At 44.6% G+C, this 122,712-nt stretch overlaps 3 protein-coding genes and 1 long non-coding RNA gene across 6 annotated transcripts; 1 reads left to right on the top strand and 3 right to left on the bottom strand.

Annotated features, from left to right (window-relative positions):
- Window positions 1–7,495: 7,495 nt before the first annotated feature.
- Window positions 7,496–35,039, bottom strand: LOC306917408. Its single transcript, XR_013789162.1, has 3 exons — window positions 34,795–35,039; window positions 33,102–33,330; window positions 7,496–7,602 (listed from the first exon to the last, which is right to left on the bottom strand). It is a non-coding gene; the product is annotated as an uncharacterized lncRNA (long non-coding RNA).
- Window positions 35,040–53,706: 18,667 nt separating this feature from the next.
- On the top strand, window positions 53,707–90,873 carry LOC306917405 (retinol dehydrogenase 7-like). Of its 2 annotated transcripts, XR_013789161.1 has the most exons (6): window positions 53,707–53,789; window positions 55,606–55,920; window positions 60,101–60,359; window positions 61,930–62,093; window positions 62,651–62,933; window positions 90,824–90,873. XR_013789161.1 is itself a non-coding variant. In XM_079495629.1 (5 exons), exons 2-5 carry the CDS (start codon window positions 55,608–55,610, stop codon window positions 62,869–62,871), a joined length of 957 nt encoding a protein of 318 aa, XP_079351755.1. In that variant the 5' UTR covers window positions 53,707–53,789; window positions 55,606–55,607; the 3' UTR covers window positions 62,872–63,861. The 2 variants fall into 2 exon arrangements, 1 of the variants encoding a protein (XP_079351755.1); XM_079495629.1 differs by lacking the exon at window positions 90,824–90,873 and having other exon boundaries at window positions 62,651–63,861.
- LOC306917406 (structural maintenance of chromosomes protein 3-like) lies at window positions 66,223–97,722 on the bottom strand. The gene is made up of 29 exons (XM_079495630.1): window positions 97,537–97,722; window positions 96,659–96,734; window positions 96,204–96,242; window positions 95,926–95,993; window positions 95,373–95,444; window positions 94,829–94,908; window positions 94,642–94,720; window positions 93,227–93,344; window positions 91,253–91,428; window positions 86,967–87,047; window positions 85,912–86,076; window positions 84,895–85,016; window positions 84,091–84,304; window positions 82,901–83,004; window positions 81,762–81,861; window positions 81,511–81,671; window positions 80,564–80,705; window positions 79,726–79,876; window positions 78,942–79,094; window positions 78,062–78,213; window positions 77,087–77,245; window positions 76,536–76,643; window positions 73,329–73,437; window positions 72,336–72,583; window positions 71,717–71,929; window positions 70,969–71,142; window positions 69,724–69,901; window positions 67,164–67,270; window positions 66,223–66,972 (listed from the first exon to the last, which is right to left on the bottom strand). Exons 1-29 carry the CDS (start codon window positions 97,549–97,551, stop codon window positions 66,901–66,903), a joined length of 3,636 nt encoding a protein of 1,211 aa, XP_079351756.1. The 5' UTR covers window positions 97,552–97,722; the 3' UTR covers window positions 66,223–66,900.
- Window positions 97,723–100,947: 3,225 nt separating this feature from the next.
- LOC306917397 (L-threonine 3-dehydrogenase, mitochondrial-like) lies at window positions 100,948–117,272 on the bottom strand. 2 transcript variants are annotated; one of them, XM_079495616.1, is made up of 10 exons: window positions 117,147–117,272; window positions 114,390–114,594; window positions 113,492–113,534; window positions 113,008–113,078; window positions 110,996–111,145; window positions 109,272–109,444; window positions 106,228–106,318; window positions 104,897–104,989; window positions 104,379–104,555; window positions 100,948–102,318 (listed from the first exon to the last, which is right to left on the bottom strand). In XM_079495616.1, the coding sequence occupies exons 2-10, from the start codon at window positions 114,580–114,582 to the stop codon at window positions 102,179–102,181; spliced, it is 1,131 nt and encodes a 376-aa protein (XP_079351742.1). In that variant the 5' UTR covers window positions 114,583–114,594; window positions 117,147–117,272; the 3' UTR covers window positions 100,948–102,178. The 2 variants fall into 2 exon arrangements, with proteins under 2 accessions (XP_079351742.1, XP_079351743.1); XM_079495617.1 differs by having other exon boundaries at window positions 117,140–117,204.
- Window positions 117,273–122,712: the final 5,440 nt, after the last annotated feature.

Below are 122,712 nucleotides of genomic sequence, written 5' to 3'. Positions count from 1 at the left end.
AATTAAAATCACCAAAGTAACTAGTAACTAAAGTTTTCAAATAATTGTAGTGGAGTAAAAGTAAAAATTTTAGCTCTGAGATGTAGTGGAGTAGAAGTAAAAGTACTGGAAATTGGAAATACTCAAGTAAAGTACAAATACCTCAAAATTATACTTAAGTACAGTACTTAAGTATAATTTTTAGTTTGTTTCAGTAGGACTTTTGTCCCCTCAGCCATTGCGGCATTAAACTAGTAAACTAGGCAACTAGTCGACTAGTAAAAATCACTAGGAGTGAAAGCCCTAACAACCCAAAGCAGCGAGAACTGAAGCTTTGGATCGCACTACTTGGCCCACGCGGTAGAATTCCCTTAAACCAAGCTGGCGTACATCGAGAGGAAACCATATGTCGGCCCAATGCATTATACAGTGCGTGTGTGGTGGTCCAGACTGACATATAAGCCCCTATGTTCTACAAATTACCCATGAGAGGATAGATAGTCTTTTTGTGTGAAGCCAGGCTCTGTAATCCATCCCCAGAGCATCAATATTTTACCTGGTCCTCGGATGACATATGGTCTTTTTTAGTCTCTATAGCGGACCGTTTCAGAAATGTCCTGGCTAAAAGGGGGGTTAACTTTACATGCTGGTGTGAACTGAAAGTCTTCTGGGAACGAGGCTCCCGGTAGGAATTCTCCAATCGTTCGACATCTAAGCCTGTGGAATATTTAAACCATTTAGACCTGAATCTACAATAATGTCTTCTAAATCACCACAGTTTTCTGAAAAACCTTATGTTTCTAATATGTCAGTGGTTCTCAACCTTTTTCATGTCAAGGACCCCCAGAATTATCTGTATTTGGCCGCCGACCCCCATCTGAAAATATGTTGTTCCAGGAACCCCCCCCCAGAAGCAAAGATTTGAGTTATAAACATTCGCTCAGAAAGAATATATATACTGTATATATATTCAAAGATTTGTGCCACATTTTCACGATTTTTCAAAAATAGCAGATCTGCAAGCTCATAGCGCGGCACGCTATTTTTCAATAGCTGAAGTATAACATAATGCTTGAAACAGCAAAAGTTTCAAGGGTTTTCAAGGGTTCACGCCCTGAATGGTTTAAGTCGTGTCAGATCAACAGACAAGCCCTCAAAATAAACTCTTGATATGATAAAAGGAAACATACTAATGATTCCATATGCATTCCTGCACAAAAGACAAACATGATTAAACTCTCAACAAGCAACGTTATCGACATTCTTTGCATGTACCGGCATTAGGAAAGTGTCATATACTGTACATACACGAGACATTAAGAGCCCATGCAGTGATAAACTGACGTGCTTAAACAATTCCAAACACACGGACGGGGCCCGTCTCAGAGAGAGTCACAGGTGTATGCGACCGGGAAGCCATCAGAACATGAAAGCTCCGTGCCATGTGTCTGTCGCCTGACGAAATGACCAACACATCCCCCCCTCGTGTTTTCTCAATGCCCCGGAATGGAAAAATACCATGTATCACAGGCTCATATCCTCCCAGGAAATGGAATGTTTACAGGACTTGAGTGGAGGTTTATCTATTCTGTGCCACGGCCAACAGGGCCATCAGGCCTGGAGAGGAGACGCATCAGTCCCTCCCTCGTCAGCAGAATAGGGATCAGTGTTGATTCCGTCGTTGAACCAGCTCAGTGGCCTTGTGGTTAGAGTGTCCGCCCTGAGACTGGGAGGTCGGGGTTCAATCCCCGGCCGGGTCATACCAAAGACTGTAAAATGGGACCCAGTGCCTCCCTGCTTGACACTCAGCATCAAGGGTTGGATTGGGGGTAAGTCCCTGCGACATACTAGCGTCATGTCCAGGGGGTGTACTTGTACATCAAGCTGCCTAACGCTACAGAAACTCCTGCCCTTTGGGCCCCATGGCTCGGCAGGGCTACTTACTTGATTCCGACCACTAATACTAAGACGAAAAATTTTAGGAAGGGACTAGTCTACGTAGAGATCCAGTATACATAAAAGACAAGTGATTTTTACACTTGGGTTACATGCTGAAAATAGCCGATCTTCAAGCTCACAACGTGTTGCGCTGCGACGTGTCGGTGGACAACTGGACACCTCGATTATTTTGGTGTTCGGGGGACAGAGGTTCTCCGTTCTCTTGCCTCAGCACCTCTGTGCCATCCCGCTGTGCATCTCGCACCAACCGCAATACTTTGAGAATTAACTAGAAAAGGGTACAAGTCTCCACCAGGCCAGGTCAGGTTGTGGCCTCCTGGTGGCGCTATATAAATTGCATGCTGCGTTCATGATTAGAGGCTTTTTGTTCAAAACTATACAGATATTGTTAAAGCTGCCTCATGGTGGCGCTATAACAGGCCGTTCTGGAACATTTGGGGCAGAGGTTCATCGTTGGCATCCAGGGAGTGTGTGTGCAAAGTTTGGCATCGACCGGGTTAACGGTGCCGGAGATTAGCTGGTAACAGACGGACGGACGGACGGACGGCCGGACGGACGGACGAACGGACACACGGACGGACGGAGGGCAAAACATACTCTCTCCCCATGCCTTCGGCCTGGTGGAGACAATTAGGGCGTGCATTGCAAACAAACTCCTATAACAGCACAGAATCCGCCATATATACGCATCCGACCAGCTCCATATTTTGTCATGGCGAGAAATGAAATCTGGCCTGGCACGGCGCCAGCGCTTCAGGCTCCCTCGTGTCCCACTACTGAAGCAAATCACAGGCCTTATGTTCCGCCGTCCGCCGACACAGAAGAAACCATTAGAAGAGACAAGACATGGAGAGGGGGGAGAGAGAGAGAGAGAGAGAGAGAGAGAGAGAGAGAGAGAGATGGGGAGGGAAATGATTGCATTTGCGACTAAGATGAAATAGAGGGAGATAGAGAGAGAGGAGGGAGAGCACAATGACGGAGAGATAAAGAGGAGAGAGAGAGAGAGAGAGAGAGAGAGAGACAGAGAGAGAGAGCGAGACAGAGAGAGAGAGAGAGAGAGACAGAGAGAGACAGAGACAGAGAGATGAATTGGAACCCAAGATGAGAGAAACAGAGAAAGGGATACAGAGAGTTGAATGAGGGCACGACAGAAAATGGAGAGAGAGAGAGAGAGAGAGAGAGAGACAGAGAGAGAGAGAACACATGCATGCATGACTAGCAGAGTGTATACAAATAGGAGCATGTTGAATCATAAACCATATCGCAAATGTGACCCAGATTCACTTCCGCGTAAAGTGAAATCAGGTCGCCTAGTTTGCAATTAACCCATTTAGACCTGAGGACGATTCTACACAATAATGTCTTCTAAATCCTCAGTGGTTCTCAAACGTTCTCGTGTCAAGGACCCCCAGACATTTATGTAATTGGGCCGCCGACCCCATCTGAAAATATGTTGTTCCCCCCCCCCCCCCCCCACGTTCGCTGTGAAATAATATATACTGTATTCAATTTCGATTTGCACCACATTTTCACAATTTTTCTAAAATAGCAGATCTACAAGCTCGTAGCGCGGCACTCGGTGCCGCGCTACGAGCTTGTAGATCTGCTATTTTTCAATAGCTACAGTATAACATACTGCTTAAAAACTCCCGTCCTGAAGGGGTTAAAGCAATTAAAGCGGCAGCGCGTCTGATCTCAGATTAGCGTTTGTTGTTGTCGGTGAGGTTTGATAATCTGGGGGTTTTTATCACTCCTCTTGTCATTCATGTTGTTGTCGGTGAGGTTTGATAATCTGGGGGTTTTATCACTCCTCTTGTCATTCAGGGAAAACTCTTCACGCATCGTAGAGACTCCAACTCCAACTCGCAAAACAACATCGCGACGCAACAACACGGGCGCCGAAAACAAAACACGTATACGCGCGGCACAGACTCTTATTCTTCGCCAGGTCAAGAGGAAGAACGTTTAAAGATCCACCTGACCTCAAGAGGACGTTGTGTCAAGACATTAAGGATAAATGGTAGATTAAACGACTATAGATAGTGTGAGAGCTGTTAATGATTACCCATGAGCGCTAGCCTGTCTGCAGCAGTCGGTCACACGAGGTCATACAAACGGAACAAACGATGCATCGTGTGTGGATAGTACTCTTGTACGTTGGTATTTAATAAACAATGGACAATCAAAGTGGGTTTGGGCCGGGGAATTGCCTCATTAGAAATTGTGCTAACGTGACATTGCACAATTTGACCAAGACCACTTCTGAAACTAAACAGCCACCACAAAAATGGTTTTCAGGGTAATAATAATAATAAATACAGCTGCAAGCAGCAATGAGGCGGGATCAAGCCGGAAGGCAATAAGCAATGAGAACAATATGCACAAATAAGCCATAGAAACATGGAAGACTGAACTTGAGAAAAAGAAGACCATGTAATTGTGACAGGTTTTAAGAACTGATATTTTTGGCGGAAGAAGAAGAAGAAGAAGAAGAAGAAGAAGAAGAAGAAGAAGAAGAAGAAGAAGAAGAAGAAGAAGAAGAAGAAGAAGAAGAAGAAGAAGAAGAAGAAGAAGAAGAAGAAGAAGAAGAAGAAGAAGAAGAAGAAGAAGAAGAAGAAGAAGAAGAAGAGACAAAAACAATAAGGGACCAACACGGCTTCATTGCACAGCACTGATTCAAACAACAGGTGAACTACGGAACAGAAGCCATGCAGGCAGCCGGTAGCTGTGCTGCTGCCTGGCCTGCCCTGCCCTGCCTGCACTTGGCATTCCAGAGAGACTAGGCTCTCTTCCCCAGCAGATTCACCTTCGCTTGACCCCCGAGGAGCCAAAACAAGTTTCCACCACCGCCACGTGAGCCCCGCCAGCAGCTCCAGTGGTGATACAGATAAAGCTGTCAATCAACCAGCCGTCACCTGCAGTTCCCCCCCCCCCCAACAAACAAACAAGCCCCCAGAACGGTTGAAGCCGCCGAGCCTACTGGTCAAATCTGGAACTTCAGGCGGAGGAAACATGAGGAAACACCACACAGCTGGGGCTTAACATTGAGCGCTCGTTTGCACTTCCGCATTTGACCACCAACTGTGTGTGTGTTTGTGTGTGTGTGTGTGTGTGTGCAAAAGTATTGGCATCAAAAAGTATAAAGTACTCACTATGCACTATGAAAATAGCACTTTTTTTTCTTTTTTTTCTTTGCACTATAGATGTTTGTCTATGTCCTGTGTATGTAAGACTGAGAATGCTCTGAGCAAAATGATTTTCATTGTATTTATACTTGTATTTATACATATGACAAATAAACCTGAACCTGAATCTACAAGCTCACGGTGCATCGCATCACGATGCAATGTGAGCTTATAGATCTGCCATTTTGTATGATTATAGGGCTGCAGTGTGTAATAATAATCAAAGTAGCTACTAACCAACGTGTTCAAATAAATGTGAGTAAAAGTACAATATTTGCCTCTGAGATATAGTGGAGTAGATGTAAGTACTGAAATTGGAAATACTCAAGTAAAGTACAAATTCCTCAATAGAGAGTATGCGCATGCTTAAAGTGAATGGCACATCGAGTGGCAAATCGAGTGGCAAAGCAACAGGCAAAGTGAGTTTAACATTGTTTAATGCAATCAGATAAGACTTTTCTGTGTGGATGTATGGGCTGTCAAGGCCAGAAAGTAGTTTTTTCCACTCAGTAGGCGTTCCTGCATAACTTCCTGGTTTGATAATGATGTCACACGCATACCCTCTATACTTAGTTACTTTCGACCACTGCTTTTCACACTTTTCAACACAAAATCTCTGCTACCTTCAAGTTTCTGCAAATTTGCCTATTTTTGCCAAAATGTTTGCCTATTACATGACCATAATAGGGGTGCTAGTGCGGGTTACAGTCGTTACCTTCACAGTGCATCTGGTCATTAACTCATTACACTATAAAGTCCAGATTTAACTCTGGGAGTGCACAAATAATGTGGAAATGCACCAATCCATTATGATTGCGACTGTGTGGCCCTCATCATGAACTCAAGGATGCACAGGGGAATAGAAAGAACCTTTTACTCCATTTTGGCCATGTTTTTTTTACACTAGTGATATTGAAACTACTCAAGACACAGTCAGCGTGTGAAGGCTGAGAAGTTTACATTCTGAAGACTTTCAGCCTGACCAGTGAATCCTAAAAAAATCCATCCAGAACAAACAACGGACGACATAAGGCAGCTTATATTGCTCTGCAGCGGGGCTGGCCTGAGGGGCCGTCACAAGTTCGATCCCCCCCACAGCGGTCCGTGTATCCGACACGCCACCACACGTGTCAATGGATGCGTCACTGAGCATTATAACCACACAGAGAGCTGCTCGCTCGCCGTGCAACAAGTCATCTCTTGAACAGTGGTGGAAAAAGTACTCAATTGTTTTACTTAAGTAGAAGTACCAATACTGCAATTTAGAAGTACTTCGTTAAAAGTAAAACTACGGAATTGAAAATGTACTTGAGTAACAGTACAAAAGTATCAGCATCAAAATGTACTTAAAGTACTAAAAGTAAAAGTACTCATATTGCAGAATGTCCCAAATAGCCGATCGGCTATTTTCAATGTATAGGGTTGAAGTGGTTAATGTATGTTTTAATCAAAATTTAAATCTCCAAAGTAAAAAAAAAATCAAATAATTGTAGTGAAGTAAAAGTAAAAATGTTGGCTCTGAGATGTAGTGGAGTAGAAGTAAAAGTATTGGAAATTGGAAATACTCAAGTAAAATACAAATACCTAAAAATTGTACTTAAGTACAGTACTTAAGTAAAAGTACTTAGTTACTTTCCACCACTGCTCTTGAACGCAATCTTGCCACTGTTTCTCAACTGCAGCATTGTGGAACCTTCCTTGGCAGACAGAGTCATTTCAACTCTCTCCACCTCGGGTGGATATCGTTCTTTTATTAAGAAATAATAAAATAACTAGCAGAAGGACACTATAGGACAGGGCTCTGCAACCTTTTTCACATGAAGTGCCCCGTTTTCATTTTTGTGATGGTCAAAAGTGTGCCATGTGGAATTATGACACCACATCAAAATTAACTAATTTTGATTGTCCATGATAGGACACACATAACAACCTTAGAAATATTTTCTTTCACATCAGGATGTAGTGATTATTAAACTCAGTGTGCCAGTGAAAAGTAAACCCTCCCCTGACTGTGCCAATGTTGGCACACCCGTGCCTTAGGGCATTAAGCAAAGTCGACTAGTAAATCCACTAGTCGACCTTGTTGGTACTAGTTGACTAGTTGATAAGAAAAAAAGAAAAGAAAAAAAGTTTATTTATTTTGTAGGCCTCAAGATCAGGTAGATTATAGTTATAGTCACCAATGTACACAGTTTTTAAATGTACAAATATTTATTTAAAAAAAATAAAAATAATAGGTAGTTAAACAACTAGTCGACTAGTAAACTAGGCAACTAGTCGACTAGTAAAAATGACTAGAAGTGAATGCCCTACTGTGCCTAAAAGGTTGCCTACCCCTGGACTAGGAGTTTCAACGTTCGCCGATTGACTCACCACAAGGCCGCTGTCCAGAGACAGTCTCTTCAACTGCTCTCTCCTCTCCAGGTGTCTGCTCGTGCCCACTCCTCCTGCCAGTGCACCACCGCACACCTGGGAATCACTGGAGGGAGGGAGGGAGGGAGGGGGAGAGTCCACAGTTACATTTTGCGTAATGGACACCTCGTATAATATCCTTCACTTCCTGCTGCGGAAACAAATGCAACTAGAGAAAACGATTCGGGGGTCATTCACCTGCAGCGGCGCGAATGAGATCAAAGTCCACGTCGTGGAGCGCCTTCATTACCAAACAAAAGGAGCATACAGTACGTGAATCCACCGACTCCGTGTAAAGGCGTCCGCCACACCAGCAACACCCCACCCCACCTTCGCTACGCTTCTCCTTCGACGACCGTCTCGCTTCCGCAACTTTCTCTGTGCCGTTCCATTCCTCTCGCCGGCTCTGTTCTTGTCCGTGCCCCGAGCGGCTATATTGCCAGTATGGCTTAAAGTGAGCGGGAAATGTATTCCAAAGGGGAGAGCAGATTGGTCACAGTGGCTGGATGTTGCCATTTGCTGTACCGACACGACCGAACCGACCGACCAACCCACACTGCCGCCGCCGGCGCGCAAACCACCCTCAACCCCACCCAACCCCCTCCAACCCCCCAGTCCTCTCTAGAGCCTCCAGGCCTGTGTTGTTCTAAGGCCTCTCCAAACAGAGCTGGGAACCAGTTGGACCTGGCCGGGACTGGGGCTCACGGACGAAGATAAACTCTTTCACGCATACCACTCCTCCACAAAGAGTGGGGGGCTTATACCAGCCTGCAGAGTGGGGGGTGGGGGGGCTTACCGCCTGCAGTCTAAGCTCGCCACTTCCTCGTTGCTGAAGGTGGGGTCAGAGGTGAGCCAATGGGCCAAGAGGGGTCAGGGACCTCTGTTGACACTGTGCAATGCACGCATGTATGACTTCGGCACATGTCACTGTCCAGATATGACGTGGTAAGCTCTCTGTCGAACCCTCTGTAGTCTGCAGTTCACATATGGGGATTTAATCTTGGCGGGAGTCTGTAGACACTGAGGCAAAAGGTGCTGACTGTCACATATAATATAGGCCATATATGGGCAACTGGCAGCCCGCTTCACTTAACTCATTTCGACCGAGACCAGATTCTACAAAATGTCTTCTAAATCATGACAGTTTTCTGAAAAACCCTATGTTTCTATGTCAATGGTTGTCAAACTATTTAATGTCAAGGAGCCCCAGAATTATATGTATTTGGCCGCCGACCCGCATCTCAAAATATATGTTGTTCCAGGGCACCTCCCCAGAAGCAAAGATTTGACTTGAGAATGTTCGCTCTGAAAGAATATATATTCAAAGATTTGCACCACATTTTCACGATTTTTCAAAAATAGCAGATCTACAAGCTCGTAGCGCGGCAGAAATGCCATTAAATGGGGGTCTGCATGTCAAACTGGGGTGGTCCTTGAAATGAAAATGGTTGAAAATCACTGTTAGAGCCGTAATAATCTCTTATTGGGGGTCCTTGGCAGATATTTTCAAATGGGGGTCCGCGGGCTAATGAGTGTCGATTTGGGGGTCATTGACATGAAATAGTTTGGAAGCACTGCTTTAGCGTGACATCCTCCGTCAAACGTCCCTGCTGCACAACGTGTTATATACCGAATACCGAATCGTACCCTGTATCAAACAATGGTGTATTTTCTTTGTACTAGACCTGTACGTGCCCGTCGGCTACCGGCCTACTTGAGAACGATGCAACTTGGGAACCTAATAATACCCGTTGTCAACTTGTCATAGCACCTGTTTTAACTGTCTGTCTGTGTGTCATGGAGATCTCTGTATCTGCCTGTGTGTGAAGAGGGCAAACAGACTGACTGTGGTTAAGTAGGCTAATCAATTGTCATGGCAATCAATTGGCTGAGGCAGAGGCTGGAAATTGCACAGGTGAGGGGATTTAGGCTGATTAGGCCCACTGGCAGAGCCTGACCTGTGGGTGTGGGGGTGTGGAACCAAGGGGCCAGTGAGGCTATTCAACGTTGAAGCTCTGGGCCCTAGTAGTAGGAGGAGGGACTACAGGCGGACCTGTGTATTCATGACCGGGAAACCCCGTGCAGCTGGGCTTTAACATTGAGCGCTCGGTTGCACTTCCGCATTTGACCACCAAAATTTGGTGGTCAAATGCGGAAGTAGACGTTCTGAGACGGTACTTCCGGCAGTCTTCCGGGTGCTTCAAAACGCCACTGAGCAACTTCCACTGACATGAATAGCTGGGGGGGCGGAGCTTCGCGCCAGTTCAGTCTCTATCCTTTTATATACTCTATGGGGCAAACTGACTGACTGTGGTTAAGTAGGCTAATCAATTGTCAGGTGTGGGGTTGCCATGGCACTCAATTGGCTGAGGCAGAGGCTGGAAATTGCACAGGTGAGGGGATTTAGGCTGATTAGGCCCACTGGCAGAGCCTGACCTGTGGGTGTGGGGGGTGTGGAGTGCGTGTGTCGAATGTGAAGTCGGTGGAGCAAACGGTTCTCGAGTTACGTGCATTACAACCGTACACACACACACACACACACTCACGCAGAGACGTGGCGCATTTATAGTAGGAAAACGTCAACAAATGTATTGTTAAACAGGCCACTGTCATGTCTTCATGCATGCCCCCATTTCCTGAAAGCCCACAGGCTGTCTAGTGTAGAAGATAGCGAGCAGCTTAATCACTCTGCAGGACATCAAAGATGCTGTCTTTAAAACGACACAGAAGCCTTCAGAATTCAGACATTCTCTCTCTCTCTCTCTCATCTCTGGAATGGTGACGTGTGCACTGTGGTACAGTGGTTCCCAAAGTGGGGTCCCTGAGGACTGTCTTTAAAACGACATAGAAGCCTTCAGAATTCAGACATTCTCTCTCTCTCTCTCTCTCTCTCTCTCTCATACAGTTGCATCTCTGGAATGGTGACGTGTGCACTGTGGTACAGTGGTTCCCAAAGTGGGGTCCCTGAGGGAGTTCCAGGGGGTCCCCATGCAGCTAAATGATAGTTTGGAACCAAATGGACCCTTGTGGGTCTGTAACTCTTGAGTGTACAAATGGAACCAAATGGACCCGTTAAATTAACAGTGATTTTGACAATATAAATTGGGGGTCCCAGAGATAGAAATGCCATTAAATGGGGGTCCGTAGACTAAAGCATGTAAAACTGAGGGTCCTTGAAATTGAACTGGTTGAGAATCACCGTAAAAATCTTCTCTAATGGGGGGTCTCTGGCATATTATTTTCAAATGGGGGGGGGGGGGGGGGGGGGGGAACCACTGGTGTAGTAGTAGTGTGTGTTTTTTTGGGGGGTTTTTTATAATTTTTTATCCCACGATTTTGCAACCCATTTTTTCACCCAGTGTCAATTATCTAATGTAACTGAATAACTCCAGCATAATTAAATGATGTAGAAACTACTTTCCAAAAAAGCCAAAATCTTGCTCTAGTGTAAATTGATGCCCTTTGACAATGTAGGTTAACATTCATTTGAGTTTGGAAAAAAAACAAATAATAATAATAATTATCTAATGTAATCCTGGGCGCTACACTTCCTCTGCCAACCTGGGGGGGGGGGGGGGGGGGGGCAGCGGACTGACCTCATGCTTCCTTCTATGCATGAGGAGTCCAAGCTGCTTCTTTTCACCCGACAGGGGGGGGGAGTTTCCCCGGTGTGTGTGTGTGTGTTGTTGTGTGTCAGACTCGTCAAGTCGCTCGTTCCCTTTTTTTCCACTACGGATTAGCAGAGGAAGCACAGCCCAATATGGCTTCCTTTGGGATGCAGTGATAGAGGGGTGTGGGGGGGGGGGGGGGGGGGGGGCTGCAGGAAACCCACCCAGAGCAAATTACTAAAATGGATTACGGGTTGCAGCTCTTGATTGCCCCGACTTAGAGACAGAAGACACACGACAGTGTTCCTCGGGGTGCGGAGACACAAGAGACGAGACGATGGAACAGTGGGGGTAGATTGCGGAAGTGATAAAACAAATTAAGATTAAACAAACAACATTAATTGCCCATAATCAGGGCAGACGAGATACCGGCCGCGCGATAGAACATTAACTCATTCTGGGGGGGGGGGGGGAGACACCCTTTTGGTGTTTTTAAGCATTGTGTTATACTTTAGCTATTGAACCTAGTGCCGCGCTACGAGCTTGTAGATCTGCTATTTTTGAAAAATCTTTCAAATGTGCCTCAAGTTTTTGAATATATATATTCTTTCAGAGTTGGAGGTCCCTGGAACAACACATTTTCAGATGGGGGTCGGCGGCATATTACATATAATTGTCGGGGTCCTGACATGAAATATTGAGAACCACTGATATAGAAACATGAGGTTTTTCAGAAAATTGTCATGATTTAGTCGAAGACATTTTTTTAAATTTCGACAACATTTTTTTAATTCCGTCCTAAAATGTTAAGTTAACCCACAACAAAGGTCTGGCGGTCCTCGAACCGTTACTGAATGCAGCAGCACACATCAAGAATGAGCCGCTTCATGCCAGTTGAAAGCATTATACACTGCGATACACATGCCCAACCTTCAGCAAACTAAGAGTTTATTAAAAAGAGCTCAGAGTTTGTCAAGCCAACAGTCATATCATAATCCTTTCAGAGTTTAGAATGACGTTTATTCACTGGGCATAACCAAGTGTTTGTGTAATGTAAATAATATGTAAACGAATATATATGTACTATATACACAACATCAACACGCAATACGATGTATTGACCTTTAGGGAAAGGCTTGTGTAACGGATGCAAGGGGCGAATGTCACGTTCCACTCCACTCAACCAGCTTGGCTTGCATACCCAAATTAGGGTCACTATGTGAGATATTGGTGTGACTTCATGTTCAAAGCAAGACGTGTAGTTCTGATGTAGAGCAGTCTCCATGTCATTTTAACCCATTTCGCCCGGAGAACAGATTCTACAAATGTCTTCTAAAATCATGACAGTTTTCTCAAAAACCTATGTTTCTATATCAGCGGTTCTCAAACATTTTCATGTCAAGGAGCCCCAGAATTATTATGTAATTGGCCGCAGATGCCCATCTGAAATATGCTGTTCCTCCCCAGAAGCAAATATTTGAGTTAAAAAACGTTTGCTGTCAAAGAATATATTCAAAAGATTTGCGCCACATTTTCCAGATTTTTCAAAAAAATAGCAGATCTATGAGCTTTGTAGATCTGCTATTTTTTCAATAGCTAGAGCATAACATAATGCTTAAAAACACCAACAGGGGGTTCCCGCCCAGAATGGGTTAAAGGCCATATGGCAATATCCACTGTGCTGATCTTCATATCTCAGAATGACATTTACCGTGGGTGCCATCGTGGGCCTTCGCGTGCACGCTGAAGCCCTTTGCTTCGGTGCCTGGCTGTTTGATGACTAACCTTTCTTACAGTATATGCGACATTAACTGGCACAGACTGGGGCAGACTGGTTCGCAGTCCGATGGATAGCTTTTTTTCCCAGAGACAACAAAGACCATCATCTGACACTATGTATGTACGGTTTATTAGCTACAAGACAACAAACACCTTTTCGTACAGAAAGAAGACGATGCCTTTCCGTTTCAGGCCTTTCAGACTATGATAATACTCTTTATCTGTGGCTATGTTTCTATGTCAGTCGTTCTTTGATTTTTCAAAATTAGCAGACCTACAAGCTTGTAGCGCGCCACTCGGTGGCGCGCTACGAGCTTGTAGATCTGCTATTTTTCAATAGCTAAAGCATAACATAATGCTAACACCAAAAGGGGTTCCCGCCCCAAATTGGGTTAATAGCACAGGCAGACTCTTCACATACTAACTAGAGCATGTCTGGAATAAATGTCAGAGCTGAAATTGACATGTAAATATGAAATAAATGCTTAAACATGTAGCTAGGTGTAATGTTAGAGTCCACAGAAGTGAACCTTTCAAGCCTGTTTTCTCAAATCGCTGTTTTCTGCAAGACATTACTCTATAAGCCATATCTCCAAAACTGGTGGGTCAAACTGAACAACCAATATGTCAATTTGAAGCTATGATTCCCTGCTTTCATATGACATGAAAAAAACGAAAATTCAAAAACATCCAATGGCAGTCCCTCAGTCAAATTTGGCCACTATTATGCTCTTATACAGAGCGATGCGTACGCCAGTAGTTCCCAAAGTGGGGTCCGGGGACCCCCGGGGGTCCTTGAGGGAGTCCCCAGCTAAATTATAGTTTGGAACCAAATGGACCATTATGGACCCATTAGGGTCCATTTGGTTCCATTTGTACACTCTCAGAGTTAAATTAACATTGAGCGCCTTTATCCAAGGCGCTTTACATAGAGGTGCATTACATTCACCCATTCACACACACATTCATACACCGACCGGTGGAAACCATGCAAGGCACCAACCAGCACATCAGGAGCAATTAGGGGTTCAGAGTCTTGCTCAAGGACACTTCGACACCAACTCTGGGGGACGCCCGGGTTCGAACTGGCAACCTTACGGTTACCATCCAGCCACTCTACCCCTGAGCTGTAATACTCTTTTCTTAGGGGGGTCCCTGCCCTGGCATATCTTTTCAAATGGAGGTCCTCCACGGCCCAACTCGTGTCAATGTGGGGGTCCTTGACATAAACATGTTTGAGAACCACTGGCGTAGTAAGGCAGATATGGGGTGGATCAGGGTGAGAACCAGTGGCTGTCTGCGTAGTAAGGCAGATATGAGGGGATCAGGGTGAGAACCAGTCGCTGTCTGCGTAGTAAGGCAGATATGGGGTGGATCAGGGTGAGAACCAGTGGCTGTCTGCGTAGTAAGACAGATATGAGGGGATCAGGGTGAGAACCAGTGGCTGTCTGCGTAGTAAGACAGATATGAGGGGATCAGGGTGAGAACCAGTGGCTGTCTGCGTAGTAAGGCAGATATGAGGGGGATCAGTGTGAGACTCAGTGGCTGTCTGCGTAGTAAGGCAGATATGAGGGGGATCAGTGTGAGACTCAGTGGCTGTCTGCGTAGTAAGGCAGATATGAGGGGGATCAGGGTGAGAACCAGTGGCTGTCTGCGTAGTAAGGCAGATATGGGGTGGATCAGGGTGAGAACCAGTGGCTGTCTGCATAGTAAGGCAGATATGGGGTGGATCAGGGTGAGAATCAGTGGCTGTCTGCGTAGTAAGGCAGATATGAGGGGGATCAGGGTGAGAACCAGTGTCTGTCTGCGTAGTAAGGCAGATATGAGGGGGATCAGGGTGAGAACCACTGGCTGTCTGTGTAGTAAGGCAGATATGAGGGGGATCAGGGTGAGAACCATGTGTCTGTCTGCGTAGTAAGGCAGATATGAGGGGGATCAGGGTGAGAACCACTGGCTGTCTGCATAGTAAGGCAGATATGAGGGGATCCGTGTGAGAACCACTGGCTGTCGCGTGGCTCCAACCCGTGGCTCCTCAGGGCGTTTCTCCCTAAACCACTGGGCCACTCAGACACCGTGTAATTTTAGGCAAGTGGTTGTTCTTCTCATCCAGAGCGACTTACAGTACAGTATACAAACAACAGCGTGTGCTTAAATCCACCCTGGCGCTGCTGTGGAATCATATTGCGTAGCAGTGTGGTCGTCATATTATTTGATAATTTACAAAAGGGAGAATTTAGCTGGAAACCGTTGGTTTTCAACCCTTTTCACATCAAAGGCCACTGACCTCTGCTAATCTTTAAATATATATTCTTTCAGAGCGAACGTTTTTTAACTAAAATCTTTGCTTCTTGGGGGGGGGGGGGGGTCTTCTTGGGGGGGGGGTCCTTGGAAGTTGGAACAACATATTTTCAGATGGGGGTCGGCGGCCGATTACATATACTTTTTCGGGGTCCTTGGGAAAACCACTGATATAGAAACACAGGTTATTTTTTTCCTGAAAACTGTCATGATTTAGAAGACATTTTGTAGAATCTGGTCTCAGTCCTAAATAGGTTAAACATGGAGAAAATGGGTCACCGACCGTGTGACTAAACCACACAATGTCTCTCCATTTATTTTTTATTTCTCTCTCTCTCTCGCTCAGAGCTTCCCCTCAATGCCCTCCGAATGATTTACACCTAAGCCAATTATAGCTATGTTAAACCGGTCTGCTGTTGACCTACACACACAGAGAGACACGCGCCCAATGCTACGATTCTACACTTCCCCCAGCCAGCCAGCCAGCCAGCGGGAGGAGGAGGAGTGGACAGGATACAATCAAAGGAAGACGCTGACATCTGGGAGTCTTTGTGTGCTACAGGCCTAATTAGATACCAGAGTGTAGACAAGAGGGAGGGAGGGAGGGAGGGAGGGATGGTGAGTGAGCATTATGAGTGAATGTGTGCGTGTGCGTGTGTGTGCGCGCGTGCGTGCGTGCGTAATTGTGAGGGTCAAATGTCGAGTTTGAGAAGTAGACGTGGTAGAATAAATGGTTGTTTTGTAATGGTCAAAAATATGTTTGGGGGAGTTGGACAATATTAGGAGATTATTCAAGTTCTGGTTAAGATGATTAGGCGTTTACATAAGAGGTTAGATTTAGGGGTTAGGGTTGGAGTTATTTAGTTGTGCGACTAAGTGTATACGTCAGGTTGTACACTTATATTGGTGTTTAAAATGGTAAAAAAAAAATCCCACCCGTGAGGGGCGCTCTTATAATCATCATACATCATCTCATTCCGGGCCAATCACAATTGCCGTCCCCACCTTCGTCTTCAATGTTTGTGTTCACGCGGTGTTTGTGCACAAACACTCAAAGCTGGACATTCATTGTCAACGCCTGGCATTCAATGTTAGCGTTATTATAGGACAATGTTTTTTTGTTCACACAAACCCTTAAAGCTGGACATAGGAGGGGCTATAGTGCCCCTAAAAAAATGGCATTTATAATATATTTACCATGTGTGTGTGTGTGCGTGCGTGCGTGCGAGTGTATGCGTGCGTGCGTGCCTGCGTGCCTGCGTGCGTGTGAGTGTATGCGTGCGTATGTGCGTGTGTTCTTTTTGAACATCTGCTGCTCCAGGAGTCAGCCGGCAGGACCCCAGCTGAGTAGATGCGGCCCCAGACAGCTCCACACTAAAGGCCCCGGATAATGGGAGGCCATAATAGCTTAACCCATTCAGAACGGAGGACAGATTATTCTACAAAATGTCCTGACAGTTTTCTGGAAAAAAACAACCCATGTTTCTATGTCAGTCGTTCTCAAACATGTTCACGTCATGGACACCCCAAAAACATATGTATTTGGCCCGCCGACCCCCGCATCTGAAAATATGTTGTTCCAGCGAACCCCCAAGAAGCAAAGATTTGAGTAAAAAAAAAAAAGTTTGCTCTGAAAGAATATATATTCAAAGATTTGTGCCACATTTAAACATTTTTTTTGTCTACAAGCTCGTAGCGCGGCACTCGGTGCCGCGCTACGAGCTTGTAGATCTGCTATTTTTTTCAATAGCTATAAAAGAGTGTACCATGATCCTTGTAAAACACTAAAAGGGGGTTCCCGTCCTGACTGGGTTAATGATAACACTTAGAAGCCATTGAGGGATCCCTCCGTCGTTGGTAGAGAACACAGGCTGCTCGTCCCGGGTGACACAGTCATGGATAAATGGCAGTAATGAGCCTGTTGGTGCTTTCCATGAAAATGGACTCCCGTGGTTTGGGTCGGATGATCTTTTTTCTTCTTTTTTGTCCGCGCTGCATACAATAAACTTTGATTGACATGATGCCACTGTCTGTCTGCGAAAGAGACCAAAAATGTATTCTATACAGTTGAAAGAAAGCCAATATGATTCAATCTGATAAATCAGTTCGTTCCCAAAGTGGGGTCCGGGGACCTCCAGGGGTCCTTGAGGGTCCATTTGGTTAAATTAACATTGATTTTACAATATCAATTGGTGTCTCAGAGATAGAATTGCCATTAAATGGGGGATCCTTTATAGCCTCAGCTATATCAAACTGGGGGAACTTTAAACACGCTTGAAACACATTGAGATTGTAGGTTGGAATAAATAAAATAAGACACACACACACACACACACACACACACACACACACACACACACACACACACACACACACACACACACACACACACACACACACACACACACACACACACACACACACACACACACACACACACACACACACACACACACACACTTCTTATGTTTTACAATCTTAGAAAATGGTTTGAGAATAGGGCTTAAAGGGTAAGACCACTTTTGTAGAGGTTTGGGTTGTGTAGTTACCTTGCCATGATGTAACTCCAAATGTGGACAAGAAATCAAAAATAATTTCTCCAGTGATTAGAAATTGATAATTCAAAATATGCTCCTCATTGACTTACATTGTACGCTGAAACAGCTCTCAAAGTCACTCTTTTAGTACGTAAACAAACGCAAACAAAGTTGTTTCAGACAATATAGAGCAACACCAAAACTCATGTGGTTTTATTTCTTCATAAAAATGGTAACTTCCTGTTGATTTTACTATATGAAGATCTGGATCCGGATCCATGGATCCAGTCCGGGTTTTCTTCTGAATAAAAATGGACAAATCAACAGGAAGTTAACATTTTTATGAAAAAATAAAACCACATGAGTTTTGGTGTTGCTCCATATTGTCTGAAACAACTTTGTTTGTGTTTGTTTACGTACTAAAAGAGTGACTTTGAGAGCTGTTTCAGCGTACAATGTAAGTCAATGAGGAGCATATTTTGAATTATCAATTTCTAATCACTGGAGAAATTATTTTTGATTTCTTGTCCACATTTGGAGTTACATCATGGCAAGGTAACTACACAACCCAAACCTCTACAAAAGTGGTCTTACCCTTTAAGTGGTTAAGCATTCAGCCACCACCCCCCCCCCCTCCCCCCCAGCCCGCCAACGCCCCCCCCCCCCCTCCCCCCCCTCCCCCCCAGCCAGACGAAACGTTTCCTGCCAGGCAAGGAGTGACGGTGCAAATAAGCGGTCTTAATCGAGAGGCAAGTTCAAACACAGATATCAAGTCCCGACCCCCCCCCCCCCCCCCCCCACTCACACACACACACACACATGAAACAAAGCCCTTTATTCAAGAAGAATTTGCAAGGACAATTTTCTCCGCTCTGTGTGTTTGGGAATGACCTACATTCGCCGTTGCACTCTGCAGTGAGCTGATTAACTCACGGCCTATACATCACCACGGCATACAAATAAATGGCGGCGCAAACATTATTTAAGCAAATATCGGAATGACCATCTGGACTCAGAGAGGGGGGGGGGGGGGGGATGGGAGGAGGAGGGGTGGGGGGGGGTCCATAAGTGTGTTTTGCATGAGTTTTCAATGACCTCTCCCATCTATTATGAGCCCCTTTCATATAGAGGCTATGCGCGTGACATCATGATCAAACCCGGAAGTTATGCAGGAACGCCTACTGAGTGGCAAAAAACTACTTTCTGGCCTTGACAGCCCATGCATCCAAACAGAAAAAGGCCTATCTGATTGCATTAAACAACATTAAACAATGTTAAACTCAACTTTGGCTGTTAGTCTACTTGCCAGACCATAGAGCCCCATTGTGTATGTTAGAAATGTTGAGTATGGGTCCCCAGCATGTAGAAACTGCCGGATGCTAACTTGCAATTATGTTGAGCAATTTTCATAATTGGCATAATATGTGACCACACCATTAACAATAGAAGGCAAAAAAGGTCAAAATTTCATCATGCTTTATGTAGCATGTGACATGTCAAACTAGGGGGTTGTCATGATGCTGAATCCATTCCAAGCATTAGTTTTACAAAACAAACACTCATTGGGCTAAAACGGCCATAGCCACTAGCCCAAATGTGCTGACATCATCACATTTGTGATGACGGCTATGGCCGTTTTAGCCAAAGGAGTGTTTTTTGTCTGATGTGGAGAGAGAGAGAGAGAGAGAGAGAGAGAGAGAGTCCATCTGTATTACAGCAGCACAGATGGTGCACAGTCCCTCTGCTGGTGAATGGTCCTCAGTGTGTGCGTGCGTGCGTGCGTGCGTGCGTGCGTGCGTGCGTGCGTGCGTGCGTGCGTGCGTGCGTGCGTGCGTGCGTGCAATAGAACCATTGGCACTATAGGCCAGTCAATCTAAGATTTGACCCAAAAGAAATGGCAAAAGTATAATCGTTCAAGGTTTTTTTTTAAATGATCCTTAGGTTCATCCAAATAACATAACGCTCCTTGGGATAAAAACGGCCATAGCTTCTTGTGTTTTTTTTGTGCAAAACTAATGCTTGTAATGGATTCAGAATCATGAACCCCCCCTAGTTTGACACATTACACGCTTCTTAAAGCATAATTAAAAATGTATATATATATTTTTTGCCTTAGGGGCCTATAGGTTTTTAATGGTACTCCAACTTTCAACCCCTGAATTTACCATGATCCACAATTTATACAATACTCTATTTTGAAAATGTTATTTGGATAAACCTAAGGATGATAAAAAAAATACTTTTGCAATTTATTTTGGGTCACGCCACTTTTTAGCTTAGATTGACTGGCCTACTAGCGCAGGGGTCATCAACATGTGTGCACGCGGACACTATGACACATTAGGAGTGCACTAGTAGGCTACTAGTGGTGCTCAAATGGGTCCATTTGGTTCCATTTCTACACTCTCAGAGTTACAGACCTGTTATGGTCAATCCATCCAGGGCTATCTCTTTGTGTTTCTGGTAAATACTCTCTTTGTGTGTTCGTGGCAAATATGGAATTGTGACAAAAATGTCCAGCATAAGCCAACATGGCCTCTTTGCGCTGGTGGAGCTCAATGTAAATTGTGGCCGGAGGAAGTTTAACCCATTTTGGGCACTTTTGGTGTTTCAAGCATTCTGTTATACTTTAGCTATTGAAAAATAGCAGATCTACAAGCTCATAGCGCGCCACCGAGTGGCGCGCTATGAACTTGTAGGTCTGCTATTTTTGAAAAATCGTAAAAATGCGGCACAAATCTTTGAATAGGTATATATTCTTTCAGAGCGAACATTTTTTTTATTTCGACGTCAGGCCTAAATGGGTTAACTCCGAGAACAAAGAAAGACTAAGTGGACGGCCAAGTCCCGCAGAGACCGGCGACAGAGCAGCAGCCGGCGTCTGCCAAAAGATGAATGGGCTCGCTCTCCATTCAGACGCCACAATAATGGACACGTTGGAGCTCCAAAACACGTCCTCGCCATTCATTCCACTTACAGTATGGCTGCTTCTGTAGTTCACACTTTCTTTGGCTTGACGTGTGCAAGGCTCCAAGTCTCGCCGCGTAGCCAGACAACAGTCTCCGAATGCTATATATAGAGCCTGAAAATTTTGAAATCTTTGAATATAAATTATCTCAGAGCGAACGTTTTAGCTCAAATATTTGCTTCTAGAGGGGTCCCTGGAACAACATATTTTCAGATGGGGGTCTGCAGCCAAATACAGACTACTAAAAAATACATTGCATGGATGCACCTGGGACGTATCCTCAGTGATGTTTCCTGAGGTCAACGGGGTTTCGGGTCTACCAACATCATACCCCTCACTCAGGCGACCAAGCCGGGGTTGATCAAATCCCGCTTGACGTGTGCAAGGCTCCTAGTCTCAGTCTCCGAATGCTATATAGAGCCTGGAACTACACCTCCCGAAATCCAGAGTAAATCTGTTTGTCACTTCCGTTGACAAAAATATTATTTTAAAATATCTTTAGAGCTCATTTCCATTTCTGCTAAGCAGAAAGCTAACTTGTGCGACTGTAAAGACGAAACGGAAGTGGGGGAGGAGGCTCCACTTCCGCTTTATATTTGACTCATGATAGAGCTTCCGTTGCTCCAGACTGTATGACAAAAGCATTTTGAAAATTGCGAGAGGCAACGGTCTGGCCACCCGAGACAAGCAAGCTCCCACAGATATGCACCTTTATAACCACTTAAACCATTTTGGGGCGGGAACCCCTTTTGGTGTTTTAAACATTATGTTATAATTTAGCCATTGAAAAATAGCAGATCTACAAGCTCATAGCGCGCCACCGAGTGGCGCGCTACGAGCTTGTAGGTCTGCTATTTTTGAAAAATCGTGAAAATATTTATTTCAGAAAACTGGAGGATTTAGAAGATTTTTTTTAAATGTTGAGGTCAGGCTTAAATGGGTTGAACCCCTGTATACTGACTTGACCGTCCCCCAGGGGTCTATACTAGGCCCTCTACTCCCCCCCCCCTCTACAGTACATATCTTTGCTGAAAATAGCCAATCTACAAGCTCACGTCATCTCATGTTGTGTGACGCATTTGTGAGCTTGTAGATCTGCTATTTTTTGTGTGGAATGTCTGCGGCAGAATAGTGACGCTGTTATGGGGTTCACGTGGCTAAGCTATCCAGCAAACAAAACAATAAATAATGAAAATAAAAAAACTGTCGCCTTGAAGGAGGCGTCGGGTGTTTTTACATGACAGCAGCACCGTCCACACTATTTCAGATTTATGGTGGTGCGGTACGAACCGAGGCGTGACCGTGACCCTCGTGTGCAGCCAACAACTCTGGTCCTCTTGGCCGCAGCTGCGTCACTTAGTTGGACTGCGAAGCAGTGTTGATTTCGTTGACTAAAACTAAGACGAAAATTGTTCGTCGACTACCTTTTTCCACTGATGAAAACTACAGTAAACAGAAACTAAATGAAAACTAATATAAGCTACGATGACAAAAACTAAGACTAAATATATTGACAATTTCATCAGCAAATAAAAACTAGACTAACATGTTATGAAGGGACTAGTGGACAAGAGATCCAGTAGGTCATTTTACAATCGGTTGCATGCTGAAAATAGCCGATCTACAAGCTCACAACGTGTCATTTTCAGCAGGTGTAAAAACAGTCATTACGACGACATCAAGGCCCGCCAAAACACATTTTAGTCGACTAAATCAACTGTAGATTTAGTCGACTAAAACTAGACTAACACTAAAACATTCCGGGTGACTAAAATGTGACTAAAACTAAATGAAAACTATTCAAGAGACTGTAAATAAAACTAAAATCTAAATTTGCTGCCAAAAACAACACTGCTGCGAAGCGTGCGTTCATTTTCAAAGGGAACCTTTGAAGCAGGTTTTAGTAGAGCGAGCGACTAACTAACTGGACAAAACAGAGACTAACTGCATATGGGCCTGGCCCTGCACTATACTGGACGAAACAGAGACTAACTGCATATGGGCCTGCACTATACTGGACGAAACAGAGACTAACTGCATATGGGCCTGCACTATACTGGACGAAACAGAGACTAACTGCATATGGGCCTGCACTATACTGGACGAAACAGAGACTAACTGCATATGGGCCTGCACTATACTGGACGAAACAGAGACTAACTGCATATGGCCCTGCACTATACTGGACACAACAGAGACTAACTGCATATGGGCCTGCACTATACTGGACGAAACAGAGACTAACTGCATATGGGCCTGCACTATACTGGACGAAACAGAGACTAACTGCATATGGGCCTGCACTATACTGGACAAAACAGAGACTAACTGCATATGGCCCTGCACTATACTGGACACAACAGAGACTAACTGCATATGGGCCTGCACTATACTGGACAAAACAGAGACTAACTGCATATGGCCCTGCACTATACTGGACAAAACAGAGACTAACTGCATATGGGCCTGCACTATACTGGACACAACAGAGACTAACTGCATATGGGCCACTATACTGGACAAAACAGAGACTAACTGCATATGGGCCTGCACTATACTGGACAAAACAGAGACTATATGCATATGGCCCTGCACTATACTGGACACAACAGAGACTAACTGCATATGGGCCTGCACTATACTGGACACAACAGAGACTAACTGCATATGGGCCTGCACTATACTGGACACAACAGAGACTAACTGCATATGGGCCTGCACTATACTGGACAAAACAGAGACTAACTGCATATGGGCCTGCACTATACTGGACACAACAGAGACTAACTGCATATGGGCCTGCACTATACTGGACGAAACAGAGACTAACTGCATATGGGCCTGCACTATACTGGACGAAACAGAGACTAACTGCATATGGCCCTGCACTATACTGGACGAAACAGAGACTAACTGCATATGGGCCTGCACTATACTGGACGAAACAGAGACTAACTGCATATGGCCCTGCACTATACTGGACACAACAGAGACTAACTGCATATGGGCCACTATACTGGACAAAACAGAGACTAACTGCATATGGGCCTGCACTATACTGGACAAAACAGAGACTACAGTTGTGATCAAAAGTTTACATACGTTTGTAAAGGACATACTGTCATGATAGTCCTGACTTCCCAATAATTTGTTCAACTCTTATTTTTCTGTGATAGGTTGATTGGAGCAAATACTTCTTTGTCATACAAAAAAATCTTGAATTTATTTGTATTTTTATGAATGTTTAAGGGTTTTCTGAAAATGTGACCAAATCTGCTGGTTCAAAAGAATACATACAGCAATGCTAATAGTGGTTTCATGTCCCTTGGCCATTTTCACCCCAAATTGACGCTTTTGGTAGCCATCCACAAGCTTCTGGCAAGCTTCTGGCTGAATCTTTGACCACTCCTCTTGACAGAATTGGTGCAGTTCATCTAAATGTGTTGGCTATCTGGCATGGACTTGTTTTTTCAGCACTGTCCACAACTCCACATGTTCTCAATGGGGTTTAGGTCAGGACTTTGGACAGGCCATTCTAAAACCTTAATTCGAGCCTGATTTAGCCATGCCTTTACCACTTTTGACGTGTGTTTGGGGTCATTGTCTTGTTGGAGCACCCATCTGCGCCCAAGACCCAAACTTCTGGCTGATGATTTGAGGTTGTCCTGAAGAATTTTGAGGTAATCCTTCTTCTTCATTATTCCATTTACTCTTTGTAAAGCACCAGTTCCATTGGCAGCGAAACAGGCCCAGAGCATAATACTACCAGCACCATGCTTGACAGTAGGTGTGGTGTTCTTGGGGTGAAAGGTTTCACCCTCTCGCCTCCAAACATATTGCTGGTCATTGTGGCCAAACAGCTCAATTTTTGTTTCGTCTGACCACATCTGACCACAGAACTTTCCTCCAGAAGGCCTTGTCTTTGTCCATGTGATCAGCAGCAAACTTCAGTCGAGCCTTAAGGTGTCGCTTCTGGAGCAAGGGCTTCCTTCTTGCACGGCAGCCTCTCAGCCCATGACGATGTAAAACACGCTTGACTGTGGACACTGACATCTGTGTTCCAGCAGCTTCTAACTCATTGCAGACTTCCTTTTTGGTGGTTCTCGGTTGACTCTTGACCATCCTGACCAATCTTCTCTCAGCAGCAGGTGATAGCTTGCGCTTTCTTCCTGATCGTGGCATTGACACAATTGTTCCATGCAGTTTATACTTAAACAATTGTTTGCAAAGTTGATCTTGGGACCTGTAGCTGACTTGAAATGGCTCCAAGTGACTTTCCTGACTTGTTTAAGTCTATTTTCAGCTTTTTCAGATCCATGCTGAGCTCCTTTGACTTTCACATTTTATTGTTTGTGGGTTGTGGCCAAACGAGCCCTAAATAAGGCTCAGAGAAGTGAAAACACTAGATGTAGACAATCATAATCACTCAGTTTAAGTTAAGAGGCCATGCCACAAAGCTAATTTGATTGACACAACGTTCTACATGACCATGGGACATAATATAATTGCTGTATGTATATTTATGAACCAGCTGATTTGGTCACATTTTCAGAAAACCCTTAAACATTCATAAAAATACAAATAAATTCAAGATTTTTTTTGTATGACAAAGAAGTATTTGCTCCAATCAACCTATCACAGAAAAACAAGAGTTGAACAAATTATTGGAAAGTCAGGACTATCATGACAGTATGTCCTTTACAAACGTATGTAAACTTTTGATCACAACTGTATATGCATATGGGCCTGCACTATACTGGACAAAACAGAGACTATATGCATATGGGCCTGCACTATACTGGACAAAACAGAGACTATATGCATATGGGCCTGCACTATACTGGACAAAACAGAGACTAACTGCATATGGGCCTGCACTATACTGGACAAAACAGAGACTAACTGCATATGGGCCACTATACTGGACAAAACAGAGACTAACTGCATATGGGCCTGGCCCTGCACTATACTGGACAAAACAGAGACTATATGCATATGGGCCTGGCCCTGCACTATACTGGACAAAACAGAGACTAACTGCATATGGCCCTGCACTATACTGGACACAACAGAGACTAACTGCATATGGGCCACTATACTGGACAAAACAGAGACTAACTGCATATGGGCCTGGCCCTGCACTATACTGGACAAAACAGAGACTATATGCATATGGGCCTGCACTATACTGGACAAAACAGAGACTATATGCATATGGGCCTGCACTATACTGGACAAAACAGAGACTATATGCATATGGGCCTGGCCCTGCACTATACTGGACACAACAGAGACTAACTGCATATGGGCCTGCACTATACTGGACGAAACAGCTTCCCTATAAACAGCTTGACCGTACTTGATGTGGTATTGTTGTTTGACCAGCGAAAACAACAACTCTAAAACCATTCTGAACGGGAACCCCTTTTGGGGTTTCAAGCATTATGTTATACTTTAGCTATTGAAAAATAGCAGATCTACAAGCTTATAGCGCGGCACCGAGTGCCGCGCTACGAGCTTGTAGGTCTGCTATTTTTTAAAAATCGTGAAAATGTGCCTGAAATCTTTGAATATATGTTCTTTCAGAGCGAGTTTTTAACTCAAATCTTTGCTACTGAGAGGTTCTTGGAACAACATATTTTCAGATGGGGGTCGGCCGCCAATGTCATATATTTTTGGCGGTCCTTGACATAAAAATGTTTGAGAACGACTGACATAGAAACATGGGTTTTTCAGAAAACTGTCAGGATTTAGAAGACATTTTTTAATTTCGACCCATCTTCATATAATAGGTCCTCAGTAATAATCATGATAAAATGGCACAATTTAGAAATCTTTGAATATAAATTATTTCAGAGCGAACGTTTTAGCTCAAATATTTGCTTCTAGAGGGGTCCCTGGAACAACATATTTTCAGATGGGGGTCTGCAGCCAAATACAGACTACTAAAAAATACATCGCATGGATGCACCTGGGACGTATTCTCAGTGATGTTTCCTGAGGTCCACAGGGTTTTGGGTCTACCAACATCATACGACCAAGCCGGGGTTGATCAAACCCAGTAGCTACCCTTGATCAGTCCCATTAGGGAATGAGCAAGTCCACACAATCCGTTGCTCGGGAACTACTCTGCCGAGACTGGGAGAACCAAATTCTGGCGGGTGGAAGGACTAGGCTCTGTGGGTTGACTCCTGTCCGGGCCCCTCCTACGTCTCACCAGGTCCACTCCTGCTCTCACCAGGCCCAAGACCTGTGCGTTGCACCAGACTCCCAGCACCAGGCACTCCATTCAGTAGTGGTGGACTACAATGGCCCTCCTAAAGGCCTCACCGAGGTTTGTTGGGCTTCCTCCTCACGGAGGACACAGGCTGGGACGCTAACCCATACTGCTCACCCGGGTGCCGTCTACATACACAGATAATTCTGTGGCTCCTTGATAGGGGTGTTCGATATGGCGATAAATATCGTCGGGACGATACAACGTCTCCACGATACGGCTTTTTAGAGTTATCGTTTCCATCACGATAAATTCACTCCATCAGATGCAGCGCATGCACGTTCTATGATGTGTAATTTATACTTCTGCAGTACGACGGTTTCGTTCACCAAAAATAACAAATCTACAAGCTAACAACACTTCGCTACTGCACCGCAATGCAAGGCATTGTTTGCTTATAGATCGGGTGGGTTCTAAGCACTCCCAAAGTCCCCGCCCCTTTCTTCTGAGCAGAGGGAAGCACTGCAGGAGTTTGTCTACACACTGCGCTCCGCACACGGCGCACAGAATAATGTGTAAAGAAAGACGAAAGAAATGGACAGGCAATTATACTCAGATGTCGAGCGAGTGGAGGTTGAGGAAGGGCTAGTTCCCAAAAAAAACTGTACAGCAGTGGTATGGAACTATTTCGGATTCTCTGTCCGTAAGGGACAAGGACGAACATTATTTTTGAAATATTTTCGAACTCCTACGGTTTCGCCGACAGCCACTTCATAGTTTGCAAAACACACGCTGTGTGTGTGTGTGTGTGTGTGTGTGTGCTGACTTGCGCTGTACACTCCGTCAGTCTTCTCCTCCCTTGCTCAGTCTATAATGTAGCTCCGCCAAAACTCAGCAAAACGTTATAGTATTCCATGGAAGCAGATGGGATCAACACTTGCAAGCATAACATTTTAAATCCCTAATAGAGAGAGTAAAACCACAACATAAACCGGAGTTTCACTTATCTAAGGAATGACATGAGGTATTCCTTTTGCCTTGAAGAACAGTAAATTAAGGCAGAGTGTTGAAAAAACTTTGCTTTTTTTGCCTTGAAAATCATGAAAGGCAGACGTTTTGCATGGCTCTGCTCACTCAATCAAGGACCCCTAAATTAATATGTATTTGACTGTGGACCCCAATCTGAAAAAATATTGTGTGTGAGCTTGTAGATCGGCTATTTTCAATGTGTATGATTAAAGTGGTTAAATAGATATTTATGATATTCATAAATTTAGCTGGGGACCTCCTGGAACTGCTGGACCCCACTTTGAGAACCAATACCATAGGGTGTAGGTTAATCACTTTTTCAAAAGTGATTATATTATATATCATATTTTGCTGCATAAATTCACATAAAACCCTGCATATTCCATCGCATAATCAATATTAAATAATAATAATATTTTTGCTCGCGTTTTTCTGGAGGGTCTACTAAATGGTATTTATTTTAGTTTTTTGTTACATTGTACTGTAAATCACACCTGTGTGAAGTGAGGGGCGCTCTGATTGCTATGATGTAATGATGATGTAAAACAAACTGTCAAAACAAACATTAAATTCTCTTTATTGTTAATGGGATTTAATGTTTGTGTTAGGGACAAAACAAACATTAATTTCTCTTCATTGTCAATGGCGTTTTTAAAACAAACATTGAATTAAAAACAAACATTAAACCCGTATATAGGAGGGGCTAGCGCCCCTCAAAAACGTGCGAAATAATATCGTGATAATATCGTGTATCGTGATAAGGCTTGAAAAATATCGTGATAATACTTTTGTCCATATCGCCCACCCCTACTCCTTGACATGAAATAGTTTGAGCACCATTGACACAGAAACATAGGTTTTTCAGAAAACTGTCAGGATTTAGAAGACATTTGTATAATCTAGTGTCAGGTCTAAATGGGTTAAATAATGTCGGTTTATAGAATGTCTTTTGTTGTTGTTACTTGATAACTTTCAGCGAAGCCAGTAATTAACCACAACACTCTCCTCTTACGAGTTGTTAGGGTCTTAGGGCCGTTGCCATGGTGAGCCCTGGTACTACATACGCACCAGTGAAGGCAACAAAGTTTATGGTTGGCTGCTTATTTTTTCTCACTACGGTGCGAGAGTAGGCTGCCGGTTTTACAGCTTATCTCAAATTAACGATAATGGTGCTAATGAGTGTTTGTGTTGTTTCTGTAATGCGCAGGCAGCATACACACTTGCACATGGGTGTGCAAAAGTCTGCCCACACGTCGCTTATACTTGCGATTACCCTACATGTTGTGTGACTACCGCAAAAGGGGACGTACTTCCCTAAATCAGACCTCCCTTGGCTACCCTGCAAAAAGCAAAGGCCAGGGCAAAGCTGTCTGGAAAGACAAATGGGAAGAAACACAGCTGTTTGCAGGCTGCTCAGAGATTAGTGTGATTACCAACAGGGTTGTAAACTGAACACCTCTGGCTTTGCCCCCAAACACACACACACACAGGGTGTGTAGGGTCACGAATCTCACGATACTGTGAAAGATGCACAATGTGTATGAGACATACAGTATAGTGTTGTGAAGTATGCTCATTGGCAGCAAGCTTGCAGATAATTGGGCCATTATATTTTTGCAGTTCTATTTTTATCTCCAGATATATCCAACTCCAAATTCCTCCAGATTACACACCATGAAATTTAAATATCTTTGGGATTTCATTCTACGGATTTAACAATGCTGGACAAAGAATGCAACGGGAGCAAGTCTGACCCAACACTGCAGCCAAAAACAGCCGATCTACAAGCATAAAATGACAACTGACAAGTGTAGGCATGACAATGAAATTAAATTGGAGAAAAAGGGGGTCAAATAAGTGGTTACTCAACGAAAATGAAAAAGTACTCGTATCGGTACTCGGCGAGTACAAAAATTTAAATACTCGTACTCGGTCTGAAAAAAATGGCATCGGGACAACTCTAAACAAGGGGACATGAATCAGCAATAACACAACATCTCATGACCTATTTTTAGGTCTCAAGTCAATGGCTGAGAAACAGAGATCATAGAAGGTACTTTTTTTTTTGTGCCCATGTTTGACATATTTCCATGGCCCATATAATGCTTGTCAACCGTGACAGATATCCCACCCAATCAGGTTGTGGGACAACAGAAAGGACCGGTTCTCAGATGAAGTGAAACACAGAGTAAACACCCCCAGACTGTGTAAATATGCCTAACAACTTCCTAACCAAAGTCGTGCCAAACAAACACAGGGGGATAGAGAAGTGAGTGTTATACTCAGAGACCCACACTTACAGGGTTTGTGTCAGAGATCTGGGTGGCTTCAGGACACAATTTGACGTGAGTTTGTCTTCTTTTTTTTGTTAACCCATTTTGGTGTTGTAAGCATTATGTTATGCTTTAGCTATTTAAAAATAGCAGATCTGTAGCGCAGATCTATAGTTCATAGCGTGGCACCGAGTGCCGCGCTATGAGCTTGTAGGTCTGCTATTTTTGAAAAATCGTGAAAATGTGGCACAAATCTTTGAATATATTCTTTCAGAGCGAACATATTTTCACATGGGGGTCGGCGGCCAATTACCTATATTTTTGGGGGTCCTTGACATGAATATGTTTGAGAACCACTGTACTGACATGGAAACATAGGGTCTTTCAGAAAACTGTCAGGATTTAGAAGACATTTGTAGAATCGTCCTCAGGTCGAAATGGGTTAAAGAGGGGAAATGGGAACAATACAACGTCTCGATCACATTATGATGTTATGAGCTAACTGAAAAGCAGGAAAGACGCACAACAGAGTTTGTTTCAACTGATAAATACGACATATGTCATATTTCTTGTTTCCTCCTGTATTGCCGTTTGTCTAGCACCTGCTGGGCTAGAGTCAGGGACGTGCACACATAGACATCAAAGGGGGCTTCAGCCCCTGCCCTTTTACCCGTCTGTAAAACAACTGCCCTTTCCAGACCACGAATGCAACATTTACTATGGTGAAAGAAATGCAAATGCCACTCCTCCCCATGCTATGCCGGAAGGCAGCATTCAGGAGAATTGCTTTTTTCCGAAGTCTCCTGAACTTGAACACAGTATTTTTGCATTGAACAAATTTGTTTAGAAATCCATGTCGTTAAAACACCGCATCTCCACTATCTAAAGAGTGCTGGGCTGCACCTCGAAAATAGCTGATCTACAAGCTCTCAACGACGCGTTGCCTCGTCTCTCCTAATCCAGGGCGCTCTCCATGGTTTTGATCTGATGGATATACTAGCGCTTCATTTCTGCTCCTCATCCGCCTCTCGTTCAAAATATGAACGCTTTTTTGATCATATATCGTATAAATAAAATCGAGAGCAAGGTAAGCTAGCAAACTATTTCTCAGTTTTTTTTCCCGGATTGTTTCCGGATTGGGGGGGGGGGGGGGGGGGGTTTCAGAGTAAAAGCGACCATTTCTTTCCGGCACCCCAGAGCTCCTATTTTGAAGCAATCCCGGGAATGATTGTGTTAAAATAAAAAAACACAACAAGGAGCACAATGTCGTCATCGGCCCAGTTCATTAGGGGGTCCCTCCTGCACGCTTGTGTCCCAACCCCAAAACACTGGCGCGTAGGAAGCCTTATTGCATCCTGCCTGGAACAGGTCATACATGCATGCGTTTCCTGTCCAGGGACTCCCCTCGCCATGGAAGCCAGAAGGCAGTGTGGCGTTGGCGCTGAACGCTCTCATGCTCGTTGGTTCACGGGAACAATAAGTCCGAAAAAATATACCTTTTTAACCCGTTCAGGACGGGAAACCCCAAATTGGTGTTTGAAGCATTATGTTATACTTTAGCTATTGGAAAATAGGCAGATCTACAAGCTTGTATAGCGTAGATCTGCTATTTTGGGGAAATTGTGAAAATGTGTCGCAAATCATTGAATATATATTCTTTCAGAGCGAACGTTTTAACTCAAATATTTGCTTCTGGGGGGTCCCTGGAACAACATACTTTCAGATGGGGGTCGTCGGCCAATTACATATATTTTTGGGAGTCCTTGACATGAAATAGTTTGAGAACCACTGACATAGAAACATAAGGTTTTCAGAAAACTGTCATGATTTTTTTGTAGAATCCGGTCTCAGTCCTAAATGGGTTAACCCATTTTGGGCGCGCTACGAGCTTGTAGGTCTGCCATTTTTGAAAAATCGTTAAAATGTGGTGCAAATCATTGAATATATATTTCAGAGCGAACATTTTTAACTAAAATATTTGCTTCTGGGGGGGTCCCTGGAAGTACATATTTTGAAATGTGGGTCCGTGGCCCAACAGAGATAATTCTGGGGGTCCTTGACATGAAAAAGGTTGAGCACCACTGCCATAGAAACATGGGTTTTTCAGAAAAATGTTAGGATTTAGAAGCCTTTTTTTAATCGACCTCAGTCCTAAATGGGTTAATGTGGGGGCACGGGGCACTGGGGTGTGGTGGGCAGAAGAATTTTCCGAGCCCTTTTCAAAATACACAACTGTGACCCCATGAGTCCACTTCTACCCCCCCCATCCCCCCCCCCCCCCTACGAACCGAGTTGGAATGTAGGCCTATGTGAGTGACACACACACACACACACACACACACACACACACACACACACACACACACACACACACACACACACACACACACACACACACACACACACACACACACACACACACACACACACACACACACACACACACACACACACACACACACAAGTTGCAGATAGCATGAGAAACTGAGTGTGGTGATCCGTGTGTGTGTGTGTGTGTGTGTGTGTGTGTGTGTGTGTGTGCGCACGCACGTGCGCGCAAGCGTGCGTATCAGTTTCCCTGCATGTGCTTTTAACCACTTGACTCGCTGGCGTCTCTATATTCTGGGGCGTACTGTACAATACATTCAATGAAAATAGTACCGTACAGTACAGTATATCATGTGTGCGACGTGCCAAAATATCATAAGCACTACGTCGATTTCTGCTGACTGACACTGACGGGCCAATACTCCTCACTGGTAATCTGTCAAGGCGAGTTTAATAAACAACAAACCATCCTCTGTCAAGAGCAGCGCAAACAAGCAAAGCGCGACAACAGCTACATATTATTACTCACTCCATACATGCAGCCAGATATCCTCTGCCGCCGCATGGCTGGCCGACACCACTCCGCCTCGGCAGGTCTGTCTGTCGCCACCACGTCTTCAGGAGGGGGGGGGTGGAGGAGGAGGAGGGCGTTTGGCGTGTGCTCGATGACGGTGGCGGCGGCGTGGAACGTCCTTTGATCCTTCCTGGGCACGGCCGGTCACAGAGAACATGTCAGGAGGATCATCATCAGGTCACTTCTGAAAGGGAAGCCACGCACGCACGCGCACGCACACACACACACACACACACACACACACACACACACAGTGAGCAGTGTGCACTGGAAGTCTGCAGCAACACCCAGTGAGACTTGTAAATAGAGGGGAGGGAGGGGGGGGGGGGGGGGCTACAGGGGGAGAAAGAAGTTCCACCATTACATCACCAGCAGCTGTTGACAGGCCTACAGTGTTTATTAACTAGCTGCCAGACTTGGCTGCAGGAGTCTTATGGGTCATGTGCACATCATGCACTCCTCCCAGACAGACAGACATACTTTAAATGCTTAGTATGAGGTATAAAATAGAGCAGCCTTGTGTTCATAAAACAGAAAGATTGGGTATTGGGTAAGACTGACATTACGTATCTTTCAGGACCTTTCACTGCTTCGTCTCAACCATTACTCAATGGCTCTGGTCTCAGCCACCGCAGTGGATATTTTGACATTCCGTTTTTTTTTTTTTTTATGTTGCCACTACTGTTGGAGCAGCCATAAACAACACAGGTTCATCCCGATGTTCTGGGCATATTTGTAATGTTAGTGTTAGTAAAAAGCAGGTAAAAGAGTAACGTTTGAGGCAGACTAACATCCGTCACTCTGCCGTTCACTGTAGTAGAAGAGGTGCGCCTGGTGAGGGTTTAAACCCCGCAGCTATGTCGAGTCCGCCTACAGGAAATACGTAAGCTGCGACCATGAGACCTGTTTCTGGATTCGTCTATATAGTCTCTGCAGGTCGGCCGTTTTCCACCAAAATAACGTTTGGTTGTATAGAACGCATTAGAACGGGTTCCGTTCTAGATTCTTATAAGTTGGTACCTTATTGGTGCTTTTTGCGGAACCGGTGGTTCCAGTTCCGAACCAACTCTTAAAGGGTCTGGTGTGCTCTGAATCCCCCCACCCCCACCCCACCCTGCCCTGTATGCCAGTATGAGATGATGCATGCAGATGTACAATGATAAGAGCGCCCCTCACTTCACACGGGTGTGATTTTTTTATATAGAAGTGTATATTTGTCTAAATGAAATGTTCTGATGAATTGAAAATGGTGGACCCAGCTATGCTATAATATGGTTTCGTCCACATGTAACAGTCTTTGTATTGAGTTGTGCTTTCATGTGAAATGTACTGTACCCATTCTGCAAACTGTTAATAAATACTTCAATCAATCAATCAATGATAACATCATTTTTATTGTGTTCTGAACCACAGGTATGCCTTTCGGCGACGCTGCCTCCAGGCATTCACACACACGTGCTCCATTATTATTATCGCGTATTTGTGTTGTTTTAACACGCACAGCGCGCGCACACACACACACAGTAACAACAACAGCAGACAACGCTATGCGTGGAATCTCATCTCAGACCCAGAGAGTGGACATAAATTATCCAATTATAAGTCCCTTTTTGGCCTGCATGGAGACCTGGACTCTTTCTTTCTTTACCTGTAGTGTAGCCTTGCGGTCCCTGCAGCCTTGTGACCTGTGCTGTCTGTCTGTGTGTTGTGTTTACGGTGCGGCGGCGGCGGCGTGGTGTGACTTCACTTCACTGGACTAAAGAACTGTTTTGGTTTCACTCACACGTCGTCACACACACTGACTACACACGTGACACACACCGCTCTAGAGGAGCTCTCAAACTAAAATGGCATTAGCATTAGTGGAGAGAGAGAGAGAGAGAGAGAGCTCTTCTGCTGCAGCATTCCTCAAGTGTCTCGGTTTGGCAGCCGAGCCGCCCCGCCCACTACTCTCAGCCTCGATTTCTCCAGTGGTGGAAAAAAAGTACTCAATTGTTTTACTTAAGTAAAAGTACCAATACTGCAATTTAGAACTACTTCGTTACAAGTAAAAGAACGGAATTGAAAATGTACTTGAGTAAAAGTATCGGCATCAAAATGTACTTAAAGTAGCCTACTAAAAGTAAAAGTACTCATATTGCAGAATGTCCCACTTCACAAGTTCAAAATGTGTACAAAGTCTATTGAAAATAGTTTTCAAATAATTGTAGTGAAGTAAAAGTACAAATTTTGGCTCTGAGATGTGGTGGAGTAGAAGTAAAAGTACTGGAAATTGGAAATGCTCAAGTAAAGTACAAATACCTCAAAATTGTACTTAAGCACAGTACTTAAGTAAAAGTACTTAGTTACTTTCCACCACTGGATTTCTCCTGTTTTTTTCAGTGGTGCAGCTACTCCAAGGAACAGCAATGTGTGTCCCTCATAGGATAGAGACTGATCTGGCGCGAAGCTCCGCCCCCTCCGCTATTCATGTCAGTGGAAGTTGCTCAGTGGCGTTTTGAAGCACCCGGAAGGACCGTCTCAGAACGTCTACTTCCGCATTTGACCACCAAATTCTGGTGGTCAAATGCGGAAGTGCAACCGAGCGCTCAATGTTAAAGCCCAGCTGCACGGGGTTTCCCGGTCATGAATCCACGGGTCCGCCTGTAGTCCCTCCTCTTACCACTAGGGCCCAGTGCTTCAACGTTGGAGCGCCTCACTGGCCCCTTGGTGTCCCTATGTCTGTATGTATATGTCTGTCTGTTTATTGTACCAACAGGTGACAATTAACTAGATTGATTGATTGATTGATTGATTGATTGATTGATTGATTGATGAATTTATTAATAACAGATTGGAGAATTACAGTACATTTCAAGCACAACTCAACAGAGGTGGACATTTACTTAGGTAAATCTGTTCTTAAGAACACATTTTGTACTCAAGTCAGTACTTAAGTACAAATGTTGTACTTAAATTCTGTACTTAAGTACAGTATTTAAGTACATTTACTTAAGTAAATTTACTTAAGTGTCCACCTCTGCAACTCAATACAAAACTGTTAACTGTGGACGACACATAAAGTATTGAACTTGTTTACAATAGGGCCCACCATGTTCAACAATTAGAGACGTACAATATATACTCTTCTATATACTGTAGCTAAAAAAAAACAGGAAATCATCAGAGGAGGTAAAAAGGGAAGAAACAAAAACATACAGTGAGGGGTCCTGGGTTCGATTCCTGCTGGGGACGCTGTGGGCGCTGGCGGCATGTTCCCTCCTCCACGTCATCAGTAGCCCATACCCGAGGCGGGGTTGGTGAAAGGGCCTTTCTGTGTGGAGTTTGCATGTTCTCCCTGTGTCCCCTAGGGTAGGTACCCTCACACAAAACATGCAGTAATCCTGGTCTCTAAACTGCCTCCCCCTGGCCAGCCGGGGCGCCTGATGGAGGGGAAAGGAACTGGTTGGAATAACGTGTTCCTTCCACGCGCTACGTCCGGCCGGGGAAACTCCCCCTTGTCAGGTGAAAAGAAGCAGCCTGGACTCCTCATGCATAGAAGGAAGCATGAGGTCAGTCCACTGCCCCCCCCCCCCCCCAGGTTGGCAGAGGAAGTGTAGCGCCCAGGATTACAATACACTGGGTGAAAAAAATGGGTTGCAAAATTGTGGGATAAAAAGGAAAAAAAAAGAAACAGCAATGTCCGTCCTTCCCTATATGTATGTATACGTATGTCTGTTTAGGTTTAGGGTACCAACAGGCACAAAGGTGGCGAGGTGCTGAGCTAGAAACAGAGAGAGAGAGTGTAGGGAGGGAGGGAGGGAGGGAGGGAGGGAGAGAGAATACCACAATGTTGTGTGAGAGAGTGTTGTCTGCTAATTCATTGGCCTCCATTAAAGGTCTCTCCTTATTTAACGATGCATTCCTCGTCGCCACCCATCCTTCCTAAACAGCCCACAGGGCAACATGACGTTGAATCATCATTCTTTTCCCAAACCAATATTGCAACATCTTGACAATGAATTCTCTGTACGTGGTCGGAAATTAAAGCATCTTTCTTTCTTTCTTTCTTTCTTTCTTTCTTTCTTTCTTTCTTTCTAGGCTACAGACTACAGTACTAGGCCTATATCTCTAGTGAAAAATGCCAAAATTGAGAGTGTCGCCGTCAAACTTAAACATCCGCCAAAAGGTGAAAGCCATGTCTGCAATTAGCTTCCACATGATTTGATGTTTGTGTTCCGCAGCTGCTGGCCCTGTGGGCAGAAAACACCACAGAGTGCGCGTGCGCGTGTGCGTGTGTGCGCGCGTGTGTGTGTGTGTGTGTGTGTGTGTGTGTGTGTGTGTGTGTGTGTGTGACAGAGAGAGGCCATCAGCCACGTCGCCCAGAGACTCAGACAGAGAGAGAGAGAGAGAGAGAGAGAGAGAGAGACCTCAGCGTGCAGTCAGTGTGAACGGACTCTCGCTCTAGCAGCTCCAGGCTAGCCCGGGCCGTCTCCCTTCGTGAAGTTCATGCATTCTTCACGGCCTCACCGCAAACGCAAGAATCGTTCCTCTCGAAAATTCCATTCCTGTTGTTGTTGCATTCTTCTCATCTAAGCTCATACATGGGGCTTCGCGTTGCAATATCATTCGCTAGAAGACGAGGAGGAGTGAGTGAGGAGACGAATGATCTTGAGAGTTGAGTATATAGGATGATGATGATGATGACGACATCTCAACACATTGGCTTATGTTGTTCACACGCACACGCACGCACAGGGCGCGGGCGTGCACGCACACACACACGCGCACACACGCACGCACGCACGCACACACACGTACACACACACACATACACACACACGCACACGCACACACACGTGTACAGTATGTCCATGTTTAACGCAATGGTTTAAAGCAGTGGTTCTTAATATATGGTACCCGTGGGTACAGCCAAGTCTGCATGTGGCTACAGTAGGCCTATACTGTATACATATTAGGCTACAGTACATCTTTTTATTGCTTTTTACTTCTAGCCCACATCCAGTATAACATTTCCAGCAGGGAACATGTTTCAGCTGACATAAATTATTAGGCCTATGGCAATATTCAGAACTCCCTAATGGAGTATTTCTTTCTTCTTAAATTTTTATCCCACGATTTTGCAACCCATTTGTTCACCCAGTGTCAATTCATCCATCCATCCATCTTCAACCGCTTATCCGTAGTCGGGTCGCGGGGGCAACAGCTCCACCAGAGTGCTCCAGACTTCCCTCTCCAGAGCAACATTAGTGACTTCCTCCTGGGGGATTCCGAGACGTTCCAAGGCCAGTGAGTCGATGCGTTTCCTCCAACTGCGCCTTGGTCTGCCCCGGGGGTCTCCTCCTAGTGGGACGTGTGTCGAGGACCTCCCTAGGGAGACGCCCGAGAGGCATCCTAACCAGATGCCAGAACCACCTAAGCTGGCTCCTTTCCAGGCGAAGGAGCAGCGGTTCTACTCTGAGTCTCTCTCGTGTGACTGAACTTCTCACCCTATCTCTAAGGCCTCACTGAGACCTTTACTGCATTGCTGTATGCTTGTTGGATGAATGTTGTGTAGTGTCATGGCCGCCCCAATGCATTTCCAATGGGAGTCACATGGTTTGACACAACATTTGTGTTGTATGAGGGGGAGGGGCGCAGTCGAAACACAGCCGAAAGCCATACAACAGCTTGTAGTCCAAAATGTGGACTACAAACCATGTGACTAACATTGGAAATGCATTGGGGCGGCCATGACACTACACAACATTCATCCAACAAGCATACAGCAATGCAGTAAAGGTCTGAGTGAGGCCTAGGGGAGATGCCAGCCACGCGTCGAAGAAAACTCATTTCGGCCCAGTGTCAATTATCTAATGTAATCCTGGGCGCTACACTTCCTCTGCCAACCTGGGGGGGGCATCGGACTGACTTCATGCTTCCTTCTATGCATGAGGAGTCCAAGCTGCTTCTTTTCACCTGACAGGGGGGAGTTTCCCCGGCCAGACGTAGCGCGTGGAAGGAACACGTTATTCCGACCAGTTCCTTTCCCCTCCATCAGGCGCCCCGGCTGGCCAGGGGGAGGCAGTTTAGAGACCAGGATTACTGCATGTTTTTTGTGAGGATACCTACCCTAGGGGACACGGGGAGAACATGCAAACTCCACACAGAAAGGCCCTTTCGCCAACCCCGCCTCGGGTATGGGCACTGATGACGCGGAGGAGAGAACACGCCCCCAGTGCCCACAGCGTCCCCAGCGGGAATCGAACCCAGGACCTTCTAGCTGTGAGGCGACAGCACTACCAACTGTGCCACCGTGCCCCGGTCCCTAATGGATTCTTAAAGGAATTCAAAATCCTATAGGAATTATTTTGGAACATTGATTTTAATTTTAGGAATTTCATAATCCAATAGCATTATATTTCCAATAGGATCATGATAATGATGACGATGAAGATGATGCCAGGTCCACTTAGGCCTTGGTTCATTCAACGTGAAAATAATATGACACTATGATGTACAGTCTCATCTGCTTCTGCTAGCACGCATGTGTAGCATTTGCGTAAGAAAACACCAGATAAACCTTTATTGATCCCCATGGGGGACATTTAGGAAATTCAAGTGTCAAATATCTCATTGCATGACAAGCTATTGCATGTGCATAACACATGCACTCACTGCGATCAGCACGCGTGCGTGTGTGTTTGCGTGCGTGCGTGCACACACGCATGCATGATCTCAGTGCAGTGGTATATACAGCAATGATACCAGAATGCATGTCTCGACCTGTGCTACACATACGGGTGCATTCTGGGAGAGTGACTCCAACTGTTTCATGATGTGACTGACAGGTCAGAAGCGCCATGGGGTCCATCAGGGAAACGACGTCTTGTGGAGAAGAGGAAGCCATATATCCTCCTGCAGGTCAGAAACCAGGAAGAGGGCGTGGCCAGGGCCAAATGAGCCCTGGAACACCCCCCAGGGGCCCTTGGCTCTCAGGGCCCCCTTCGGGTAAACTGGACCGCATGGTTTGAGGCCCCGACAAGGGCTCCTGTGGCCCTTCATTGACCGTTGATTGTGTTAAAGATGGAGTGCCATGATTTCCCCCCTCCCGCTAAAACATGATCATCAGGTATTATGATTGCACAAGGAGGAAGATTTCTTTCCAAAAAGTGTGCTATAAACACAACACGAGATATACAGTAGATAGCTATAAACACAACACGAGATATACAGTAGATAGCTATAAACACAACACGAGATATACAGTAGATAGCTATAAACACAACACGAGATATACAGTAGATAGCTATAAACACAACACGAGATATACAGTAGATAGCTATAAACACAACACGAGATATACAGTAGATAGCTATAAACACAACACGAGAAATAGATAGCTAGCTATAAACACAACACGAGATCGCAACACTGGTATCGGTATTTGTGGTATCGGGATCCCTAACGAAGTGTTAAAATTATGTTTTTATTCATTCATTCAAGTTGAATCACCTGATGTACGTGGATGATTTGGTCATTTTCAGTCCGTATAGTGCTGGTCTCCAACAGCTTCTGGGCTCAGCATGGTCACAGTATGGTCTTGATTTTAATATAAAATACAACGCTAAGAAAAGTAAAATCATGATTATCCGAAGTAGGGAAGACAGACGTCTTTCCTGACTTCCATCTGGCTGGCACTGTGCAGCGATATCACTTATTTGGGCCATAATATCATCTCTGATGATCTTTCAGATGACAAGGACATCTATAGACAGCGACGGAAGCTGTATGCCCAAGCAAACATGCTGTGTCGCAAATTTAGCATGCATGTGCTCGGTACCTGTGAAGATATCGCTCTTTAGATCCTTCTGTACACCGCGGTATACTGCACACCTATGGTGTCGCTATAGACAAAGCAGCATCAGACGACTCACAGTGGCATATAATGATTGTATGAGGCTGCTGCTGAGAGTGCCAAGAAGCTCCAGTGCAAGCCAGATGTTTGTTAGTGTCGGGGTACCTATACCTGCTCTGCTGTACTACGTAACCTTATGTACAGGTTCATGTGTAGGGCATCTGAGTCAATAAGCGACGTCATCGCTGTAATAACGGACCCTACACGCTAGGGCTGTGAATCTTTGGGTCTCCCACGATTCGATTCGATTCCGATTCTTGGGGTCACGATTTTCTATTCAAAATGATTCTCGATTCAATACATAGGATTTCATCACAATCTACTCCAGTCTTGAACTGAAGTGACTACAGTAACTTGAAAATGACTGAAGACATGATGTTTACTGTGATTAGGGTGAGCTTACATTTCATATCACAAACACCATGTAGTGAAAACTCCTGTAACTGTAACCAGAAAAAGAAATAGATTTTTGGAAATTATGAATCGATTTTGAATCGTTCAAAACGGAATCGCGATTCTAATTCGAATCGATTTTTTGACACCCCTACTACACGCAGTTCACTCAGGTTCTCATCGAGATTGTGGAACCACTGGTGCACAGAAACTGAACAGTGTGGGATATGTGCATTCTATTTATCTCTTTTTATTTTTTGTTATTTGTATTTTATATTTCCTGTTATATTGTATCGTTTGTGATATGGATCTTCCTGGGTCTGAAATAAAGATTGACTGAATATGTTCAAAAATAGCAGATCTGCAAGCTCACAACGGGGCTGCATTGGCTATTTATCTTCACCGTCATATTCGTCAATCGTCATACAATGAAGTATACACAGTATAAGGCTGTATAAGTGGTTAAACTGCTTTTCTCCTTGAACCGCAATGTCTCCCTTTGGGTTACTGGCTGTGTCTGTGGTTTAGTGTTTAGACCAGAGTGATCATAAAGCAGTCATCTCCACATCTCCACTGGAATACTCAGAGCTCCTCTGACGTACAGTACAGTACAGTAGGCTGTACTGTACATACCTGCTGCTTCGTGGAAAACACTCCAGCGTGCCTTCAGGCCCTTATCTGTACACGCTTTAAAGGTGAGGCACACACTTGGCGTCACAAACATCTGTGCGACTGTATGTGGAACTCCTGGGAGTCTAAACCGTCTAGACTAGACATTTAGCAAACACTTAGTTTCCAGGCTGAATGTGCGTGGCAATTATATAAGTAAGTATTTAAGTAAGTAAGTAAGTAGCCTTGGGATCCAACGGTTCCCGAGCCATGTGGCCCAAAAGGTCAGGAGGCTATCTCCTGTTTCCGTACCGTGAGGCAGCTTACATGTACACACCTTTGACAGACATGTCGCAGAGACTTATACCAGGGGTTCTCAACGTTTTTGGCCGGGGACCCCCGGAAATGCTTTGGCAATGTCTCGGGACCCCCGCCCCGCCCCCTCCCGACCCCCAATATAAATTGACTGCTACAATAACCTTAAACCATTTTGGGCGGGAACCCCTTTTGGTGTTTTAAGCATTATGTTATAATTTAGCTATTGAAAAATAGCAGATCTACAAGCTCATAGCGCGCCACCGAGTGGCGCGCTACGAGCTTGTAGGTCTGCTATTTTTGAAAAATCGTGAAAAAAAATTTTTTGAAAATAATTTGGGGACCCCCTAAAATAATTTGGCGACCCCCAAGACCCACGGGTTGAGAACCCCTGACTTATACCACCAACCCAACCCTTGATACCGAGAGCCATGCAGGGATCGCATTGCTACAGTACGTTTGGGTACAATTTTTGGGGGGGTATGACTTAATTGGCCCGGGGATTAACTCTGGCCTCTCAAAACAGCTTTCTTACTTCTTTGGCTTTATATGTATTTCTGTTTTTTGTATCGTCTGTGGGAATTGTTTTATATGCTGTTGTGTTGTATACACGTGTCACGCTGCGACGCGTTGTGAGCTTGTAGATCTGCTCTTTTCAGCATGCAACCAAGTGTAAAATGACTTATACTGGATCTCTTGTCCACTAGTCCCTTCCTTAACATTTTAGTTTAGTTTTTATTTGTTGACAAAATCGACAGTATATTTAGTCTTATAGTTTTAGTCATCATAGCTTAGTTTTCATTTAGTGTCAATTTAGTTTTCGTCAGTGGAAAAAGGTAGTCACCGACCATTTTTCGTCTTAGTTTTAGTCGACGAAAACAACACTGCAAATTGGTAATGGTACACATCTTTTTGCGAGGTCATCAATCATTCTGCGTTTCCGCGGGCCATGCAGGCAGAGCGCTGTCTGTGTCCAATGAGTTCCCAGTTGTGTGTTTTCTTTTCAAAAGGAGACCCGCCGCACCTGGCCCGCGGAGACCATCCTTTCTCCGTCTGGCCACTCCAGTCACTTTTTTTCGCGAGTGTTTGCTCATCGGAGCAGGAAGTGAGCCCGTGACACATTGGAATGCCCGTGTCAGAGTTATTTGCGGCCCCACTGGGAACGCAACGCGGCGGCAACGCACATTTCACGTCGGCGGCAGCCCCCCCCGGGAAAGCATCTTTATATGGCCATAAACATACATCGGGGGCCTTAACGCACTAGGGACTCGGAGCCATCAAAGGAAAATACATTATGGATTTTATGTTCTATAAATCAGAAAGGATTGTGGGAAGTACAGTATAGCCTACTATTGCTGATGTCAGCAACTATGGTGTGCTAAGAAGGAGCTGAGGGAAGGGAGATTTAGACAAACCACGGGATGCAGAATCCTAGCCTGGCTTGGCCAGCCTCATAGCGGAGATTCACTGAAGATTCTTCCCCGCATATGAGTCTGGACTTCGGCCATAGGCAGCTTGAAAAGTGGGCGTTAGTAGTTGCCTTGACAGACAGATCCATCTAGCCAATCAGCGTAACAAAAAGCTGACGTCACCACACAGTGCGCTGGTCCGCTCCTCATACCACGGCAACCACGCTAAAAACAACAAGGTCTGTTTAATAGTTTCTACTTTATACGTGAGCGAGATATGTCGGATATATGTCAGAGTCTATATCTGAAATAACTGCTGTTCTTATCGTTTCTATGTAAACTTTTAAACTTGTTGCGTTGAGGGCAGCCATTGTTGTTTTGAAAGTCCTGCAGCATGAATGTTACGTCACCATATACACATGAGCCAATCAGAGGCTGCTTTTCACTGTTGTACGGACAGCCGTTGAAACGCAGTCACTGATTGGCCCGATTGGCCCCGGTCATTTTCTGATTTCTCCAGCTTCCGCATACACTCTGTCAATGAGCCCGAGTCCAGACTCATATGCGGGGAGGAAACATCAGTGAACCCTCGCTATGAGTCTGGCCGCGCCAGGCTAGCAGAATCCTACTATAAATGCGCCACGACTCTGTGTGCGTGCGTGTGTGTGTACGGTTGTAATGCACGTAACTCGAGAACCGTTTGCCCCACAGACTTCACATTCGACACACACGTTCCACACCCCCACAGGGAGTGCAGTGCCCGGTATCGAGTCAGTCGGACCCACGGTTCTCCAGAACCACCACAAAAGGCTCTGGTCAGACTCTGCCAGTGGGCCTAATCAGCCTAAATCCCCTCACCTGTGCAATTTACCAGCCTCTGCCTCCACCAATTGATTTGCTATGGCAACCACACACCTGCCAATTGATTACTTAATCAGTCCACTTTTCACAGTCAGTTTGCACTCTTCACACACAGGCAGACAGACAGATACAGAGATCTCCATGTGGGACACAGACAGACATGTCTGTGGGTGCTATGACAAGTTGACAACGGGTATTATTAGGTTCCCAAGTTGCATCGTTCCCAAGTAGGACCGGAGGCAGACTGCGACGGGCACGTACAGGTCTAGTTGAAGGAGGAGACACAACAAAGCTCTGGCTTTATCCACCCTATTATGTAAATCAGTGGTTCCCAAAGTGGGGTCCGGGGACCCACAGGGGTCCTTGAGGAAGTTGCAGGGGGTCCCCAACTAAATGATATAGTTTGGAACCAAAATGGACCCCTTATGTGTCTGTAACTCTGAGAGTGTACAAATGGAACCAAATGGACCCGTTAAATTAATGTCAAGCGTTCTCTCCAATAGACCTGTACGTGCCCGTCGGCTACCGGCCTACTTGAGAACGATGCAACTTGGGAACCTAATAATACCCGTTGTGAACTTGTCATAGCACCCGTTTTAACTATCTGTCTGTGTCCCTTTTGTGCCCATACTGTATATGGAGATATCTGTATCTGTCTGCCTGTGCCTGAAGAGTGCAAACTGACTGTGAAAAGTGGGCTGGTTAAGTAATCAATTGGCAGGTGTGGGGTTGCCATGGCAATTAATTGGCTGAGGCAGAGGTGAGGGGACTTGGGCTCATTAGCTTCACTGGCAGAGCCTGACCAGAGCCTTTTGTGGGCTTTCTGGACAACGATGTGTCCCACCGACTCAAGGCCGGGCACTGCACTCCCTGTGGTGGTTTGGAACGCATGTGTCGAATTTGAAGTCGGTGGGGCGAACGGTTCTCGAGTTACGTGTATTACAACCGTACACACACGGACACACGCACGCACGCATACAGAGATGTGACGCATTTATAGTAGGATTTGCTATTTTCCCAAAGTGTTTGCACATACATATACAGCATGCGGCAACAAGTCGCGGCACCCTGCCAAGTCGACAGACAGAGTTGACTTACTTTCCTTCAATTATGGCCGGCAAGGTTTCCCCCCCTAGTTAAGACTCCCTTTGTCTTGTCTCACGTCCCCATGCAGCTGCATGTCCCACGGGCACCGCCTAGCTGGCCTGCATGGCCCTCTGTCTGTCCCCGCAGAAAAGATGAGAGGATGAGCCTTCCAGGAGATCAGGCGGAGTGCATCTTGATTGTCTATGCTCATCCAATCGTCTATAAAGAGAGAGAGAGAGAGAGAGAGTGTGTGTGTGTGTGCGTGAGTGTGTGTGTGTGTGTGTGTGTGTGTGGTGGGGGGGGGTGTATAGAGAAGAGGGGGAAAGAGAGAGAGAGGAAAGAGGGTGAGATGGAGGAGAGTCAAACAAATGGGCCTGTGTTGTGTTTATCACCCACTGTTTGTATGCAGTCCCACGACCAGGCCTTCTGCCAAGTCACCCCCCCCTCCTCCCCCCCTCATCCCCACCTCCTCCTCTCCAAATGGCAAAATGAAACAGAGCCCAACACACACGCACACACGCATGCGCACACGCATGCACACACGCACGCACACACTTCCATAACTAATCCGTTCTCTTCTGCACCTCATCAGAGCACTGGCAAACACCAAAAAGGAGCAAGGAATCGAGGCGTGTAGTGGTGCGAGTCAGTGGGACGTATAACGCGTGCGGGTCCTGGAACGTGACCTGGATTAACGACTTAAGCTCTCTCCCTTATACTTCTTCTTCCGTATGACATGTAGTGAAAGGAATTGCTGCAATCTACAAGCTCACATGTATACGCTTGTGACCGGCGGGGGGGGAACCATGGGGGTGACGCACGTGCAAAGCAGTGTTGTTTTTGGCAGCACGTTTTGATTTAAAGTTTTAGTCATATATAGTCTCTTCAATAGTTTTCATTTAGTTTCAGTCACATTTTAGTCACCTGGAATGTCTTGGTGTTTATAGTCTAGTTTTTTTTAGTCAACTAAATATCATAAGACTTTAGTCGACTAAATCTACAGTTGATTTAGTCGACTAAAATGTATTTTGGCGGGCCTTGATGCCGTCGTGGTGACTGATTTTACACTTGCTGAAAATAGCAGATCTTCAAGCTCACAATGCGTCGCAGCGTGACGCGTTGTGAGCTTGTAGATCGGCAATTTTCAGCATGCAACCAAGTGTAAAATGACTTATACTGGATCTCTTGTCCACTAGTCCCTTCCTAACATTTTAGTCTAGTTTTTAGCTGTTGACGAAATTGTCAATACATTTAGTCATAGTTTTAGTCATAGTTTTAGTCATCATATAGCGTAGTTTTCATTTAGTTTCCATTTAGTTTTCGTCACTGGAAAAATGTAGTCGACAAACCTTTTTGTTCGTCTTAGTTTTAGTCGACGAAAACAACACTGCGTTGCAAGTGCCGAACGAGAGGATCAGGGCCAGATCGTGGAGGAGGAAAGGAGGAAAGGAGGGAGGACAGAAGGACAACAAGGAGGGATATGGAGGAGTGGCTGCTATTTCACGGGTGGATGAGACTCCCTGCCCTTTCGCCATTGTGCCCACCGTGGTGGCAGCTGGGATGAAGAGTGGCACCGTCTCCCCCTCTCTCTCTCTCTCTCTCACCACTCCTTGTCTTTTCAATGAGGGCATTGTTGTACAGGCGAGAGGAGAGAGAGAGAGATGCATGTGGTCCCATTTGGCTGTCATTGACATGTAAAGAGAGGTGACACAGCTGAGGAGACCGGGGCCCTGTAATTAGCTGCGTGTACACATAGAGGATGCCAGTCTCACCCCTCGCCTATATTGCTTGTTTCCATTGAGGTTTAGGTTAGGACTTCAAACTGGAAAAGATCAGATCTGATGCTAAATGGTGATGGTGCGCACGCACGCACGCACGCACGCACGCACGCACGCACGCACGCACGCACGCACACAAACACGCACACACACGCTGTATATTGCACACCTGCACACATTATCAAAAAGCAAGGCTGTTCGGACTTGCCTGTATTTCCCTGGAGGACCTATAGCTATAAATTGAGAGAGGCTCCATTTTGACACTCTAAAATGTTTAATTAACACTCAGGACTTTTAATGTGTAGCCTATACTAGGGTCCTGTTTTTGGGGAAGATTTATCTATCAGAATACGTGTGAGGTTTCCCAGTGAGACAGTATATGCTGTATAGTCTCATGGAGATATAAATCTATCTAAGCGTGTGAACCAGGTGGTCTGGCTTGGGGTGGGTGGCCCATATACAGAAAGAATTAAAAAAGAAAAAAAGGGCCCGAGGCGCTCTAGGGAGTCATTTGGAATTGCATGGAAGCCGACCTGAGACAGTCATCCATGAGAGACACAGGTGTGATAAACGGACTGTGATAAACAGCCCCTACATCCATTACACATCACAAATCAGCGCACTACTGAAAAATAACAAAGAAGTCTACAAAAAAAAAACATGAGTAGTGACACCTGAATATATTACGTCAGGGGTAAAATGGTGCATTTATATAGCGCCTTTATCCAAGGCGCTTTACATAAATGGTAAATGGTGCATTTATATAGCGCCTTTATCCAAGGCGCTTTACAGAGATTGTGCATTACATTCACCCATTCACACACACACATTCATACACCGATGCGGAAACCATTCAAGGCACCAACTAGCACATCGGGAGCAATTAGGGGTTCATTGTCTTGCTCAAGGACACTTCGACAGTAACTCTGGGGGAGCCCGGGTTCGAACTGGCAACCTTACGGTTACCATCCAGGCACTCTACCCCTGAGCCACCGTCGCCTATTGGGTGGGCAATTTTGACGATGGAGGGCCACTATAGTTCCATACTCACCTGGTGTAGATTGTCGTCTTACACACATTAAATTCCCATTGACAATGAACGTCATATGTGGACGAGCAAAGATAGGAGCGCCTCTGACTTCACACGGGTGTGATGTTTGTGTGATCATACAACTATGATATGATGTGTAGATCAGCTATTCTGGCTGAATGTTGGCCTATTCTCTGGATGCTCGGGTTCATGTGGTTACGTGGTTTGTTTGTTTTGGGTGTATTATATTTCTGCATATAGCCAAATTGCAGAACAAGTGTGTCTATAATTTTGGCGTTGGTGGTGTGGGTTCATTGTCTAGAATGTTTATTGTGATGTCAAGTTGATTGTCAAACATATGGCAGCTGGGGTTCCACTGTCACACAATATGGACCATATAGCTTCCAGAGATATACGGACTGACATGAAGACCGTCAGAGGAGTTTGTTCAAACGATAAACATAACAAAAGAAAGAGGAAAGGAACGTGATTTATTATGTGCAAACTTAAAATTATGGCTTCTGCATGGAGAAAATTGGGCTCAATTAAAAAATGGCCTCAAAATGTCCTCGTCAAACTAATGGCTGGGTTAGGGGACATTTAAATCCAAAATGAAATGACGTTGACCTCAAACAACGCTGTTTTGGTTCCAGACTCCGAAGGTCGACGGGACCTCTTGGGAAAAAAAGGACAGTGTGTGTGTGTGTGTGTGTGTGTGTGTGTGTGTGTGTGTGGGGGGGGGGGGGGGGGTACTGGTCAGGGAAAGACAGATGAGTTACCGTGGTGATTAAGCTTCTCTTTCAAAGCCCGGAGGTTTCATCCGAAGGTGGTGCGTTCCCTTTGTGTCAGGGGATCCGCGGGCCGTGTCAAGCCACTACAAGGGTCTCAGTGCACACTCCCGAAACCCCCGATGACAGTCGGTCGCTTTGCCCGGATGAAGGGGTCCCAGGACCGCTGGAGCTTCACAGCTTTGACAGGGAAAAGGACATCATCCCACGAGATACCCTGCTCGCCTCCCCCCCCCCCCCCCCCCCCCCTGTCTCCCATGGGAATGTGTGGAAGCCCTCTCTGACCCATCCCCCTGCCGTGGCCTCTTTGGGCCCCCTATGAGCCGCCTGAGCCTCTTCTGCCATCGGTGACCCAGGCTCCCCAACGTCCCCTCTCGTCCCACCACCTCCCTTTGATGTCCTGGGATCTGGGCAGAGTTCTGCCTCCGAGCTGTCAGATGTTGAAGGGAGGGAACCTTGTCGAGTTACCCAAAGAAGTAGGGAGGGAGAGGACGAATGAAAGAGAGAGAGAGAAACAGGCAAACCGTCAGAGAATGAGTTTTTGCACCTGTGTCCCCAATAACACAGGCAAACTACCAGAGGAACTAGAATGATGGCGCAGTATAGAGCGCATACAATACTTTTAACAGCAGATGTCAAGATACAGTATGTCATTTTCCACATCAGATAGTTCAGCAACATAATACTCAAATACTGTATGTACTGTATGTTCAGTGGCCATAAATGAGCACTCCAACCCCATTTTTTGGAATGGACCAGAAATGTAGGCTTGAACGTATCTATCTATCTATCTATCTATCTATCTATCTATCTATCTATCTATCTATCTATCTATATATATATATCTATATATCTGCTGAAAGGCACAGTCATGTTGTAAATTATGATAAATTATACAGGTCGACTCGTTTCGAGGAAGCATTCCGATTGGTTGAAAGAGCCTTCTAGCCGTGCTTAAACGAGCATGATGGAACGCCTTAATCAAAACCTAAAAATAAAATCACACCCGTGTGAAGTGAGGGGGCGCTCTTATCATCTGATACATCATCTCATTCCGGCGTCCTCACCTTCGTCTTCAATGTTTACACAAACGTTTGTCTTGCACACACACTAAAAGCTGGAAAAATCACACTCGTGTGAAGTGAGGGGTGCTCTTATCATCACCAGTACATCAGCCAATCAAGTCATCACATTCCGTACTACAAGCACACACACAAAGCTGAGCATAGGAGAGGCTAGCGCCCCTCAAAGATCAGCTGTGCTGTGAGTCTCGCTGCTCTCCCAGAGTAGCCAAAGATTTATACTCTCGTAGATCAGTGGTTCCCAAACTTAATCATGTCAAGGACCCCCCCCTCCCCCCCAAAAAAATACACTAATTAGCCCGCGGACCCCCATTTGAAAAAGACTTGGGAACGCCGTAAGAGAAGATTTGTACAGCTCTAGCAGTGATTCTCAACCTGTTTAATTTCAAGGACCCCCATTTAATGGCATTTCTATCTCTGGGACCCCAATTTATATTGTAAAATCAATGTTAATTTAACTCTGAGAGTGTATACAAATGGAACCAAATTTGGTTCCATGTGTACACTCTCAGAGTTACAGACCCATAAGGGTCCATTTGGTTCCAAACTATCATTTAGCTGGGGACCCCCTGGAACTCTCTCAACTTTCCTCAAGGACCCCTGGGGGTCCCCAGACCCCACTTTGGGAACCACTGTCGTACCCTTTAGGGTCCATTTGGTTCCATTTGTACACTCTGAGTTACAAACCCATAAGTGTCATTTGGTTCCAAACTATAATTTGGAACCAAATGATAGTGGGGTCCCCGGACCCCACTTTGAAGAACCACTTTCGTAGATGTATATCAATTCTGACATTTTCAATCTAGGAGTCGGCTTCCCTAGCTACTCTGAACATGTACAAATGCAAAATCGAATGTGCTTACCCTACTGCCCCACTTCAGTTGTGTTTCACATGACAATTTAACTGAAACTATGAGGATATGTTGCTTGTATCATGCAGTCGACATGCACAGAGCTTTTCTTCATTCATAGCCAGTCCCCAGATACTAAGATTCAACAGATGAGTAAAAGGCTGGGACCGAGGCTACGTTGTTCTTTGATCTCACATTGCACTGCTTCGCCTATTGTTTGACTCTGGGAGTAGTTAAATTGAGAACTGGTGCACGTCACGTGACATAACACACACAATGTTGCCGGAAAGCATTAGTCTGGTGACGCGAGGTCATACCAGAAAGCATAGTTGAGGAAAGGGCACCCTCTGGTGTCCAAGGTGAGAAATACAAGATAGACAGACATTTTAGTTTCATGTACATGTTCACTTTATGAACAATTTTCAACAGAAGAACGAATATTTTTACTTTACATATTTAAATGGAAGAGATTAAAAATATAATAGGCCTACATAGAATAACTTAAAAGTTTCTGAAGTGGTGTGGTTGTCCTCCATGATTGTTGTTGGACAACCACTTCAGAAACTTAATTTATAGCCTACATGATAACAGCATCCTAAGGCTAGGAAGGAATATCACCTCTAATACAAACCATGTGTTGTATGGAGAATATTCATTCAAGTTTTATTTATTCTCGAAATTACACTGAGTAATCAAACTCATTTTCAGTGTCGTCGAGTAATAATATCACATAGAAAAAAAACATCACAAACCATCAGAAGATCAGGAAAAGAAAAACCAAAGGTATAGGCCTACATGTGAATTACATAGGTTTACTGTGCCATCCGGGTTAATCTAGGCGGTGGACATTTACTCTTGTCTTCATGTCTGTATGTAATATTGTTTTGTTATTTTGTGCTATGTGTCAAATGTGTGTATGTGTTCTGCATACATCGCTGCTGGGTCGCAAGACACATTTCAGTGTCAACTGATAATAAAGTACTATATCATATTATATCATATATCACGAAGTGCTGTTGAAACCCACATTTAAAAGTATAGGTTTTCACAAAGGTTTTTGACATAAATAAATAAATAAATAAATACACAAATAAAGAATTCATAATAAATATTGGTTAAAATGGAAATGGTCTGATAAAGAGTAAACAGTAAAAACTGTATCTTAAAAACGTATTCTTCCATTAAGGTCACAGGTCAGCCCATATCAATCAATGCAACCCCCTTGCAATCATTAGTCCTATTATCCCCAAATGGCGAAGAATATGGTGGAAATAGAGTCGCTGCTTCTTCGCCTGGAAAGGAGTCAGCTTAGATGGTTCGGGCATCTATCTGGTTAGGATGCCTCTCGAACGTCCCACTGCATGGGAGGAGACCCCGGGGCAGACCAAGTTCTTCTGTATCAGACTAGTGAAGAAACAGCAGGCAGGGCAGGCAGGCAGGCAGGCAGGCAGGCAGGCAGACAGACAGACATCTATATATGCAAAACATTATGATAAATGTATGTTCTAATAAGTGATGATTTAAATAATTAAAAAAGATCCTTATGAATCAAGCCTGGGTGAGGCTGATATGAGCATTATTCCCTCAGACAGGTTGTTGGTTCCAGGGTTGTGGTGAAACATTGGCGCCATCTAGTGGTTCATAAAACAAGCACAAGTCTGGGAGGCATGTTAAAGCTCAAAGTCGAATGAATGCACAACAAAATATGTTGTATAGAAAAGACAGTCACAATAACTTTCGTTTCGCCTTCTCGTTTTTTTTTTTTTTCCACATCATGTTTCGAGAAAGAAACGGATGAAATGTCATAGGCCTAATGTTTGAGTGGTTACTTTTACGCACTTTATATCGGTGGTTCCCAAACCTTTTCATGTCAAGGACCCCCACATTGACCGGCGGAGTGGACCCCCATTTGATATATGCCAGGCAGGGACCCACATATAAGAGAAGTTTTTATAACCTGACGCCGCCAGATGGGGCAGCAGCAGAGAGTACACTAGCAGAGATTCTCAACTTGTCCCCGTGTTTGACATGCAGTCACAGACTATTTTAATGGAATTTCTATATCTGGGACCCCAATTTATTGTAAAATCAATGTTAGTGTACAAATGTGTACAAATTGAACCAATAAACGGACCAGTCAGGGTCCAATTTGTACACTACCAGAGTTACAGACCCAATTAAGGGTCCATTTGGTTCAAACTATCATTTAGCTGATAGTTTAATTGGAACTATCCCTGGGTCCTTGAGGGAGTTCCAGGGGGACCCCCTGGAACTCCCTCAAGGATCCAGGGTGGTTCACACTTTGGAAACCACTGCTTTTACCCTGCTTTGGCCCTTTTTTAACTGTTTATTATTGATCAACGCTTTTAAAAAGAATGTTACGCAACGGAGTGGTTACCATGGTCACTTGGTGCACTTTGTGACCTAGCTCGGTTGTTATTGGTCAACGGCAAACACGTGACCTCCTCCTCCTCGATCATAATAAACTAGTAACTGTTAAACTCTCTATCTGTAGCAGATAGAAGACCATCTCGATCTGAGCAGGTATGGCGTTTTAATTGAAACCGAGCTGTGAAAAGACCGTTGAAAAGGCTAGCTTTAATATTAGTGATGAGGAGGCTCTATCAAGAAAAATTAAGTTATCACTTCAGTGTTCAGTTACTTTGAATATCCGAGACTTTCACTTTGATTTGATGTCACGTACACTTGCGAGAATGCCTATAATCGTTTTGCTATCTAATCAGAAACTATAATGGATAAATAGCCTGTTGTTAAGTTGATGTTTTCACTGTTCAGCTATTGTCAACTCAACTGTAACTATAAAACTGTTACGGTTGAAAAAAGAAGAAGAAAAGAAAAACAAGGCTGTTGGAAAATAACTGTTTTACCATTCCAACAATTAGCCAATTGTTTCTTTTCTTTTTTTGTGGTACTGTACCGGTCTGTATCGGCTTAGTGTACTTTGCACATACGTGCAAATAAAGTAGGTTGTTGTGTGACCGTCCGCATGTTCTGCACTCTGCAGATAAACATGAACTTCAGCACAGATATAATCAGACTGTAGGCTACTGTCCGGATCCTTGGCTCCAGCTCACGGTCTTGAACTTGTAGAATTGTACACACAGTAGAATTATAGTAGGCCTATAGCCTACGTCTGCGAATGCAAATTAATGCTCCATAATAATAAGTTAGAAATTAGAATACATTTTGTGCAGCTCCAAACTTGGATAAATGAACCCTGAGGATTTTACTACAGTACACACAGACTCAGTCTGACGCGTACGCACGCACGAACGCACGCACGCACGCACACACACGCACGCACGCACGCACGCACACACACACACACACACACACACACACACACACACACACATACACACACACACACACACACACACACACACACACACACAATTATCATAAAGTCTTATTTGATAGGGAAAGGTCATACTCCATGGTGATTTATGCTGTGTAGACATGCACAATAAAATTGAGTCATCACATATTGGTCCAGTTATTGTCTAAACGTTTTGTTGAATATAGTCATGGCTGCTTTGACCAATGCTCTGGTTTGGTCTGTCTCAAATCATGTCTGTGGTCAGCTATAGGAATGGGTGTGTCAGGGTAGGGATGGGAATTATCCTTTAATAATTCATTCATTAATTGATAATTGATACATTTTGATAACCTTATGGCTTATCGACCGATTGTTAAACGGTTAGTTGATAAGCAGCCTTTTTTTTTTCTTTTTTAAATCTGAGAATCTTATTTTCCCTCAGTCTAATATCTCTGATATACAACTATGTATTAGTTATTAACTATAACTAAATATACATCGCATGGATGCACCTGGGATGTATCCTGAGGTCAACGGGGTTTCGGGTCTACCAACATCATACCCCTCACTCAGGCGACCCAGCCGGGGTTGATCAAATCCCGACGTACGTCCCAGTAGCTACCCTCGATCAGTCCATCAGGGAATGAGCAAGGCCACACAATCCGTAGCTCCTGAACTACTCTGCCGGGACTGGGAGAACCAGATTCTGGCGCGTGGAAGGACTAGGCCAGGGTCCCCCAATAGGCGGCCCAGATATAAATGGCATTAAATGGGGGTCAGTAGCCTATGCATGTCAAACTGGGCATCCTTTTCAATTGGGGTCTTGCCCTGAAAATGAATTTTCAGGGCAAGACCTCGACCTCGCACGTGCAGGCCCCCAGCCTGGTACCCTAGTCAAAATATGGCCCTTGAAGAAAATTTATTGGGGAACCCTGGACTAGGCTCTGTGGGTTGACTCCTGTCCAGGCCCCTCCTACGTCTCTTAAAACACATGTCATTTTTTCCTGTTTCCGTCTATAGCCATGTATGTGTACGTGCTGGCGCTGGTGGTCTGTTATTACCTGTACCGCTGGGTCAGGGAGATGCCCCGGGTCCCGGACAAGGGCAGCAAGTACGTCTACATCACGGGCTGCGACTCTGGGTTCGGCAACCTTCTGGCCAGGCACCTGGACAAGCAGGGCTTCAGGGTGATCGCCTGCTGCTTCACGGAGCGCGGCGAGGAGGAGCTGAAGAAGGCGTGCTCCGAGAGGCTGACCACCGCCCACCTCGACGTCAGGAGCAAGGACAGCGTCGCCAAGGTCGCGGCGATGATCAAGGACCTCGTCGGAGAGCGAGGTGAGAGGGTCAGTTTGGTGATGAAATGAGTCCCGGGTTGAGGTTGTGTTGTTTCATGTGTACTAGCAGAGTGGCTCACAGCCTAAGAACTCATTCACACCTAAAAGACACCTGTCTTGTCCGTGTCTTGTGTCTTGTCCGTGTTTAATGGCCGCCCCAATGCATTTCCAATGGAAGTCACATGGTTTTACCAAACATTTTTGTTTGATGGTGGGGAGAGGGGCAGAACACAGCCATCAAACAAAAATGTTTGGTCAAACCATGTGACTCCCATTGGAAAGGCATTGGGATATCCCTTTGGCTTAGTGGTTAAGATGTTAGCTTTTCACACGATTCCCGGGTTTCACACACCGGTGCCGTGACCCGGATCGGGTTTCCCCCGTGGGAGGAGGGCAAAAAGGGGGGGTGAGTGTAGCAGAGTGGCTCACAGCCTCAGCCTGATGTCCTCAAAAGTCTAATATCTCCCACGAGCCATAGACCAATTATTTGTTTACAAACATTGAGACTGGCTGCACAGGTGACTGTTTCATGTAATCAATTCCCAACAGATCTCCAAACCTGTTGCGTTCTTTTAATGTCTCGTCTGTGATGATGACTCTTTTCTATAGAAGTTTTATTGAATCTGTTCTCATGTTTTGTATGGTTGCCTGGTACGGTAATCTGACCCTGGCAAACAAGAACAGGCTCAGCAGCCTCGTCAAAGTGGCCAGTAAGATTTCTGGGAGAACCCAAGCCCAACTCATAGAACTGTACAAGAGGCAGATGCTTAAGAGAGCCTCCTCCCTCCTTGAGGTATCGGATCACCCACTTCGGTCTGATTGTCTCCACCAGGCCGAAGGCATGGGGAGAGAGTATGTTTTGCAGTCCGTCCGTCCGTCCGTGTGTGTGTGTGTGTGTGTGTCCGTCCGTCCGTCCGTCCGTCTGTGAACAGCTAATCTCCGGTACCGTTAACCCGGTCGATGCCAAATTTTGCACACACACTCCCTGGATGCCAACGGTGAACCTCTGCCCCAAAATTTCAAGAACGGCCTGTTATAGCGCCACCAGGAGGCCGCTTTGTGCAAACCAGGTTTTTGGACAGTACACCTACAGATTTTGTCCTAACATCACTCAAATTGGTACACAGTCTCTCTAGAGCCATCCAACGAAACGGGTCTTTCAGATTTCTCAGACTCCATCCTGATTGGCTAAGATTGGCTTCCAAAGTTCGCAGGAGTGCTCAGTTTCAAACAAAATGCTGCAAATCATGAACACATTGTGTGATTTCCGTGAAATTGTGCACACACATTCCCACTAGGCCGAGGAAGAAATGCCACATGAACATTTTCAACTCAGCCTCATGGTGGCGCTATAACTGGCCGAAAAGTGTTTTTACCTCTAACTGCACGGATCTGTGGATAACTTTGTATGCGAACTCCCTAGAGGCCAAGGAAAAACCTTTGCCTGGAATTTTTCACATCTGCTCTTTATAGCGCTGACATATGTAAAACACATTTTCTAATATTACTCCTTCAGATGTTTGATTTCTCATAATCCACCCTCATTGGCTACGATTGGCTTCTAAACTTTTCAGGAGTAGCCCGCTTTGTACCCGTTTTGTACAAATCGCCACAACTACTCAACGCAGCGTCCGATTGTGGTGAAACTGTGCATGCATATTCCCACTAGGCTTTGGAAGAAATGCCACTTGACAGTTTTCAAATCAGCCTCATGGTGGCGCTACAACAGGCCAAGCCTCGTCACACACACACACACACACACACACACACACACACACACACACACACACACACACACACACACACACACACACACACACACATACCCTCAGGTCGTCGGCTGAGGGTGCCCACTACAAAGACTAATCGGTTCAAACTATCCTTTGTCCCGGCTGCTATTCAGCTGCTGAACAGCAGATAGCACTTTATTCTTGCCTCTTTGCACATACTGCCCACTAATGCACTTTTGCTGACTTTGCTACTTTGAATTCTCTGTCTCTGGATGGATTATATATATTTCAAGAGTGAGAGATCACAATAAAAATCCTAATCATTCGTCCTCCACACTGGGAGAAAAACAGATGGGGCATTTTTTTTTTTTTTACACGTGAGTGCAGTTAGAACTTTTCCATTGCATCTTATAAGAGGTGGGGTTCTTGTGCTGCCGGTATGCGCGCGCATGCTGTTGCTTATCAGTGTGACGTGTCTGATAAGGCGTCTATAGGCATTGTTGTAGCGACTACTTCTTTCCATCAAACCAAATTAAAGTATGTCAAGGACCCCCAAAAATATATGTAATTGGCCGGCCGACCCCCATCTGAAAATTTGTCGTTCCAGGGACCCCCCAGAAACAAAGATTTCTGTTAAAAACGTTCGTTCTGAAAGAATATACAGTATATTCAAAGATTTGCGCCACATTTTCACGATTTAAAAAAAATAACAGATCTACAAGCTCATAAGCATACAGTATGTCTATGTTTGACTTTGAGCAAATACAAGCCCAGGCACTCAACCCCTGAACTGCCTCCAGTGCATGTCAGGATTACTTGCTTGTGGTTTGTAAACGCTCCATTAATCCCTTCTGGACGGGAACCCCTTTTGGTGTTTTAAGCATTATGTTATACTTGAAAATAGCAGATCTACGTAGCGCGGCACCGAGTGCTGCGCTACGAACTTGTAGGTCTGCTATTTTTTTTAAATCATGAAAATGTAGCGCAAATCTTTGAATATATTCTTTCAGAGCGAATGTTTTTGACTCAAATCTTTGCTTCTGGGGGGGGTCCCTGGAACTACATATTTTCAGATGGGGGTCGGCGGCCAATTACATATATTTTGACATGAAATAGTTTGTGAAAAGAAACATTGTTTTTTCAGAAAACTGTCAGGAATCAGGGGGGCAGGTCAACATACTGTATGGAATAAATTATGTACTGGCCATATATGGAGCGTGTCTTGAGTGTACAGGGTTTGATGAGGTCAGATCAACATATGGAATGTCAGAACAGGTCAGCTCCATATATGGAGATCTAAGGGTGGCAGTGGGGGGCAGTGTCTTGAGTGTACAGCATTTGATGAGGTCTGGCCATATATGGAGCATGTCTTGAGTGTACAGGGTTTGATGAGGGCCCAGGTATTGGGCCGGGCCTTACGTTTCGGGGCCTGTTGAGAACTCTAGTTTTCGCCGGCTTTATTTTTATCCTACGATTTTGTAACCCATTTTTCACCCCTGTGTCAATTATCTAATGTGATCCTGGGCTCTACACACCCTCCGCCAACCTTGGGGAGAGCAACGGACTTGAACTCCTGCTTCCTATCATGCATGAGTGTCAAAGTCGCTCCTTTACACCTGACAGGTGGGAGTTTCCCTGGTTGGACGTAGCACGTGGAAGGAACACGTTATTCCAACCAGTTCCTTTCCCCTCCATCAGGCGCCCCGGCTGGCCAGGGGGAGGCAGTTTCGGCCTGTCTAGAGTTTGAATGGAGGTACTGTATCAGTCAAAAGGGAGACATCAAAGAGGAAGGACGGGTGGGGAAGGATCAACATAACCTTACGTGCCCCCCCCCCCCCCCCCCCTATAGAGCGTACCAAAATCTCCTTGAGGGGGCGTCAACATATGTGTCACATGCTAGCGATCTCGCCATACTTCTGGTATTGTCTGGTTTGTTTACAAACTTTACACAGTGAGCAACTATCCGTGTGCGTTCTTTTTTTAAACACCAGAGGGAGTTCAACAAACGACGTGCAACCATTCTAAACTGACATCTCACAATGGTGCTTGTAAGGTATGTCGAGCCCGACCTTTTTTCTTTCCATTCTGGTGTTGGCTCACGGTGTTGTCGCCAGGAACCAGCTCAATGTTTACAGAAACAGACCACCGTCACTCTATTGAGTCATTTGGGCTAGAGTTTAAATCCCACAAAAATGGCGCCGCTAGCTTTTCAGACGCCGCCCCCCTCTTGGTTTTTGAGTGGTGTAAACCACTCCTACTTGTTAGTTTACGTGTCTGTCTGTCTGTCTGTCTGTTCGTACCAAAAAATGAGCATGGTTGCTACGGTCACCCAGTTCACACGGGTGTGATTTCATTACGTCAGACATTACGTCAGACCACAGCTGATCAGTCTATATAAGACCTTACACCACTCAGTTCACACGGGTGTGTTTTTTTTTTTACACCCTGCAGGCCTGTGGGCGGTGGTGAACAACGCCGGCGTGGCCCTTCCCTCCGCCCCCTGCGACTGGCTGACCATCGACGACTACACGTCCATGCTGGAGGTCAACCTGAACGGCGTGATCGCCGTGGCGCTGAGCGTCCTGCCGCTGGTCAAGAAGGCGCGGGGCCGCGTGGTCAACGTGGCCAGCGTCTTCGGGAGGGTCAGCGTGGTCGGCGGCCCGTACTGCATCTCCAAGTATGGCGTGGAGGCCTTCAACGACAGCCTCAGGTATGGTCACTGTCCGTTTCCCCTCAGTATGGCGTGGAGCATAGACATATAAAGGTAGATCCGGCTCTGGAGCGTATGTGCTCAAGGGAGGGCAAAACTTTCCAGAGATTCCTTGCGAAGCCCCGCGGAAGGAAGCATGAGCGTGCGTCACAGAGCGCATGTTCGGGTCTGTAAGTCCCGGAAAATATGCGCTGTGATTGTCCAGGAATCACTTGCGTGGCAGCGTGACGTAACGTGCCTTCCACACTTCCGGCGTACTTCCTCCCCCAGTGTAAATTCTTCCGCCCCTCCTTCAACACACATCGCTCCAATGAACTGCAGCGGCCAATGAGGCATCTATTTTTGTAATATCTATGGCGTGGAGGCCTTCAACGAGGTTTGGTCACGGTCGGTTTCCCCTCAGTGGTGGGGAAAGAAAGCACTCAAAGCTCGTAGCGCGGCACTCGGTAACATAATGCTTAAAACACCAAAAGGGGTTCCCGTACAGAAAGGGACGGGTTAAGCAAAAGTGTCGAACTACGCCGTTACAAGGTAAAAGTCCCGGAATTCCAAGTGTACTTGAGTAGAAGCACAATACAAAGTGTATTGGCGTCAAAGTGTACTTAAGTAAATGCACTTAGTTACTTTCCACCCCAGGGACAGTTTCCCTTGGGCATCTGTTGAGTGCAGGGACTTTTTTTTTTTTTTTACAGACACCACTTGTTCAAAGTCACACAAACCAACGATTGTTTGTTCAACCACCCTTTGTACGGGTAAATGTCAACCGTTTGTTAAGTCAGAATCAGATCAGACGCTGATCAGGCATTTCAGGACACAGCCGACTCTGTTCATGTGCAGTTTAGATGCAGTTAATCAAACGAATATATCTAACCCATTTTGGACCGAGGTCGATTAAAAAAAGGCTTCTAAACAGTTTTCTGAAAAAGTGGTGCTCAACCTCATCCCTTTAATCGGTTATAAAATTAATACAAAATCTATGTTAATAGGGGGGGGGGGGGGGGTTGGGGGTTGAATGAAATTTCCCTTTTTCCCAAATTGTAAGATTTTTGTGGGACAACAGTGTTCAACGAAGTATAATATCACTAATTCATTGATTTAGTGATAACCTTTAGTGAAATAAAACAAATTACATTAAAGGGGCATTCCACTCATTTTCAACATTTTACTATGTCATTAATATACCTTAGAGCTGTTGTGTGGAGAAAAAAAAAAAAAAGTCCATTCTGTGTTTCCTAGAACTGGAGATCTGAAAAAAATCATTAACATGGTGAAACACATCTTGATGACATCATCAAGATGTGTTTCACCATGTTAATGATCTTTTGCATACTTACAGTTCTAGGAAACACAGAATAGGGGGGACTTTTTATTATTTCCACACAACAGCTCTAGGGTATATTAATGACATAGTAAAATGTTGAAAATGAGTGGAATGCCCCTTTAAGAAACTCGCTTCTCGATTAATAAAAAACTAAAAAAGTAATTGATAGTTACAGCCCCTATAGTCCAGTTGGTCAAATAGGTCTTTCATCTTGATTTGGCATATTATCTTTTGTTCTTTCTCTGTCAGGTTGTGCATGGCACCGTTCGGTGTCAGAGTCCTCTGCATCGAGCCCGGCTTCTTCAAGACCAACGTGACGGATCCGGCGATCCTGGGCAAAGATATCAGACGGCTGTGGGACAAAATGCCCCAGGACGTCAGAGATGCTTATGGGCCGGATTATTTGGATCAGGGTAAGTTTCGGTAATACGTTGTACAGTTTTCCCCCCGATTACTAAAATACTTGTTCTGAATCCCAGCACGCACGCACGCACGCACGCACGCAACGCACACACACACACACACACACACACACACACACACACACACACACACCACAAAACATCATCCTCATTTGTACAACCAGTACTTTCGAAATCAGACTTTGCCCTCAGAGAACACACACACAAGCTGTCCCTTTGGTTCCATTTGTACTCTCAGAGTTAAATTAACACATACATATTTACAATATAAATTGGGGGTCTCAGAGATTAAATTAGGGATGTCCCAATCACGTTTTTTTGCTCCCGATCCGATTCCAATCATTTGATTTTGAGACATACCGGTCCGATACCGATCCGATCTTTATATTTTTATATAACCCTTATTCCACAATAGTATAACACAATAGTATAATATCCTAATGTATGTCACTCTAGTGTAGTCTGTTGCCTTTCAATTATTGAAAGGCAAAATGTGACAATGTGACTAACCTAAGTCATTTCCCTCCTCCCCCACCTGTCCTGTCCAGTGGAGGTGGTGATGAAGGAGAAGGTGACCCAGATATCCGACGGGGACCTGATGAAGGTGGTCAGCTGCATGGAGCACGCCGTGTCGGCGGTGCGCCCGCGCACGCGCTACTCCCCCGGCTGGGACGCCAAGCTGTTCTGGCTGCCGCTCTCCTACATGCCCAGCTGCGTGTCCGACTACCTGATGCTCAAACAACAAGTGCCCCTGGCCGTGGCCCAATAAAACAACACCTATTCTCCATATGCAGACCGCGGCCATCTCTTACCATATAAATTAATGGCAAGGTGATACCTACTGTAGGTGCAACTTCCAATGGCAGCCCATTCATCCAAACAGAAAAGTCCTATCTGATTGTATTAAACAACGACAAACTCACCAACATTGCAGCTGTACGGAAAGCTTGAATTATTCTCTTTCTATCCTCAAAGTGTTTGTTTCATAAAAATCCACTGTGCTAAGTCCTAAGTGCTGGAGTTTGGAAGTGCTCGTTAGATATTCAGGAGACTGTGTACCACCCGTTTATAATTTGCACATAATGCAACGTTGCTTTACTGACAACGAGTGCTTCCAAACTGATGGAAACATGCAAATGGACAATAGTGCAGGGGTAGGCAACTAGAAGTTTGTCATCCTCGGGCAGGGGGGCAATATATCTGCAGGATTTTCTGGACAATGTAGGCCTTTTTTCTCTTAAAAAAAGGCCAAATTAGAGGAATATCTCAATTTAAATGAACATTAAGATGCCAGCCAGTCACTCTCAACATGGAGTATCCTATATTATAATAACCAAGTAGGCTATAATAAACCTTCTTTAGGAGGGAAAGTTTCTCTATATGAACATAATAGCCTATATGTGAGACTGTCGGTCTGATATTGTATACAAATGTAAAAGAAAAATAATCATATTCTCCAAATTATCTCATGTGCCAGATATTATTTCTGGGGGGGGGGGGGGGGCAGTTTGTCTCCCTATCTATATACTAGTGACTAGTCTATATACTATGTTATTATAGTATCAACTACTTTATACCACTGGTAATGTTTTTACTGCCTCTGTTATACGTTCCTAAAGGCCTTGTAACTATTCGACATATTTTTGATACTTTCCTTATTTCCTTATCAAAGTCGTCGTCGTCGTCCAAAATGCACTTTTGTAGAGCCAGGCAGAGCCAGCCAGCATTGGCTGGGGGTTCCACACAGTAATGTATTAAAAAAACCTGACGTTGAACACATTTGTCTGTGATTTGCTTCCATCAAGAACATTGAGTTTCAGTGTTACACGTAGTAAATACTAGTATTGTGCAACTAGTTTTCTCTCTGTATGAGCAAAACGAAAGGAGCCGTTTTCAAGGTTTAACTTATCTACTACGGGTCGATAGAAGTTTGTTTGCGCAAGCTAAGTGTCTCAGCCTTGGGACTGTCTGTGATAGCAGATAGTGTGAAAGGTCAAGGATGATACCTAATGGCAAACCTACAATGCCATTATGCTAGTACCAGAGTAATATAGTAAGAGAGTGGCGACACTAGCGTCAAAGGGGGCTTCAAGTCCCTGCACTTTTACCCGTGGGTAAATGGGATTATTTCAACCTGAAAAGGTTCTGTGAGAACCACTGAGCTAGATATCAGCCTAGATAATGTATATCTATTATCTAGATATACATTATCTCACAAACGCAATAACTTGATGCATTTCAAACATGAAAGGCCCTTATTGTACAGGGTTTCCATGAGATGTACTGTAATACCATGCACACACACACACACACTCTCTCTTTCTCTCTCTACTCGGGCAGGAAGGGTCTGTTATTTTTAGATGGCTTCCGTTCCTGACCCTTCCCTTAATTGCGTCCAAGCCCATGAACTGTTATCACCATGCAGTCACTGAACTGTTGCCTTTGTTTTGTAAATAATGTTGACATTTATATGAACCCAAAAGTCTGACGGACAGGGTTGCAAATTAGCTTCTTCTGGCTATAAACCTATATGCAATGAGTGTTCAATAAAAGTCTTCATGCCCAAACAGTTCCAGTTGGATATTTTTGTCAGGCATTTCTAACACTATAGACTTATATGCATGTGCATACCCTCTATACTATAATATTCCAAACAATAGACAGTCTAAACCAGTAGGGGGAGCCACAATCACAATGCAGGCTACAGACAAACTCCATCGTCTTGTTAAATTCAGAGAGAAAAGGAAAATAGGGAGGAGAAAAATAATTCAAACAGTAAAAAGAAATGTCAAGATAAAGACACTTAACACCTATAATAGCTCATAATGTGCAGGTTGGTGCCTTGCATCATGGTTTGCTCAACCATCAGTGTGTGAATGTGTGAGAAAGGCACTATATAAAAAAAATAACCAACTGTTAATTATTAAATGTACATTGATAAACAAATCGTATTTCCTTATATGGAGCTTGGGCGAGTTTTGTGATAAGAGAATCACACATCACAAAACGTTATTTACTGAATGTTGTTCAACTTGAATGTTGGGGTGGGGCGGATTTAGCCAATCAAACAAGGATTTCCAAAATGTACATCATTTCCATAATTTAAAGTGAGCTATTGTCCCGCCTTTAAATTAAATGAACAAAAATATGACACTGGCAAGATAAAACTATTTAGTGGAACCATCCTTAGACCTTTGATTGATTAAAGTATTTATTAACAGTATGCAGAACAGGTACATTTCACCTACATTACAGTGGTTTTCAACCAGTGGTCCTTGAGGGGGTTCCAGGTGGTCTACAGCTACATGATGGAGTTGGTAACCAAATGGACCCTTAGACCTTTTAGCGTAATAAAACAAAACCAAATGGACGCATGTGGGTCCATGTTACGCTCTCAAGCGTTAAATACCGGTAAACAACTGCATTACTTAATTTACAAGAAGTCTACACAATTAGAGAATGTAGAATTATTATTTTGAGAAAAAAAATGTTTGCCTGTTGCCTCTTATTGTGGACAAGATCTTATCCAACGACAACAAAATATTCTTTAGTTTAGGATCTGAGAGGCTAAATGTCATCAAACTGTGGTCTGTGGCGCAAATGCTGAATAAATGATGGACCTTGATGTACAAAGGGTGGAAAACCACTGACCTACACCAAGCCTTTGTGAGGAATTAGTGTAATGATATAGTTCAGTGGTTCCCAAACTTTTTCATGTCAAGGACCCCCAAATTGACACTAATGAGCACGCGGACCCCCATTTGAAAACATATGCCAGGGACCCCCCATAAGAGAAGGTTTTTACGGCTCCAGCAGTGATGCTCAACCCGTTTAATTTCAAGTACCGCCCCAGTTTGACATGCATTAGTCTACGGACCCCCATTTAAAGACATTTATATCTCTGGGACCATTTGTATACTCTGAGTTACAGACCCATAGCTGGATTAGCTGGGGCCGCCCTGGAACTCCCTCAAGGACCCCTAGGGGACCCCCTGGAACTCCCTCAAGGACCCCTAGGGGACCCCCTGGAACTCCCTCAAGGACCCCACTTTGGGAACCACTGATAGTTAGTTACTGGCACACCTTCCTGGTCTAATAAAATAGGAATCAATCAAAAACATATCACACACGGTTATGTTTATTGTTTTCTAGTTGCATAAACAAGCATAAAAAGAACATACAAAAAGCAGAAAACCATTGACAGTAAAAACACTAAGAGGGAAGAAAACATTTAAAACAAGGTGAGCTGAGCTGCTCCTCATTAAAACTCACCCTCCTCTTCAATAAACAACTGGAACAGATCACTCTACTCTAAGTTCTGAGTGGATTAACCACTGCAAGAAGCGCAAGTGAACAATCACTTATTGAGTGGCAAAAGAAAGACACATCCATCCCCACTCCTGATTATAAACCCTCCCACCCAGCGTTTTTTGTGTGTGTGTGTCTTGGTCTTTGTAGTCATTATATCCCCAATTCAATACCCTATTATAATAGTGGGATGTAGCGGACAGCTCCATTTACAGCACATTTTAACTTGGAACCGGAAAACATAACAGAATGTTGATATCCCTCAACAGGACCTCTACAGATGAGGGAATGGTTTCAGTGTATGGAAATCAACATTTACAATCAGTTCTAGTAATTTTACAATTCTATGGAACGACGGAGGAGAAGGAAGTAGGAACAACACTACACTAACACTACACGCCTTTTTAGATTTGTTTGTTTTCACATTCCTGTTTCAATGATGAACGATGTAGTGTCTTTGTGTGGTGAGGATGGGAAAAGGTCAGAGGTCTTAACCATGGGTGGCGTCGTCCTCCACGAAATCTTTGGCCTGCTCAGCTGAGATCACGTCGATGTGACTCACCTGAAAACAAAACACACTCCATTAACAACCCATTGTGGACGGGAACACCCTTTGTGTTTTAAGCATTATGTTATACTTTAGCTATTGAAAAATAGCCAATCTACAAGCTCACACCAATGTCACAATGCGACGCATTGTGAGCTTGCAGATCAGCTATTAGGGACGGCATGTTGAAATGAGTTAAGGCTCACCTTGTTTCTGAACTTGACTCCATAGAACTTGTTGGCTGATTCCAACAGCTCAGGCCTAAAGGTGGTGGTGATAAACTGGGCGTTGCCTGACAGTTCCACCATCATATCTGAAAAAAAAAAAAAAAAGCACACACACACACACAACAGAAAGATCAATTTCTCTTTTCCGACATTACATTATTTTTTATTTAATTCCAGACACGATCTGAGCCACGAGCCAGCTACGGAGAGCCTTCTCTTACTGTGATTAAAGATGAGGTGCTTTTTAAAGGAGAATTCCATGCTAGAAGGCTTTCTTACCTTTATTTGTAGTTGATACTGTACGTCCCCACCAAAGAGGTCCAGGTGTTATTTTGTGCAAAACCTCCTTATTGGCTATTTCCCCTACCATAAGCCCTAAATGAATTGAATGGGAGTTTTTGCACAAAATAACACCTGGACCTCTTTGGTGGGGACGTAACGACTACAAAGAAAGGTAAGAAAGCCTTCTAGCATGGAATTCTCCTTTAATCTGTAAATTGGTAGCACCAATGCAAGTGACAAGAAACATTTCTGCCGGGAATTTGTCGCCACACATCTTTCCACTAATTCATAGAAAAATCACGCCATAATGTGAAGTCGAGCGGTGGCTTTGGAGTCAGGCACAGTTGTTGACTGTTTGTGTGTGTGTGTGTGTGTGTGTGTGTGTCAAGCCCTCCCCCCTGGCCTGTGCGTGTGTGTGTGTGTGTTAGTGTTGCGCGGGCCGACCTGTAACCCGCAGGTCTCGCGGGTTAACCGCGGGGCGGGCTGGGCCGAGTCATGACATTTTCACTTTATTTGTGGGCCAGGTTGAGGCGGGTCAAATAATGTATACTGTGATTTTTACAAATGATTATTGTTGCCACGAGTCCTGGGATGAAATTTGCGCAGCCTACCGGATTGTTGCTGTGCTGGTTGATATCTCCTCTCTCCAATTATTAATAACTATTAATCCCCAAACAGCGCACAGCCGCATGTGCTCCGAACGCGCGTGCATGAGCACACCCCGCAGGCACGTAGCGGTAGCGCGGCCGCCGCCACACACAATTATCATTGTCAACTTTTCTCACCACAACGGACATTCTGTATTTACCTTTTCCCTGTGCGTCCTTGAACAGTGGTGAGTTGTGTTTCATGTCTACTTAAGTCATCAGTTAATGGTTGGACTCCATCTTGCCTCTTGTGTTCTGACTGAGTCTTAAGTTCTGACTCACTCCAGAGCGAGTGAAATATTTTATAACCACCAGCAGTCCCTTCCTTCAGCGTGTGTGTGTGTGTGTGTGTGTGTGCGTGTGTTTGTTTGCGCACACGTGTGTGGAGTGTATAAGTGCAAGGAGGACAAGTTAGACAACGACAACGCAAACGTTTTCAAATAGTTTTTCTTAGGTCTTTAGTGGCGTTTTCTTTCAGCGTCTGTGCAGTGACAGTCCTGTTGTTATACTGTAGGCTATGTCTGCGACGCACGGGTGAGTCTTTCTTCTCTCCCCTCAACCTCTCTGTCTCCTCTCAATCTGCCATGTCGCTACGTGTGTGACAAATGAATGGCATCGATGCAATGCGGTGGTCGGAACACCCGTGACTATGCGTGCTTGCCAGTGATATTATTAGCCTTTAAGACAGTTTAGAAGCACCTTTTTTGACAAATAAAAGCCGCGTTCAAAGACATATTTGACGTGCATTTAATGATGGCGGGTTGCGGGCCAGGTCGAGTTGTGAAAATTGATGTGGTGCTGCGGGGCGGGCTGAGCAGAGTCAGATTATTATCACATGCGGGACCTGCGGGTCATGAAAAACCCTGACCCGCGCAACACTAGTGTGTGTGTGTGTGTGTCTGTTTCCTGCAGTGTGTGTGCGTGTGTGTGCGTCCTGCAGTGTGTGTGTGTCTGTCTCCTGCAGTGTGTGTGCGTGTGTGTGCGTCCTGCAGTGTGTGTGTGTGTGTGCTGCAGTGGTCAATGGGAGTGCTTAGTGTGAAAGGCCCGGCATCTGCAAGGGGTCAATAGGTCGTAAGGGGTCAATACTGTAGGTCCTACTCTAGTCTAAACGGACAAGACGTAGGCCGCACGGACAGACGGACACACATATAGCCATGTGAAGGAGCGGTGTGCAGCGCTCAAAAAGCTCAATAGTAAAAGCCCAGATCAATAAACAGGCTCGATAAGGGGCTCATTAACATTAAAACATTAAACATCTGTGTGGAGGCTGTCTTAACACATTATGTGCCCTTTCATTCTTTCAAAATGGCGACCCAGGGTGTCCACTTTTAGACCCACTTCTTTTTACCAAGACGTCCTGGGCACTACATGCGGTAATTCCTAGGACGTCTGTGGACGTTTTGGGCACAAAATGTGTTAACATGTGAGTAAAAGCAAAGAAAATTGCTGGATTAAATGCAATTAAAGAAAGACGAGTTCCCTCGTTTGTGGAGAGAAGAACAAGGTCCTGCGTTCTTGGCATACATTCGGTTAACAAGCTCCATCCCTACATTAACAGCCCAAGAAATGACCAGTCACCACCACAGTGAAATGTCTGTCTGGTTCTTTACCCGAGACGGCCTTCCTGTGCTGGGCGTCGAGGGCCTGGTCGATCTCGTCAAACAGGTAGAAGGGGGCGGGGTCACACTTCTGAATGGCGAAGATGAGAGTCAAGGCCACCAGAGACTTCTGACCGCCAGACAGCTGCTGCATCTCCTTCATCTCAGCCTGCTGCCCTGTGAACGACACCTGAACAGCACACAGAGAGGCCAGATAAGCATTGGCACCTTTTAAAAAAAATATAAAGCCATTGCTGGGATGCTCCCTGACTATATCTGTTCCATGTTGGAATTGAACAATAGCACGTATCAGACCCGCTCTAGTGATTTTTTTAAGGCTCAAGGTTCCTCAGGCTCAGACAGAGTTGGGCAAGACAGCTTTTTCTGTCAATGGCCCAAACTCGTGGAATGAACTTCAAAATTCCTTAAAACCGAGCTCCCTGCCATCCTTCGGTCAGTTCAAAGGAATGCTCCAGAACATTTTTCACCGTGATTGCTCCTGCTTAAATTGATTTATTTTACTGGTAATTTATCCTGATTTATAATGTGTTGATGTATTGTTTTGACTGTGTTTTGACTGTATTGAGGGCTTGCCCTCAACTGTATTTCCGAGTATAAATAAAGGTGATGATGATGACACAGTAACAACATCTCACCCTGCTGCCCTGTGAACGACACCTGAACACCACACAGTAACAACATCTCACCCTGCTGCCCTGTGAACAACACCTGAACACACCACAGTAACAACATCTCCCCCTGTTGCCCTGTGAACGACACCTGAACACCACACAGTAACAACATCTCACCCTGCTGCCCTGTGAACGACACCTGAACACCACACAGTAACAACATCTCACCCTGCTGCCCTGTGAACGACACCTGAACACACCACAGTAACAACATCTCACCCTGCTGCCCTGTGAACGACACTTGAACACACCACAGTAACAACATCTCACCCTGTTGCCCTGTGAACGACACCTGAACACACCACAGTAACAACATCTCACCCTGCTGCCCTGTGAACGACACCTGAACACACCACAGTAACAACATCTCAGCCCTGGAATTATAAGATGTTTGCACAAGGTGCAACTTCTTATGTACCGTGGGCAAGTATTTCAACACTACAGAGATTTTTTCTTAAACACATTTTCATTTGACTCAAATAAAACAAAAGCAGAAGCCATTACCGCAATGTGTAGTCTTTCGACTAGTTCCACAGTTCAGAAGCACATATAGGCCCAGTCTTACCCTGATGCCGACTCCAGTGAACTGGTCCACAGAGGGAACAGTGGTCTGGCTCTCGGCAGAACTTTCACCCTCCTCCTGGGACTGGCTTCCCTCTGCCTCCCCCTTCTTCATCACTAGTGTGGCTTTGCCCCCAGGAACCAGCTTCCGGAATACCTCGCTGAAGTTCTTAGACACCTGGGAGAAGGACAAAAAAAAACAACTCAAAATTAAACTATATAGCGTTGCACCTGAAAATCTGTGATACGGAACAACTTAAGGTTATAATGCCAAGAGAGAGCAAATCATCCGACATGTATCCTGTTGTGTTGTGCCAAACAACACATGATTTTACGTACCTGTTTGAAGGTGAGCTGGATGGCCTCATACTTGATGATGTTACGTACCTGTTTGAAGGTGAGCTGGATGGCCTCATACTTGATGATGTTACGTACCTGTTTGAAGGTGAGCTGGATGGCCTCGTACTTGATGTTACGTACCTGTTTGAAGGTGAGCTGGATGGCCTCATACTTGATGTTACGTACCTGTTTGAAGGTGAGCTGGATGGCCTCATACTTGATGTTACGTACCTGTTTGAAGGTGAGCTGGATGGCCTCGTACTTGATGTTACGGTCTGTTTGAAGGTGAGCTGGATGGCCTCGTACTTGATGATGTTACGTACCTGTTTGAAGGTGAGCTGGATGGCCTCGTACTTGATGTTACGTACCTGTTTGAAGGTGAGCTGGATGGCCTCGTACTTGATGTTACGTACCTGTTTGAAGGTGAGCTGGATGGCCTCGTACTTGCGCTGCTCCAGGACGTTCATCAGCTCCATGATGGAGGTGTGGCCGCGGTCCAGCTCTGCCTGACGCCTGATCAGCTTCTCCTTCTGCTCCGAGAAGTCCACAAACTGGTCCAGGGCCTTCTTGTTCACGTGGCTGTACTTCTTCAGCTCCGCGTTGCACTGCTCCAACTTCTGGAACAGCTGGATGACGGCAAAAAACAAAACAAAAAGTAAAACGTGAATTAGTCACATTGATGACATTTGAAAGGTAATGATAATAATGGCAGAATCGTGAATAAAGACACAGAAAGCAGGGTTAGAGATGCTGGTTGGATATGTAATGCCTCTTACTAGATTCCCATCTGAATCACATTTTAGATCATAGATCGATCAAAAATCATTGTATCTCCAAAGGACATCAACTTAGAAAGTGTCCGCAATATTTTGGCCTCTCATCAACTTGTGCAATCAGTGGCACTGGTCTGGCACGCTAAGCCAGGAGTTCTCAATGTTTCTGGCTGGGGACCCCAGAAACACTTTGGCCATGTCTCGCGACATGTCAGGGTCTGGTACTTTTACCGGTAATAAAAGATGAAATCATTGGTACCTGTTTAAGTGTCATGTTCTGATACTTTTCGAAGGCTTCCTGCGGCAGCGAGCCGAGCTCTCGGATCTTCTTCATGCACTCGTCCTTCTTCTTGAGCAGCATGCCCTGGCGGTTGGTCATCTTCTCCAGCTCCTTGGTGTCCTGGTTGATGACGTCGTTGTGTTCCTTCTCCACGTTCTTCCAGCGGTCCATGCTCTTCACCAGCTCCTTGATCTCGCTCTCCGCCTTGTCCACCAGAACGTCCAGTTCTGGGAATGTTGCGAGAATATAAGCGGCGGGAGACAGTTTTTTGGAAAACTAATAATTGCCGATTTCTAAAACATTGACAACAATTTGAGTTTAACCACTTAAAAGCCTCACAATGCGTTGCGATGTGGGGCAGCGATGTGGCGCTGCTATGCAACTTTCCCCATTGTAAACAATGGGACTCCATTTCCCCCCATCTCATATCGCTTTCTGTCCGTGGGATTGCCCGTATGACTTAAAACTGATTTAAAAACGTGGATTAAACAATGAAAACATAACTCGAATCGCAGCAAAAGTGTTCTAAAATGTATTAACTTGGGCAAATCGTGAATAGTAGTCAAAGCGTTAAGTAAAACACTTTTTTTTCCATCATTGGATTTTGAGAAACAAATTGGAAGTGTGTCACACTTGCCCATTTATTCTCCCGGAATTCTTCCCAGTGAGGGATGGGAGGGGCTGAGACGGAGTGGGAGGGCGCAGTCAGCGCACACAGAAGTCAAGGCAGATGGCTGTGTGTAACGGACGTGTGCTTATGAGAAACAACAAAAATAAAAACTGAATGTTTCCTTTATCCTCGTGTTGCGCTTCTGTGTTCAATATCCAGTATGCTAATTCACAACAACAACTACTACTACTACTACTATGTACTTTTGTGTTGAAACTTTGAATTTCTCCAACAACTATAAACTCCCACGACAGCCTAAGCACCCCCAAAAAACGGGCAAGCGTTACGTACGCCTCGCCTACCGTCGGAGCGCGCCAACGTATCTTTGATACGTTTGTTGATGCCGTCCAGCTCAGAGGTGGTGGCGGTGAGCACCGTGCCTCCCTCCGTCTCGCGCAGCTCGTTCAACTCCTGCACAGAGGGGGAAAATAAAAAGATCACACCCGTGTGAAGTGAGGGGCGCTCTTATAATCGTACATCATCATGACGTAAAAATAGACCCTATGCCCAAGTGCTCAGACACTATGAAGTACAATTGTCCATTCATTGTCAATGGGAATGTAATGTTTATGTAAGACAAAAATCTACACCAATAGCCGAATATAGGAGCTCAAAAAGACCACACGGGAATCACTCAATCCAATTATACTATAACTAAATCAGTGGTTTTCAACCCTTTTCATATAAAGGACATTTAACCCTTAGAAGATGAAAGACGCCAATTGGCGTCTTCATCAGAATTCCGTAAATGATCAATGACGCCAATTGGCGTCTTCACAGTTTTTGATGAATCTAAACATATTAATATGCTCCGAAGCGCTGTTTAAATTCCTGAGCTTATATTCCAACTACATTACCCAGAAAACCCGTGTCACGTGACACACGTGTACGTGTTGCCATTGGAAGCTGGTCCCACCCCCTGTAAACAGTGGGGGCAGAGGGAGTCTTCATAGTTATCATTGTTTTGCCTGTTTGCCGTCTCGCCCGAGCGATTTTCTAGCAGAAAAAGTTGAAAGCAGTACTATTTATTTGAGCGAGTTTTGTGGTAGTAGTATTGATCCATACGCGTCCCAGTCGCCTTCTCCAGGCGGAGTAGCCCTGGTCCAGTGCTTACAGCGAGACTCGCTGCTCCCTCCCTCCTTTTTTCATTGTCTCCCCATCGTCGTCCGATGAGCTATACCGGGAAACCATTGAAGAAGACGATCAACCCGGAATGTTTTGAGGTAATCTTATTGTAGAAAATGCCCTTCTATAGTGATCAGAAATCATAAGATGATCGCTACAAATAGATGCTTGGATAATTACTACTACTAGTCAGATCATGACGCCAGAATGACTCACCACGATGGCCCCCAGCCATTAGCCAGCACCGAAGGTGCTGGCTAATGGTGTTGGTCGGTGCATTGGTGCTGGCTAAGGGCTGGAGGGGGGGTTGGTGTCGATCGGTTGGTTTGTGCAGTACAAATGTATCGTAGCAGGCATGCACGCATGGCAGTACAAGTATTTTATATTGTAGCGTGCCTTATAGGCGATCTGATCTTTAGAGTAATGTTCGCTCCTTTTATTTACTGTCTACAAAGACGGAGAACAAACATGCATCGTTTACTGAAGCAACGCGTGGTTATGATGACGTTGCTACAAGGATCGGAGGGGGGACGGGGAGTGAAGCTAACAGTAGCGTATTATATAAGATCTGTATGACGTTTCATTGACGTCTGAGCTTGCATGATAATTGCATTCATTGTATATTGTATACAATCATGATTGTACATTGTTTAGTGTGTCTCCGTGTGATGATGATGATGACGATGATGTCAGATAGCCTACGTCGTCCCCCCCCCCCCAACTGGCTATTGGCCGGGCTGACTACAGCTAAATGTTTATTTTTTATATATTTAGAACTGGCATCAGATGAGGAGGAGGATGATGATGATGATGATGAAGACGAAGAGTCAAGACTGCGATGGAGTTCTCCGACACTGAACCGGATGCATTCATTCATTTCAGTTGTTGTTTTTTTTAAATTTAGCCTACACACACACACACCGTCAAGAACAACTGGAATGCAGTGGTTTGGGGACACTGGGGAGTTTGGGGACAACTGTTTTGTATGTAGGCCTATTTATTTTCTGTAATATTTATTATAATTGTATTATGTTAGTCATAAAAAATAAAAGACAAGCTTTTACAATGAGTTAGACCTGTCATGGCTATTTTGTTCACTAGTCTGAGGTTTATGGTTTGACTAAGCGAGTTTCAACTGTGATTTACTCTGTAACGGTAGATGGTAAGAACCCAATTTTTTTGTTATAATACAGTATACATTCAAGTCTATATTTTGATACATATCATGGGCACAAAGTCATATCAAAACAATGTCCTTGGATGAGTTTTTTATCAAAACTGTTTCTTCACAACAGGTTTTTGAGATACATGCATGAATAGACACGGTACTGGTAAGACTATGTAAACATGGTATATATCAAAATGTGCGTTAGAATGTCTAATTTTACCCCAAAAAAGAATTGAGTTTATATGATGTTCCATTTCAGAGCTAGGGGGACTTTTAGCTGGATAGGTCAGATTGATCATGACTGACCATGCTATTTATAGATGGCAAAATATCTACAGTGGTACATGTGAGAAACTTTTTATTTTATTTTAATTGAACTAGACAACTCACCCTTTAAAATGAGATATTGCATGGCTATGTACGCCCAGCAGAAAAAAAGTTATTTAGAAAATAAAACTTCAACCGGTCATAACTTTTTTTGTTGTCCTAGAAACACTACCCAGTGTAAATGCAGGCTCTTTTAAATGGCTTCCAACACCACAACTAAACATTTTATCAACTCAGTTCATTTTTTTCCTGGAAGCAGACAAGCCAAGCGTTCTCTGAAGGTCTTTCGTTGTCACACATTCACAGCAGAGAATTTTCAATAAATCATTCAAAAACGCCATTCTGCCATAGAGAAGTCTAAAAACTATATAGAAATCCATGAAACTCTCAAAGAGTTAAGCCCTTGCAGACCCAAAACTAATAAGGGATGTTTTGTTATCGTTGGATAAAGTTTTTCCACAATTCCAATCCATGCTGTATTGATGTTACCATAGCAGGTAAATGTTGATGAAAATGTGTAGACTTCTTGTAAATTAACCCATTTAGACCTGAGGACGCATCTGCGTCACCTTATAGCCTTCAACCACTTTCACCATTAATTTAAACTTTAGCTGGAAAAAAAAAAATCATGAAAATGTGTGCAAATCTTCTTTCACATTGAACGTTTTTAACTCAAATATTTGCTTCTGGGGCAGTGGGGGGGGGGGGGGGGGGGGGGGTCGCTGGAACAACATACAGCTAATTCTGTGTGTCCTTGACATGAAAAGGTTTGAGCACCAGTGCCGCACTGACATTTTGTAGAATCTTGTCTCAGGTCTTAAAACATAAAATGAGTGAAATCACACTCTGTTACAATGTCACAACGTTGCCACACTATTGGTCCAGTTACCTGTTCCACCTGGTCAAGGCGCTTCCGCAGGTTCTCATTGAGGTACGTTTCCACCCTGGTCATGATGCCTTCCAGCTTAATCCTCTCATTCAGAAACTTCCTGTTGTTCTGTGGTCAGAGAGAGAGAGCGACCGACACACACACACACACACACACACACACACACACACACACACACACACACACACACACACACACACACACACACACACACACACACACACACACACACACACACACACACACACACACACACACACACACACACACACACACACACACACACACACACACACACACACACACACACACACACACACACACACACACACACACACACACACACACACACACACACACACACACACACACACACACACACACACACACACACACACACTCTTTATTTGAATCCGCAAATTACAATTAATTTTACAGGGAAATAAAACAAATATGAACAGGGTTGAGAGCATAGAGTAATGAAAGGATAGACTGAACCGAATACTCTGTCGTATTTCAACGGCTCTGTGCGTGGCCATGCACTACAGTACCTGCTGCAGCTGGCGGATCTCGTCGTTGAGCTCGTCGACGTGCCTCTGGTCGTCCAGGCTGAGCTGAGACAGCAGCTCTGTGCCCAGCTCGGCCTTCAGGGACTGCCTGGTGGACTCCATGGCGTGCAGGCTGGCCTCCAGACTCTGCATGCTGCGTTGCTGTAGGAGGACATAGAGAGAGACATCAGGGGAGAAAAACTATTACACTTTAACATAACCCTAGTGTCCTTATTCTGGGTGCACTGAAAACATAGTTCTACAAGATCGTTTGAACTTATATACTTTACTATATCAGCTATTTTCTGCGAAGATTTGGTGCAGAGGGAAACTAGAAAAAGTGCCCCTCGGGGCACAGGTCTCCACCAGTGGCCTCCTGGTGGTGCTATAATAGGCCAATGTGAAATGGGGGACATTTCTTCTTATGCCTTGGAAGCGGTTATTTTACAATGGTCTCAATCATTCAGAAATTGTGTTTGTTCATATGCTTGTCCACTCAGCTCCATTGACTCCAATGTATTCCAGCAGAGTTTCGGCGGCAGTTTGCCACCCAGTGTGACGAATCTGCCGGCTGGAATTGCAGGGTGGAGAATATGACGTTAGCAACCTTTCGGGATGTCCCGATACACTTTTTTCGTTCCCGATCCGATCCCGATACTACAATTTCTGTTAGCCGATACAGAATACAGATACCAGATAATATTTATAATAATAAATAAAATGACTTATTTTATCTTGTGTTTAATTGTAGACTCCTCACTCAATTGTGCACTTGCAGTTTGGGCAACTCGAAAGCACACTCCACATGCCAACATTTTATTTCCCTGCCATAGTGTCAACCCCTTACCCCTGTGTCGGATTGCTGGTTAGACTGGAATATTTGCCGATACCGATATGTCCCGATATAACCAAAAAGGGCTGATACAGATACTTTTCTCTCTACTCGTAAGCTTCCTTGCCCAGAGCCCGTTTCGTTACCTTGGGCATGTAGGTCTTCTCAGACTGCTGCGTCTTCTCCTTGAGCATCTTCATCTCCGACAGGATGACGTCTCTGGAGGCTTTGAACTTCCTCTGCTGCGTCTCCATCTGCTGCAGCTGGTTCATCTGCTGGTCGATCTCGTTGTTGATGCGTGCACAGCCCCACGTTAAGGAAGCACAATAGGGCAAAGTGTGTGCGCGTGTATGGGGTAGGGCACAAGATCATGAAACTTTAGCTGCTGATTAATTATCATACAAATAACTGCTATACCAACATTTCACTGCAGATTGTTTAGAACGAATATTCAATGACTTTCTTGGCCAATTTCGACAGTCCTAATCAGGACCACGGCCAATTCAACTAAAAAGAAATTAAACAATTTTAATTTCGCCTTTATCCAAAAGTGGTTTACCACCGAGGAATCCAATTTTTTAAATACTGTACATGCACATGGGTGGCACTTAGAAAAGAAGACACCATTTCATTTAACCCTCCAGGGCCTATGTTATAATTGGCCGTTTGGGCATGCTTTTGGTTCTTGGGTTTACCTGGTATCCTTTTTTTTCAGGACAACCTCAGCTATAAGACCAAACACTATTTATTTCACTTTGACATACCATAAAATATTTTTGAACCAGAAATACATCGGAAATGAAATTTTGAATTTGTACACTTGTAAAAAGCTCTAAACATGCTCACTAAGCTCACTAACCCTAGGAAAGTTGAATAATTATTTTGAACATGCAAATGGAATAGTCAAATTGAAAAATATTCAAGCTATAGACACATTTCTCCCATAAATGTAGTTATTTTTTGCTTGACAATGTAAAGGCCCGGCGCGCTGAAGGCCCTATTAACCAAACGGCGAGAGGAGGATATGTTCGATGTTTCTGCGCAGGTTCTCATTCAGCTTGGCCTCCAGCTGGCCCAGCTCCTCCTGGGCCTTCTTCATGTCCTTCTGGAGCTCCAGGCGGGACTTCCTGGTGTCGTAGTAGCCTCCCGTCAGAGCTCCACGGCTGCTCACCTGGTCGCCTGCGTGGGGGACGTGTTGGACAGTAGGGATGGAGCTCGTTAATCTTTATTGATAACGAGAATACAAGATTGGCTAGTCCCTTCCTAACATTTTAGTCTAGTTTGTATTCGTTGACAAAATTGTCAATATATTTACCAAATATTTGTATTTCGGTCCGTTTGGTGTTCACACAGGACTTTGTAAAGTGAACCAAATAATAATAACATAATAATAATAATAACAAATGACACGGGGACATGTTAAGCGAACCAAATGGTGAAAAAAAGAAAAGGTCATTTAGCGGAACAATTCACCCAGTGCCAATTATCTAATGTAATCCTGGGCGCTACACTTCCTCTGCCAACCTAGGTGGGCAGCGGACTGACCTCATGCCTCCTATGCATGAGGAGTCCAAGCTGCTTCTTTTCAACACAGGGGGGGGGGGGTACCTACCCTAGGGGACACGGGGAGAACATGCAAACTCCACACAGAAAGGCCCTTTCGCCAACCCCACCTCGGGTATGGGCACTGATGACGCGGAGGGGGGAACACGCCCCCCAGCACCCATAGCGTCCCCAGCGGGAAAAGAACCCAGGACCTTCTCTAAAGCGCCCTTAGTCGACGAAATAAACAATTATGATCAACACATACCCTCCAGAGTGATGCAGTCCATGCCGAAGGATCTGGCGAGCTGCGTGGAAACCTCCATGCTGCGGCAGATCAGGGTCTTCCCAAACACGTGCTTGAAGGCCTTCGCAAACTGGGGACTGTAGCGCAGCTTGCTGATCATAGGAAGGGCATCCTGAAAGGACAAAACGAGAGAGAGCATGATGAGGCACCAGGGTATAGCAAGATCGGACGCCTTCTATAAATTCTGACAGTTTTTAGAAAACCCTATGTTTCTATGTCAGTGGTTCTCAAAATATTGCATGTCCAGGACCCCTAGAATGATATGTAATTGGCCTCCGACCCCCATCTGAAAATATGTTGTTCCAGATTTAAGTTAAAAGCTTTCGCTCTGAAATAATATATATATATATATATATATAAATACATATTTATACACACACACACACACACACACACACAAAGATTTACTGCACATTTTCATAACTTTATTCTCGATTGAATAAAGTGGTATAAAAGTCAATCAGATTAGTAGTATAATGTCGTTTTGCATCTTTGTGACAGGCCTAAACATTCTCCCCTTACTCCCCACACACACAGGAACAGTTTTGACCTGGGTTTTGACATAATTTTGGAAATATTAAAAGTTTCCCATTGCGCACAAGATCATGTGTAGTAATTAAACCCCTCTTTTTTTCCTAAAAAATGCTAAATACCATGCACAAAAATGTAGTATTGATACAATCGATTATTTGCATATAGCAAAATTATTCGATACAGATTATTTGCATTGCAAAACGATACATAGTTAATGTTGCCCTTTTCATGGCTTCGTAAAGGAGAAGAAATGGGCGGCCCATACGTTGGTCTCTGGGTAGGCCGTGTCCCGGACGTCCAGCTTGCTGAGGGGCAGGAAGGTGACCTCTCCAGGCAGCCTCATCTGGTTGAACTCAGTGAGGATCTTGGTGCTCACCTCGTCTGTCTCTACGATGTGGTAGAACAGCCTGGGAGGAGAGAAGGTACACCACCATGGGAGGAGGACGGAGGAAAGGAGAAGAGAGAAAGACTCTGTCTGTGTCTCATAGGAGGGCTGTGGGCAGTTCAGAGACCCGTCCACCAGTGACATCATCGACGGGGAATACAAGCTAATAGAAACTGCAGGCTTTCTAGTCCTGAAAAGTTGCAATGCGAAAATGGAAGTCACCGTTCTCACGATAATGACAATCTAAACATTTTTGTAAAAAAATCTTGTTTAAAAAAAAAAATCTGCCTAATGATGATGTCACTGGTGGACGGGTTTCTGAACTGCCCACAGCCCTCCTATGAGACACAGACCGAGTAGAAAAAAATCGTGCCATTTTATCATGATTATTAGTGAGGACCTATTATATGAAGATAGGTTGAAAAGTGGTGAAGTGGTCCTTTAAGGCTGCCAGCTTTGGTCTTTAGAAGACCACATTCTACAAAATGTCTTCTAAAGTTTCCTGAAAAACCTCATGTTTCTATATCAGTGGTTCTCAAACAATTTCATGCCAAGGATCCTAAAAAAAAAATTATTTGGCCGCCGACCCCCCATCTGAAAATATGTTGTTACAGGGACCCCCCAGAATCAATTATTTGAGTTAAAAACGTTTGCTGTGAAAGAATACATATATATTCAAAGATTTGCACACATTTTCAGGATATTTCAAAAATAGCAGATCCACAAGCTCATAGCGTGTTAAGAGCATTTCTTAGTAGCCACGACTCAATGCACAGCAAATCTGTTGTGTAGCAGTAGAGCATTGCGTGTTTTTTTAAAGAGCTTACCTAGTACCAGCGGTCACCTCCACACAGGTGTAAAAAGCAGGCTCGCACTCAAAGTTGTTCATGACGATGCCGTGGTATCCATTGACGACATGCTGGTTGGTCGCATTCCGGCGGAAAGTCTCCAGGACCCTGTTGATGCTGTCAATACCATTCAGAATACCCTAATAGAGACAGGAAGGAAGCAATTAATCGTCAACTTAAATGTGTGACGTGACAGCCCTAGAGCGATGGTGCAACAACGAGAGACAGACCTTGCCAGTGGCAGCTCTGAGGAGCTGCTGTTTCTTCTCCAGGTCGTCCCGTTTGGCGGTCAGGGCCTGCTGCTCCGCGTTCTCCTCACGCCACAGGTGGCTGGACGGACAGACAGAGACAATCACACACACCGACTGTTATCACACACACCTAGGGCTCTATTTGCGTCCATGCTAAACCCCTTATCCCTAAGCTGCGAGAAGACCCAACGCCGATAAAAGCGCTCGCCGACGCCTTCCCGAGCGTTTCTGAATATCTAGCAGGTTTGATTTTTGGCTCTCTCGCCGACTGGACTATGAACTGGGTTGCGACCGCGTCCCGAGAAGGCCTGAATTACAGCCAATGAGAGCACAGGACAGCTGTGCTCACAGACAGAAAGTCTGTATGTCTGTCTGTCTGTCTGTCTGTCTGTCCGTTTGTATCGATAGATGATAATAATATAACATTTATTCCGTAGGTAAATCCAGGTGTCATAGCTATTAGGCTATATTAGCCTAATATTGCTGTTAAATAGTCTATAAAACCAACGCATCTCACTTGAATAATGTTATTAAAACGCAGGGCAAACCTTTGGGCCACCACGTGCGCTCTGTGTGTGTGTGTGTGCGACGCAGAGAGACAGAATTATTTAATGAAAATCAAGATTTTAGCATCCTGACTCCTCTCTCGCTCTACTTCGCCCTGTATGTTCCCATGAGTGTGCGGAGAGAGAGAGTGAGAGAGAGAGTGTGAGAGAGAGAGAGACACACACACACACACACACACACACACGCAGGCTACGTCCTGTCGGTCTCGCACATGTATCATGGGATCCTGCACCCATACAGTACGTGAGTCAAAATGAATTGAAATAAAAAACAAATGTAGCCTATATGTATCGGGTCTGGATTGCATCGTCTTGCAGTGTGTGATCCCTAGTCGGCGATCAATCGTTGAGTGTGAAAACCACAAAGATATGACAGCAGATTAAAAAAAATAAAAAGACTCCTGTAGTGTGAAATGCATAACGATCAGATGACTCGCCGACAACTTTAAAAGTCCTACAATGTGTAGGGGCCATAAGTCATGCCTAAGATTCAAATTATATTGGGAGGAAGATGGGAGTTTCAAAGAGATGGGGGAGAGAAGTGTTTCTCACTTTCTTTCACTTTGCAACTCGTCTTTTTTGTTCTTCACTTCATAGTAGTTCTTGTCGACCTCCTCAATGCGAGTCTTGACGTCATTGAGTTCTTGATCTTGTTTCTACAGAGGCAAAGAAAGCATTGGCAGGACAAATCCAAGTCAGGCTTTGAATAATATAGCAGCAGAATTTCATGATCTTATATCTCTATTCTAACACAATATATTTTGATATCATTAACCCATTTAGACCTGAGAACGATTCTACAAATGTCTTCTAAATCGTGACAGTTTTCTGAAAAACACATGTTTCTATATCAGTGGTTCTCAAACTATTTCATGTCAAGGACTCCAAACATCTGAAAATATGTTGTTCCATGGACCCCCCCGGAAGCAAAGATTTAAGTTACAAACGTTCACTCTGAAAGAATATATATTCAAAGATTTGCGCCACATTGTCACGATTTTTCAAAAATAGCAGACCTACAAGGTCGTAGCGCAGCACTTGGTGCCGCGCTATGAGCTTGTAGATCTGCTATTTTTCAATAGCTAAAGTATAACATAATGCTTAAAACACCAAGAGGGGTTCCCGCCCAGAATGGGTTAAGGTTGTCCTAATCCGATCACGTGATCGGAAATCGGGGGCCGATCACGTAATTTTCAAATGATCAGAATCGGATCGGGAGCAAATAAACATGATCGGGACATCCCTAGTATCCATATTATGTCCATGTCATGATATTAGACTGGATATTGTCTGTGATTTTGGATATTGTACTATTGTGCTATGGCATAAGTGTTCTATAAAAATGTAAATATCAGATCGGTGAAAAATCGGTACTCAAAATCAAATGATCGGAGCAAAAAAAAACAATCAGACCGATTAATTAATCGGTCCGATTAATCGGTCTGTCTTTACAGATAAATAAGCCCGGTCCGATTAATCGGTCTGTCTTTACAGATAAATAAGCCCAAAGTAACAGCTTGAACAGATCTACAAGCTCACAATATTAAATATTAGGTCCGACTTGCCTAAGCATGCAGTGCAGATACCCTGTTACATGTATTTTTCAAATGTATTATAATTATTCAATGCAGAATGAGATCATATCGACATCGGTAATATCGGTTATCAGCCATAACAGCAATTAATTATATCGGTTATCAATATCGGCCGAAATGTCTCATCGGCACATCCCCAACACATACATTGTACTCCTTCCCCATCGCCTCCTTGTTGGTCTCCGTGTCTTCCAGATCTTTGTGGATGATCTCGATCTGTCTCTTCTTGTCGTGGATGGCGTGGTCCAGGGACTTCAGCTCCTTCTTGATCCACTGGTCTCTCAGCTCCTTGGAGGTGAACTGGCTGCCTCGGCCCTGCTTGGCGTACAGGTCTGTTCTCTCCTGGGTGGCCTTGGCCAGTCTGGTGGGGATGCAGGGGGGGAAGAAAGCAACCTGAGACCAAACTTCTACAAAATGTCTTCTAAAACTGGAGTATGAATACTGAATAGGCCTTTAGTCTCCCTTTGCCACCAGTGTTGTTTTTGGCGGCACATTTTGATTTTAGTTTTAGTCATTATAGCTTTCATTTCGTTTTAGTCACATTTTAGTCACCTGGAATGTTTTAGTCGACTAAATCTACAGTTTATTTAGTCAACTAAAATGTATTTTCTCTGGCCTTGATGCCGTCATAATGACTGATTTTACACTTGCTGAAAATAGCCGACCTACAAGCTCACAACGTTGTGAGCTTGTAGACCTGCTATTTTCAGTGTAAAATGACTTTTACTGGATCTCTTGTCCACTAGTCCCTTCCTAACATTTTAGTCTAGTTTGTATTTGTTGACAAAATTGTCACTATATTTAGTCTTAGTCATCGTAGCTTAGTTTTCATTTAGTTGCCAGTTTGTCAGTGAAAGGTAGTCGACGAACATTTTTCGTCGTAGTTTTAGTCGACTAAAACAACACTGTTTGCCACAGGGTAAAAGCGGCTGTGATGCGAGTCATCCCTACCTTGCGATGCTCTGCTCCTCCTCCTCCTTCTTTGCTCTGAACTCGGGCTCCGTCTTCTCCAGCTCCGTCTGCTTCTCCTCAATCTTCTCCAGCAGCTTCGTACGCTCATTCAACAGGCGTTTCTGGACGGAGAACGTAAAGAGGATGTCAAAGAAGTTGGACAAGTTATGTAGAGAAATGTCAGAGAAAACTTTAAGTTGTTTTTCATGAGATTCCATGTATTACTTTGTGCATGCTTATTTTTAACTCCTGCTCCCTCAATTGGGACGATCCCTGTCCGTTACCAGGGAGTTCACAGAATAGAATCTCACAACTGAAAATGTTTGTATGGCCAAGTCCTAATGTGCGATTTGTGCGTGAAAGGAGCCCTCCGCACTAGCGCCGATTCTTAAACAATTAACATTATGATCTTCTACTTAGGCTAATATTGTTATTAGTCTACAGATCCCCATTTAATGGCATTGCTATCTCTGAGACCCACATTTATATTGTAAGATAGTTCATTTAACTCTGAGAGTGTACAAATGAAACCAAATGGACCCATAAGGGTCCATTTGGTTCCATTTGTACACAGTTACAGACCCATAATTTGGTTCCAAACTATCATTTAGCTGGGGACCCCCTGGAACTCCCTCAAGGATCCCTGGGGGATCCTCCCCCCCCCCCCGGACACCACTTTGGGGAACCACTGGTATAGAGTTCAGAATGACTCTTCCGTACCAGTGTTAATTTCGTCGACTAAAACTAAAAGTGTTCGTCGACTACCTTTTTTCACTGACAAACTAAATGAAAACTAAGCTATGATGACTAAATCTAAGACTAAATATACTCACAATTTCGTCAACAAATAAAAACTAGACTATAAAATGTTAGGGACTAGTGGACAAGAGATCCAGTATAAGTCATTTTACACTTGGTTGCATGCTGAAAATAGCATCAAGGCCCGCCAAAACACAAGAGACTATGACTAAAACTAAAATCAAATGATGCTGCCAAAAACAACACTGTTCCGTATACCTTCTGTTCACTGTTGCCCTTCAGATCATCCTGCAGGTCTTTGGCCTTCAGCTCCAACTTGGTCCTCTGCTTGATCTGCTCCTGGCGCTCGGCCCCCAGCTGCTCCCTCTCCTCCTTCATGGCCGAGATCTTCGCCTTCATCTCTCGCACCACGAGCTCCGTCTCCTGCAGATCGGGGGGGGGGGGGGGGGGGGGGGGGGGGTCTAAAGCGTTATTCATAGTCCGATTTATCGGTGTTGAGGTGACCACCGCTACAACATGACGTCACTGAGCCGCAGTGAAGAGCAAACCACCGCTCTCCCCAGCCCTTCTCTGTTTTTACTCAACACCGCTCCACATTATTACAGCTCCGGTGGTCACCTCACCACCGGAGCGGTGGTCACCTCACCACCGGAGCGGTGGTCACCTCACCATCGAAAATCCAGACTATGAATAGGCCTTAAAAGGTTTATTTATGTATGATTGAAAATACACCATAGGGGCTATGCTGGTGGCATAAGGCGGAGGATGGGTAGTGCTGCACGATTCTAGCTCAAATGTGAATCTCGATTTTTCCTCCGCAAGAATTGAGATCACGATTCTCGAACGATTCCATTTATTTTTTTCCCCATGAAAATACTTATTGTCTTTTAGTCTGTAGTTGCTGAACATTACTACATTCACTGTGGCTTTAAACAGACATCAAAGTGCTCAACTTAAACCTCTTAGTCTAAAAGTGTAAAATGAATTGGACAGCCAACTAGTGGTGCAAGATCTCAGTAGGTGTCTGAATCTAGATCTCCATCCTTTTTCGATTAGTTGTGCAGCGCTACGGGGATGTGTGCCACCGTTTGTCTAAAACCACCTACAAGGGTCCAAACGACATTATATTGCCCATAGTACTCTACATGGAGGAAGACAATTACACCATCATGAATCAAATGGTGCAACATTATACATATGTACGAGACATACTTTTTCACCTGAGAACTCACCTGAGAATCCCCCTTTCCCAGCCCACATTGTGTCAAAAGGTTTGAACATCCTGGATCATAATAGTTCATTGACTCTTTTACCTCCACTTTGTCCCTGGCTTCCTGCTGTGCATCACGCAGCTGTCTGGATTTGTCTCCACAGCTCTCTCTCTTTGAAGACAACTGAAAAACAACGGACAAAAAAGCACTGCAGTCTTACGGTCATACGGTTGAATGGGGTTTCTAGGTGTAAGTATGTAGGACTAGTAGCATGCCAAAGTTTGTGCTATTGCCATTGAGAATGCATTGGGCGTTTAAGTTAAATACGGGGAGGAAATATGACAGCAAACTGCCTGTCATATTTTCTCCCTATTCCAAAGCCCCCCCAGGTACATTATATATTGAAACTATTTTCAGCAATGGTACACTTATTTTTTCAGTGGGTAGATCTTGTTGAGCTGGTCATTTTGAAAGTAGATCTCACGTCATAAATGTGTGGGCACCCCTGTTCTAGCCCCTAGGATGACCCGAGGCCCACCACTTAAAAACCACATGCTACGGTGCCCAAATGAACTCAAACTGAAGCAATTCAGTAAAGGTCAACACTTCCTCCTGGGGTCATTTTAGGGGCTGGGACCTCCAGTAAAAGGCCTAAATACTCTCCAAGAGTTGGGGAACAACATATCAAGAGAGTGGAGTGGTAGGCCCTTGGATTGACCCAGGACCAGTGATTAAATGTACCCCACTGAAAAATAGCAGATCTACAAGCTCGTAGCGTGGCACTCGGTGCCGCACTACGAGCTTGTAGATCTGCCCAAAGTTGAAGGGCTTCAACCTTCGGTACTGGGTAGCTGAAGTTGAAGCTCTGCCCTTCAACTTTGGGCACTTTTACATGTAGGCTGACCCAAAGTTGAAACAGTTGCAAGGGGGACATCTTTGGGCATGGGGTCCTCATCGTTGGATATGTTGTTCCCACAACCAAGAAGAGTATTTTACCCTTTACTGGAGGCCCTAGGCCCATGAGGAAGCGTTGACCTTTACTGAATTGTTCCAGTTTCAGGTCATTTGACCACCTAACTTCAGATTTGGGCACAATTACACCATTGCTTCGGTTTCAGTTCATTTGACAACCTTCTTTCAACTTTGGGCACTTTTACATGTAGGCTGACCCAAAGTTGAAACAGTTGCCAGGGGGACATCTTTGGGCCTGGGGTCCTCATCATTGGATATGTTGTTCCCACAACCGAGAAGAGTATTTTACCCTTTACTGGAGGTCCTAGGCCCTAAAATGACCCCATGAGGAAGCGTTGAACTTTACTGAATTGCTTCAGTTTCAGGTCATTTGACCACCTAACTTCAGATTTGGGCACCCTAACATGTGGTCTTTAAGTGGTGGGCCTGTGGTCATCTTAGTGGCTAGGAGGTCCAGTGAAAGGCCTACATACTCTCCCAAGATGGAGGAACAACATTTTACAATCTGGGAACCCTTATAGGCCTTTTTTATGGCTACAGTGCGACTGGTTCAATCCTACCCTAAATCTAGGCCTAAGACATGACACCTTCTAGCGGCTAGAAGGTCCAGGGAAAGTCCTACATTGTAGGACTAGTAGCATGCCAAAGTTTGTGCTATTGCCATTGAGAATGCATTGGGCGTTTAAGTTAAATAACTCAGAAACTACAAATCAAGTAAAAAGTTCCAGCATTTGTCTTCACAGTAAGCTGAATTATAAAATGTGTGAATGGAGTTTCTAGGTGAAAGTGATTTTTTACGTGCCATTGAGCCCCATTATAAATTTATCAAATTTGAAAGCACTATATTTCTAAAACTATGAAACATTTCAAAGATTCCATTTCAGGCAAACATGTCCACTGTAAGATGAACCTAAATAGGTTTGAATGGGGTTTCTATAGGTGTAAGTATGTAGGACTAGTAGCATGCCAAAGTTTGTGCTATTGCCATTGAGAATGCATTGGGCGTTTAAGTTAAATAACTCAGAAACTACAAATCATTTCAAAGTAAAAAGTTCCAGCATGTGTCTCCACAGTAAGCTGAATTAAAATGTGTGAATAGTTTCTAGGTGAAAGACATTTTTGACGTGCCATAGAGCTGCCATTGAGCCCCATTATACATTTCTCAAATTTGAAAGCACTATATTTCTAAAACTATGAAACATTTCAAAGATTTCTTTTCAGGCAAACATGTCCACCGTAAGATGAACCTAAATAGGTTTGAATGGGGTTTCTAGGTGTAAGTATGTAGGACTAGTAGCATGCCAAAGTTTGTGCTATTGCCATTGAGAATGCATTGGGCGTTTAGGTTAAATAACTCAGAAACTACAAATCATTTCAAAGTAAAAAGTTCCAGCATGTGTCTCCACAGTAAGCTGAATTATAAAGTGTGAATAGAGTTTCTAGGTGAAAATAATTTTTTGACGTGCCAATATCTGCCATTGAGCCCCATTGTGAATTTCTCAAATTTGAAAGCACTATATTTCTAAAACTATGAAACATTTCAAAGATTTATTTTCAGGCAAACATGTCCACCGTAAGATGAACCTAAATAGGTTTGAATGGGGTTTCTAGGTGTAAGTATGTAGGACTAGTAGCATGCCAAAGTTTGTGCTATTGCCATTGAGAATGCATTGGGCGTTTAAGTTAAATAACTCTGAAACTACAAATCATTTCAAAGTAAAAAGTTCCAGCATGTGTCTCCACAGTAAGCTGAATTATAAAAAAGTGTGAATGGAGTTTCTAGGTGAAAGTGCTTTTTTGACGTGCCAATATCTGCCATTGAGCCCCATTGTGAATTTCTCAAATTTGAAAGCACTATATTTCTAAAACATTTCAAAGATTTATTTTCAGGCAAACATGTCCACCGTAAGATGAACCTAAATAGGTTTGAATGGGGTTTCTAGGTGTAAGTATGTAGGACTAGTAGCATGCCAAAGTTTGTGCTATTGCCATTGAGAATGCATTGGGCGTTAAAGTTAAATACGGGGGGGGGGCATATTTTGACAGCAGAATGCTGCCCGTCATAATCCCTATTCCAAAGCCCCCCCAGGTACATTATATATTTAAACTATTTTCAGCAATGGTACACATCATTTTTCAGTGGGTAGATCTTGTTGAGCTGGTCATTTTGAAAGTAGATCTCACGTCATAAATGTGTGGGCACCCCTGGTTTATATGGAAGTAGGGCTCAAAAAGGGAAGCCGTTTAGGGTCATAGTCGCCCGAGGATATTTTGGAATGCAAAAAACAATTAACAATTAGAACAGCCACAGCAGGCATTTAACGGCCTTTGGCTGGTGGCCAGCATTAATTTACAGAAGCATATTACCAAATGTGCGAAAAGCCAGTTAATTTTGAACAAGTTGCGTCCCCATGGAAAACAAGCACTTGCCCGGTCAGGCAACTTGAAAGCTAGCCTGGCCCAGCAGGCGTGCTTTCTGGTCTAGAGGGGCGGGTAGCCTGGCCCAGCCAGCGTGCTTTCTGGTCTAGAGGGGTGGGTAGCCTGGCCCAGCTAGCATGCTTTCTGGTCTAGAGGGGAGGGCGCGCTTGGAGCAAGCGCTGGAGAATATTGGTTCACCGATCAGAGCCCACCCCCCTGCCCCCCCCTGGTAGAAAACGGCAGAGAAAACTGACGTCACTGTATTGAGAACTATATTGAAATCAAAATCAAACTCCTACACCAGGAAATGTCTCACGTTCCCCCAGGCTTTCATTCTTTGAGACGTAGCGAAATGAAAATAACAGCCTGGGTACCGAGGCACTTTAAGGCACTTTTAATCATTCTTTTAATCAGTTGACATAGTATGACGCAGAGCAGTAGTACAACAAACGCATTTCGGCGTTCAAGATTTACCGCACCCGGGAAAGATGCTCAGAGTGTTTAAAAGCAACTGGAGCTATTCTCCATATGCAGACCGCGGCCATCTTACCATATAAGTTAATGGCAAGGTGCTACCTAGATGCAACTTCCATTGACAGCCCATTCATCCAAACAGAAAAGTCCTATCCGATTGTATAAAACAACGTCAAACTCACCAACATTGCAGCTGTACGGAAAGCTTGAATTATTCTCTTTCTATCCTCAACGTGTTTGTTTTTCATAAAAGTCCACTGCAGACATGTTATGAGCTACTTTGTGTCCTTGCAGGTGATTCTTTTTCTAAGTGCTGGAGTTTGGAAGTGCTTGTTAGATACTGTATCACTCAACTGCCCATGCGTACCACGCGTTTTGAATTAGCACATAATGCAAGAGGCAGCAGGACATTGCTTTAGTGAAAACGAATGCTTCCAAACTCTGATGGAAACATGGCCACGGTCTGCAAATGGTCAATTACCCCGATAAAACAACCTTTAGTGTCAACACCTGTACTTCATTACCTGGTCCAGTTTGGCACGGGCCTCGTTGAGCTCCATCTGGTAGATGGTGTACTCCAGGGCTCTCCTCATCTTGTCCCACTTCTGGTACTGAGCCAGCTCCTCCTTCTCATCCGCCAGGGTGGTGAGGCGCTCCTCGATGTACTGGAGCAGCTCGAAGATCTTCTCTCGTTTACCCTCTGGACGCACAGTGGACAGTGGACAGGAGGGACACACAGTAGACAGGGACGACGCACAGTGGACACAGTGGACAGGAGGGACGCACAGTGGACAGGGACGACGCACAGTGGACAAGGACGACGCACAGTGGACACAGTGGACAGGAGGGACACAGTGGACAGGAGGGACACAGTGGACAGGAGGGACGCACAGTGGACAGGGACGACGCACAGTGGACACAGTGGACAGGAGGGACGCACAGTGGACAGGGACGACGCACAGTGGACACAGTGGACAGGAGGGACACAGTGGACAGGAGGGACACAGTGGACAGGAGGGACGCACAGTGGACAGGAGGGACACAGTGGACAGGAGGGACGCACAGTGGACAGGAGGGACAGGAGGGACACAGTGGACAGGAGGGACAGGAGGGACACAGTGGACAGGAGGGACGCACAGTGGACAGGAGGGTCAGGAGGGACACACAGTGGACAGGAGGGTCAGGAGGGACACAGTGGACAGGGACGACGCACAGTGGACAGGGACGACGCACAGTGGACAGGGACGACGCACAGTGGACAGGAGGGACGCACAGTGGACACAGTGGACAGGAGGGACGCACAGTGGACACAGTGGACAGGAGGGACACACAGTGGACAGGAGGGACGCACAGTGGACACAGTGGACAGGAGGGACAGTGGACAGGAGGGACGCACAGTGGACAGGAGGGACACACAGTGGACAGGAGGGACACACAGTGGACACAGTGGACAGGAGGGACGCACAGTGGACAGGGACGACGCACAGTGGACAGGGACGACGCACAGTGGACAGGGACGACGCACAGTGGACAGGAGGGACGCACAGTGGACACAGTGGACAGGAGGGACGCACAGTGGACACAGTGGACAGGAGGGACACACAGTGGACAGGAGGGACGCACAGTGGACAGTGGACAGGAGGGACACACAGTGGACAGGAGGGACACAGTGGACAGGAGGGACGCACAGTGGACAGGAGGGACACAGTGGACAGGAGGGACGCACAGTGGACAGGAGGGACGCACAGTGGACACAGTGGACAGGAGGGACACACAGTGGACAGGAGGGACACACAGTGGACAGTGGACAGGAGGGACGCACAGTGGACAGGGACGACGCACAGTGGACACAGTGGACAGGAGGGACGCACAGTGGACAGTCACAGGACACATTTTTATTAGCAGTGGTGGAACTCATATCTTTGCTTCTGGCTGGAACAACATATTTTCAGATGAGGGTTGGTGGTAATTACATAAATCGTTGCTGTCGGGAGGAAATCTCATAAATCCATTTTTGAGGTTTTAGATTTTTTTGTCCATGTGGGCGTGGCACCTCAGGTGCACGACACAAAAATAAAGAATCTATCTATCTTATAATGGGTTAACCCATTTTGGACTGAGGACGATTCTAAAGAAATTACTTCTAAATCCTATCCTAAAAACCTATGTTTCTATGTTAGTGGTTCTCTAACTAATTCATGTCAAGGATCCCAGAAATCATCTGCATTTGGCTGCCGACCATCATCTGAAAATGTTGTTCCAGGGACCCCCCCCCCTTTCAGCCTGTTAAAAACACGCTGAAAGAATATATATTCAAAGATTTGCGCCACATTTTCACGATTTTTCAAAAATAGCAGATCTACAAGCTCGTAGCGCGGCACTCGATGCCGTGCTATGAGCTTGTAGATCTGCTATTTTTCAATAGCTAAAGTATAACATAATGCTAAAACACCAAAGGGGGTTCCCACCCAGAATGGGTTAAAAGATGTGTCCGTTACCCGTCTCCTTCATGAGGGAAATGCTTTCCTCTTTGCGCTCGTCGTACACGCGGGTCCCCGCCACTTCTCTCAACAGTTTCAGACGCTGAGAATCAGGAGCCGTTGCCATTTGGTTGATCTGCAACAACAACAAAATCCATGCTGATGAGTTGAGTGTATCTTCACGGCAGTGTTGTTTTTGGCAGAACATTTTGATTTTAGTTTTAGTCAGTCTCTTGAATAGTTTATTTAGTTTTAGTCACATTTTAGTCACCTGGAATGTCATAAGATTTTAGTCGACAACATCTACAGTTGATTTAGTCGACTAAAATGTATTTTGGCGGGCCTTGATGTTGTCGTAATGACTGATTTTACACTTGCTGAAAATAGCCGATCTACAAGCTCACAGCGCGTAATAAGTCATTTTACACTTGGTTGCATGCTGACAATAGCAGATCTGCTATTGTCAGCATGCAACCAAGTGTAAAATGACTTATACTGGAGCTCTTGTCCACCAGTCCCTTCCTAACATTTTAGTCTAGTTTTTAGCTGTTGGCGAAATTTAGTCTTAGTTTTAGTCATCATAGCTTAGTTTATTTAGCTTCCATTTAGGTTTCATCAGTGCAAAAAAGGTAGTAGTCGAATGCAAAAGTCAGACAACAAACACAATGTATAAAATAAGGATTACAACATCCCCCAAGATATTGTGACAACGCCCACTACAATAGTAAAGTAAATTTCCCATTCCCTTGTGCGGGCACAAAAGTCACTTGTCCGGAGCACGAGCACACACAAATACATTTTAAATCAACTAACTGTAAGTTGGTTTTGGTGAATACATGATTGAATATTAGATGAATATTCTCAGTTTACAAGAAATACAAGAATTTAAATTGGCGGCTGTTCATAGCTACTGTGGAGTCAGTACTGCTGTATGGGGCCGAGACATGGACCCTTACAATACATCAGGAAAAAGCCCTGGATGGAGTCTACACAAGAATGCTACGAATGGCACTAGGTGTCACATGGACGGATCGCATCAGAAATGTGGACCTCTATGGGGACCTAACACGGGTCACGGACAAAGTCAGAGAGAGAGAAGAATGAGCCTCATTCGCAGGGCACTGCACCAGGCACCCAGAACTTGAGGCAAGTAAATTGACCCTATGGGAGCCAACCCAGGGCAAAGCCAGGAGGGGAAAGAAGCGTACCACCTATGTAGATGTGCTGCGGCGCGACAGCTTGGCTGACTACACTGAAGAGCTCAAGAACCTGATGTTGGATAGGAAATTGTGGAGGGCAGCGATCCAGGAATCCCGAGTTGGTGTTGGCTAGAGTAGACCTCACTCTCGCAGCAACTAACTAACTAATAAACCAATTTCATGAGTAATACAACAGAGTGGTAGTAATCGCGTGAAGGTGCCGCTCACACTTACCTTTCCCTGTTTGACAATGTAGTATGGGTTACTGCGAGAGAAGCCAGCACTTTCCAACAAGTTCATGACATCATTCTTACTGTTACAAAAGAAAAGCAGAACCACAGAAGTAAACAAATGTGCGTTCACAACATTGATGGTTTTACAGCGATGACGGACAAGCAGCTTGGCTGACAGCAGTACTTACGTCACCATCTTTTTGTCCAAGAAATACTGGTCCTTCTTGGCACCAATGACACGGCGGAGGGCTACCTCCTCTTTGTCGATCTGAGGGGAGGCAAACACAGCAGGCTATTATGTCAGACTTTTTCCCGTTTTTGTAGGCCTCAAGATCAGCTAGAATGCTAGATTAAAGTCACCAATGTACAGTTTTGAAATGTACAAATATTAAAAAACAAAAACTTTTTATAATTTTTTTTACATAATAGGTAGTCAACTAGTAAACTAGTAAAAATCCATAGAAGTGAAAGCCCTAGTTAGAACAAGCTTTTGTGATCAAAGCACGTAGTATTAGCAATATCATCAACTGTCGAATGGACAGACATTTATTTTGCTTTTTCTGCAGTACAAGAGTAGGATAGATAAGTACATCAAGTTATTCCATCCATGAGTAACTGCTGCACTTCAGACATGGATGTTAAAAATGCAAGATGCATGAGTATTCAAATGGGCATTTATTATGAGCTGTCAGAAGATTTAAGTAGATGTGTATTAAAATGAAATGGTCTTACCGGCAGCCTGTTGTCACAATTGTCAAACATAATCTCCACAAAAGCCGAAATGACACGAGGCCCAGTTCCCTCCTAGAAAACAAACAGATTTTTTCACACATCATTAATTCTTTTTATGAACGATCCTAACACAAACATACATTTTTCTGTCTAAAGGGCCTTTCAAACGTGAAGCGATATAACGTGCCTATAGTTAATTTTCAATGAGAGCTGCGTTTTTGCGTGGGGCACTGGGGAGCAGTCGCGGTGCGACAACGCAAGCGTATTTACATGAGCGCGGTCCCGTGAATTTGTTGCGCGCGTGCTCGTTACGTGACACACCCGCGACTCCCCAGACCTGGATTCTGTTTAGCTTATTTTTAAAGCTTGCGTTGTTGCGCCCCTCTTGAGCAGACCTGGAGGAGTTGATCCAGGCAACAACGCCTGCGTTCCTCGCTTCCCGTTTGAAAAGCCCTTAACAATGTATCTTGTGCAAATAATGCACGAGACACAGCATAAAAGTTAACCATCAAAAACATTCTGTGGGAGTTTTGACATTTTGAATATTACTTACATGGAGCAAGGCCAGTCGCTGCTCCGGACGAAGGTGACTGAACTCGTCACTGAGCACAAACTGAATGGCTAAAGAGAAGAAACAAGAACCAGAGGTCAGCCTAGTCAACCAATGGTTCAAGGCATTACAATTTTTTTTACCTTGCCGTCTTTCAAGTCAAGTCTTTCGTCAAGTTAGTAATGTTTTTGCTGCGCTGTTCAATCAACAAAACTCCACAAAAACAAAAAGGATGTTCTAGCGCAAATAATTTATCTTAGTTATATGTTGGGAGTACCTACCATAGAAAAAGTTGCTTTTTCCTGACCCATTTCGTCCAACTGTAATCGACAGGAAATAAATAAGCATTTAAAAAAAAGCATTACTGTATCTGGTAGGGATGTGTGAAAGTGTCCGAAATGAAAATTGATTACTATAATTCATTAAATAAATAAATAAATAAACAGACATTATGCTTTGGACTTAACAGTACTAAATGGTGCATTTATATAGCGCCTTTATCCAAGGCGCTTTACATAGATTGTGCATTACATTCACCCATTCACACATTCATACACCGATTGCGGCGGAAGCCATGCAAGGTACCAACCAGCACATCGGGAGCAATTTGGGGTTCAGTGTCTTGCCCAAGGACACTTCGACATGTAGACAGGAGGAGCCGGGATTCGAACCGCCGACCCATGGATCATTGGACGACCTGCTCTACCTCTTGAGCCACAGTCGCCCCAGTACTCACCAATGACATTATGCTTTGGGCTAAACGGGTCTACAACAGTTTGGTCCCTGTAACTTCGGAACCCCTGGATGATGACCTGGAGAATAAACAGAACAATGATTTGGCGGCGGCAACACATACACACACACGGCAAACTAGGGGGTCATTTAGGGGAGAATCAGCTGTTACCTAAAATCTTCTCTCATGGGGGTCCCTGGAATAGCTTTTCACATGGGGGTCGGCGGGCTAATAAATGTCGATTTGGGGGTCCTTGACATGACAAAGTTTGAGAACCACAGCTGCTATAGTTTACCTGGAAATGGTATCCTACAGTTTCAATGTACAGATGATTGTGTTTGACATTGTTTTTAGACTGATGCTTATTGTAAGTGGCTCAGGAAGAGAGTCTGCTAAATCAGTGTTTCCCAAACTTTTTCATGTCAAGGACCCCCACATTGACACTAATTTGCCCGCGGACCCCCATTTGAAAAGGTATGCCAGGGACCCTCATAAGAGAAGATTTGTACGGCTCTAGCAGTGATTCTCAACCCTTTTAATTTCAAGGACCCCCAGTTTGACATGCATTTTAGTCTACAGAGCCCCATGTTTTAATGTAATTTCTATCTCTGGGACCCTCAATTTATATTGTAACATCAATGTAAATTTAACTCTGAGAGTGTACAAATGGAACCAAATCCATTTGGTTCCATTTGTACACTTGACTCTCAGAGTTACAGACCATGCTCCATAACTTCAATTAATCAGAATAAGTCACTGAACGTGTAGCATACACGCACCGGCTTTGAATTAGCACATAAATGCACGATACATTAATGAAAACTAGTGCTAAATATAACTAAACTGAACTAAACTACGTAAACCATGTGCTGTCAGCTTACCTGTTTGATGTACATATTGCTGCTTAAATTGGGCTTGTTTCCTTGTGCCGACGGTAAACTAGCTGCTCTCGGTTGGAAAAGATGGGAATTTAATGTAATAGTCCAGACTAACAACGGGTATAAATTTATATTGCATTAAAATATATTGGACCAAACAGAACAGCGTGGAAATGATGCCAAATTAATGATGGCGTGGATGGGAGGGGAGAATGGAATTGGATTATACCATTAAGTTAACAGGGGGCGTTTCAATTGTATGACCATATGGAATTATATGCCATGTACTGATACATGAACTTGGATTGTATTGTAGAACCAAAATATTGTTTTTATATATATAATGACCTGATTAAATGATGAAATGTATGTTCACTACGTTATTGTATTTATTAAGCCTCGTTACACCCCCGTGTTTTTAAGTTGGTACGGTCTGGGGTGGAAAGGTAAAATTGGACTGTCCAGTTTGGCGCTCCAACGTTTGAAGATAACTCTAATACCTGACTCCGCCAGATGGGGGTGCTATTGATTCACATTGTTGTGAAACAAAACATGATTGTGAAGCAAGTAGTAGTGCAGTCAGTGGTTCCCAAACTTGTTCATGTCCAAGGACCCCCAAATTGCCACTAATTTAGCCCGCGGACCCCCATTTGAAAACATATATGCCAGGGACCCCCCCCCCCATAAGAGACCCCCATTTAATGGCATCTCTGGGACCCCCAATTTAAATATTGTAAAAACCACTGTTAATTTAACTCTGAGTGTACAAATGGAACCAAATGTTAGGGTCCATTTGTACACTCTCTGAGTTACAGACCCATGTGGGTCCATTTGGTTCTGGGGGACGCCCTGGAACTCCCTCAAGGACCCCTGGGGGTCCCCGGACCCCACTTTGGGAACCACTGCTCTAGTCCAGTGCAGGTTTTCAACCACGGACCACCATTTGATGACATTTAGCCTCTCAGACCCATTTGAGCCACGGACCATTTGATGACATTTAGCCTCTCAGACCCATTTGAGCCACGGACCATTTGATGACATTTAGCCTCTCAGACCCATTTGAGCCACGGACCATTTGATGACATTTAGCCTCTCAGACCCAAACTTATAAAGAATATTTTGTTGTCGTTGGATAAGATTTTGTCCACAATTCCATGCTGTATTGATGTTGGTATACCATTAGGAGAGATAACAGGCAAATGTTGATCAAAATGACAATTATACATTCTCTAATGGTGTAGATGCAGATGTTTAACAATAATGTACCTCATGAGAGTGTTAATGTAATTATTACGTTCGAAAGAAGCTGAAGAGGACGTCGGGATATGGGGATGAAGTTCTTGTTTATATAAGAAAAAAGGTGTACATGAAAAGTGCAGAAAATGAATCTTTAGGTATTATTTTGTCATACGAGCTTTCTCTCGGCTACTGGCTGCTATTCTCCACATGCATCAACAACAAACTAACGAAAACCCGGCTTTTTCTCACCGGATATCCGGCTCTAGATACAACTTAGCATCATGGGAAATGCAGTTTTAAGAATCGCTTAGTAGTGAATACAAATAGAAATAACAATTCTAAATGAAATCAATATATACTGTAAATAAATCAATTATTTTTAACTCAATAAAGTCCTTTTAAACTGTAAATAGTAATAATATAAAATAAACAGCTTTCAACTATTATGCAATGAAATGTCACAAAATATTAACCAATGTAACCCAAATTAAGTTACAACAAGTGTAAAATGAAATGGACCCATACGGGTCCATTTGGTTTAATTTTACACTCTTAAGAGTTTAAGATCTACAAGGGTCCATTTGGTTATCAACTCTCCATCATTTAACACATTCTGGGCGGGAACCACTTTTTGATGCTGCTAAAACTTAGTTCTGAAACTTAGTTAGACTGAGGCCGTTTTTAGAATCGGCCTCAGTCTAAAATGGGTTAAAAGATAATGGCCATAAAGGCCTATTCTGTTATTTCAATCTTGTATTTCCTGTTACCCGCACGGAAAACATAATGCGACAATTATCTATAAAGGCACAAATTCGTTAATTGGAGAATATGAAGTTGTGAAACACAATAGGACAGTTTATTTTTAACATTTCCTTTATTGTCATAACGTGACAACAATATTTCAATGTTCGTATAGTTTTTTTGTATATTACAACTGTAGTTGTAATATTACCCAATTACTACCCAGCGTCGATGAGAAACCTATTCTCCAAAGAAAGTGGCAAGTTCTATGACAGAAAAAATAAAAACAAACTAAAAATAGTCACAATAGTGAGAATGTGATCCATATATATAAATATTTAATTAAAAAAAAAGACATATTTTGCCTAAATGAGAAAAGCAGCAAAATATACCAACCTACATTTTTGAAAAGAAAGTCTTACATTTCCATGGATCACAAATTGCGTCACACAGTACCAAAACGTAACATCTCTACATCTACAGCGTATTAGTGCATCCAACATCCATAAAGCACATTATAATTCCCCGAACTGAGCACCAAACTACACAGCTTCCCACCAGATAAAACAGATTGCTAACGCATTCAACATTCAAACAATCCACTTAGCACCAAAATAATATAATATGCTTAAAGCTGCTAGACAGAATAACAAATGTAACAATGCTAAGTTAAGTTATTGATAACTTAAAGGACACTAAATACATAAAGCACACAAGTGCAAATGAAAAATCTATAAAATAATAAATAAAACAATTTCCCTAGTACTTCCCTAGTATACAGTAGTAGAACAAAGCACTTTTTGGGTGGAAAACAGCTTCCCTGGGGCTCCCCTGGGGCTCCCCTGGGGCTCCCCTGGGGCTCCCCTGGGGCTCCCCTGAGGCTCCCCTGAGGCTCCCCTGGGGCTCCCCTGGGGCTCCTCTGAGGCTCCCCTGAGGCTCCCCTGAGGCTCCCATGAGGCTCCTCTGAGGCTCCCATGAGGCTCCCCTGAGGCTCCTCTGAGGCTCCCCTGAGGCTCCTCTGAGGCTCCCATGAGGCTCCCCTGGGGCTCCTCTGAGGCTCCCCTGGGGCTCCCCTGAGGCTCCCTGAGGCTCCTCTGGGGCTCCTCTGAGGCTCCCCTGGGGCTCCTCTGAGGCTCCCCTGGGGCTACTCTGGGGCTCCCCTGGGGCTCCTCTGGGGCTCCCCTGGGGCTCCTCTGGGGCTCCCCTGGGGCTCCTCTGGGGCTCCTCTGGGGCTCCTCTGAGGCTCCCCTGGGGCTCCTCTGAGGCTCCCCTGGGGCTCCCATAGAGCGTCGCAGTACCACCCCCCCGACCCGGAATATAATTTCCCATTCATTTTTCCCATAGAAGTTTCAGATAGTATGTTTTTAAAAACCTGTAAGCCTCGGACAAAGCCAACTCAGATGGTGACAACTCATGACAATAATGGGGCGTTCGGCCCCTAAAGAAATTGTTTATTGTCATGAGTTGTCACCATCCGAGTTGGCTTTGTCCGAGGCTTACAGGTCTTTAAATAAATACCCTTTGAAACGTCTATGGAAAAAAATGAATGGGAAATTCTCTTCCGGGCCGCCGCTCGTCGTCATGAAAGGGGGGCGGGACGACTGTGACGCTCTATTGCAACAAGACCCATGATACATAAAGCTACAGCAGGCCACTATGGTTCAAGCACCCGTAAAAACGTGACTATAGCAACACTGGCTATGGCCACCATACCAACATCCATGGTAACAGTAACTATGGCAAAAAGGCTCAAGTATCTATGGTTACAGTACATATTATATTTAGGAGCCAGTTGGGAATTCTGAGTAAAGGGTCTTTTCTAAAGGCCAACCGGTTTCAAGGACGGTGTCCTTTTTTCTTTTTCTTTTTTACCCCAGAGGGTTGGATTTAGCTGCTATATACGCAACACTGTCATGCTGCCACGGGCGGGAAAGTCATCTGCATATAGTAGTTATCTGCAGATGCCAAGGTACGAGAACATGCATATACTACATTCAGGAACGCAGAGAGCGGAATTCTCTGGAAAAGTTCAGTAACTTTGCTTTAGCATCCGGCAGCGCGGTCGGCGTTAACATAAAGCCGTGGCTATTTGTTAAGCTTTAGGAGGCTGATTCTTCTTTTTGACTCTCGTTTATGACTAGTGCACAACAATGCCACCGTGTCCCAGAGGGGGGGGCGGCGGTAAAGTGTATTAGAAGGAGAAGGAATGGAGGGATAAGGTGAAATAGACAAGTAAGCGAAAGAGAACAGGGTATAGAGGATGAGGGAAGCTAGCGTTTCAGGAGGATATTTGGATGTACTGTAGGCAAATACTATGGCTGTTAAAAAGTAACAGCTAGTTGGTTTTTGGACATTTTCTTCTCTTTCCTTTGTTTTGTAATACCTAAAAGTATATTTTATGGCTTTGGTTTTTATAGCTGCCAGTGTCAGCACAAGCCAAAACTAAACTAAACAGAACTACACTTGGTGACAGGAGCATATTATGTCTCCAGAATGGATCTGGGTTTCCATAAACTCCGTCTAACTCACAGGAACGTCGTAATGATGATAAGGCTTTGGACATAAGAGTACAGTCCCCGAGGAGTGACATGTGGACACAGGGACTGAAATTCATCTCCCTCCTCCTGCGTCGAGTCCACTCTCACGACGCGCTACAACGACTGGCTCAGGCGGCGTGTGCCAGCCGCTTCCCGGGGGTGAGGCGAGTCAGCATGGTTTGCACTAACTCCGGGAGATCGTACTCGTGCTTCCAGCCCCAATCCTGACGCGCCGCACTGTCCTCCAACGCCATTGGCCAACTGTCCGCTGAGTAGGGAGACATCAAGTCAAAATGTTATTATTATTATTATTTTTTTATCACACTTCATCTCTAGCAAGTAGGGATGTTAATCGCTAATCGATTAATCGCCGTTAAGAAATTAATACATTTTTTGATTAATAATTAATCAAAATTTCTGCGGTTCTATCATTGGGTGGTTTTCTGTGCCTTTGTTAAATTGATGCACACACGCACACACACACTCCTCTATCTCTCTGTCGCTCTAATTAATTAGTCCCGCAGCTGGGTCTAGATTCTCCCGGCGGATCCTGCCGGGAGCTGCCTATGCCATAGAAAGCATAGGTGAACCCCAGGCTACTATGATATAGATTCTTAGCAGAGGAGATGACATTACAGGCTTCCAAAGCCACGCAAATGTGTCACGGCCATGTAATACAGTTAACAAAGTATAGTTGCACTGTGCTTTATTTAGCTACTGAGTGAGTCAGTAACTAACTGACTCACCTACATACGTATATGTAGGTGGAAATGCTGCGTGCTGAGACCACGATAAGAACACCGTTTGTCATGCTATATGCCAAGTAGTTCTCTGCCTCGTAGAGCTTGTCTTGTCGATAGTGTTGGTCATGCTTGCCCACACGTTTGTGTGGCTATTAAAAAGTACTTGCTTCAATTAACAGAGTGCTACTACATTACAATATAATTCAATTTCAGATTACATTTCATAGATTTCTCAAGACTGACTGATGCAACAGATTGTGCCGCATTGGAGGAGCGTGACTCGTGAGGCAGAATTTTGTGAATAACATATTTTTCTCAGCCTCATTGTGTTGGCATTGGATAGGCTGCACAGCAGTGCACACACCCTTTCTGTTCTTGTATGATTCAGTGTAAACGTGTTAGCGTGCACAGAAGCTATAACGTCATGCATTTACATTCATCACATAGTTTTGGGGGGACCGACCAAATCAGAATACTGATGTGATTATCCACATTTAGTCATGTTAGTAAAAGTCGAATATTACTATCTTGGAAGTCTCCAAAACCACCCTCTCACTCAATCTGGCTCAACGATGTGACGTACTTAAGCTTAGAAAAAAATAGAATTCTCTCTCAGAAGAACCCCCGGAGGCTTCTCTAAGGCATGGAGACCTATTTTAGAATACTTAAATATTCGTACCTCCCTGGATTAGACTGCTTGGTGTGACCCAAACGTAGCGGACAGTGGATTTTAGATTTAACAGAGAGTGCCTCTCTCACAAGTGTACAATACTATGACTGTAACCCCTCCCATGATGTGACCCGTGACCTGTGTTTCTTTTTTTCTTTTCTTTCATTTTATTTTATTCTTTGTCCTGTCGTGCTTGTTTCTTTTGGGGGGGTGTACGTTGTTGCTTTTACGTTTGTGTTTGTCTGCGGATGCTTTGTGGTGTTTTAAAAAAGAAAAAAATAGGTGACACGAGGAGCAACGTTTTTCTTTCCATATGCTATGTGCTGTTTACCTGTCCCCAATAAAAAAACTATTATAAAAAAAAAGGTAGTAAGACGTAGTTCCTAGTAATTAATCCATCCCTCCAACATCCACCTTCCATCCATGTAACATCCATCCTCTCATTCATTCCTCCCAACATCCATGATCCATCCAACAAGTCAAGACTGAAGAAAATCCATCCACTCATCCATCCAAACAAACACCAAACAACACCAAACAACAACAACAAACAGTCCACCCACGCATACACCCACCCACCTATGGCCTAAAGTCCACCCACGCATACACCCACCCACCCACCTATGGCCTAAAGTCCACCCATGCATACACCCACCCACCCAGCTATGGCCTAAAGTCCACCCACGCATACACCCACCCACCCACCTATGGCCTAAAGTCCACCCACGCATACACCCAACCACCCACCTATGGCCTAAAGTCCACCCACGCATACACCCAACCACCCACCTATGGCCTAAAGTCCACCCACGCATACACCCAACCACCCACCTATGGCCTAAAGTCCACCCACGCATACACCCACCCACCCACCTATGGCCTAAAGTCCACCCACGCATACACCCACCCACCCACCTATGGCCTGTCGCATGGCCTCCGCGTTGTAGGTGATCCTGAAGTCGGGCAGCGCCTTCTGCATCTCCTGGGCGAGCTGCTGGGGCGTGAAGCTCATGGCGTGGATGTTGTACGTGCGGCTTCTCAGCGCCTCCGCCGGGGCCTCCATCACCTCCAGGGTGGCCCTCAGACAGTCATCTGTAGGGAGGGGAGAGGGGCGAGGGGAGAGGGGAGAGGGGAGAGGGCAAGAGGTGCAGAGGAAGGGGAGAAGAGGAGCAAAAAGGATTGGAAGAGGGGAGAAATTGTGTCGAGCAACAAAAGGGGCGAAGGTGGGCGGAGAGGATGAAGAAAACATGGAGACATGAGAGAATGGGGATGATGATTGTTTTTATTTGATTTTATATTATTGATTTTTATTTTATTTTTTACCGAGCTTGCAGAGAGGAAAGCGTAAAGCAGAGGTTCCCAACCACCGGACGCGTGACGCCTACCCCCACCCCCATGTGTGTGTGTGTGTGTGTGCGCGTGTGTACTCTTACCTATGTACATCATTGGGAGACGTGTGTCACTGCGCAGGTTGCATTCAAACTGACCCGTCTTCACGGCTGCATGGAAGATCTGGACTGCATAGTCTGGCAATGAGGGAAAGCAAGAGATGAATAAAGCAAGTCTAAACAAGTACAGCTTTTATGTAGACAACAACTTTAGAACCACAGTTCATAAGGGCTTTATAAGGCAAAACACAAAACACCAAAGAATTTACAAGAAAAGTGAGTTCAGATGATTTAAAGCAGGCTAAATTTGACAAACAGAGCAGAAACTAGATAAAGTTCCCTTCGGGGCACAGGTCTCCACCAGGGCAGGTCAGGTTGTGGCCTCCTGGTGGCGCTATAATATGCCAATGTGAAAAGGGTGCCATTTCTTCTTACGCCTTGGATGGCAATTGGATGATTTGAGGCATTTTGTACCAAAAATGTGATTTTGTTTGTTCCAAAAATCCACCTGTTGGTGGCGCTATAACAGGCCAATGTGAAAAGGGTGGGATATATTCCTCAGCCTAGTAGGAAAGACTGTGAAAGATGTCACGTAAATTGCACGCTGCGTTCATGATTTGTGGCATTTTGTTCAAAACAGGCCAATCCTGCAAACTTTGAAAGCCAATGTTAGCCAATTAGGATGGAATATGAAATATCGGAAAGATCCCTCTAGAACACATGGCTATAGAGATAGTGTGTAACGATTTGCGGGATTTTTGGACAGAATCTGGAGTAGTAATATCAAAAACTGTGTTTTTCAAAAGTCGGCCTCCTGGTGACGCTATAACAGGCCGTTCTGGAAAATTTGGGCCAGAGGTTCATCGTTGACATCCAGGGATGCAAAATTTGGCATCGACCGGGTTAACGGTGACGGAGATTAGCTGGTAACAGACGGACGGACGCGGACGCAGACACACACACACACACACGGCCTGGTGGAGACAATAAAATGGAGCAGAAATGATAGGGCATATAGAAAATAACTGAAAAAAGGATAAAAAAGGATTATTATTAACATTATTTTAAGATATATTCGGGGCTTTTTTTGCCTTTATTGATAGACACAGTAAGTTGACAGGAAACGGGGTGAGAGAAGTTTGTCGTGATCGGGCCTCAAGTTGAACTCGAGAAAGACCGGAGCGGCGAAACGTTGTCGTTTTATTTAGGTTGAAATAAAAAGGACGGGGAGCAGAATTATATTGTGTGCGGACATTCCACTTTTTTCTTCATTTGAGCACTTTTTGGGTCCAGCAGCACCGTATTTAAAAACTGGGATGTGCATAATAGTTTTCCTTCCTCACATAGGAGAGGGAATGAACCAGTCAAGTGCTTACCAGTGGTGCCTCCGCCGGGCTGGGAGTCTGCAGAAATGATGCCTGGGTACCTCAGACAGCGGAAGTCCAGCCCATACCTGTGGTGGTAGTACTGGGAGAGAGAAAACAGGACTTAAACACAAAAGAGCAGGGAAGACTTACAGCATAGTAGGGAAAAGCCAACAGTTCCCCCTAGGGAAGAACAATGAATCGCTCATCATATCGGTGTAGGCCAATGTTGGCCTTAAAGATGTAATATCGGTATCGAAACAAAATAATCATAATCTGTTTTAGCCAATATTTTATTTTATAATAACTATGTTTGAATCTTTGAGTATAATATATTCTTTTAGAGCGAACGTTTTTAACTCTAATCTTTGCTTCTGGGGAGGTCCCTGGAACAACATATTTTCAGATGGGGTCGGCGGCCAATTACATATAATCTTGGGGGTCCTTCACATGAAAATGTTTGTTTAACTCATAGAACACTGTGTTGCTCGCCTTGTGCGCTTTCGAGCAACTTTAAGTGGATGGGAGGAGAAATCCAGTGCCGTCTCCATTAATATTATACTCTAAGGATTTGATGCATGAATTAGCTCTGGAAGTGATTGGTTCTATTATGGGATGTATTCTGCCTTTTGCAGATCAGTGGTTAAAGATGGAATGCCGTGATTCTTTCCCCCGTAAAACATGGTATTCAGGTCTTCCTAACATTTTAGTCTAGTTTTTATCTGTTGACGAAATTGTCAGTATACTTAGTTTTAGTCATCATAGCTTAGTTTTCATTTCGTTCCCATTTAGTTTGTCAGTGAACAAAAGGTAGTCGACGAACATTTTTCGTCTTAAGTTTTAGTCGACGACGACATCAACACTGAACAGTAGGAGTGGTGCTGGTGGCGTGACGACATGCATGGCTCGCCACAGGAACACTGAACAGTAGGAGTGGTGCTGGTGGCGTGACGACATGCATGGCTCGCCACAGGAACACTGAACAGTAGGAGTGGTGCTGGTGGCGTGACGACATGCATGGCTCGCCACAGGAACACTTAACAGTAGGAGTGGTGCTGGTGAACACTGAACAGTAGGAGTGGTGCTGGTGAACACTGAACAGTAGGAGTGGTGCTGGTGAACACTGAACAGTAGGAGTGGTGCTGGTGAACACTGAACAGTAGGAGTGGTGCTGGTGAACACTGAACAGTAGGAGTGGTGCTGGTGGCGTTACGACATGCATGGCTCGCCACAGGAACACTGAACAGATGTGTCGACTCATAAATAATCATGGCACATTTCCATGATGTGCAGCGTTTGGAAAGTGTCCAGCGTTCAATATGCTTCGGATAACAAGCAAGCTTGTTTTTTACAGTCCAATTGCACCCACACACACACACACACACACACACACTGTGCTCATAGTGGGAATGGGATGGAAAAAGACAAAACCATGCTGTGCCAAAGAAAAGCTGTGGTACGATCATGCTGCACGCTAGCTTTGAAATATGCATGAATGTTCATTCGTTGTGTTGGCATTCAGATCTCAATTCCAAGGTTCAGACATTCGTATTTTGTTCGTTTTTGTTTATTCCCATTTTATTTATTTTTTATACCACGATTTTGCAACCCATTTTTTTTTCACCCAATGTCAATTATCTAATGTAATCCGATTCTTGGGCACTATACTTCCTCTGCCAACCTGGGGAGGGCAGCGGACTGACCTCATGCTTCCTTCTATGCATGAGGAGTCCAAGCTGCTTTTTTTCACCTGACAGGGGGGGGGGTTCCCTGGCCGAACATAGCGTGTGGAAGGAACACGTTATTCCGACCACACGATTTGGTTCCATTTGTACACGCTCAGAGTTAAATTAACATTGATTTTACGATATAACTTGGGGTCCCAGAGATAGAACTGCCATTAAATGGGGGTCCGTCCGTACACTAATGCATGTCAAACTGGGGGTCCTTGAAATTAAACGGGTTGAGAATCTCTACTAGAGCCGTAAAGATATTTTCTTATGGGGGGTCCCTGGCATATTAGTGTCAATGTGGGGGTCCTTGGCATGAAAAGGTTTGGGAACCCCTGGCCTACTGTATACAACTATACATCATGTTTGCAAGAGTGAAACAGACCGGCAACTCACTCTGCTTTTAGCTAGTGATGATACGGAAGTGGCCTGAGTGCTTGCATGATCTGATCACGGAGCGGTAAGTGGAAACGTGAGGTTAAGTGTAATGCATTTGTTATGTAGACCTGAGGACGATTCTACATAACAAATGCCTTCTAAATCCTGACAGTTTTCTGAAAAACCCATGTTTCTATGTCAGTGATTCTCAAACTATTTCATGTCAAGGACCCCAAAAAATCTGTATTTGGCCGCGGATCCCCACATGAAAATATGTTGTTCCAGGGACCCCCCAGAAGCAAAGATTTGAGTTGAAAACGTTCGCTCTGAAAGAATATATATTCAGAAGATTTGCGCCACATTTTCAAGATTTTTCAAAAATAGCAGACCTACAAGCTCGTAGCGCGGCACTCGGTGCCACGCTACGAGCTTGTAGATCTGCTATTTTTCAATAGCTAAAGTATAACATGATGCCGTACAGAATGAGTTACCGGTAAGTGTAATGTTCAGGATATACAAGTAGTTGGCAGATTCTGGCCAAAGGAGTTCAGAGGTAGAATTAATAACTTAACATCACACTATCGATGCGGATTTAAAAACGGATATTTCCCTTTCAAACATGCTTGGGCTTGATTTAAAAAAAACTACCCTGGCTTTGGTGTTTTTAAAGTTTCTAGTTCACGAGTTCAAACTTAGTCCGAGATATAAAAACAACAACAATGCCCCTGTCGAGAATTTGTCTCAGCCTAAAAGAACATCTACAAAGAAGTTCCCCTTTCGGGCCAGCCCTTGTATCAACGTATTTCATGTTCTTGTGTTTGTCTATGTATGCTGCGTGTGTGTGTGTGTGTGTGTGTGTGTGTGTGTGTGTGTGTGTGTGTGTGTGTGTGTGTGTGTGTGTGTGTGTGTGTGTGTGTGTGTGTGTGTGTGTGCATGCGTGCATCTCACCTCACCCATCAGCTCGGCGTGGACTTTGGAGACGCCGTAGATGGTGCGAGGCCTCTGCACGCACAGCTCCGGAGCGGGGTCCTTGGGCGACGAGGGCCCGAAGGCACCGATGGTGCTGGGCACAAACAATCGCAGACCGTGCTCGGTGGATATGTCCAATATGTTGTGGAGGCCTGCGGAGAGAACAAGGTCGTCACTGTCACTGTGTGTGTGTGTGTGTGTGTGTGTGTGTGTGTGTGTGTGTGTGTGTGTGTGCAGTATGTATGCAGTGCTTAATTTCAGCCGGAGCTTGGCGGAGCTCAGCTCCGGTACCTGTCACTTGAGCTCCCCTACCTGTAGAGGCAGCTCCAGTAGCTGTAGAGGGCGCTCCGCCACCCCAAATGCACATTACAATATACAATACGTCTCTATTATTATTTTAGTTTCATTTTCAAGTCAACTAGGCTTCTTTCTCGTCATAGTTACTTCTATTTCCAGTACGATTCCAAAATAAAACATGGCTTGAATGATCGCATTGCAAGTACAAACAAAAAAACACTCTTATTTTGAAATGTGTGCCCGTTTTGAGAGGAAATAGGTGGCTATGGAACCCTGGCATCGCGAGGCTTGACGCCTCACTGTTGACGGTGCCGGGTGCGTAAATAAAAACAACCCTCGTCTCGACCTTTGCAATTTGCATCTGTTGTCGTTCGTTGCATATGGAATATGGAACTTTCATACTTTTATGGAGCAACAGATTAACTGCTACTTGGAGTTTAGCCTTGGCCCGAAATAAAAAAAGACTAGTACAGAATTAAGTAGTAGTACTAGTAGCATTATTGAGTTGTCATCGGAGGAGGAGGCGGAGGAGGAACTTGGATAAGGACAACAACAACGCGCATGCAGGTATTTAGCATTGCGTACTGTTCTGATGATGGGCCACCCTAACTTGTTATACTGCATTTTATACAGTATCTAATATAACGTTGAGCCGCTGTGCCAAATGAACTGCAAATGCCTACTGTAGGAGGTGTGTGTTGTGAGCCGGCGGGTCCCTGTGTAAACTGCTGCTGCAAATTATCAAGTTATTGATTGACTGATTGGAAATTGTATTCAGTTTGTAGAATGGGTACAGTTAAAACGAAAGGAGCCTACACAGGTCAATACAAAATCTGACTGCTACGAGCATAAAACCAGACAACGCTTAAGACTTGTTACTTCAGGGTCCTCCATTTTCAATTCATCAGATCATTTAAAGACATATAAAAACGTCTATATGCCTACTCTATTGTGTTCTGATGGGTGGGCTGGCCGTTGGTTGTGCTAAAAAAAAAAAGGCAAAAAAACGGGATAAAAAAAACGAATGTTGCATGTGCGTGCGCGTGCATGCGCGCGTGCACGTGCCCGAGCTCCGGCACCTAAGAATTTAGAAATTAAGCACTGTATGTATGTATGTGTGTGCGTGTGTGTGTGTGTGTGTGTATGTATGTATGTATTTTTTTTTCTCCCGATTTTGTAGGCCTCAAGATCAGGTAGATTATAGTTATAGTTCCCATGTACACAGTTTTTCAATGTACAAATATTTATTTCAAAAAAACAAAACAAAAAAAAAAGTTTTTTTAATTTATTTTATTTTTTACATAATAGGTAGTTAAACAACTAGGCAACTAGTCAACTAGTAAAAATGACTAGAAGTGAATGCCCTATGTATGTATGTATGTACGTGCGTGCGTGCGTGCGTGTACCTGTGATGTTGACTTCCTTGGCCAGCGCCACATTGCTCTCTCCCACGGCAGACAGGATGGCCGAGTAGTGGACCAGCCAGCTGATGTTGTTGTTCACCACGATCTCCCTCAGGTTCTTGTAGTCCAGGATGTCAGAGTAGATGAATGGACCTGCAGGGGAGAGAGACAGAAAGACAGACACGTGTGCAAACACGCAGACATTTGCATAGCGAGGTTAGAGTGTTGGAATATATATTCTTTCACCACAAACATTTTTAACTCAAATCTTTGCTTCTGGGGGGGGTCACACACACACACACACACACACACACGTCTCTGATTTGTTCTTCACCACGGTGCATTTGACGTTCTTTTAGGCTATTCAAGTTGGTCTGCATGAAGTCCGCTGTCCAGATTGGCCACTGGGACAGGCTGGGACAGGCTGTCTTTCAAACAGGCTGTCTGTTAAATAAATAGGCGTGTGTTTTTGTCTAGACAGGGGCTGGTATAGTTTCGTTTTCAAAGTACAGGGACGATCGGGACCCCTGCCCTGCGACTTGACAGTACATTTCCATTTTGACTAGTCTCCTCTCGTCCGTTTCGTTCCGAGCTGTTTAGGAGAAATATCACCGATCTAACTTCATGATCAAGTAAGTAATTCGAAAAAAGAAAAGCGTATTTTTCTTGTTTCCATCCACTGACAAAATGCGCTTCTTTGGAGATATTAAATAAGCAGTAGGCCTAGATGGCGCTATTTTGCCAGTCAAGTGAGACGCGCAGAGGCGCATATTATCTGACATTTATTTTACCGTTTGATGTCTGAAATCTGATAGCATCTGCATCACACACTACAGGATAATCTTACACGATTATTTGATCATGTCACACACACACACACACACACACACACACACACACACACACACACACACACACACACACACACACACACACACACACACACACACACACACACACACACACACACACACACACACACACACACACACACACACACACACACACACACACACACACACACACGTCTCTGATTTGTTCTTCACCACGGTGCATTTGACGTTCTTTTAGGCTATTCAAGTTGGTCTGCATGAAGTCCGCTGTCCAGATTGGCCACTGGGACAGGCTGGGACAGGCTGTCTTTCAAACAGGCTGTCTGTTAAATAAATAGGCGTGTGTTTTTGTCTAGACAGGGGCTGGTATAGTTTCGTTTTCAAAGTACAAGGACGATCGGGACCCCTGCCCTGCGACTTGACAGTACATTTCCATTTTGACTAGTCTCCTCTCGTCCGTTTCGTTCCGAGCTGTTTAGGAGAAATATCACCGATCTAACTTCATGATCAACGGCGAACGCCCTCACCGGGGAGAGCAAAAGAGCCTCGAGTGTGTAAATTTAATAATTTATGTATCCACATCCGATCCCACCCACCCTCCCGTTCGATCACTCCACAAGTCCACTATACTCACCATCGCGTGTGTTTTTTTTCTTTTCCAACTGTTAAAAGCGATATAATGCGAGTTCAATGCTTTCTAATTAGAAATATTTTCGGCAAGTGTTTCCATAACCCATTTGCGCATTTCACTTTTTCGATATAGCCCCAAAATCCGCCACCTTCTAGCGAAAAAGTGTTTTTGCGAAAAATGCAGACTTATGCGCATTTTGAGGTGTTTCCATCCAGGAGATTTTGCGAAAGAACCTTAATGCGCAAAAAAAAGGCTTTATGGAAACGCACCTACTGTCTATCCATCCTTAGAAAACATGCAGGTTACAGTTTAAAAGGAGAAGCGCTTCACTTGTCCCTTGAGCTAATACAATTTACAATGATTAACATGGATTCCACCACAACAAAGTGTAGTTGAAGTTACAATGCTGAAAATTGGATAAACAGACAAAAAAATTAAAATAAAAAGATACATAGATAGATAACACAGCATCATATAGCTATTGTGAGCCCATTTATCATGTATCATATCGTGAAATGTGTGTAATCGTGACACCCCTACCACGCACTTACCACTGTGAAACACTTCATTTGAGGGCTTCCGGATGTCAGACAGAATCACATTGTTTTTTCCAAACCGTCTCCTGGGGATAAAACATCAACACAACACTTTAAGACAAATTTGGATGGACAGCTTGTAGGTCTGCTATTTTTGAAAAATCGTGAAAATGTGGCACAAATGTTTGAATATATATTCTTTTAGAGCGACCGTTTTTAACTCAAATCTTTGCTTCTGGGGGGTCCCTGGAACAACATATTTTAAGATGGGGGTCGGTGGCCAAATACATATAATCTTGGGGGTCCTTGACATGAAAATGTTTGAGAACGACTGACATAGAAACATAGTTTTTTCAGAAAACTGTCATGATTTAGAAGACATTTGTAGAATCTTCCTCAGGTCGAAATGGGTTAAGCACACTCAACACATTGAGAGGGTAATAATATGGTGAGGTTTCGTACATGGAAATTTGGTGGTGGTGGTTACGGAGGTGCTTACCTCAGCAACTTTGCGAGCCCCACCCCCAGCTGGCCGAGTCCCCCTGGAATGGAGAAAGACAAAAAAAAACATCAGGGAAACCACTATGAAGAGAAGCAACTTGGGTTGAGTGGTGTAGGCGCGCGCCCGCTTCCAATGTTATCAGCCTATAATCAGGAATATGTCCGTGATCAGAAGCTTGGAATAGAGCCACTGGTGTGATAATCAGACATACTGGGAAACGCGGAAGTGAAAATACCGACACGTTAGGGAACGCTTGCTTTTTGTGACCGTGACCATGACAGAGTCTCTGGTGCCCTTGAGCAGAGCGTTGGGACGGCCACCAGAGCCGACTCAGCGCCGCTCGAGTTGCGTACCGAATAGCACAGAATAGTAAATATTAGCCCCCCCCCACTTTTCCATGCCTCCGACATTTTTCCAAGTGAACACAGCCGAACGAGCGTGATTGCTGAAAACAACGTCTGTGGCCAATATGGCCATATTCCAACGTCTTGATAACAGTTGATAACGTGTATTTAATGCAGTGATAACATATGAATCCGTTGGCTTCTGTCATGACATATCAATGCTGACAGTGCTCAATGTATGACAGCCTCAATCAAGTTATTCATTATTTTGAGAAATTTTGCTTCATTAGTTTTTTTAGATACTAAATCGTATTTTGAGGAAATGTATCAATGTAGTGACTTAACAGGAACATTTTTCTCCCCCGCGACACAATAAGGTGCAATAGAGCTTCCATAACAGACAGAGAGACAGACAGACACACCCCGGATTACACAGAAAACGAAGAAGAACTAGGTGAATTAACTATAATTATATAGACAAAGCGGAGAGCGATGCACACACAGCCCAGATGTTGACACACTGCAAACAGAAACGCACTGAAATGTCCCACCAGTGATGAGGACTTTGGGGTGATGATGATGATCCGTCTCTGTGCACGAAGAGGCGTAACTCCTCTCGACGTCGGCAGAGGCGCGACAACTGGAGGCGTCGACTACACTACTGGCCCTCAGGGCGCCGTACACGCCGTCCCCACGCCCGGCACGCCTCACTGCGCCGCGGAGCAACACCGCCACCGCCGACATCCTGAACACTCCCTGTTCAAAAAAAAAAGATGCACGTGTCTGTCTGTGAAATAACATACATTACATGACCCACTTAACCCATTTAGACCCGGGGCCGATTCTACGAACGTCTTCTAAATCCTGACAGTTTTCTGAGAAACCCTCATGTTTCTTATGTCAGTGGTTCTCAAACATTTACATGTCAAGGACCCCCAAAAATATATATGTAATTGGCCACCGACCACCATCTGAAAATATTATGTTCCGGGGACCTCCCCAGAAGCAAAGATTTGAGTTAAAAATGTTCGTTCTGAAAGAATATATATTCAAAGATTTGCGCCACATGTTCACTATTTTTCTAAAATAGCAGATCTACAAGCTTGTAGATCTGCTATTTGTCAATAGCTAAAGTATAACATAATACTTAAAACACCAAAAGGGGTTCCCGTCCTGAGTGGGTTAAAGACCACCGTTTATGCAAGACGTCTCGTAGGCAGCAAAATATAAGGCAACTCAGGCTTGTGCATTCAGCTCAGGGTGTACAGTATGTGTGTATAATGTACAGGGTTGTAATAGAAGTATAATATACACAATATTTGCTCAATATTATAATAATACATAAATAACGTAGGTTCATCTTTGTGTGACATTCAACATCATTGTGCAATACAAGGACAAAACTGAGCTGAGCTGAGCGTGCGTGAGTGCGTGCGTGTGTGCATGCGTGCGACCATGCGTGTTTATTACTGATTGTTGTTGTGTTGAGCACTCTGCAGTGTCGGCACTACTCTGCCAATAACACCCTTATCCACCTCAAGTGGGTGATAACGCTATCATTTTATGTTCTAATCTCACATCACTTTTTAGTGTACCTGATCTCAACTCTCAAAGTCACTTTGGCCGATGAGGCCAGGAAGGACATTATTTGGCAGATTGTGGATGATGTCTCCACTAGGCTATTGTTTTGGTTGGTTCAGCTTGTCCTTGAAGCAGCTATATAGTATTATAACTATTGTCTGTGCACACTTTGGCAGAACTATAGCCATGATTCACATGATCATGGCTTAACTTTCGCCTGTTTTACACACACACACACACACACACACACACACACACACACACACACACACACACACACACACACACACACACACACACACACACACACACACACACACACACACACACACACACACACACACACACACACACACACACACACACACACACACACACACACGTCACACACACACGTCACACACACACTTGGGCACATTCTGTTCCTGGGTAGTAAAACACCTCATGTCCAGTGATGTCACCTGCCATGGCCACCTGATCTTAATTACTTTGAACAAGCCGCAGAGAAAGGCTGCTGACCGACTCTAAATATAGAAGGGGTTTATTGCCAGCCCAGCCCAGAGTAGCGTAGACCACCTTGGCAATAGTACATATGAGATTAACATCAGTGGTTCCCAAACTATTTCATGTCAAGGCCCCCCAAATTGACACTAATTATCCCGCGGACCCCCATTTGAAAAGATATGCCAACTGCCAAGGACCCCCCATAAGAGAAGATTTCTATGGCTCTGTCAGTGATTCTCAACCCGTTTCATTTCAAGGACCCCCCTGTTTGACATGCATTAGTCTATGGAACCCCAATATAATGACATCTCTGGGACCCCCAATTTATATTGTAAAATCAGTGTTAATTTAACTCTGAGAGTGTACCATTTGGTTCCATTTGTACACTCAGTTACAGACCCATAAGGGTCCATTTGGTTCCATGTGTACACTCAGCTACAGACCCATCCATAAGGGTCCATTTGGTTCCATTTGTACACTCAGTTACAGACCCATAAGGGTCCATTTGGGTCCCCTGGAACTCCCTCAGTCCCCTGGAACTCCCTCAGGGACCCCCTGGGGGTCCCCGGACCCCACTTTGGGAACCACTGACCGTGGCAATACATTATGATGAGATCAACATAGCCATGGTTCACATGACGCTCGTATAGTCATATGTTTCAGGGCTAAGATTAACATGGCTAACCGTTAGCCATACATACACACTGCACTTCTTTAGCATTATAGCTAACTAAACGTTTAAAAAACACACACAACGTTGGTCAATAAATAAAGCTCACGTGTGTGTGAGTGTGATAACGAAAGAAGGAAGAAGCTGCTATAAGCAGATGCTCTGCTGAGAAGATAAGAGAGAGACACACACACACACACACACACACACACACACACACACACACACACACACACACACACACACACACACACACACACACACACACACACACACACACACACACACACACACACACACACACACACACACACACACACACACACACACACACACACACACACACACACACACACACACACACAGCTACTAGGCTAGCTGGGGCTAATATATCACAGGAACTGGAACAGAGCCAGTTGTCATGGGAGCTACTAGGTTTAAATTAAGCTAGCCTGGCAGCATACATATCTACCAATTGGCACGCTTGCATTACACACACACAAATACAAAATAAAACGACACGCCGGGTTCGTCCACTCCACTTACTATTTACCTTTTACTGGTGGACAGCTTTAAAATGCAGACTTTTATGATTCCCTCCTCTGTGTTTTCATCCAGACAGAAGGGAAGGCAGGGCGGCGAGGCGGAGCGGCGGCGCGGTAGACCTGCAGCGTCACAGAGTTTGTTTGAAGTGAGTCGCGTGTCCCCGTAGGGGCGTGTCCCTCCCCGTGCGCGTATAGCCTCTAGTCCTGCTGTGATTGGCTGACAGCCCAGAGGCTCGGTGGGGTTGGCCACGCCCAGACTCCATAGAGTATGTACAGTGTACACTACAGTAACCTCGCCTCACCAGACTTACGGTATGTATGGCTCTGGCCACGCCTTACAGACGCAAAAACACTCCTTGTTTGTAGCACCATAGACATATATCACTGATTGTAATGTTATCTATATGGTTTGTATAGCCTCCCTTTGAGACACAGGTTCGAATCAAACGTTTTATTAAATTCAATGTTTTTTTGCAACCTTTTTTCATATCAGTGCCCATTATTTATTCGGCATTTGAGCCAAAGAAGACCATCATCATCCTATTTGATGAGGATTTAGCCTAGCCTTGCAGACCCAAAACTTTTGTTATGGTAAGGTAAACGTTGATTAAAATAACAATTATTCTACATTCTCTAATTGTGTAGACTCTTGCATTAAAGTTAATTAGGCTAATGAGTAATGCGGATGTTTAACAATAACATAACTCTTGAGAGCAAAGAGTTAAAGATCTCTAAGGGTCCATTTGGGTACCAACTCTCCATCATTTAGCTGGGGACCACCTGGAACCCCCTCAAGGACCACTGGTGGTCCCCGGACCACAGGTTGTTTTAATTCAAGGAGGTACACAGAGCTTGCTGTACGGGTCCATTTGGTACTCCTCAACAGGGAACCCACGTTGAGAACCACTTAATTAGGGCATCATATTATAAATTAATTCTCAACAAAAAATAATAATTCCAATCAGCTATAATCATCCAATTCTATACAGGTCATCCGAACTTGGATATAACATAATAGTAACAAAAATACAATACAATACAATACAACAGGAAAAAGCCCTGGATGGAGTCTACACAAGAATGCTACGAATGGCACACACATGGACGGACCGCATCAGAAATGTGGACCTCTATGGGGACCTACCACGGGTCACGGACAAAGTCCGAGAGAGAAGGATGAGGCTGGCAGGGCACTGCGTCAGGCACCCAGAACTTGAGGCAAGTAAATTGACCCTATGGGAGCCAACCCAGGGCAAAGCTAGGAGGGGAAAGAAGTGTACCACCTATGTAGACGTGCTGTGGTGCGACAGCTTGGCTGACAACACTGAAGAGCTCAAGAACCTGATGTTGGAGGGCAGCGATCCAGGAATCCCGAGTTGGTGTTGGCTAGACCTCATTCTCGCAGCAACTAGTAACAAAAACTAAGTAAGGCCCAAACCACACTAGTCGCAACTCCTTGCAACAAAACTAACCACACCACTGCAAGTGCAACTCCTTGCAACTGCCCATATTTGGGGATAATGGTTGCAAGGAGTTGCAAGTATAGTTGCATGTTGCAAGGATCCGTGTGGCGAATCATTGGTGGTGGTTTGGGTGAAAAGTGCAGGGGAGGGAAACGGGAAGTATTTCAGTTTGTTTTCCAGAGGAGACCAGCAGCCTGAAGCTGTCATGACAGTCACACAAAAAATGAAAGCAAACGAGTTTCGCAAACTTTACTCAGTTTGCAGGGATTATCTAACAACTGTCACAATAAAACTCGTCATTACAATTTGTATTTGTATAGTCCTGTTATGAGTGTCATAATTCCATAATCCTATAATCCCACCATCCTGGCTGGCATTCACAAAAAGAATAAACACTAAAATGATTTTCTCTGGAACCACTGAAGGAATTAAGGAAACCAGGGGCCACAAATTGAGAACTACTGGTCTAACTATATTGTGCCTGACTGAAATATGCAAGTTGAAAGCATCCCTGGTACAGGGGTTTTGAAAATAAAAATTATTGAAATTTCCATGTATAAGAGACACTGCACTCAATGGCCTCCTTTTAAAAACTAGCCATCCAGGGGGGAAGAAAGACATTATTAGCATGAGGGCCGTGGATCAATGGTGTAAACTAAATACATTTACTCAAGCACTGTATACTTATAAGTACACTTTTTTTTACGTACAGATTATTTACACACTTTTACTTCTACTTCGCTCTCAGAGGCTAAATGTATTGTTAAATGAACACCCAGGACTTTGACAACACAAACACAAACCTCCAAACGCAGCGACGCCACAGTCACACACTTACCTTCATTTTTTCAAAACCAAGGTAGACAACATGAACATCCGCTTCCTCCTTTCCGCCCCAGCCATCACTCCACCCGTCCCAACTGTCATCCCACAGTCTGGGATCTCTCACCCCCCCTATCATTCATTCATTCAAGTTTTATTCTCAAAATTACATGAGTAATCAAACTCATTTTCAGTGTTGTCGAGTAATATATACAATCACATAGAAAAACATCACAATACATCAGAAGATCACCTATCACCCCCCCTATTAAATGTTTTGATGAAGTGAACAAGGTGGACCCTCTTGTAAACAAGTGTAATGCTTTATTGGGTCGTCCACTCACAGTTAACAGTCTTTGTATTGAGTTGTGCTTGAACTGTACTGTAATCCTGCAAACTGTTAATACATATTTCAATCAATCAATCAAAATATCTTGTTTCACCAACACCACAGCTGGAGGTTGCAGTACATTGTTACAGTGGCGGCGGTGGCTCAGGGGTAGAGTGGCTGGATGGTAACCATGAGGTTGCCAGTTCGAACCCGGGCTCCCCCAGAGTTACTGTCGAAGTGTCCTTGAGCAAGACACTGAACCCCAAATTGCTCCCGATGTGCTGGTCATTTTACCCACCGACTTCACATTCGACACACGTGTTCCACACCCCCACAGAGTGCAGTGCCAGGTATCGAGTCGGTCGGACCCACGGTTCTCCAGAACCACCACAAAACGCTCTGGTCAGGCTCTGCCAGTGGGCCTAATGAGGCCAACTCCTTTCAGTACATTGTTACAGTGGCGGCGGTGGCTCAGGGGTAGAGTGGCTGGATGGTAACCATGAGGTTGCCAGTTCGAACCCGGGCTCCCCCAGAGTTACTGTCGAAGTGTCCTTGAGCAAGACACTGAACCCCAAATTGCTCCCGATGTGCTGGTTGGTGCCTTGCATGGTTTCCGCTGCCATCGGTGTATGAATGTGTGTGTGAATGGGTGAATGTAATGCACAATCTCTGTAAAGCACCTTGGATAAAGGTGCTATATAAATGCACCATTTACCAAAAATGCACCATTTTACATTGGGGGTCATGTGCCCTGGACCCCCTTCCTTCCCACCCCCTACTCAAATCAAACATCTGTGCAATAAAGGTTGCATGTTTTCTTCTGTTCCAGGCTTTGTGCGTAACGTTTGAACTTTGTCAAAGAGTATTTTTCCACAATAAAACAGACATACAACATAGAAAGTGGGTTTCATATCCTCCACTTCACAAAGTTCACAATAGCCACATCTTTGATCTAATTCAGTTCCAGTCTGTTTCAATATGTAGTAGGAAAGTAACTACTGTAAGTACATGTTTCTTTGGTTAAAAGTTCAGTAACAGGAGACCTCACTTCTCTCCAGATTTTTATTAAACAGATTTTTTTTGTATCCAGTCAGGATAGAGAACTCAGTCAGGATACAGAAGTGGAATTGTATAAGTGATGATACAAAGAAATGAGCAGACATAGAAATTAAGCTGATGAATGGCTGCGTTCCTCCTGATCGGCTGAATTTGTGCATGTCACCTGAAAATAGGGTATCAGCCCCTAAACCATCTCGCCCCTCGATTTTTCCGCCTGATGGTTCTTGTATTGTATTCTTTATTTTGTTTTACTGAGAATAAGGTTAGAAATAAGTTTAGGGTTAGGCATCGTTTTACTGGGGTTAAGTTTAGGTAGGGTTAGGTTTAGGCATAGTTTTACTGAGGACGTTAAGGTTAGGAATAAGGTTAGGTTTAACCGTTTAAGCATCATTTATTTAGGTTACTTTAGGAATACCAGGCCACGCAGTTCCGCCTGCTGTACGCCTTGGGCGAGTTGGTAAAGGGGCGAGTAGTTTGGTATTTGAAAATAGTCTGTGTTACAGAACAAATACTCTATAGCAGTGCAGTGGTTTTCAACCAGTGGTCCTTGAGGGGAGTTAATAACCAAATGGACCCTTATTATATTCAACCCTTATCTTTAACTCTTGAGTGTAAAATTGAAGGGCCCTTGTGGGTCCATTTGATTTAATTTTACACTCTCAAGAGTTGTTAAACATCTGCATTACTTTACAAGAAGTCTACATAATTAGAGAATGTAGAATAATTGTTATTTTGATCGTTTGCCTGTTCTCTCCTAATGGTACCAACATCAATACAGCATAGAATTGTGGACAAAATCTTATCCAACTACAACATTATTCAGTTTTGGGTCTGAGCGGCTAAATGTCATCAAATCTGAAATCTGACCTCATCAAACCCTGTACGCTCAAGACACACTCCATTATGGCCAGACCTCATCAAACCCTGTACACTCAAGACACTGCCCCCGCTGCCACCCTTAGGTCTCCATATATGGATCTGACCTGTTCTGACATTCCACATGTTGATCTGACCTTGTCAAACAAACCCTGTACACTCAGGACACCCTCCATATATGGCCAGTACAGAATTCATTCCATATGTTGATCTGACCCCCCCATGCCAAAGCGCCAGATTTCGCCCATGCAGCAGTCTGCCGTCAACCAGCGGATGCGTGCACGCGACCTCGCCCTTTAGGGCTTCTCGCCCTCAGGGCGTCTTACTGGTTATTATCCTACTATAATGTGCCACGTCTCTGTCTGTCTGCGTGCGTGTGTGTACGGTTGTAATGCACATAACTCGAGAACCATTTGACCCACTGACTTCACATTCGACACACGTGTTCCACACCCCCACAGGGAGTGCAGTGCCAGGTATCGAGTCGGTCGGACCCACGGTTCTCCAGAACCACCACAAAACGCTCTGGTCAGGCTCTGCCAGTGGGCCTAATGAGGCCAACTCCTTTCACCTGGGACAGGCTCTGCCAGTGGGCCTAATGAGGCAAACTCCTTTCTCCTGGGCCCGGCTCTGCCAGTGGGCCTAATGAGGCCAACTCCTTTCACCTGTGCAATTGCCAGCTTTGCCTCAGCCAATTGAGGCTCAACCAATCAGGCTCTGCCAGTGGGCCGAATTGATTGCCAAGTACACTTTTCAGTCTTCACACACAGGCACACAGGCACATACACAGATCTCCATGTGGGACACCGGCTGACAGTTAAAACGGGTGCTATGACAACGTATATCATTAGGTTCCCAAGTTGCATCGTTCCCATGTAGGCCGGTGGCCGACTGCGACGGGCACGTATACAGGTCTAGTTATTATTAATACTAAATGGCTTAACTACCAACTGGATGTCACATTTCGTCACATGTCCTACAACGTTGTTGTGAGCTCTGTTATCCAGAAACCGCTCACACTCA

Source organism: Electrona antarctica (assembly GCF_951216825.1).
Source record: "Electrona antarctica genome assembly, chromosome: 24".
Classification (NCBI taxonomy): Eukaryota; Metazoa; Chordata; class Actinopteri; order Myctophiformes; family Myctophidae; genus Electrona; species Electrona antarctica.
This window is presented reverse-complemented; position numbering and strand designations above follow the sequence as displayed.

Coding starts and splice junctions, on each gene's coding strand:
- LOC306917397 (XM_079495616.1), bottom strand. CDS start 114,582: ATGTCGGCGGTGGCGGTGTTGCTCCGCGGCGCAGTGAGGCGTGCCGGG. Junction 113,535..114,389: donor CCCCAAAGTCCTCATCACTG/GTGGGACATTTC, acceptor TCTCCATTCCAG/GGGGACTCGGCCAGCTGGGG. Junction 104,556..104,896: donor TCTCCCAATGATGTACATAG/GTAAGAGTACAC, acceptor CCCTCCCTACAG/ATGACTGTCTGAGGGCCACC.
- LOC306917406 (XM_079495630.1), bottom strand. Junction 80,706..81,510: donor GAGGTGACCGCTGGTACTAG/GTAAGCTCTTTA, acceptor CTCTCCTCCCAG/GCTGTTCTACCACATCGTAG. Junction 76,644..77,086: donor AGATCCGCCAGCTGCAGCAG/GTACTGTAGTGC, acceptor CTCTGACCACAG/AACAACAGGAAGTTTCTGAA.
- LOC306917405 (XM_079495629.1), top strand. CDS start 55,608: ATGTATGTGTACGTGCTGGCGCTGGTGGTCTGTTATTACCTGTACCGC. Junction 55,921..60,100: donor GGACCTCGTCGGAGAGCGAG/GTGAGAGGGTCA, acceptor TACACCCTGCAG/GCCTGTGGGCGGTGGTGAAC. Junction 62,094..62,650: donor GCCGGATTATTTGGATCAGG/GTAAGTTTCGGT, acceptor TGTCCTGTCCAG/TGGAGGTGGTGATGAAGGAG.